This window comes from Sander vitreus, chromosome 12 (assembly GCF_031162955.1).
Source record: "Sander vitreus isolate 19-12246 chromosome 12, sanVit1, whole genome shotgun sequence".
NCBI classification, from domain to species: Eukaryota; Metazoa; Chordata; class Actinopteri; order Perciformes; family Percidae; genus Sander; species Sander vitreus.
In genome coordinates, this window is record NC_135866.1 from 13,346,519 (window position 1) to 13,466,162 (window position 119,644).

The following is a 119,644-nucleotide window of genomic DNA, read 5'->3' on the forward strand; positions in this document are numbered from 1 at the left end:
AGGCTGCTCAGTCAGAAGTTGTACAATTGTTTTGCCTAAAACCTGCACCACATCCATGGAAACCAGTTTGAACCAGGATCCAAAATAGGAAAGAAACGGCATTGTTAACTCTCTTTCAAGTAAAACGTCACATATTTTACATTTGATTCCAGTAAGTGTATAAAAAACCACACGTTCACTGCTTTTCAGTGTATAAGAACTAACATATACTAATAAGACTTCATGGCAACAACTCTATGAGCCAACATGTCAGTCCAAGTTGAGTCAGAAAGGATTGGCGAATACTTCTTAGCAGCTTTGAGTGAGCTTACTGTGTCAGTTTAACTTTATTGTGACATGTGTCAGGTATGTTGTCAACCACAGGAAGTAGACTTAGTTTTTGAAGATCAGCACTGATCCAATAATTTAATGCTGAATTAGTTAAAGGTCCTATGACATGCTGCTTTTTGGATGCTTTTATATAGGCCTCAGTGGTCCCCTAATACTGTATCTGAGGTCTCTTTCCTGAAATTCAGCCTTGGTGCATAATTACAGCCACTAGAGCTAGTCCTACAATGAGCTTTACTTAGGATGTGCCATTTCTGTGTCTGTAGCTTTAAATGTTTTTGAGGAGGAGGGAGGGGGGGCAAGGTGGAGGGTGGGGGTGTGGCCTTGACCAACTGCCATGCTTCGCTTGTTTTCAAGCCATGATGTCTCTTTCTTTCTCATGGGTGGGCCAAATTCTCTGGGTGGGCAAAGCAGAGAAAGGGGAGGTAACCTTCCTGCTTATGACGCCATAAGGAGGAGATTCCAGATCGGTCCATCTGAGCTTTCATTTTCTCAAAGGCAGAGCAGGATACCCAGAGCTTGGTTTACATCTGTCGCCATTTCTAGGCACTGGGGGACCACAGGCAGGCTGGGGGAACTCACATTAATGTTAAAAAAAAAAAATCATAAAGTGAAATTTTCATGCCATGGGACCTTTTAAAGGTTCACACAAAAACCCGTTGGAAGCACCTCTGAAAGAAACTTAAAGGAACACGCCGACTTATTGGGACTTTAGCTTATTCACCGTAACCCCCAGAGTTAGATAAGTCCATACATACCCTTCTCATCTCCGTGCGCATTGTAGCTCTTTCCGACGGCTCCATCGGTAGCTTAGCCTAGCACGGATCCTGAAGGTAATTGGTTCCATCTAGCCTACTGCTCCGAATAAGTGACAAAATAATGCCAACATGTTCCTATTTACATGTTGTGATTTGCATAGTCACAGCGTGTACAAGGTAACATGAGACACAGACATCTTCTAACCGTATATAAACTGGGAACTATAGTCTCAGAAAAGCGAAGCATTTCTACTCTCTGTCCGGTGCTTCTCAGGTGCAAGCATATCACTCCGCCCAAGTAGCAGAAGTAGCAGTGCTTTGCCTTTCTGAGAATATAGTTCCCAGTTTATATACGGTTAGAAGATGTCTGTGTCTCTACAACGCGCACAGAGATGAGAAGGGTATGTATGGACTTATCTAACTCTGGGGGTTACTGTGAATAAGCTAAAGTCCCAATAAGTCGGCGTGTTCCTTTAAAACCACCACAACACACACAAGCTCCAATGAATCTGATCATACAATTTTTTTTACTGAGGCAGGAAAAGTAAGGCAAGTAATGATTTCTGTGGTCAGGACAGGGGAGAAACCTATTTGCAAATTGCAAAGATTGTTGCAATTTGATAGATACAAATATATAAGTACAGTAATAGGCAATTATGAAAAGTGCAATATAATAGGCCTAACATTATGAATCTAACATTAGTTCTTCACACCATTCTAACACAAGCCTGCACTTAGACAGATAATGACAGTAAAGACAGTGGAAAACTAAGAATAAATACATTTCAAAGTAAAATAAAAAACCATCTTTCTTTTGGGTATCGTGTGATTGAAAGATGGCTCTAAAAGGTGTTAAGTGTGCTCTTTCACAAATGACAGCTGTGGTCAGCTTTAGTCCATTACTCTTATTACAGTCACTTACAATTTCCACTTTCAAGCCTTTAAAGTCTTTTTTTAAATTAAGTTATAGGTTATGCGTGTTTATAATTAATAAGTGATGTGCTGTAGCACTGATAAGCACTGCCTGACACAGAAAATACATTGGCATCCGACAAATGATTTGTCATGTAGCTTGTCTGATTCTTGTAAGAATGATCTAATAGAAAAGTGAGGCCGAAGTGGCATTGAGCTTAACAAGACGTAGGCTCATATAAGTCAACATACTTTTGAGGCCAATGCCAGCTTTGAGCCTCAACATTTAAAGATAATTCAAGGTCTATAGGCAGAATAATGTGCACTGATGGGAGTAAACAGAGAAAGGTTATCACTCTCCTTGTTTATGAAACTAGCAGTGCAGTAAGACAGCAACGTACATTTCTTGAGTGTTTAAAGCCTCTTATTCTTTTTCTCACAAACACACACATACTGTACAGAGTCACACTTTGCTGCAGTATTATCTACTTTGTGCAAAGACTTTCGCTCCTTTATCTGTTAACCTCAGACTCTTTGTTGCAAAATGTTTTTCAGAGACAAACCTCTTTCTTGCCATTCTCCTAACTTTAACACACATGAATGCAAAAGTGTGAAACTTTGCATCGAAAAAAGGGCAACTGAGGGCAGCTGCTGCATTGCACCGTTGCGGGAGTAAATCAAGTGCCTGTGCCCCTAATTTTAGAGAGGGCTTTGATGTCACTGGAATAAGCTGCAGCTCATTGAAGGAACATCAAAGATACTCCCCAGCCCACGACCATTCACTGCTCTGTAGGAAACGTCATTGGAAATACCGTGGGGTCCCTTATCATTACCATGATTAACACCTCATTAACTAGCCATTAATGTTATCAATTACCCCGAAAATAGCTCAGTAACTTCAGGGATCAACCGAGTTGCAGTTTGGAATTTGTGGTGTTAATATTTAATGCTTTGCTGTTACTTGAGGCTAAGCTCTTTCATGTGAAGTATTGGGCTTTCTGATAACTGATTATTGTCCCTTTGCTGTGTTTCTTTTCTTTGATTTTAAATTCTCTGAGTTGTTGTCTGTTATTATGCCCAAATTAAATATATGGTGTCATTTTTGCATTCACCTCTGTTGCCCCTTGCACTTAAAACTGACTGAGGGGTGGATAAATGTGGAGGACATACTCATAATTTGTTATCCATTAGTGTAGTAAGTTTCATTTTAACGTAAACCTATTTTAACCGTAGATACAAAATTTGACTTCAGTATGTTGGGTTTTTTTTTGTATTACAGTAGACCATCTCATTTTTATCAAGTGTTATGAGCACCTGACTGGCATCACTGACATGGTAGCATACATAGTTCATTTCCTTCCTTTCAGACAGAAAATAATCTATTATTGTTGGCAACTCAAAATCTACATATTAGCTTTGAGGTACCAGGTTTCACATTTGGTCCAGTCCCCTTCATTGTATAGCACTTGCTGTAGTCACACAAGTCTGAAGTCAAGATATACAATGCTATACAATACTACAATGACCTTTCTAAGGAAATCAGTAACAGTGTCATCAGTATTTTGATCCTCTTTTGGACTTGCACAATTGTCTAATGTTTGGCTCTATTCCCTTGATTGGACTATTTCTTTTATTTTCATAAAGTTAGAGTCAGTCTTTCATATTAGATTGCATTAATTATTGCACTCTTCTGCCTAAATAATAGATTTGTTGATTAGACCAAAAACACACCATAACTCACTCTTTTTGCAAATATGATGCACTTGGTGTTTTTAGTTGTACTGTTACAGAAATATTCTGTCACATAAGGTAACTTGCTAAAAAAAATTATAATTGGAATTCTATTATCAGACGAGCAATTTTCCTCCGTCCACACTGGCCTATTAGAGGAGTGCACCGTGCAGCCAATCACAGGCGTTCACTGCTCAGCTCCACTAATCGTGGATTAGCTACAACTGACTGCAGTCTACAGCTCTGGGAAGGAGAGGTAGTCACTGCTGACCCTCTATTTTATTATTAGCTTACTTAAATCTGGCAGCAGGGCTGTTTTTCTCAGCAGCAGCGGCGGCTCTTTATTTGCATTGCGTAACCAAATAGCTGCACATTATTGGGATCTCAGGTAAATGTGTGGGAACACAGCAGAGAGAAGCCGCTGATTTGGGATCGATAAAAGCTGCTACTGTTAGGTCAGGTAGGACTCTTTTCGTGTCCCCAATGTTCAGGACGGCCAATTACCCGACGGTGGATCCTGCGCCCACCATCATGCACGACACTTGGTTTACCACGGGGTGCCGAGAAACGCCCGTAGCGGTGGAAAAACCGAAGAAAAAGGCGTTCAGCCTGGTCAAAATAATGTCTCTCAGCAACAAGAAAGGGCACGACCAGCATCCGTACCACCACAACAACAACATGCCCTTTACAATCCACTGTCACATCGGGAAAGAGATAAAGCACATCTGCAGCAATTGCAGTCGCGGGAACGACACACGGGACGGTGAGTAGCCTACAGGCTAGAGCCTTGTGTGCGGTTTCGCCCACAGTAGCCCTGCGGTACTGCCATCCAGGATATAGGCTACTCCTCTCATTATCTGGGGCCATGCTTCTGGGCTGCTAAGTGTTTTACAAACAGACCAGACGCTCAATGAATATGCTTTGCGTTTCCTTGATGTGTCTGCTTGTGTGATAATATTCTGTAGTTACAATTTGCAGTTGGTCAGTGTATATAGGCTACCTTTTAACACAAAGCGACTGTGATTCGCTGTTGCTGTTGTGGAAAGTGCCTCTGACTGGATCAGAACTTCTTAAAGGGTTATAGGCTCCGACTTGAATTGCCACTTGTTGGTTTGCATCACACACAAAAAAAAAAAAACATTTATGAATTAGTCTTATTATGGGGGAAGCTAAAGTATGTCTTCAAAGATACCCTAATTTAGCATATGGATGTTATTAAAATGGCATGGAACTGTGCAGGCTGTTTACACAAAGACATTTCCTCAGCGTCATTGCATCATCACTTAGCCATCCAGTAGCCATCTTGGTATGCAAACAAGTGTTTTTAATTAAAAGTAGGTGTGTGTGTGTGTGTGTGTGTGTGTGTGTGTGTGTGTGTGTGTGTGTCAGTAGTGGAGAATGTAGGTGAACACGGTGAAGATGGGGTAGTATGTGCCTGATGTCATGTAATGATCACTTGCCTTTTTAAAAAAAAAAAAACACACACAATTTTAATCACCCTAGATACTTGGAAGAGGATTTTCTCATTTTCTCATCAAGCAGATTGGGCTTGAGAAGATTGTGTTTAATTACATCACCATGCACTTAAATTGTACACATTCTGGTTCTTTATTTTCTGCCTGGAAATGGTTCAGTAAAAGAAAAATTGGGTAGCATTAAACACAGCACCAATACAGACAGACACACAGCCCTTTGGGTAGACAATATACAGATCATTCATCTTCACAGAATGCACCAAAAATCAAAAGCTTGCTTCATTTGTCAATATAATATATATTTCAGGGGTGTCTAGAGGCCTATGAAGAAGCGTTTGATGTTGTGAACTGATGTTCAGTTTGTAAGTATTTTATTGAAGTTAACGAAAGTGTCATCATCCTCTCTATGCTACTGTGAGAAGCTGTTGGATGTTACTCAGCGGTTTGGTTCTTTTTTTTCTTGCCTTTATCTAGCTTTCGGACCTCCTAATTAATTAGCATAGACTGTAAAGCTATTTATAGAGTAGTTTGGTGGCAGGAATTCTAAGATGGTTGGCTCTGAGGCACCAGAGCATTCAAATGATGATTCGTGGGACTGATTTCCACTGCATTAATGTCACATTAATTATCCTGCTGTCCCATTTCCCTGGGGAGGTGACTTGGCTTGCAAAGTAATATGTCCGTGTTGGCAAACATCGTGAATGTGATGTAATTATTCAGAAAACGAGCCACCAGCAGATTCCCTGACAGCACATCATGGGTGAAGATCTGACAAAATGTGGTGACACTGACAACTGACACAACACGCTGTACTAGAAGTCACCTCATACATCCTGACCCAGTCATGAAAACGTGACCTCTTCTGTGTTTTTGGATAACCAGCCATTTGGTCCATTCATTCTGCAGTGATGTGAGGTGTTATGTTCTCTGCTCTCACTGTTGTCCAATTTGGGTTATCGGTTGTATTTGCTCCAACAATTCCAGACATCTTGACGTCTGGCAATGCAAGACCATGCTATCTTTGCAAATGATGATGTAAGTTAGAAGAAGAAAAAAAGCAGACATGATGGATTACCCATCTCAAGCAAATATGAAGTCCCTTCAAGTTGATCTTATACTGTATGGAAATGAACGGCTACCCAGAAGACGCAGGCGGTAAATTACATTTAGAAATCTGAAACGTTTGTATGATCCTGTGAGTGCTGTTCTAATTTAGGTGAGAATAAGTTGTTTTAGTGAATACTTTGCTGGTCTTCTGTTCTTGCAAGGTGGTTGCATTTAGCTGTTTGACTGTCAGGGCATGTTACTTCCTATATATTGCTTTTGAAAGACTAGTATTTAAATGTCTGTGTTATTAGTTTTGAGTACATTAGTGAGGAGACTAAAGAGCGGGGTATATCTAAAGGCACATCGCCGTTTAGTTGCTGCCAGATTTGCTGGTGAGTCTGTTGGAGACAGAGATTTCAGTTTGAACACCTCTTTATGATCATACCTCTGCAGCTAAAACCTTACATTCAGTTTTTTAAGCACATGGCAACTTTTGCCACATTTGTGTGTGCCCTGATGCTTAGTGTTTTGTAAGTGGGGTTGTTCGTAGTCTTGGATTGCAGCATCTTTTAAAACCTAACATCACTTTTCATTTAATATTTTGTGTTAGAATAAAATGCTTAACATTCTTGGCTTTTGATATGCAACGGTATGTAAAAGTCTAACGGGCTGGGCCTTGTGAATATTTGATGAGGAGTAGAAAGATGTCCCCTTAATGAGGTGCTTATCAGTCTGTTTAGTGTGTTTTGGCAAGCTAATGCCAACCACTCAGTGTGATGCAGCGTCAAACTGTTTAGACTCGGAGCATCATGTGGGTAATGCTATCTGATATGCAGGTTTGTTTATCCTCTCCCAACCTCATTCAGTTAGAATGGAATTCAGGAGGCCACTTGGCACAGCTTCTTACTGCTTGGATCTTTGTAATCAAACATGTCAGCTGCATTCACTGCTCTCCTGCATGATTTCCAAAATATCGCCTCTTCTGCATTCTCACCTAAACTAGACCCTGATTTTCTTTTCTTTTTCCTTTTTTTTGTATTCCTTTACAGCTGAGGAAGGAGAGAGGCTGGCCGCCATGCGTTCTGAGTCCTTGCTCTCCGGCACTCACACTCCACCCATCCGTCATCGAAGCAAGTTTGCCACTCTGGGACGCCTCCTCAAGCCATGGAAATGGAGGAAGAAGAAGAGTGAGAAGTTCAAGCAGACCTCAGCTGGTATTTGACATTATTTTCTTAATTCTACAGTATGTTAATATAACCACAAAAAACACATGCAAGTGCCAAATGTACCATAAACAATGCTATGTTATACCCTGTATGGTTGTTGGGAAGAAAGTTAGTGTATATCATTTGGCCAAAAGAAAAAAAGTACTACGTTTCAGTTTCCAGGGTTATTGAAAACACGGCAAATTGGTTGTGTAAAAGTGCAGCGTTAGTTTCATGTTTTGAGGTCTCTTTAGAGTTCCTTTGATCTTGCAGGCCAGGCATTGTCAGGGGCGAGTGAAGGACATGCTCTCTTCAGATGTGGCTGTATTTATTTTCCTCGGCTGACACATCCTGAATTCTACCGTCAGCCTGGTGGACAGGAGGAGACACTTTGTCAGACCGCATCTTGCATGGTTGGAAGCAGAATTCTTGCTGGTGTAGAAGATGAGCAATTGCACAGAGACCTGAATCAGGTCTGAACAGGACAGGATGTTCTGATTCAGTTTTATCTTCCAGTTGTGAATGAATCAGTCCTCTGGCTGATTTGATCATCATCGCTGCGGCTGCCTCATTGCTCTCTTACCGCTGATCATGTCAGTCTCTTATGTGATCACTAATGTGATATCTTGTCATCTCCGTCACTTCCCACTAGCACAAAACATTCATTTGGATTTTTAGTTGATATTCAGACCATTCGGCTAGGATTTGCCTGTTATTCTTCCCAGGGTGCTGTTTGGCTGTAGTTTGTGTTTGTGCCCTAACATGGTCCCCCTGGCACTTCTGCTGATGAAATCTATTTTTTAGCTTTAGATGCTTGACTTTTTGATGTTTTACTGTATTTTAATAGCGAGTGTGTACTTGATGAAACAATCATGTAGATGTTTTCTGTTCATTGGTGCAATCATGTATGCTTTATGATAACAGCCTCTCCCCTGTTGTGGCGAACGACAACAAGGAAGAGCTGAGCAACAAAAGTTTTTTTTTTTTTTTCTGTTACAATGGTGTTAATGCACGGTGGAGTTGAGTGAAAAAAAAGCTCTCTTCATCGCTTTTGTTATCCACTTGTTTTGTATGCATAATGCCGCTGTCTCCAAATAATTCTTTTGCTACTGTTGTTTTGTTCAATCCTTTTTGATAGCAGCATTCTGGTGCGTTATGGCCCACCAGCATGTCTCAATGGAGCGGCCTCTAAGTGGTAATTTCTGCATCATTTCAAGCTGTAGGCAGCGTGCAGTCTTGCAAGTAGCTCCAATGCTCAGGCAGGTTCTTCAGCCACAGTGACGCCACTACAACAGCGCACACACTGTCACATCAATTTCAGCAAGAAGCGTGAACATGACTTTTAAAGCCCCAAACGAGGAATGTGGCCTGCACTAATGCAGCCGGCAGTGGAAGAGTAGAAGTCAAACGAGTGGAAGCCAGTGCAGTAAATTGAAATGACAGGAGGTGGCTCAGGGTTTTTTTGAACTATTGCGGTCAACACATGGACCATTGCACTTACATGGGGATTGAAAGCTGCACTGATAAATACTTTCATATAAACAATGGCTCAAATGACTACACATGTGTAATATGAACGGGGTCGCTACTAGTGATGAACCGACAGAGCTGCTTTAAAGACTTTACATTTATTTAATCCAATTGTGCACCCACAATCCATTAAATGACAACTTGTGACAGCACATCTTTTATGAGACAATAATTACAAAACCTCTTTGAAAACATCTGCGTATTGAAAGTTTTGCGTGTCTGTTTTTTGATTTAATAAGAAATTTGCCTGCTCCAATGTCCAATGAATGCACCCTGTTATCAGTATCAGATAATGTATTCCATTCAGTGGTTTGAACAGCACTGAAACCAGTGGTACGCATGCATGAATAGCTAACAACAGAGTGAAGTATGGAGTGGATTTTGAGCAGGCATGTTATCTATTGATACCTTAAATCGGAGCATAAATAAAATGTCTGTTAAGGGAAACTCATTATTTGGATAAAGAATTTTTTTGATGGTTTGCTGATTATCAGACCTATTCCAAGAAAGATAGCTCAGTGTAATTATTTACATACTTTTAGTCCTTTTGTAACAAGCATTTTGTTGTGATGAAAGCTGTGTTTTAGAGGAACAACATCCAGCTCACCTCATCAGGAAACTGTATTGGCTTTGGTTGACCTTTAGTCCCACTATTGGTTTGTGTTTTTAAAACGGACAATTACACATGCTGCTGTGCATTTGCCCTCATTAAATTTGCCAACGCTCAAATGGCAGCCAATGTATTTACTCGCTTTAAAGCCTGGAATGGGATGACCTCATTTGAACAACTATAAGAAAACTGCTGCCACATTATTAGGAACAATACTTGGACTAGGAAAATGTGCTCTACGTTTAGGGCTGTGCAATATATCAATATTGTGATATGAGACTAGATATCGTCTTAGATTTTGGATATCGTTGTATGGTAAGTGTTGTCTTTTCCTGGTTTTACAGGCTGCATTACAGTACAATAAGTGATTTTCTGAACTTACCAGACTGTTCTAGCTGTTCTATTATTTGCCTTTAACCACTTAATCATTATATCCACATTATTGATGATTATTTGTCTCCAATCTAATTGTGAAACTATTTTGTTAAAGCACCAATTGTCAACCCTACAATATTGTCGCAATATTAATCTCATTAGAGACGGTGTCGCCATTCCTGCTGTGCTGCTGTGATCCATGCTTCTTGTCTCTGCAGTTGTCTGTGATGCCTTACTGTTGATTATGTTTCCTGTGCCAGCGGGGAGCAGACCAGCCACTGGGCATGCAGATGTTGTCGTAGATAATTGGACACTGAGCACAGTAGATGATTATGAATGTGTTGTGATATTAAGCAGATGAAGGCTGGATCTGGATACTGTACTCTTCACCTCAGGAAGGAAAGAGGGAGGGCCTGACAGTTGGAACATCTTATCGTGCTGTCTTATCGTGCTCAGTACATTCTCACAGTGAGCTTGTATCACAGAGATCTCACTAGGCAGCGTTTCATCAAAAGAACATGCACATGGTAGTCTGATGTTATCTTCATTTTTATTTTTAATCCAATTAGTTGGCATTTCCTTATTAACAGAAGTCGTCTAAATGCAATATTCCTGCTGTTTATGTTTTAAATAAAAATCATCACAGATTTCTTACCTGTCCATTGATCATGGAGAGGAAAAAAACAATGTCACATTACAAACCTGATGTATCCTTTGTATGCATGTATCAAGGTCTGGTTTAGCCACATCCAAGCTTATGTGTGAGCCTTAACGCTTGAGCTTTTCACTGATAAAAGACTCCATGAAAGTTTTAATACGGTTTTTGTGAGGCTCCGGCAGAGAGAATTGCGTCGGTGAAAGCCTCCACTTTGAGCTACTGAGCCTTGGGGTTGGTAGGATGTTTTCGACTATCTGGGTCACTTCGCAGTGGAATATATATTTCTCTGAAAAACTAAGTGTTGTGTTACCAGATCAATACTGGTTGTACTAAGATATGCCACGTTCATTTAATATGCTCTCAGCTGAGTCTCCCCGATAGGCGTCTAATCTTCTCATCTTGGTACAGCTTGTGTGGCTGCAGTGTTGGACACCACTTGGGCCCATGGTGGACCGTCCAAAATAAAACTCGGTTGATATTCGAGTGGATTTGGAGGACAGTTGGTGCTTTTCGTACACTGATATGAAAGATTGCATTACGTTCTTTGGTATTGATAGGCCTTTAACAAGTAAGTAAGTAATAGACCTTATTTCAAATTTACAGCTTATGATTTGCCATTCTGGTGATCCAGTCAATCACACTCCAGATCAAAGTTAAATATTTGGTGCGGGTAGCTGTTTTTATCCATACTGAATGTGTTTTTCTGTATGGCTCTCCCATGACCTTTCTGATGAAATGAGCATGAAATTCTACAATATTAATGTATTCACTAAATATTAAACAGAATTGTTTTTTTGGACTCAAGACTAGCCAAGTGTTTTAACTCCTGACTCGATGCTCGGCCATCTGTGGTGTCCATTTAAACAATTATTTTCTTCTTTTGTTTTATGAGCACACAGTATCTGTCAATCTGAAGACATATCCTCACAAAGGCTTTTGAGTTAATGGTATTACATAACTGTGCACATCCCATTGCAAAGCAGTTATGTCATAAAGCTTTGAGTAATTACTCTTCATTTTGGATGAAACGGCAGTATAATCCTAAACATATTACAGCACTGCCAGCCATGCGTCAACCTATTGCCCTGGGTATACTCTGGCAAAGAGTTGATGCTGATGTTTTTAAAGGGATTTGTCATTTTGATGAACATGTGTCTGTCACCCAACTTTTTTTTTTTTTTTTTCCCAAATAACCCATAACATGGATGTTAACATCTAATTTAAGATGACTTTGTGCAAGGTGCCGGAATGAAGTGTTATTGAAGGAATTGTATTTAATGAAAAGAGATGGTAGAGAGGCTGCAATAGTGTTTTGTGTTCTAATGATGTACATCCTAAAAAAGATTTAAAGAAAATTCTCAGATATTGACCGTAGTCAAAACCACTAACGGAATAAGTTGTTGCTTCTCATTAATAGAAGCTTGTGGGAGTTTTATGAAAATTGGCTGCCAAGGTGCCGAGATCCCAAGTATTGATTACGATTTATTTTTATTGAGTACTACACAATAAACACTCATGTGGCAGACATTAATAGAAACCTCTTAATTTTCTGTTGTGTGAATGTGCAGGTAGAAAGAAGTGAAACGTGATGCCTGCTGTGCTTTGTGGGAAACAATCTAGTGAACGGGCTGCATTCACTCTGTTAGAAACATTCCTCTATATTGATTCTAGGTCAACTGTTTGATAAGTATTTACTGTCCCCTTGACTAGACCTAATGTTAAATTTGCTGTGTCTGTGTGGAAAAGAAAATCACTTTTTGATGGAGCTGCTTGCATTAGCATCCCAAGTAGCATCTACAAATGGCACAATTTCCTTTCATTTCACACTCTTCACCAGTGAAGATGATTCTTTGTGTGACACATTGGTAATATTTTTCCCAAACAAATGTTTCGCTGCGTAACTTATTCCTGGCTTGAAGCTGATCTCGAACAGGCTTTTATTGAAAAACGTTTGAAGGGCGCCAGGGTAGCTCACCTGGTAGAGCGGGTGCCCATATATAGAGGTTTACTAGTCGACACAGTGGCCACAGGTTTGACGCCGACCTGCGGCCCTTTGCTGCATGTCATTACCCCTCTCTCTTCCCTTTTATGTCTTCAGCTATGCTATATAAATAGAGGCCTAAAATGCCCAAAAACTTTTGAAGTATTGAGTGATATTAAACATCTGGTATCCTGGAGGAACTCATAATGGAGCATACTGTTTGATAACTCACTCTGCTGGGGATTTTTAAATTTCTGCCCCGGAGGCCTGCTCATCTGACATTCGTATGGCTCTCATTTGTGTTTTTTAATTTTGGACTCTCAGCAGTTGCTTTTAAATCCACTGTGTTGTGACTAAGGGCAAGGAAAAGAGAGGTCAAGCTGTCAGTTTTTTCATGAATCCACACTGAGGATGTATTAGCATTGAACACACTGCCCCTGATAGAGCTGGGACAGGACTCCTGGGTCATATGTAAAGCGCACATGGCACAATCTGTGATCTCCCTCTTAAGCAGTAGCTACAGAGCCCTGCAGGGAGATTCCTGCGCAGTGTGCTCAAGTGTTGTTGCTGATCCTCATTTCACATTCTTAATTTGTTTCTATGCAGGGGTAGATTTTGAAATTACGAACATGATTTTTTTTTAACTGCTTTTGTTCAGCCTACTAATGGTCAGAAAATGTTAAGATCCTTAACTTTTGAAGCCTTAAAATAGAATCGGGAGCAATGGGACATGTTAACGTGTGCATAATGCATTACAATGAGAAGTGTTTTTGGAATATCTCCTCCATCCTTCCTCTCCATCCTCCATCTCTTTTGTTAGTAAAGGTCTCATGTTCTAGCTTTAGGCGGTCAGAAGAGAAGTCACAGTTACAGATTATTTTTACAACAAAATGCAGGATTTTTAATACTACTGGTCTCTTAACTGACGGTGCTTAGAATTCAGATGTACAATTACACATACATGTACAGAGAGACCAATAATACACTGGTGATACAGTCGTGTTCAGGTAAATAAGTTTAAAAAAAAATGCATTTACTTAAAGAATACGTTTGGTGATAGTCAGTCATTAAAAGATAACCCAACAATGAATTGATCCTAACTACTACTGTGTAGCTTAAGCCTGATGCATCTTATACGCTATATACCTCTGTTGTCCAAAAACTATTAGAAACTCAATGAGCCACATTGTTGCTCTGGGTGTCATATGACCTCATTACAATGAACATGGGCACTGTAGTTCATTTTGTGCCAAACACACTGTCCTGCTGCTATAAATACTCAATAGTTTACCAAATATGTATTAATCCACAGCTGAAAATAGTCCTCAACAAATGCCCTACTTACTTTTGTCTGAATGACCTTTGCTAAAAATTACAGTGCTCAGTAGTTTTAAGAATATACAGTATAAGGTAATTTAAAAAAGACTGTATTTTTGAACCTGTTTAAAAGGTTTACATATTCAGTTGGAACAAATGGGTTTGGTGCTGAGTGCCACAGAAAGAATAGACTATTGCATAGTTTTGGTCTTTTCATGGGATTTGTTGACAATAAGAAAAATATAGAAAAAATGCCTGCCCTATCACATGTTTTCAACAACAAAACTCTCTGAAAGATCTTATTAAAGTTCCAGAACAGCTGGAAAACAAATCTTGCACAGGATATGGAGATTTTAATGGTCATGCACTGCTATCTTTAAAGTCCCTCATAGACTGCTAGGTATTGCCAGTATCACCCAAAATCTACTAAAAACCATGGCTAGTGATTGCAAACTATTTTGCCCGGGGATCTGGAGATCTTTTTCAGTTTTGCTTTGTGTTATTGAATGGTTTGACGAATATGAAAATGACTTTAACATAATTCTCCTTTACCCCCTCAGCTTTGGAAAGGAAGATGTCGATGCGACAGAGCAGAGATGAGCTGATCAAGAGAGGAGTGCTTAAAGAGATCTTTGAAAAAGGTGAGCTAATGTTATAAAATCACAGTCGTATGATTATAACGTTATTCATCTCTTCGTTAATCAGTAGTCTTTGAAGTGCACTCTTCAAGATTTGACACGGGGCAACTAGTGGTATAATCTTTCATTATTAAAATTTAGTAGGGTTTTATAAACTCTTTGATCTTGATTTGATGTGCCTTAGACGCCCCATATTCAAAGCTGGAGAGTATATTTATTTGAGTCTGACAGCAGGGTGCTCCATGCCTCGGGACATTAAAAACAGAGTTGGTGAAGCTAAGAAAGTCCATTAACTATTGCCAAGATGTGAACAGAGCAAATGAGGAAAATGTGTGGCCTTTTTCATATTGTATTGTTTTACAAATTGAGCTTTTGGGACATTGTTCAAAAATAAGAAGACAGCTGTCTCAAATCTCTTACAAACATACCTAAATCAAGTACAATTATAAATGGTAAATTGTATTTATAGAATGCTAGCCACTCCTTGGCTTAAATAACCATGTGCACCTTAAACTGACAGATGCTGTCCAGCTCAGTTAATTAGTCAAAACTGATAAACTGATAAATCTACCTCTTCTATTTTTGCACAATAACTGTGCCACTCCTTAGAATGCATATAATTAGGCCAGGTGTGCTCAATTCTCCTGCCCAGTGACAACCTAGTTTCCATAATAATAAAAAGCTTGTGCACACAGCTTGATAGATCAGCAGTGGTTATTTTTATCCATGCTAAGCAAACAGTTGTAATTAAAGCTGTAATGTTTTATTAGCACTGACATCCCTTGATGTATAGATATACCACACAATTCACTTTGTTGTGCTCAAAATAGAATTGGATCCAAAAATAGAACTATGTTAAAAAGAAAAGAAATCCCATGTTGGCAAAAATGTGTGAAACTTTCATCTGATTGGCTGTTGGACTGTAACCGGCTTTATCTGGTCGCCGTCTTTGACTGGCACTCTTGAGTTCCTGGATTTAATGTGGCACGCGCCAGCCAAACCCTATCACTAGTCTAGTTTTGAGTTAAATGGTACAGAGTCCGCCATTTTAACGGCTTAATTTAAAGATGCATTACATCTTTCCTCATGAAGATGCTTCAAAAAGAGGGCCTTTTAAAAGGTCTTTCTGTATGACAGCTGGTTACAATAACGCCTTGAATGGTAAAAGCCTAAAAAAACTTTTCTTTCCAAATAATACAGGGATAAGCATTATTGTGGTTGTCTGTTTAAAATGGCAGTCAATATGAAATGTAGTATTGGGGGAAAGCTCCCACACATTGTTTGTCAGAATATGTGAGCAGCGTTGTGAATCGCACTGTCAGCCTTAAAATGTGATCATGCAAAAACCATCAAATGGCTCAGCGCTGTTGAAGAATTAAAAAGCAAAAGTTCTGTCAAACTGTTTGGCTGACACTGTTCCATGGTCTGCTTTGTGCTGATAAAACTTGGGTCGTTAAGCTAGTCGTTAGCTTTCTGAATCACCCCCTCTGCATTGTTTCAAAACACAGCACCAAGAGTTCATTTTCAACTTTGTTCGAACAGTCTTCTGGTGAAGTGTCTTTTGTGCAGTCAAACACATTTTCAGATTGTTACTTTTTTTGTGTTTAGCAACCTTTGAGTTCCGATCCTCGATAGACGGCGGAGTCTGCACTCAGGAGCCCTCTATTAAGTCATCTATGGTCCTGCCCATCAAGAAATCTGTCACCTACTCAGGGGACCATCAGGATATCCCCGCCAAGCCGCTGCATTACCACAAACAGCCTCCTGCTCTCCCTCCAAAACCTTTCTCTAGGATCCCAAACCATAGCACAGGTTAGTGGTCTTAGTAAATGCTCAGTTTCCCTTTTTCCAAACCAATATACAGAATGTGTTGTGCCCTACATACTATGCACAGTACTTGTTTTGAAAAATGAGCCGTGACTGCTGTTGCTTTAAACTCTACCTGCGTTGCCACACATGTGCACAGGATTAGAGTAGTCTCATTAAAGTCCTCTGTTAGGTCAGCTGGGCTCTCTCTGTCATTGTCAATCTGTCAGTCAGAGGGAAGTTACATTACCCTGGCCTAATTCCCACTGCCCTGCGCTTACGTCTGAGCCGTGTCTGATCGTCCATGAGCTCTGTTTATCTGTCTGCATTGAAGTCTGTCTGCATTGATGCAATATAGCACAACTAAACTCTACTGTGTGCTGCTGCCATCCCTTTTCCCTAAAGAACTGTATGCATTTTATTGAACTGTATGCACGGACTACTGATGCACTTTATGGACTGCTGATTCCCTGAAATACTTGTCGCTTTGATTGTTTTTAAATAACATTATTCTATATTTAAACCTTATCTTTTTTTAATCATGGGTTAATGAATTACTGCCACTGCCATATCGCTGGTCCTGAGAGCGAATTTCGTTCTCCGTGTGTCTAACATGCTAAATGACAATAAAATTGAATTGAACAAGTTAACCCATAAATCCTTCTTCAGTCCTGTTATACTTGTTTTTTTGTTGTTTTTTAACCTAGATTCTTGCCAGCCGATGAAGTTGCCCTGTATGCCCGGGGGAAAGCACTCTCCACCTCTGCCTCCCAAGAAAGTGATGATTTGTGTGCCTCCAGGGGGGCTGGACTCCCCTTCTCCGCCCCCCAATTCCCTCTGCGCCCTCTCCCAAAAGTGCGGCCCTCCCCAGGGCATGCCCCCATATCACGGCAGCTTGCTGCCCTCTCAGCTCGCCGCTCTATCTAGTCTTCACCAGAGCCACGGTCACCCGTTTCAGCTTCAGTACGGCAGCTTGCATGCGCCCAGCCGCATCATCGAGGAGCTCAACAAAACCCTGGCGCTCTCCATGCAGAGGTTTGAAAGGTTAGTAGCCATTAGTGCTCAGGTCATTAAATCTGATTGTCCTCCAGTGAAGGCAGGGAGGGATTATGCATTGGCCTCTATTTGTCCGTCTGTCTGTATGGAAGTTATAACTTGATACTGATTGGCCCAAAGGCTTGACGGTAACATATTTCCTTTTTATAAAGAATTATTTTCCTTATTTTTCCTTCATGAGTCTGTTGTTAAGTCCACTCTTGTTAGTAAAAGCTGTTGCCAAACTAGCTCTAATCGGAATAGTTACTGATAAAAAGCATTATAATTAGCATAGAACATTCTGTTTATTAGGTTTATATTTTGTGACGTCTTGTCCGCTACTCCAAATACAAATATATCCTGGTGTTATTGAGGTCGCGTCCTGCCATGTAGTGCTGGTGTACAGGTCTATTTCAGCACCCTGCCTCACAGGGCAGCATGGCCTAATTTTAAAGTAAATGTGTGTATGTGTGGGCACAGGCTCATGAAGTAGGCGTCCCTCCAGCAGTTGGCCTGACTTAATAACATGACCAGCTGCTCTTTACAAGAGCTGCGTTTCTTCGTGTTTGGAGAAAAGGGACAGGGTAGCGGATTGGACATTATGTAACCTCGTACATTAGGATCTCTTTTTCTCCAAAGCCATTTGGACAGGGATAAGGAAGTTATGGTCCTGACATTGCTCACAATTAGTCACGTAACAGTGGCTCATCATAAGAAGCTCCAACTACACTGTGATTAATCAAATCTATCAAATATGTGAGCGGTTAGCACTTGCATGCAAATGATGGCTTCTGAAAGTTTGTTTCTGACACCTTGTTTTGAATTATACAAGTTGTATAGTCAGTTACTCTTTTCCTCTTGTGTAGTTCAGAGGATTGCATGTTATTGCGTAGGACTGCACAGAATTGTACTTTGTACTGCATTTTCATTCAGCTGGAGTTATACATCTCCCCTCCCTCTATACTTGGATTAAAAACCCACTAAGCTATCATTACTACACCAGAAGCTTCATTATTGTCTTTTAAATCCCTTTTTTTTCTGGATTGAGAAGGTTTGCGAGGGTTATAGTTTCAGTAATGCAACATCTCATAAACAATTTGCTGACTGTAAAAATATGAAATAGAGCTAAGCTTGAATATGTGAGGTTTCCCATGTAAACTGGATTTCTGTTTTCGGTGTTGAGGGGTTGGGCATGTTCATCTTCTAAGCAAGGCCAAATGCTATGGCCATAAGCACGACCCCTTCGGTTAATGGCCAGAAACACATCTCCATTTCTCTCCACTAGCTCTGCATTGCACGGCGTCGGTCAGTGTGTCCCCCTGGACAGGAGAGAAGTGCCATCTGTGATCATCGACTACGAGGATGACAAGGAGAACATGCCCGACGAGTCCGACTACGAAGATCTGCCCAGCATGTATAAGGACGAGGACGATGATGTGGATGATGACGAGGACGATGATGAAGATGACATATTAACAAGTGAGCAGCAGACGTTATAGTGACCTGAGGAGTCTTTAATGTTTAAACTGCACAAATGAAGAGAACGTTGATTGCAAAGTCAGTGGCTAACATGTTTTCTTTTAACAGATATATATATACACACACACATACACACTCTGTCTATTTAGGATTTTTCTCATCTGTGTTATCAAAGGCACGAAATGACAAAAAAACCTTGGAAGGAAAACTGTCTTTGCCTCTATTTTGTTGGTAAAAATAGCTCATGTTTACAGATATGATGACACATTTGTCTGATCGACAGTACTGTTAGCTTCACCTGAAACTCCTGGAACTCAGTTTTAGTTTGACCTTTAAAGCATGGCAAAAATTAGTTTCACAGGAGTGTATCCAGTATCATGCTGTTACCCATGGAAACACTCAACCTCTCAGCAAAAATGCTGAACTGTGCAAAGCTGTGTCCGATTTTCACATGGGAGCGTGGTTGTGATCGGCCATGTGTGATGGAATCGTTCGATGCGCCACATCATGACTTGAAAGTACGAGTAATACTTAAAGGTACAGGACACTTGATTTAGAATCTTGTTTTTCCAAATCTATGTATAGGCAAACATTTCAGGTATTGTGCAAAGCATCTGCAGTTACACAAAACTATTATTTTTATTTATTTATATATATATATATATATATATATATATATATATATATATATATATATATATATATATATATATATATACACACACACACACACAGAATAATAGTCGCCATGGGGTAAAGCAGTATTTCATATTTGGACATTTTTCAAACATTTTGCAACTACTTAAATCTCAGCATCAAAACCACGAAATAAAAATGATAAACAATTGAGAGATACGGTAGAATGATAAAAAAACACATTTTGGTAAATGAGGCCCGACATCTTGGCTTTATGCCTGCAGCCCCTCTATGTATGACCATGGTGTTTGGGTTTAGGTTCTCTGGCTCAGAAGGTGCTGAGGAAAGACTCTCTGGCCATCAAGCTGAGTAACCGTCCATCCAAAAGAGAGCTGGAGGAGAAAAACATCCTGCCCATGCAGACAGACGAGGAGAGACTGGAGTCTAGGCAGCAGATAGGCACCAAACTCACAAGGTGAGTACACATACACACATGCATCTTTAAACTAGTAAACCTGGTTGATGTTGCTGTAGCAACAATTGTTGCTAGAAAACGGCACTGACCCGTCTCAACCAAACCGAGCATTTCTTTTTCTTTTTTTTTTTTTCTTACTTTGGGCTGGCGATGGCCCAATGTACCGGCTGATAGAACTGTGACTAAGCGTTGCAAATGTGAGCCTTCTTTCTATTGAAACACTTTTTTATATCCTTTCTTTTTTTTTTTCATCTCGACATCCGATAAGGATAAACGTTTTATCTTGTTAAAAAGAGGCTCTGAAAATGGAGCTGACCTAATTTCAGCGATGTATCACTCCGCCCCCCCTCTTTTTTCTTCTTGTCTTCTCTCTAGCTCGCTCTCACTCTCTTTCTCCTCTTTCTTTCTTCCTCCTGCCTGACTTCCTCCCTCGCTGACTGAATCACCACGGTGATGCATGTGCCAAACTATCTCCACCCGACTCCTCCACTCAGCAGCACCACGCAAGCCACTTCATACCAGCAGTTTACACACACACGCTCTACAATGGTGCAGTGCGTACAAATCACAAGGATTTGTATACATATGTTGAGATCATAAATGTGAATTCTAGTAATTGAACAGATCCAACAACATAATGTTTTTCTCCAACGGATCACAAGCCTCATTTGATTTCACTGTGCTCTTTGAACACGTCTTGCCTGTCTGAATGAAGGGAATGTAATGTGTTGAGAGAGGAAAAGACTGCCAAGCGTATGGGTGAAAATGAAAGCCGAATAGTATAATCAGATATGAGAGATGGGAAATATGGTTGCAAGGGAGGGATGGAGTATAATCTAGAGAAATTGGCACTCAAGTCACTATTCCCCACTGTGATTGGAACACAGTGCGTGTTCCCAGAAGGCCTGCCTGCTTAGTTGTCATGTTCCCAAAAAGCTCTGTCACAGTGTCCTTTGCACAGTGTCATCTGATGCACAATACCTAATTTCATGCTTTTTGCCAACAGCATTGTGTCCTGTAATGTTCAGAATTGATTATGATAATGCTATTCTAGGACACGCTGACCTCAACTTACTTCTATTGACCTGATTAACTGGGAAAACCCTGAAGACACTTATCTCAAGGGAGAAAACTCAACGGAAGAGTTTTGGCTTTTACCCTTGTGAAAGTGTACTGCTGTGTCTTTGGCTACTTGTTTGTGAATCTCACTTGCTTTAATATATTTCATGTAATATGTAGTTTATGTCTCTTAAAGAAATGGATTTACATTTGTTTGCTTTCTTGCTGAGAGTTAGATGAGAAGATTGATACCACTTTCATCTGTCAGATAATTGTGAAGCTACAGCCAGGCGAGGGTTAGCGTAGCATAACGACTTGAAGAAGGGGGAGACGGCTAGTAAAAACATCCGCCTACCAGCACCTCCTAAAGCTTACAAATGAACATGTTATATTTTGATCCGTTGTGGTGTGCGAGACTGTTTCTTGGCCATGCGTTCTTATTTCCTGGAATCTTGAACTATTTCTTTAAAGAGAAGTGTGGCAGTGTTGAAGTCAAGACCACCTAAACCGAGACCAAGTCATCACCAAGATCAGAGTGTAGCGAGACTGGGTCAAGACCAAGACTTTGAGGGGTTGAGAAAGAGCCAAGACCAGACCAGTGCGAGTCCCGCACTGCATGACACGATAAAATGTGGAAAATGCTAACCATAGGCACTACTCAAATTGATCTGAAAGATCCACATTCCTATAAAAAAACACCCACAGGAAACAAATTAAGACTGTTCTTCATTCACCTCTTTTATTGCCATATATGTATGAGAAATGCCTTGATAAAATAATCAAAAGGCAGTTGCGGTCTTGAAATAAAATCTGAGTCCTCTTTATCTGAGACCGAGACAAGACCGAGTAAGATTTTGAGATGAGACCATTATACTCATATCTCTACTCTTCATATTGCAGACAACAAGCAGGCAGTTCTCTTAGTAGATAATGTCAGTGCCTTAAATAAATCTGGGTGTGATATAAATCATTTGGAAAGGAGCATCCATATGGATGTTTGTTGACCAGTCTGTGCATGTTTATTCACAGTAGCTGCATTTTTGCTGGCGCGATGCCGATATGATGCTCAGTACTGAGAGGCGGAGAGCTCCAGTCTGAGATTCAGTGTTTTGACTTTTTCCGAATGATAACCTCAAGTGGCATGGTAATAGCTTACAGGGCAGCGCAGTTCCAGATGGCTGTCAGATCTGAACGAGATGGAGACAATCATTGATCCAGTGCCTACTGTTAGGTCTACTCCCGCAGGGTCTTGACACAGTGCTATATTAAGAGTGCCCAGTTGAAAGCACTTCGAGTGACCTCACAGAGATTGCCTTTTGGTATCTTTAGTCATTTCAGCCACTTTCAAGTTGAGGAAATTGGAGATAATCTGTGCAAAATGTATCTCTTCAGATGTTGCAGAAAAGAAGAAAATGTGATGGGGACAGTGTCTGACTGTCATGTCCCATGTCTCTTTGACTGTGAGTGTGTGTCTGTGTGTGTGTGTGTTTGTGTGTGGTAGGTTTATTTTAGCTGTCTTGAGTGTTAAAACCTTTCACTTGGCGTGTGGCCGTGTCATATTGCCTTATTCAGCATCAGATGAGAGCTGAGTCTTCAGGAATATCTGGCTTTTACTGGCCTTCTTCCCTGCATTGCACCAGTGTACAGTATTGCCATGCAGTCATTCCATAAAAAAAAGAGGCATTGTTGATCATGGCTGATTGAATTTTTTGGGAAGTGCACATGTCAAGCTGTCGTGAGGCAAGAGCTTAAAAACGATGCAAACCTTTCAACTATGAGAAAACAACATTGAATCCTGTTGCAACATTAAGTAAGGGAACATTGAGTTGATGTTTGGGACTAACACATTGTATCTTACTCTAAAGCCAAGGATTGTCAGTTGTAAAAGCACTCATGCTTTGCGGCAAAATGTGAATAAGATAACCTTACTGGGAGCTGCTGTCAAAGAAGGGAAGTGAATACTGGGCAAAATGGAGGGAAGAGCAGTGGGTAGAGCAGGCGCACAATAACATGGAGGTTTATTGCCTCGACGCAGAGGTCCAGGGTTCGAGTCTGACCTGTGACGATTTCCTGCATGTCTTCCCCCTCTCTCTCCCCTTTCTCACATAGCTGTCCTGTCCATTAAAGGCGGAAAAGCCCCAAAAAAATTCTTTTAAAAAAAATAAATAAATAAATAAAAAAATGGAGGGAAGAAAACAGAGCACCTTTCTCTGAACTACATATATCACAAAAGAAGAACCGGCAACATGTTTGCAAAGATTTTCTTATGAACAATGACAGTTGATGAGTGCATGATATTATATGTAAAGTAGGTTGATTTGCATCAGGAACTGTATTGATTTGGTGTTTCCCTGCTGACTTCTTGCCTGTGATTGTGTGCTGATCATTAATGTATGTTTCTAACCAGGCGCTTGAGTCAGAGACCCACAGCGGAGGAGCTGGAACAGAGGAACATACTCAAACGTGAGTGTCTTAATATATTTAACATAACATCTCTAAGCTGCTAAAGTCAGTTCCAAAATTGCCCTCTCTAACCCTGTGACACTTCATTAAACACATTGTAGCGAAGTACGAGTCTATATTTGTTGCAGCCTTTTGTGCAAGAAGACTTCATGGTGCAGCCTGTTTATTTATTTATTTATTTATTTTTTTTTTTTTTGAGAGACCTAGTTATGTGAAAGCTAGTGGCAAACATTTCTCTTTTTTATTCCTCCTTGGTCTGCCTTTTCATCTGAGGCAGACAGGCGGCAGGGCTCCCTAAGGGGTCATGTCCAGAGAGCCGGGTTGTTTTGCTCAAACATACGCACTATCAGAGCGAGAAGCCGTTCTGTTGCCTGGTACTCTGCGTCCCTCACATCAAAGACAGCAGTTCCTGCTTTCCTAAAGGCTCCTGCATGATTGGCAGAGTGCAGGAGGAAAATACAAAGTCAAAGAATTGACAAGTGACAAGTCATGTCCTCGTTATCACACTCACACATACAAGGTTAAATAAACAGGACTTGATTTTCTGGAGTGGAATTCAAAACTGTGAATAGTACTACAGATACAGTATGTGTTCAGCACATGCACACATTTGACTGCTGAAGCTTTTGCAAACGGGAGCAGTGTCCCAGTATGCTTCTTGTTTACGTGTGTCTCCTTTTAACTTCCTCCTCTGAGCTGGAGCTTTTTGGCTCTGTAATTCACTGAATATTGGAGACATGGATGAATTTTAGTGAGATGTAAGAACTTGTTAACGTGATCACAATTTTTTTTTTTTTCTTGTAAAAAAAAAAGAGATTATTCTTAAGTAGGTTAATCACTTGATCAGAAACATGGACCAAAAAGCGCTGGGACAACTTAAAAGGAACAAAGCAATCAATCTCCCCCGATACTCATGCCTAATAGCATTAAACAGCCAATGATGGAAATTATTTTAGGCTGTAAGGAACTTATCCAGTTTAGTGTGAATCTAATGAGCCACATTATGCAAATAGTGTTTGTTCCCCTTTCAGTACTTTCTAAACATTTCATGTTCAGTCCACTGTTTGCACTTGCAGTATAACACTCATCCTCTCATTCTCTGCAGCTCGCAATGAGCAAGAGGAGATTGAGGAGAAGAGGGAGATAAAACGAAGGCTGTCACGAAAGGTGAGTCCAAAAAACGCGCACGAAATTTGGAAGGGGTAAATTGTTGGCCAGGATGAGCAAACACTGTGACAGTGACTCATCTGTAGCGAGAAGTAAAAATCTAGTTTGTTACAGGTCCAGTATTGTAGTTCTCAGGTCTCCCCGGGATACGCTGACGTCCTTGTTACCCTTGGCCCTTCGACATGTTGGCTGCCAAATTCTTTGGCCCCATATGGAGGTGTTGCGCATGTTCCCTTCACTTTCAATTAGATTATAGCACTTTCTGATCACCTGCAGACATGCTGCTTAAAACAAAAATCTCACAGCTGTTGGAGGGAATTTGTTGTATGCATCACAGTGTAAACACTTTCAGTCAGTTTTAAACAAACCTGCTCATCCTATACTGTATATCACACTTACTACGCAATCCTAAAACATTGCGCATGCACTTTAGGTAAGGATCCCTTACATTTGATTTTTGTTTTTAACACATTTTGATCAGGAAATGTACTGAACATTTTACTGTTGAAGTTTATTCCCCGATGGACAAGTTGTGTAATGCCGTCACTGTTTCTAAACGACCTCTGGCGTTTTTGTTGTGTAGTTCCATGTTCTTTATCGACTGTCAAAGCCGTTGCAGATAACTGGGATAAGCTAATATTGGTCGATATTGCGCCCTGGCTGATTCGGCCAGATGGTGGTGATTTTCATCCCCTTAGCTTGAATAATCCAATTGATATGTTTTTTTTGTTTTTTTTATGCATATTCTTTTAGAATATATTTATTAGCCCGTTGATTCAATAAAAGTCCTGAATGCCAAAGCAATGTGATATTGTACTCCTTTCCGACGCACCTGCATAAGAAATACTGGATGTGCACGTCTTTTTTTGTAATCTTTCTATAAGGAATTGAACATATGCAAATTCTGAGAAGCTGCTAACTGTGACAGCGACTAGGAATACTCTACCTAGTTTTCTGTTCTCCAACTCTCTTTCTTTCTTTCTTTCTCCTCTCTTTCCAGCTGAGCCAGAGACCCACTGTAGAGGAGCTGAGACAGGCCAAAATTCTCATCCAATTCAGTGACTACGTGGAAGTGTCAGATGCCCAGGACTACGACAGGCGGGCAGATAAGCCCTGGACCCGGCTCACAGCAGCTGACAAGGCAAGTATCTCTTACACTTCAGTCAAATTTAGCTAATCTTTTAAAAATCTCAAGATCCCTCCTTGTCTGCTTTCAAATTTCTTCAAACAAAGAACAAATTTCTACCCCCCCCCCCCCCTCTGTGCCGCATCTGACGCAAACCGTAACCCAGGAGAGTAATTGTAGTAGGATGTGATCCTCCGTCCTTGTTACAGCAAGTTCCACCTCAGCTGTTTGGTTCCCAGTTGTGAGTAAACAACCTGGAGCAGTGCTGCTGCTCACTGTCCAGCGGTCCGTGCGTCTGGCGTTTAATGAGTTCTTGATTTTTTTATTTTTATTTTTTTTGTGGAGCGGTGATGCTGCCTTCTTTGCTTTGATGATGTGCACTTCTGAACACGGCAGGTCACACCTGAGGACAAATTGTGGGAAAATTCAGCATTTTGATTACGCAACAACTCCCCTTACATAAGCGAGTAACTGGACAAGCAGTGCCTCAGGACCCCTCAGCCGCAGCGAGGCTCTGCTGATGAGATATGTTTTCCTCCATTTTTTTTCTTCGTCCATCTAGCACAGATTTGAATATTGTTTGTTCTCCCGTCGCGGAAGCATACTCTCCAAGGCTGGAGACGTTCTCGAGTCATGCTGAATGGCAGAAGCAATGACGTCACCCAGCTGGGTTGCTGTCACACATACAATTTAAGACAGGACGTAAGCTTATTAAAAAAGGCACAGCACATAATTTTATTTTCTGGAACCTTGACTCATCCCCCACTTTGAGAATCTCTTTGCAGTCATCCTACCCTTGGGCAAGGCACTCAGCCCTCCACTGCTCCAGTGGTGCTACTTAGAGGCCATGATTCACTGAGTATTGTCCCAAATGTGAAATGTGTATAACTACATGAATGGAAGACGCCTTTGGTTTGTTCTCAAAACAAACCAGGAAAATAAGATGTTTAAGAAAGTGTTGTTAACCCTTAAATGCATACCTCTGATCTTTAGCAACCTGGGATAAAATGTAAGCTTTTCATCCAAGGACTGACAGCCTGCAACACCTAAATACAATATACAGCCTTGACTTTCAAAGAAAAATAACCCTGTGTTGGTTAAACTAAAAATGCTATTTCAATGTGTTTTTCTACGTGTATTCAAGTCTATGTAAATCCATGGTATCACCACTTTATACTGTATATTATAAAACACAAGCTGACTGCCCAAGTAGACCAGCAACAGATTGTACATCATTGTTGTTCATGCTCTTAGATGTCTGAAGACGAGGAATATGAGGGCTCTTGTGATGTGAGAAGAGAATTCAGCAGAATCATCCATGGCCTTAAGATAGGCGTAAATGATGCATGAAGCATGCTTAAAGGAGGTAGAGCCAGGAGTTAGAGGCTGCTGTTTGTGTACTAAGCCTCAGCAGCTTTTCTCAAATGTCCTTCCTGTTTGTCCTCTGCAGGCAGCTATACGGAAGGAACTCAACGATTTCAAAAGCAATGAGATGGAAGTGCACGAGTCAAGTCGCCATTTAACCAGGTAACGTGCAGAATCCATTAATTTGCATGTGACCATGCATGCCTTTAACATCAGTTCATATACAGCTGGAGCTATTCACATGCTGAAGGTATACTGCAGAAAGTTCTAGGCGAGGTGATGAAATGTTTGAAACACCACTTTTTATGCTCATCTTTTTAGGTTTCACAGACCATAGTAGACCACCACTGTCTTGAGCAGCGCCGGACCGGTGCTCTCCTACACTGAGAACCTTAAGTGCTGGACAGTAAAATGGTGCCAGTTTATACAATAAGGCCATGTCTTCTGAAATGCCTTTTCAAGACCCACACAACTGAGTCGGTACTACGCTCCAAGATGCAGACACCCACTACTCCATCCACTGTAGTAGCACATAAGGACTCCAGTTGATTCACATTGCCCCTCTATGGAATTTGCTTGACTGTCTCTTCAACCTCCCTGCTGAGCTCTCAGGCAGGTTTTTGTTGTTGTTGTTGTTGTTGTTGCAATTGATTGACACTTTCAACATCTACTGAGGGAAACCGTACCTTGGTTCCTCAATAACACCAGTGGACTTGTCTCAGTCGACATGTTTTTAATCCCTCTTCGTTATTATGGTGTCACGCTGGACTCCTCGAGCCCTTATGGACAACTCTGTGTGAAGATGCAGAGTTGCTTGTTCTGAGCTCACTACATCAGCAGGAGATCAATCTTTACTGCACCTGCTGGGACTTTGGAAACAGCTTAGAAAGACACACAGGGGGGAGGGAACAACAGGACCGCAACATTAGAATCATGTGCAATATTCTTTTTCTTCTGCTTCTCCTAGGCTATAGCACCCCCTAGAGTCTCTTCTGTGTCATTACTATGTAGTCCTGACTTTTGTTCTTCCCTCTTCTGTGCAATTCTTACTGTACCGGCCATGTTGACATCTAATTGCTAACTGTGAATTTGAGAGTTTGGGCAATGCCCACACTCTTTCCAAATGTACATTTTGTTCATACTGAAAAAGGAAAGTTACATTTAAAGATGAACCATGCTTGACCAAGTTTCATTCATGTCACAATCTTAAAAATGTAATGTAAAAAATGCAGCTGGCAGATATATTCTGGTTCCAGTGTGTGCAACAATTATCTGTCTTATAATTTTTTGTCAGTTTTTACTTGTTTTTGATAGAGGCACTTAGATCATAAATGATTAATTTACATGTTTTTACATTTCCCAGCTCTGAAACGGAACACCAAGAGCTGCCTCACCACGTCATTTTTTTCTGTTTGCAGCATTGTGTTTATTGATCTTTGCTAATAATGTGTGCATTGTATTATACACTTTACTTTTCTACTTATGTCATTATAAGCTTTTGACTAAGCAATATCCGTTGTTTGTAGAGAGGTTAAACTACAGGTGTAACCCCCACATTTTTTTTTTTTACTGTGCTTACACATTACGCCTCACTTCAGGTTTTTCATTTTCTTTTATACTTTAGGAAGGCTTTATTCAGGAGGACTTTTTTTCTGTATTTTTCTTGACTGAGCCACCAAAAACATCTGCCTCTTTAAAAGCTTACCAACACAGTCTTAGATCTACAATTGAACACGATGATGCACTCTCGATTTTGAAACACGAGTACAGGTTTAAGTGAATTCATTGAGTCAGGAATTTAAAATGTTTATTGCTAAAATTCTTTGCACTGTTAAGAGTTTGGCTTTACAATGGTCACCGTTTTAAGGTCAGGGCCCAAGTGTGTAAACATTTGTTCGATATCTGATCGGTGACCATTTTGTCTTTTCACTTTAACGGTCTTGTTACCTGATCACTGATCCTACACCAGTATTCCAATGCTCATAAGCTTTATGTACACAAAAATATTTTTATTATTTTTTACTGTATTACTTTTAAAGTTGCAATATGAAATTCTTGTTTGTCAGATGAAGAAAAGTAGTAGAGGTAACTGGATGTTGGCCGCCTACTAGAATGCATCTGTCTGCAAAGGAAAATGTGTTCTCCCTTATTTTCAAGGTCTCGATCAGTGATGGATAGATGACCCAATAAAACATAGAAAATTTGTTTTGCACTTTATTGATTTTATGTGAAATAAAAGGGATTGTGTTAGAGTTTGGAGCGGTTTATCCTCAGAATCTGTACAAGGTCGTTCTCATATCACAATGCTCCTTTTTTAAAATAAAAATTTCATTGGGTCATCTAATCTCAGAGACTTTGAAATATGAGGTATTTCTTGTGTTAGAACCAGCTTCTGTATGATTCCAGCATCATGCCATTATTTGAAAATGTCCATCCATAAGTTCAGTACAATAGAGCATAATTAGGAATGAATTTACACAAACACGCTCCAGTTCTCATTTCAGCTCTAAGAAACAAACCTGAGCCACTGGGCTGAGCATGAGCTTTTCCATTTAAGCTGGAATCAAGGAACATGAATTCAGCAATAATCTGTTTCCTTTTACATGTTGGTAGAGCATCTGAACGAATTTGAAAGTGTTCCTTTTTTCATTTTTTAAATACAGAATAACATGTAAAGGATACGTCATGCCAATTAAATTCCATTTCTGAATGCATTTGAATTGTTTGATTTATCATTTCTTTTAGATTAAAAGTCACCCTTAGTTCTGCCTATGTCCATAGGTGCCATAGGGGTGGTCATAGTACTTGCACCACTTTAACACTCGGCTGCATCCAAGCTTATTGCCAAGGTTTTAAATTTCAGGTATTTGCATTTAGGCTTGCTTCACATATGTTTTGTCCTGTAGATTTAGTACTTTATTCCCCATTTTACTCATTCTTCTGTAAGGCCTGTATTATACTGTACTTCATAACAAATGTGTATTTAACCCTCCGGTTGTCTTCGGGTCAAATTTGACCCGTTTTCAAAGTTTCTATAGCAGAAAATTTGGGTTTCTTTCAACCAAATTGCCCAAAAGTAACAGAAGATTCTATGAAACGCTCTTCACAAGTCAAATTTAGGGATCAGTTCACTACTTTTATTGAGTTTTGGGTGTTTTATTTAATTTGATAGCATTGATCTGACTTAACTTTGACAGTCTGTGATTATCCATTAACATCCTCTGATCTTATATTAGTCAAAATATTTCATACTTTCTGCTTTTTTAACTCAAAAGTTAGATATAATTTCATATACGCTACAAGAGGTTTATTGACCATAATTTCCAAAAATGAAAATAGTAGTAATAAATTGTTGTTAGTGTATACTGGTGGTAGTGGGAACAAAGCACAGAAAACATTGAAAAATGCCACGAAAATGTTGAGAAAAAAACCGTCGAAGAGACAAAAACGTTTAAAATAAGCGTCAATAGAAGTGACAAAAAAGTGTTCATTTTCAATTTTGAGCTAGAAGGACAACACAAGGGTTAAATAAGGACAGGTGTTGGGTAGTTCAGGTGAAACACAGTCAACCTCAGACTGTGAGAGAATTCATGAATGCAACGGTATTGTTGCATACGTTCTGTCCCATTTTAAACCAAGGGAGGTCTGACACTGACTGCACATAACTGACACATTATAATCTGCTCAGCCATTGAGATGTTAAAAATGCATGACTCTAAAAATGTAAATTTAACACAAACAAATGGACATAGTTAAACGTAACCAGTTGAGCAGGACAATGTCTGTGCCTTCTCTAATGTAAAAAGAAGTTGTTTGACATACCATGTCATCCTGTTTTTTAAAGGAGCGGTTCACATTTTTTCAAGTCTGTCTTAAAGAAATAATCACGCCCCCATATGTAAATAGGAAGGGATGTTTTTATAACCAGCATAAACAGGAGGAACGATTACAGCAAGCAAAATATGTTTATATGGGCATGTGAGTATTGTTTTAAGACAGACTTGAAAAACTGTGAAACTATCCTTTAACTATAGTCACTTTTAATGAACTTTGTTATTAATCCTCATGTATACAAGAAACCTCTTCACTCATAAGAGCACTTTACACAATGTAAGTAAATATTTGACATAATGGTTCCAATTATTTTCTGCAGGCCTTCCACTGATTATTACGTAATCTTGTCAACTTGATATGCTGATCTGGGTTTGAAATTGAAACATAAAGTTTATTTAAATCAGGGAGCAATTGCAGAGTGACAGGATGATGCTCAACAGCCTGTATGCTTCAAGAGGGTTGAAAAGGTGACCCTTTCATACCAGATAAAGCTGATCATATTTGATATTCACATATCTAGATGTTAGATCTAAAGCGTAAACACTGTTTACGCTTTAGATGTAGGCTACATTCTGTATTTTGTTTGTGTATCTCCACCAATCAGAGAAATTAAAGGTCTGTTTTATTTTATTATTACTAAAGACAGAGCTTTTTAATCATTTTCACAGGTAATGATTTTGAAGATAAACTAATGTAAGATACTAATTTAAGATGATATCTGCATATGTATCACCATTTTTACAAAAGTCAAGTTTGCAAATGTTCTGGATTTAGCGTTATATGCAAACCTTAATATGCACAATATAGCCTAAATCTAATAATAGTACAACCCCGTTTGGCTTAAACTAAGTTTAAAGAAGGTGACCTGAAACTAAAACTAAAACCACCAGCTTTCCCCTTGGTCAGGGTCGCTGTGTCCTCAACAGGAGAACAAGTTTAGGTCAAGCTTTGCGGTTTGCGCCACTAGATGGCGAGAGACACAATAGAATAAGAGCATCTGAGCCAGCAATGGCCTTGTGAAATGGCGTCCTGATGAGATGGTGCTGAAGTTATTTGCCTCGTCACCACTAGTCTAAAATAGACATACAGCGAAGCTTCAGAATTTAATGAGGCGGAACCCTAATAGCCTAAATGACAGTTGAACGTTTCTCTCATATTCAACAGTTGACAGCTGGTAAGTGTTGTCTGCGTATGCAGTAACTTAACTACATTGACTGATATGGGAGTTTTTTTGCACTGTTAGCATACAGAGAGATAACACACTACAGCAGAGAAGAGCACTTCTGTAGCTGCACACCAAACATTTTATACGAGCTATGTTTACGCCTCTCATCTGATCACCGCCTCACTTGACTGAAACTGAAGAAAAGCTTCTTGGGAAATGTATTCATGACATAATTTCTTCCCTGCAGCGGAGACAGCAGGACGTTTTCTGGCGCAATCCACTTCCCACAATCCACTGCGTTGTTGTTGTTAGCGACCCCATCTTGTGTCCTCATGAATATATATCAGTCAGTATTTGCGTAGGAGGTCGGCCGACGTTCATTTCATATTCCAGCGCTGTATTTCGGTCCAAATGGGACGCACAGTCACGTCTCCGCGCGCCCAGCCTCTTCGCAGCAAATTTAATCGGTGAAATGTTTTTTAGGAGCAGCGGAGGAGACTCCGACAGGGAAAGGAAGGCAAGAAGTGAATGACTACTAGTGGAATAAGTCAGCAACACCGCCCAGTTGGCGGACATTTACCACGGTGGCCACGCTTTTAAGGCTTTTAAATGTAGTGGTTGTAGGTGTAACCAAGTGCGCACCGTTATTTATTTAGAGTGGGGGACTTTTCATTGGCAGAGATGGAAAGTGTGCAGGCTGTCGCTGAGGATGGTGTGTCCGATGGAGGCGCGACCAAGTTAATGAAGAAGCCCAGCGGACTGTCTGTCGCCCGGGGGACTCCAGCGGATGATGGCGGTGGACATTTGGCACCCTCCCGCGTAGACGCAAAGAATGGGAATAGCTTTTCTCATTCCGCTTCTTCAGCGGGATCTAATGTTAGTGCGTCAAACCGAACTGTGGCGTCTAATGGCCGGGGCTCATCCAGCAACTCCAGCGCTCTCCTGTTGAGACGGAGGCGCTTGAAGAGAAACCTCTCCGCCGCAGCTGCAGCCACCGCCGCCACCTCAGCTGTCACCGCCAAGATGAACTCGGCCCTGTCCTCTGCGTCTTTACACACTCGGAGTCTGGATAGGAAGACTCTGCTGAAGCACCGACAGAACATGCAGCTGCAGCCCGCAGATCGCGAGTGGGTGAGAGCCGATCTCCACCGGGGCTCCATACATGTCCACGACAAACTGACGCCCTCATATCCCAAGCCGGTTCTTTGCACTATGGACACCACAGCCGGCGAGGTGGCGCTCCGTCTGAGTAAACTCTGCAGTAAGTCGAGCTCTGTTATGCGCATTTTTTGTAAAGATAACCCCAAGACTGACCAAAACGGCAACTGCAATGTGAAGTATGAATATAATGATAACCCATGTAAGGTGAATGAAGACTCGAGTATACAATGCAACCACCTGACTCCCCTGGAATCCACAGAATTAAGGGGCCATCCAAGTGGCAGGTTGAGACTGCTGCTCATGGAGAATGCAGATGAGAGGCAAAAGCAACAGGACGTTGATGGAAAACTTTTCACCCCAGAATCAGAGTCACAAGACAACATAGCCTGTTCACTGTCAGATTTAAATTCTAACTCTAACATGGAGACCCTCAATGATGATGACTCGGAGCACAGGAACTGTTTGGACAGCTATGGATTAAATTCTGGCTCAGATGTGGAGAGCAGTGCGTTTGATGACCTGAGCTCCGGGGCCAGGCTCAGCGAGCACAGGGACTCCCTCAGCGATGACATGGTCCTGGGCACAGAGGCATCCATCCTCAGCCCCTCATTTGATAGTGCTACAGAGGGCCACGACATGTATGGCAGCTCCTCGGACGAATTGGACCTCGACTTTCCTGCGTCGAGCACAAGCATGGACCCCATCTCGCAACATCACACCAATGGAATCAGTGCTGTCACTGCCAACTACAAATTGTGCAACATAGGACATTTAGACGACATGGCAAACAATATGGTACCAGACAGCAGACTCAACCCACACAGTCTGGGCAGCCTGCCACCCAGCAGTAGTGCCGGCTCATTGTCAAGAGAGTGTTCTACAGGTAATACACCTGATATCCAAGATCCAGACTGTGACCAAGGAGCTGTAAAATCAGGGCTGACAGCAGAACACAATGGAGACTCCTGTGATTCCAGCCCCACACTGTATGTTCAGCTGCATGGTGAGGCTGTCAGGAGGCTTAGCCCAGATGAGAGTCCTCTGCAGATCCAGAATGACTTTCTATTTAAGCTTGGATTTAAGGACCCGTGGAGAGTTCAAGAGGAAGGGCTTAACACGGAAATTGGCTCCTTGTTACGTTTCTATGCAGGTAAGTAAAATGATGCACTCAGATAGAATCACATTCTCTCATGATCAGGTTTCTGCTCATTCTGGGACTTGTTGAGGCCTTCTCTGTTGCAAATTACATAGTTTGGACTGCAGATCCTTAGTGTAGTGTTTGTAACAGGTTGACAACCTGTAGCCTATCACAAAATGAGGCAGACATGCACAAATTTGCAGGACAGGTGTGCATTGTGACATTGTACTAATAGAGCAAAGCAGTTTATTTTCTTTTTTTGCTGAGACAGAATATCATTTTCCCAAGAGGGTAGAGCGGTGGGAGCACACAGCTAGTGGAGTCTTAATGTAAATTCTTGTAGGACTGAAAAGAACAGGCCCACATGTCCCTGCTATTGTTGTCCGCTGACTGCATTGTGAATGCTGTCAGGCAAGGTGAGTGCCACTCAAGACCTTTGCTGATAACTGCGGTAGCAATTTAGAGGGTTATTATTAAAAGTCTTTTAGCCTGAGTGTGTTTTCCAGTGATGGTTTACCATGTTCAGGTTTAACTGTGTGGTGGATGAATGGGTCAGAGTGAGGTCAGGGTCTAAAGGCTGCTGGTTTGCCAGATCGACCTTGCCTCAGGGACTTCCTTTAAAATTTCAGGTCTGTTTTTTTTCTTCTTCTGTCCTGGACTGTCTTTGTCGGTCCGTAGCAGCACACTGTGCTCCCATGGACACGCATGACATCACCACAAAGCCATCACCACAACTTATGGTGCTCGGACATGGGGCCCTTTCCGGCTTTTGCCCCATTATCATCCTAATGAAAAGGCTGAATGCCTTTGTGGTTGGATGGAGAGTAGGGGTGGGAGGACCATAAACCCTCTCTGTGTACCCAGTGAATTCTGGTCATTGAGATGCTGCACAGTGCCTGTCCTATTGGCATCCAGCGTGGCTACTGTCATACTAACTAACAGCCTGCCAAACTGGGTTAACGTGCTCCTCCAAAGCTCAGGAAGTCCTTTTCTTCACCACGCCACTGCCTCCACCACGGCTGCTATTGCTTTTTTTCTTTTGGGAGGGCGGTGAAACTGAGTGTCTGGTGAGGACAGTTGTGGAGAAACGGTTTGTTGGGTCTGAAGTATGGAAAAGAGACTCTTCCTGTCCAACAAGAGGCTGTTGAACCAGAGGTCACTCAATACGAAGCTGAAAATGGTCACATGCGCTCCTATTCACATTTACAGTCGCATGCGCTTCATGACTTTTTGTGCTCTGGAATACTGGTTTGCTTGAGGTAGAATGATTTCATTTCGATAGCATCATATGGCAAGCTATATGAACATGCACACGGGGACTCATGTGGGTGGATGTGCATTTAGGGGAAACAATCAAATGAATCCTACACGAGCCTGTGCAGTCAGCTGAGCTCAACCAGCAGTAGCAGCTGCCGCTAAAGGCGGGCAAAAGTAGCCCTGAGGGCGACGCCTCCACATCCCATGTGAGACAGCTTAACTGTGGTCACCTGAGCTCTCTCCAGCCCCCCCCCCACCCACACACACACACAGCCAATAACACTACGCAGCACTCAGGCTGCAGTCTGCACAAAAGGCCTAATTCTCATTCAGTCACATAGAGAAGGACACAGACGAGCACTCACAGATGCATGCACTGTAAAGAGAAAGCAGTGCTGACTGGTGACATGTCTGGCCTACTCTTCCTCTCTTTCCTTACACGATGGAAGCATGTGAGGAATGTACGCTGGCTCGTCTAGAATGTCAGTCACGTCTGCTGAGGAGGAAGTGGAGCCAGGGGGTTAGGGGGACGCGGTGTACAAGGGGATACCCCAGCGACACATGTTGCGCTGCCTAGATAATGGAGATAGGGCCAGTCTCCGCTGACTTGCTGGCTGACTGAGACGCAGCTGCCACAACTGTAGACCTCAGTCACACCAAGGGCCTTTTTATCTGTGTGCCTGTGCATGCAGAAAGGCCTTTAACACAGGATCCAAGTCCAGTATCTAAACTGTCACATTGTCCAGTCGCTCAATAAGAGCACTGTGACATTTTGATGCTATATAACCTAGATATTAAGTACATGAGCGGTCAGTAAAATGTACTGTATCTTAAAAAGATTGACAGAAGAGGTACTCAGCACTCAGCAGGATTTGGGAAGCAGGAGAATGATGGGAAGAGGCTGTTAAGTCAAACAGTTGCTAAGATGCATTTTGCCAGATCCTTTGGACAATGCGGAGGCCAGTTTGACTTTGAAGGGTTCAGGTCATGGTTTGAATGCATAGACTCTGCAGTGGCCAGATGAGAGAATTCACTTTGCCCTGCTAGACACACACACACACACACACACACACACACACACACACACGTACAGAAGGCTGCCTAGATCAAAGGGCCGCTGTCCTCTTTGGCAGGCTGACGAGTGATCCTTTCAGGGCTGCCCACACAGGAGCCTCTTGTAATGCCTAGCCAGCTTTATTAGAGTTTGAGTACAAGGAAAAGAGTAAAAAAAACAACAACAAAAAACATACACAGATAATCAATGCATTCACATTCTTGCTGAGAGGTCCAAAATGCCAACACTGTAAATAAAAGTACACTTCCTCAAGAGAGTGTTTAACAGAATTTTCTAACTGTACACTTGAGTCATAGCCTTGATTTAATTGCCCATTCAGGTAAAAGGGTAGGGCAAAGGTTAGTGTCGCTCAGTAATGGGGCGTCACACAGGAGATTCTCAGCCCTCAAGTAATGAAGCTGCCCCCTGCTTGGATGGCTCTGTTCCCTTACCCAGAGGTGTGTGTGTGTGTGTGTGTGTGTGTGTGTGTGTGTGTGTGTGTGTGTGTGTGTGTGTGTGTGTGTGTGTGTGTGTGTGTGTGTGTGTGTGTGTGTGTGTGTGTAGACTTGCGAGAAAAGGAAATGGCATACTGAACCCTAACATACAGTGGCACAGGGCTTCCCTAGAGAGGTGGAGGACCCAGAGTTCCTAAGCAAACCAAAGCAGCACACTCAATTATTTAGATTCATTAGGCTGCTCAGCTTTGCAAAAACTTTCATCCATGAACTTCAGCATACCCACTGCTTTTTGGGAGCTTTCTACCTTCCCCATTAAAGTTGAAATGCATGCTTTTTTAAAGCAGTTGCATGCTACTATAAAGTGGTGTTAAGATTTGGCTTGCTTTTATGAGCAAAAGTAATGACCACTGGCATACTGGCCTGGAAACTGTCAAGGTATTAATCCCTTTTCAGCTCCACTCAGGTTTAGGGGCCATCCACACGGAGAGGCTTTTTGATGCAAACGCACATGTTTTGCATCGTTTGGGCCGATCGTCCAAACGAATCCTGTAAACGCACTGCCTGAAAACGCACTTTTTTGAAACCTGGTCCCAGGGTGAAAAAATTCAAAAACGGCTCCCTTTTGGCCTCATTTGGACGGCAAAGCCACATACATGCGTATCGATGATGTCGTCGCCACACCCCTCAACCTTATAGCCTTCGACCTCTTACCCCGCACTAGCTAGTGCACGGCCACTGACACGACTGCGGTCAAGCTAACCGTATCAGATCTCCATGGTCAAACCAGCTCACTTCATCTAAATACTTTGTCTCTGCTCCCTGACACTTCCCTCTGCTCTGCCGGTCCTGGGTTCTACACAAGATATATTGCCAACGTTATGTAGCTAAGGTTAAACATCGCTAAGGTAGCTGACCGCTCCAGCAGGGACGTAACGTTAGCTGCTGTGGTTAGCTGTTTATAAATTGGAAGTAGACAACTTATTAACTAGCTAGCTAATCTGTCTGCTTATCAACTCCTTGAACGGATTATAGTAACTTTAAGCACGGCTTATTGTAGAAAGGCTACCCCAAGAAAAACGTGTAGATTATCAAAAAGACATTGGATCATTGATGTTTGTTTGACTGCCGATGTTAGCTAGCAGAGCTAACGTTAGCGTATAGCTCAAGCTTCTGTGAAACAAAGTCAGGGTCGAAAACAGCTTTAACATGCTGCACCCAATTTTCAGGTAATTCCCATGTTGTTTTCAGTATCTGCCAGCAAGGTGAACTTGTCAGGAGTTGTTCATGCAGAACTAATAAAAGCAGAGATATCTAATGGAATGTTGCAGATAATGGCTCTGCTTTAACAAAACAAAAGTGTTGAATGTACCTGTAAACACGTTTTACAGCTTTGCACATTTATGGTAATACTTTAGTGAAAATTATAATTTCACAAAAGTTGTGATCACTATTAGTAATGGGAAACCTTATTTCTCAGTTTTTTTTTAAAATGACGTAGTAATCAAATAATAACTTACTATTGTATTGCTTTAGGGCCTAGCTGCAGTACAGATCTAAGGCTAACAATGCAAAGATTATGTATTGTCATCACCTGCTTAAATCCACAGCATTTTTAAATGACAGATTATCATCTTTTTAACTTCAAATGTGTACTCATAGTAGAGTATTAATACTTTTTCACTTCTTGCTTACTTTGTTTGTGTTTCTCTATAAATTGTCTCTCGTTTCTCACAAGAGCCGCTTCGTTCTCAAACTTAATTTTTGGTCACGTTTAGCAGACGACCACAGGACTATCAGGAGACTAAAAAAAATAAAATGAACACGATATTGTGTATTGTCAAATGACATCATAGAAATATAAAACTGCAATACACATATTGCTTTGATACATTTTTGGCTTTAAATTGTTACTCAAATAAAGGTTTTAATCAATATTAGAAGCAATAAAATAAAAGCACTCAATCTATAACCAGAGAAAAATCTCAACAGAGGCATGAGTAATGGAAACACCAGGAGTCCTGCTGATAGGATGTCTATATTCCATGTAGACACGAGATGTTAACATTTTAAGAAGACAAGGATGAGTTAGATTACTAATTAATAGTTCAATTACTCTAAAAGCTTTGAGGAATCTCAATGCCAGATCTTTCCACTAGTACCTCAGGCCCTCTCTGAGGAGGCAGCGGTTGGTGACGTGATGACTTAAAGCACTCTGCAGGGTTTAAAGGCTTAATGAAGCTCCCAACTTTCTCCAGCAGGCTGTTGCAGCTATTAAGCAGAAAACCACTTTGGTTATCCTGATAGCTATATAGGGATCCCTCCTAGTAGCTTAGTTTGAATGAAAGTTTGCTATTCAGATGTGTGTTACTAGTCTCCAGGGATTTATGAATTGCAATATTTGAGTGTCAATTGGACTTGAATCCATAAAACGTGGCTTAGTTAACCAAAACTACCGCATCACCATGTATGCAAACACTCCTGTGAGGACTTTGCAGGAGTGAGGTACTAGGCTGCCTCATCCTTTCTCACATCCATGTCGTCGCCTGACAGCTAATGGTCTTTCTAAATGGCCTATTGCGGAGTCATTATGTAATTGTGTAATCAGATTTCACACGTTCTGGAGCTCAAATCCAATACGCATGTGTCTGTGTGCGCTGAGGTTTTTTGCGTTCACTACTGCATGTGTGCGCCCAAGATAAAAAGCGTGCAATCAAAGAATAGATTTATGCATTTCATGTCTCCACGTGGGAGCCACACGTGTAGACATGGTCTTAAATACAATGTGGTCATACAGCCTCAGCGTGGAGTTGGATGTGTGTGTGTCTCTGAGGATTCACACGTGTGTGTCTACTGAGGCAGACATGGAGAGGATGGTGGTTTCAGCTTGTAGCAGTTAAAGCCAGGGGAACTGTTTTCTGTCTAATATAGATTGCCTTCTTGGCTGACATCCTCCCACCGTCCTCTCGCGCCGAATCTTCCTCCCTCTCTCAATTTCTCTCTTGATCGATCCCCCTCCCTCTTCTCTCACTATCTTTCCTCGCATCTCCTCCCTCACACCATCTGACAGTTTACATTTATCCTCCTATATCTCTTTATCTGTCCCTAGCTTATTGCGTTTCACTCCCAAGAATTACTGGTCACCCTCATAATTGTCTACAAAATATTAATAATAATAAAAGGCAAAAAACTAACAGCCCAGGTTATTATTTCTACAGGTCTAGCACTCTTCTCACTGTCTTCTCTGTGTGTGAATGTGCATGCTTTGGTGTACAGTTGTGTTTGGTTCAAGGCCCCTGTGGAAATAAGTAACAGAGGTATATGCAATTGAAATTCTCATTTCTTTGCGGTTAGCAGCTAAATCTAGGCTGAACAATGTCATGCTGATATGTCATTTGTGTCTGCCTGGCGGCACATTCTGAGATAGGGAATTGGGAGAGGGGGTAGAGAAGGTTAGCATCCTGCCTTATGGGAGCAGCCCGGCCTCAGCTGTCAAACTGCCCTTGCCGAATGCTCCCCAGAAACCTCGGAGGGTTGCAGTAGCTGGTGTTCACGAGCCAAGGCAGTGAAAAGGTTCCCCCTTCAGTGGGGTCATGGAGTAGGCCGACTGTACCCGAGTTGAGCACCAGTGCCTGCCCTCACCATACTGTATGAATGAGGGGGGAGGGAGGCGGGGGTTAGAGGCAGGCCAGCAGGGGCTCAATCTCTGCAGCTTTGATCAGCAGCAGCACAGCCTAATACCAGACAACATCTGCAGCTCTCAGCATTAAAGAGGCCCAAACATTCCGATTTGGGAACACACGGCCTGCTTGCCTGCTTGTGTATAGGACAGAACTGTGTCAATTCCTGGATGGGAGGTTTTAAAATACCAACGCTCCAGTGGTGCTTACAATGATTTGTTTTACGAAGCTTGAGTCTCCAGAGAGGTTATTTTGCATTGTGTTCATAATTCATATGTATTAGAATTTCATTTTCTTTAACACACATTTAGTAATTACAAAAGGATCAGTTTTGGGGCAGCTGTTTTATTTGTGATTTTGTTTTTACAGAGGCACCTTCCTGCACTACAGATACAAAAGGCTAAGTAGCCTAGATGAAGTGTTTATCGAATAGTAGGCTATTTTGTGAAAGGAATTCAAAGCGTTACCAAACTGTCCCAATCTTTGTCTGTGTCATCTGGACACAGCTAGATAAGGCGTGTTTGGGTGGAGCTGAGCTCGTTTCATTGGACTCTGCTCCAATAGAAAGCGGCAGAGTTGGTGATATGAAATGACCTAGTTTAAAGTTCATCTCCCTCCAAAAAGGCTGAAGCACAATAATGATACTTCCTCATTGGCTTTTTAGAGAGAGGCTTTGAAAGCAAACAGAAGGACACTGCATCAACCCCATAGACGTACATGCTTTGCATAGTTACTGCAGAACACTGTGCTTAATGCACAGGTACCATACTTTGATCCTGAAGGTATATCCACAGCACATCATTATTGCATTCAAGTTGCCTTGCCATGCAGGCTAGATGTTGCAATTCCAAATGTTAGCTACCTTTTCAGCATCTTACACTGTGTTTAATAGCTACAAATTTGCAGCCCAATGTAGTACAGTAGACCTGCAATAAATCATATCTTTGGGTATGTTTGTGTAACAAATTAGTCTTTTGTAAGTGGTGGTGCTGCAACACCACAATGTAAAAATACTTGATCACAAGTAACATTTACACAAGTAAAAGTTCCAAAGTACTATACTTAAGCTGCTATAATTCATAGTTCAATGCATTTCATTCCGCAAATATGCTCTAAAAACCCACTGTGTGCTATCTTCTTAACACAAACAGTAGAACGACTGCAGCTGGTCAGATTGGAGCTCATTTTAACCACTGGTGGCTGGTTTAATCTATAACAGTCATATTTTAAAATGCAGTCATCTGTCTTGTATGTAAGATCTTAATCTTCTAAGTAACTAGTAACTACAGCTGTACAGGATTTCTCTGTAATATGTAGTGGAGTAGAAGTATAAAGTAGCAAAGAATGGAAATATTCAAGTACAACTAATTTTAAATCGTACGTAAGTGTAGCACTTAAATGAATGGACCACTGTGTGTTGGAATGCATTTTATAGAGAGGTACTTCTAATATTCAAATCAAAAACTGAACATATTTCTAAAAAAAACAACAAATAGTCTAGCCCTAAAACTTTATAAGCTTCATAACCATAGGATTTATTACAGGATTGTTATATTGGAGACATCACTGCATGTGCAGCCATTCTCAATCATTAACATGGGAATTTGCTTGTCTCCTGCTTTTAGCTGTGCAGTGTGATAATCACCCAGGCCCTGGAGCTGTCACCTGCTGTACTAGGAAGTTATGTCCTTGGTTGCATGTTTTCTATTGCACATGCTTATTATTTCGTCGTTCTTATTCTGTTTCTAGTTCCTGTTTTGTCTGTGGTGTGTCTCTCATAAATACAGTCATTTTATTAACTCTCAACTCGACTTCTAGCTCTCGCTGCTTCCCAGTCCCTCTGGTTAAAGACTTCCCCTCTATAGTTCTTTTTTTTCTCACTATCCCTCTCTCTTCTCACTGCCCCCCCCCCCTCTCTCTGTCAGTGCCACTGTGTTCACATGGCCCCTGCATGTGACATGAAGCTGAGCCAAAACACCCCGGATGCCCGCTTCAGCCCTCCACTGTTTCAGACCTTGTTAAATTTTAAACAAAACAAAAGGAAAGGGAAGAAGAGAGGGGGGAGAAGGAGAAGAAAGAGAAAAGTGAGCACGTGGGGCCCGGGGAATGTGCAACAACATCACAATCTCATTCATTCATTCGTCCTGTCCCTGTGCATCATCTGGAGAGAGTGGCCCTTTAATTCTCTCTCTCTCTCTCTCTCTCTCTCTCTCTCTCTCTCTCTCTCCCCCCCCCACTCTGCTTGTGTGAAAGGCTTCCTCTCTGTCTCTCACTCTTTTCTCTCTGCTCTGAACTAGACTGCTTGTAACTTTAACCACAGATCTGGGATCTGATTACTTTGTGGCCTGTTCTACTGTGGGATTAAAGAACAACTGACTCTGTAGCTGCTGTCTTCATGGACAACTTCCTTCTCAGTTACCCCGAGGCAACTACTGCCCATCAGATGCATTTTTAATACTTTATGGAAGGGTAGAATAGCTGGAATTGAAATAATAACATTCACTGTTTGCCTTTTATTATTGCTTGTGCTCTTCCCTTGTATGAATCTCCTTATTACTCCTTTTTCACCATCAAAGGAATGCCTTAACATGGCAACCTTTTAATATACAGTCTCCCAGAACAACTTGGATGCCTGCAACATCCCAGTGGCTCGTTGTCAGATTTCGCTAAGCTACGAAAGTCCTTCATAGCTTCTGATAATGAACGGCATTAGAGGTTAAATACAAACAATAAAAGCAATGTGCTTATTTGTGTGTCTGTGCTCTACCCTCAGTGGAAACTGGAAGTGGTTTGACTGCCTTTCATTGTGGATTAGCGGTTAATAATTCCAATCAGCGATACAAATTGTGTCATTGTCACCACACACTGCTCATATAAAGAAGTTCCCTGGCATCATGCATAATGCGTTATGATGTATGAGACACTTGAATCAGCTGGGCCAAATTTGTGGGCAAACTGCAACCAACAGAGTGCATTGTCACAGAGTTTAGAGTTATTTACAGAGATTAAGTTTAAGTGGGCCAACTGATTAAACTCACTGCATATTTCTCTAGCAGTTAAAGGTTTGAAAAAAAGTGTGTCAGCTTTGGTGTATTCGTGATATGAAATGGCACATTCATATCCTTGTTAATGAGCAAAACAAGTTAAAACAGGAGCCTCAAGCGGGCTGCAGTTTTCGATCTGCCCAGCAAAATAGTCATTCCACCAATCGCACACACGCTCCTGATGATATTATAGTACAGTACACTGCTCTGGTATTCACCCAGTCTCTTGCTCACCCCACTGCTATTCTTGTAACGCATCTATGAAAATGCTGCTGCCGCCTACTTAAATCTGCTTTGCTCTACTCAGGAATCTGTCTACTCGTTGATTGGTAGCACATGCTCAGTGTGAACACAGTACATGAAGTCCCATCACATACAGGGGAAAACTAAAGTTGACATGCCATCTTTTTGAGACACTTTAATTGAGCATGTATCTTTTATAACACGTAAATGTATACTTGCATGGCAGGCTATGTGTTACCATGTTAATTAGGGCTGGGACGGTATGCTTTTGTTCCGATTCAATTTTTTTCACGATACATGGGTGCGGATTTGATTTGTGTTGCATTTATTTCATTTGTAAAGAAGTACATAACGCAGCATTTTCTGCTTTCGATCTTTTTAGCTGGAAACGGATATGATGTCAGCAGTACTGTATAAACAGAAAATATTTAGGTGAATCATTGGTTTAAAAAAAATATATATTTTTTTTATTTATTTACCAATGATTCAGCTAAATATTTTTCACTTAAATATTCTAGGGAAAAGAATACATTTTAAAAATCATCGCAAAAAAAATCACGATACATACAATTTTGTTCCCCACCCCTAATTCAATATGTTGTTAAAATGAATGTGAGAAAATACGTCATGATCGAGTGACTGACTGGCTGACGTGTTCACACGCACACACATGCACATGCACACACACAATGGTATTTTGTTTTTGTTTTTTTTATTAATTTGAGCTTTCTGACACTATGAATCCCTTCAGAATTGATGCTTGAATTCCTCTCGGTTTCCAGTGTTGCAAAATAAGATCATGGTCTTTAGAGCTGTATAATGCACACTTAACACAGCTCATGAATTAGGAAGAAGTTATTTATGCAATGCTAAAAATGGCCAAATGTCATTGTATCACATCTTACCCAGCGCTGCGACACAAACATTCCACCTGATTATCTTTAGCAGTTTTGCGCTTTTGTGACCTTTTTAAATGTCCTCCTATAAAGGACATTCATGCTGGCCTTCAGGCTGGGATAGTAGAGTTATTGTAAAGTCTCTATTAATGCCTTAATTTGTGAGTGTCAGAAATTAAGCAAGATTATTATTGCTTGAGGGATTGCTGAAATACAGAAATACAGAAGGTAATTCAGTTTAGGATTTTTACTTTTCAGTCAGGTAAAACAATTCAAATGGCCTGTACTGTAGTTGTGCTTATGACATATTATGTTCAACTGTGAATTGAACTGTGATTTTGTAAAGGTGAAGTTCATTGTCCCTATATAGCATAATCTGCTTGTTCCTATGTGAAGGGACTGATTTTGGACATTGTTGCTTGCTGTACCGCTACAGCAGTCTGTCAGATTTACTGAAAGAGAATTTATAATGCTGGTATTGAGAATAAGACACTTCGGGAAGCACTTTTGGTTAAAGGCAATATTGATCATGACTATGATCTTGTTAAAAGGACCATGAGAGTGACGAAGAGAGAAAGATTGAGAGTGGCGAGTTCTAAATGTAAAATGTCCCCGCTTCATTTCTATCAGCGACAGGCATTATTAATGCAGTGCTACAAACGAACAGGGAAACCCAGGGCGACAAACAGGGGGGAGTCCCTGCAAGCTAATTAATAACTGACATACACATAAACATAAATACACACACACCAGTGTTTCCTGTAGAATTTCTTTCAGCAGCAGGGGGGTGTCAAAAAGTAACGTTACCTGAAAACAGCGTGTAGTTTCTTTTTAGCATCTCACGTCACACTTTCAGTCACTATGACCACTACTACGGTCAGAAACATTGTGCCAAAATATGAACAATAACGTCGCTGTCAACGGGCTTATCTGCTATTACTGACCGTTACCTTGAAACCATCCAGCAAACAGACGGTACCGTAGGGTGCCGTTACCTGAAACCGGTGATTTAACGTCACCGCTCATTTTACACACAGTTTAACAACAAAACAAAACGCTGAGTGAACATTACTAGCTACGTTTTTCATGTTGGTTTGGAGCGGTATGCAACCCCACTAACCTAGAAACTGGTTTTAAAACAGTAACGTTACTACAGCGTGTCGGAAGAACACAGCGTATTTTTCTTTCATGTTGCGGCTTTCGTGTCACTTTGCCTACTCGCCCTGTTGTTTATTTGGTTGCCTGACTTCGCGAGTGAAGACGTCCTGTCACTGTTCCAGTCGCTCACCCTAAACATGGACCCTAAAGAGGAGAGAGAGCGGATGACAGTTCGCTTTCGTTCAGTAGAGCAGACGGCTCTGCGGAGTCGTGTAATTACGACTGTATGACTTTTCATAAACAGCTGAAGGAGCGGAGGTGTGCGGTGTACATAGCGGAAACCCTGTTGTGTGTCTTCCCTCTTTCTGATACCGTGGCGGCAGACATTTTACCGTGGCGGGCCACCACGGTAAAATCAACATAGAGGAAACACCGCACACACTAGAGCTGGGTGATATGGAGAAAATCAAATATCCCGATATTTGTTTACCAAATACCTCTATATCGATATTGTAGGGTTGACAATTGGTGCTTTCACAAAATATGCACACAATGAAATTTTTGATAAATAATTATCTATGTTGATATAATAACTATGTGGGTAAAGGCAAATAATAGAACAGCTAGAACAGTCAGTTCAGAAAATTACATAACTCTACTGTAATGCAGCCTTTAAAACCAGGAAAAGACGACACTTCACGTGTCATATCAGGATATTTCGATATCCAAAATTTAAGACGATATCTAGCCTCATATATCGATATCGATATAATATTTATATATTGCCCAGCCCTAACACACACACACACACAAACTCGTGTACGTGCCTACGTGCATGTGCACTTCACCACACTCAGCTCTCACCTTCACTGGCTTAGCAATTACCGTTCTCATCTCGTCTCTTTAGCCTCGGTATCAGAGGGCGGTGTTGTCAGCCTGCTCCTTTATCGCTTCACTCCCTTTATCCCTGGCTCTAACATTTCACCCTCCCCTGATGCACTTCCCAGGGGGTTGAATGCTAGGTGGGTAAGCCTAAACCTCTGTGTCTGGAAGGGGGTTATTGTACTGGTGCTTAAGACGACAATACATTGCTCCCTTCTCTTTTCTCGCTCTCTTTAAGCCCCCCATACAGTTTAGGGCGCTGCACTTTATCAAGGCTGTATAGAGTGCTGCAGAGACAAGCTGCTGCTGTATACAGGCCATTAGCAACTGCTGAGTGACAGAATGCGGAGGCTGAAGTGACACAGTGACGTTGCTGATGAGCAAACCTCGGTGTCCTGAATTGTGTGTGTTTGAGAAACTTCTTAAATCATTTGGGTCCATATTAAACAACAGAAAAAAGTGAAAAATTCTAATCACCATTTAACAGACCCAAGATGGTGTCTTCAATAAGCTTATTTTGTCTGACCAGTTAAAGGTGTAGAAGAAGCAAATCCTCCCATTTGAGAGGCTGGAACTGAAGGGGCACACCAATTTTACAAAACAAAGTTAGTTTACTTGAAGTATCATCATCATCAGTCACATGAAGTAGTAGTCATTGTGAAAACAGTTATAGTTATATACAGTTATAGAAGGTCTGCTGTGGTTCTGGAGAGAACTATCCATAGTCTGATGAAGAGCATACCAACCTGCATTTCACTGCACATGTGTAAAACCTTTGAATCTTCACAAACTGGGGCTATGGAGTTTGATAAATATGGGAATTTACCAGGCAGGGAAAGTCTAACACTATCAAGTGCATTATGGGTTGTGTAGGATGCAGCAAATTTAAACTTGATTCATAGAAGGAACCAAAAGTCAGGACATCTCGGCCTTTGCTGCATCGATTTATACCGTTCTTATCTTCCTTTTCTTGTACCCAAACTTTATGTAAGTAGAATAAAAAATCAGTTATCAAAGACCTTAAACAATAAGCTATATTAAGTTAGTGTCAATCCACAAATCGACTTATTGTTGAAGCACTAAGCTGGAGTACCATTGATCCATAAAAAATAAGTTTGAGTCAGGCGAATTATAAAGGCCTCTCCAGTCAGAGAATCTATCACAATGTTGACTTACATTCTTTATTGGCTTCTGGGATTTGCCTTAATTGCATCTTCACTACATGCTGCAGCCCGCCTTTGTGTCATTGGGCATGCATTGCCCGTGATCAAGCCTGATTATGTGTCCTCATGTGTTAGTGAGAGAGCTGTACTGTAGGACTGACGGCGAGTACTGCATCATTCATGGGTGTATGCCACCCTGTGCCTGGACTGCAGTGACCCGTAGCTGTCAACAGCGTATCCTTGAGCGTGATGGCACAGGCTGTGCTGAGGACACACTGCAGGGACCGCTGGCATGTGGAGGGCTGTGGGTGGGGCCAGGGGATGGATGTGCCAGTCTGGGGGCTGGAGAGGAAGCAGTGAACACAAAGGAGGGCTGAATAGGACACTAATATTAATGTACTATACTATCTGTCCCTTTTGTGGAAGTTCTCTTTTTGCTTCTCTTCCTCTTTGGGGAGTTCAGACAAAATTATCAGCCACCTACCAAATGACACTTAAGCAGGACGGGCCCCGTACTGAGTGATTTCAAAAGAAGGCCAGGGCTTTGTAAGAATGTGAGGAAAGAGAGGTCAGGTCATGAGTAAGCTGGGCTAGAAATTGTGATTCTCTGCAAAGACCGCCACATAAAACCATTCAAACTTTAAATCTGAGCAGAAGAAAGTAGGGAGAGAAGAGTTAGAGAGTGTGGACGACAGCTGCAGATATTGAAGCCTGACATTATATAGCCTACTTTAGGGAATGGGTAATGGAGGACGATAAGTAGGAAAAATGAGAAATTTCAGTTCAGCTGAGACCCTCCTTGCACTCTGAAACATTAAAATATGCACACACATTAGATGAAACCTTTCTGTTCATAACCCGTGCGTGCGTGCGTGCGTGTGCGCAAGCAAGACAGAAACACGTTACATAACTGGGCACCCTGGCTCTCCTGCCAGTTTACTATCACACAACAGTAACTCAGTTCACACGTGTGCAGGCTTGCTTTATTTTGTGTGTGAAAGTGCAGCCTCCCATTTGTTGTTTCTCACGCGTTCATGACCTGCTGATAATTTATTATTTCTCAACATGGAATAGCCATCTCCTTTCACACTGACAAACAAGTGTATAACCCATTTTAACTCAATCTACATGGAAGAGTGTTACATAAGCACTTGGAGGGTTTGATGGGGAATACATCTGACCTTTTGCTGGCAAGACACTAGACGCTCACTGGAAGTGAGAGAGACATCAAAGTCTTTTCTGAGTTGTTAACCTTAAAAAAAGCGATAAGCATTATCATCGTTTAAATAAGCCTGGCACTGTGTGATGCAAGGTATTGTCAGACAGCTTGCTCGTTTCCTCGTCCTCATTAAATAGACCTTACAGCATCTCTGCTGAGAAAGAAATGCTTTTGTTTAAAGGAATCTGCCACTATAGGGCTGTGTGTCTGGCTTTGCTCTTCAAAGGATAATATCGACATATTACTATTTCAGTCTTATCTTGGTAGTTCTGGCCATGATTTCTATCGGTTGCGATATTACACTTAACAAGTTATTTTCTGAGATTTTGGAATGAGGCGACAATGCTAAAAAGTAGTCTGACAAGGCAAGGAACACAAGGCGAAAAGTAAAATTAATACCAAAACTGTCCATTGTAATCATCCATCACAGTTCACAGACTGCGTTCTTGGCTGGTCTTTGACCTATTGTACTTGCTGTAGTTGTGCATGTACGCATATTACATACATTATCACAATTGATAAAGATGATGGCCAAAACTACAAGGCCAAGGTTGTAATAAACTGTATTTATCCTTTATGTCTGGTCATGCATGCTTATACAATTTTTAATTTTGTCAGCACAAGAGAACGTAACGTCTGTATTTAGTCTGTTTTGTGTCTTAACAGTGAAATTTCCAGCTGACTGATTAGCTCACCTCGCCTTACAGCTCTTTCCTCTCATGAGTCTTTCTGCCAGAGGTGACAGGATATGCCTGTAGCCAATTATTTTTCTGTCTGTTTATCAGCGTATTTATCTATCAGTGCATTTTTTCCTTCCTCCATCTTAGCCATCTCTGCTTTGCCTTATCTTGTTTTCTCTTTCCTTTCCATCCTATAGCCTACATCTCTCTTTGTGTCCATCCCCCTCTCTCTTACCATAGTCCTTTCTAGACCAGTATAGCTCCCAGTATTCCCGCTTGTTGTACTGCAACACTCAACTATGAACCCTCATTATTTACTTTCTGTACTTTTATTTATGTGTTTTATACACACGCTTACCCACAAACATACTAAATAATTTATTTGCGAGCTCTGTGCACGTTCACAGCCTCACAGTCATGCACATATTTTCACCCATGTATTCAATTAATTTGTAGTACGCACACACAAACATGCATGTGCAAACACATGGCCACCATTGTCAACTAAGGTGACATTTGCATTCGCTCACACACAAACAAGGGGGTTAAAATCACAGAGCTCTGATGTTTGTGTGTGTGTGTGTGAGTGTGAGTGTGTGTGTGTGTGCTCTGATCAGTGGGTTCGTGTTTTCCAATGTAAGGTTTCGTAACACACTCATTACATAACTGTAGCAGGAGTGGCGCTGGGAAGAGTGGGAGAGTAGAGAGGGAGCACACATCTATGTCATCGTCCAACCCTTCCACTGACAGAGGGAATCACTTGGGAAAATCTTCTTTTTTTTCAAACTCTGATGCACCTGCGATTCGAAGCTTCCCTAATGCAATTCTCCTCTGTGTCTGCTGCATCTGGGTATATTTTTAGTGGATATTGATTGAATTACACGATGAAGCATGTTCACAGTGCAGCGGGTAGTGTGAAGGACGATGCAGCTGATAGAAAATGTGGTTATTTCTTTCACTTAAGGGCACATGAGTCATTTATTTAAAAATTCATAGCTGCACAATATGATTAATCAACCTCTTATGGGGCCTTTCTCATTGTAGGTCCATATTCCAGCTGTCAGGCGCATGAGTTCCGATTGCATATTTACACATTGTTTGCATCTGTTTCTGCTTCTGCCCACGAACACAGATTTGCATCAGGTTAACATAACTTGATATGTGGAAATAATTATGAAGTGTCCTATACTGTGCAAGTCATTCTAGAAAATGCAGAAGAGCAAGAGTGTCAAATTCTAGTAACAAAAGAAGAAAAAAAGAAGATAATTTAGCATGCCATAATGCATTCCCACTATGCCCCTACAGGAGGTGAATGGTAATGCATTGACCTGATATCTGGAGTTTTACAATGCCCTTTAATAGCAGAGAGCTGTTTAGTTCCCTTGTCCCCAGGGGCAAAGGCTAATAATGGTTTGATAGGGAAGATATTGCAGGCTGTGTGTGTGTGTGTGTGTGTGTGTGTGTGTGTGTGTGTGTGTGTGTGTTTCTGTCTGATTGTGTCCTTCCAAGTGACATGCTTAAGAGAGATGTGGTACGAGAATTTTAGGGCATCCATCAAACTATTAATTATCCACTCCACCCTCTTTCTGGGGATGGCGGGTCATCTCATGGTCACCTGGGCCACAGCAACATATTTTCCCTGAGCACCCCCCTGAGTCTCTCTGGCCCTGGTCCTTAATGCTACATTACCACCTGAGAGTAGTGCAGACATGGGGTGAAAGAGAAGAAGTAGAAAAATCACCTCTACTGAGCTGTTTAAGCTGACGGATGTTCAGTGTCTGACACAGAGCAGCAGCAGTTGGCTTCTCCTAGAAGAATTGGAAGCACTCCTCAGCACTCTGGAACACAAAAAAACAAATGTACAGACATACACACGCGCACACACACACACACACACACACACACACACACACACACACACACATTATGCGTGAATTATTGATAAAGATATATACTAGTTTATATAGATATATAATAGTTTAGTACATTCCACATAATTACAATTATGTGCCTTTTCTTTTTTGAATTCCACACATTTACAAATGGCCTAACCCATCTGAGATGCATAACAATTAAATTGTGTGTAATTGTTTTATCAATTAAATAGCTAATGAAAGCAAGCTGCAACATGGATGATTGAATAAATACTCATCTAGCTAATCAACTGCTTGTGGCGCTTTTCAAACACTTAGAGTTGTTTATCATGATTTCACTGTAGACTGCACTTTTGAGTCTACTTTGCGTTAATATGCTGTAGATATTATAGACTCAACACCCGTTTAAACGACTAATAACCAAAAATCAAAATTGCAAATTAAAACTAAGAAACATGTATGTATTTATTTATTTATTTACCTTAAATTTATCAATCAAGCACCTTTGGACAAAACTAGAACAATAAATGCAACTGTGCTAACAGCAGCATGCTCACTGTGACAATGCTAATCCTGATGTTCAGCCTGTTTACTTTTTATCATGTTAAAATTAGCTAATTAGCACTAAACACAAAGTACAACTGAGGCTCATGGGAATGTTTGCAGGTATTTGGTTCTAAACCGAAGTGTTTGACAAATTGAAATCTTGACAGAAAAGTCAGGAGATCACCAAAGTTAGTATAATTCATGCCCAGGGGGACATGAATGTCTGTACTCATAGTTGTTGAGACATTTTACGCAAAACCACAAATAAAATCATTGTGACGCTACAGGGAGGGTCAGTAGGATTCATCCGCTGGGAAGCATTCAATTCATTTACAGTTTCATGGCAATCTATCCAGTAGCTGTTAAGATATTTCACTCTGGACCAAAGTGGTGGACCAAACCAAACAGAGCGACATCGCCATTCTCAAAGCCCCACCGAATTAAAACAAAAAATGATCCAAGTACTCTCCGGCTCTTCCACGTTTGATGTTTAGACTGCTGAACCTTTTGTTTGCCTCAGCCTCCCTGGCAGTCAAAATATTAAAAGCACTCAATAAAATGCTCCACCTGGGACAACCAAGACAACATGGCAAACTCAGCATATTCATGCTGAACACGATTCAAAGTAAGGACACACAAACACATATAGGCTATGCAGTGTCACACAGCGATAATGCATGAACATCCCTTCCATTTCCCATGCAAACACGTACCTCATCGTCTTATCACCTTCACACAAAGTACAGCTTGACACATTTCACATATCAACACCTCAGTCCCAGAGGGCGAGGCAGCCTCTTCTATCTCCATGGACCTGTTTGTTTGAGAACATCTGGGAACAAGAGGATGTTTGTAGGATTAAGAAGCTACTATTTCCACTGCATGGTATGGCTCGGCTCAACTTGCTTGCTTTCCATTGGCAAAAGTTTTGGATAGTACCTGGTACGTTTTTTTGTACCACCTCAGTTGAGGTTTCAAGCGAGCTGAGGTGATACTAGAAGGTGGAGTTAAAACACTGCAGACCACCACTGATTGGTCAGGGAATTGCCACTAACCCAATGTTGGACATACTGCACAAACCCGCCATTTTTAAATAACCAAGCTACCATCAATAGCAACCCGTAATTTTTTATTCACTTGACCCAGATTTTTTTAAATGGCAGCCCGCATAACCACGCTGTGGTCAACTGACGGAGTGCAGACATTCCTCTGTTTGTTTGCTGATGAAAGGATCAAGAAATAAAATTAAGAAAAACTGTGGTACCAAAAGTGATTGGAGTAGAGTCGAGTTGAGCTGAAACCATGCAAAGGAAATGAGGTATAAACATCACTCATTCCAGAATCTCTGATACTGTGGAGGCCTTCCTGAAGATCTCCACTGCGTGATGTGTTTTTTCGCTGCCACACATTCACAGTTCAACATGTGCATCGTTGTGAAAAGTGTGGAGAGGTGAAGTGTAATGCGAAGAAAGATGTGGAGCACTTAGGTGAGTGCGATGAGCAGCCTATGAACCGTGACGGCCTTTGCCACCTTCCAGCAAGGCTCGTCAACTGCTGCTCGAGTGGACAGTCGACTTAACACGGCCTGTCAATTTGGATATCAATAATCACCACACGTCATCCGCAGAGAATGAGAAAGAGAGGGAGGAGAGATGGAGAAAAGAATAAAGGAGGGCAGTGATTTGGGCAAAGAGCCATAGCTGATCAGATGTGGGAAGCACATCCTTCCCTTGCCTGCAACCACACACCTTTTAAGTAGATACATTCTGACATTGTGCGTGCGCGTGTGCGTGTGTATGTTTTGTAACAGAAGGACAGTGCAGCTATTTTTGTCTCAGCAACAGCTGGCACTGCTCTGTCTTACATATATTTCTATATCCCTTCTCCACTAACTTCCCTCCAACCGTAGTTTGCTCTTTATGAGTTAATATCTCCAACACGGCACAGATGATGTTGTTTGTTTGTGTAAGTGTCTCCTATCAAGTTTTTATAGATGGTTCCTAATAGTAAGGTATTTAATGAGATGCAGCAGTTGAGATACCTTTTAAAAGACGCAGAAAAAAGCTGATACCAGAGATATAGGGGCCCAATGTAGGCTTACTAGCAGACTCCTAGAGGCTTGCTGTCCGGTACATCACAGATGTCACTGCCTATAGAATAAGCAAATGTGTGTGTACGCATGCTCGTGCTCCGCTGTGACTTATGTGGGTCATCGATGCCCTACGGTACAGCATGCCCAGTCCTGTAGTGGAGGTGTGCTGATGTCAGGTTGCATTTAGCAGGGCAGGATGATTAACAGTGATGTGTCCTTGTTACTACAGAGAAGAGCCAGAAGAATAAAAGCGTTGATCTGTTAAATTGGGAGATGGATGGAGAGAGGTTGGCCGTGGGTACTAATCACTAACAATGATGGGTAACGAGTGCAGCAGACATCTGGGAGGCAGCTTTCTAGCCTGGTACTCTTCTGTGTCGACATGGTTGACTTTGCAAAGATTACACCATGTATGCTATAAATTCACGCTGTATCAATATTCAGAGATGTCTTTTCGAAGTCGCACACTGCTAGTAGCAGCTATTAAACATCTGCTTTTCTGGATCTGTAATGTGTGCTTCACAGGCTTAAATTAAACTGAAAATGTATAGTGCCAGTTCCCCATTCCTAAAGGAATGTACTACCATGTAAGATACTGTATATTCAATAGCAGTATTGTTTTTAGGATGTATAATTATATAATTTTGAAAGTTTCCCACCTTCTCAATGCAAATGATCATAGTTTATTAGTAGGAAGCAGAGTTCAAATAATTTGCCTTTGCAGGCTAACACATGCTCTGAGGTTATTAGGCAGTATGTTCAAAGGCCACATACAGTCTCCTGGGAGGTGGAATCCGCATCTACTGGATTTGTCTTCAGATATGCTGTGTGCAAGAGCTGTCACTATTTTAGTCTTTTAGTCTTAAGTCTACACAGGAACAAACTAGACTTTTAAATATAAACTGAAATCTGGACACTTGTACACTTCACTGACCATCTGTGTTTAATACTACTGTTTGATGTGTTTTAGTTGCCTTACTGTTGTGTTTTTAATATATAGCAATGACTCACTGGAACGCTTGTGGCTTATAGTGAAATAAAGTAAATTGATGTACACACACAAGGAAATTAAAGCATCAAGTGCATCTCCCAACCAATCATGTTTCACTGTAATATTTATTGTGAACAAACCTTTTAGAGCTTTGGAAACCTTAAATAACTTTGATATAGTTGTTGGTTCTGTCTGAGTGACAGCAGCGTGTGTGTGTGCGTGTGCGTACGTGTGTGCGTGCGTGTGCGCGCGTGCGTTTATGCGTGCGTGTGCGCTCGCATTTGTGTTTGAGGAGTAGGGGTGTGCGCACATGGGTATTGAAGTCTAGTGTGAAGGGGAAACACTCTTCCTGAGCTTGAGGAAAAGGAGGAAGCCATCTCCAGTAACCACCACACACACACACACACACACACACACACACACACACACACACACACACACACACACACACACTGTACTCCAGCTTCTACATACAGTAGGTCTAGGAATAGACTATGACTTCTGCACATGAACACACCCACCTTGCAGGGCCTGTCTATTATTTAAATTCATGCATCCCCCATAGATTATGGGATGACCACTGTGACTAACATCATGCTGCTCAAAATATTTCTAGTGTAGGTGGCCCATGGTTCATGCATTTGGAATAAAGTCAACTGTCTCTTATAATATCCTTCCCCTAATGGAGGGTCACCAAGAGATCCTGCCTTTCTCTGGCCCAACCCTGTAAACAGGATGCTCACGTGGGTGTCCCACTCATCTCCCTGCTTCCTCCACTGTGCATTCCCTTTGCCAGACTGATACGTTTGCCTCCATCCAGTCATCCCACATCCTTGCGAGATGGTTGTAAACGGCAACATCCGTACAGGAGAAGCTTTCAAACTTTTCTTATCACAAAAGCAGCCCACTCAAGATGTCTGTATTGTTCTCCCTTTGCAAAATCTCTTGCTGTTTTTGGTCCATCAACATTCAGGGGGGGCAATTAGATGGATGCATATATGGAGATGGTTAATCACTGTCACTGTGTCAGTGTGTGTGTGTGTGTGTGTGTTAGCAAGGGGAAGAGGAGGAGTAGAGTGTGGGTTTTTGCATATGCATGTGTGGGAGAGCACGTTCCAACAACAGGCCTAAAAATAGTAGTAATATGCCCATGTGACATATTGAGGCTAAAAGCTTGTGAATAATTTGTCTAATGCAACACACACACACACCCTTCCCAAGCTCAAACATGAAAATATGTGCGTGCTGGTTACCTTTGCCAGCCAGCAAAGTTGGAGGGGGGTAACCAGTCTGTTCAGTCTCCAGTCAGTTTTCCTATCTGTTAGCAAGATGTCACGTGAAGTTGAAATTTGAAGTGATAGCTCTTAGCCCGAAGAATACTTGATTCGATTTTGGTGGTAATCTGGAAATTACGATTCGGGTGTAGGCCCACCCGTCATGCTGCATTCATTTTTGTTCTCCTTTTATTTAAGTTTAAAGGAGATACATTATTTTTCAGATAATGTACTTAAACCAAAAAAGAATTAAGTATAAGCGTTATTTTCAAAGGAAACTTAAATAGCCACATGATATCAAAGTATTAAAGGTGCAGTAGGTAAGACTTATAAAACTAACTTTCAACCCTATGTTTGAGTGGAGCTACATGAAGCAGGTGATTAAAAAAATAATCTGGTTCCTCTAGCACCACCTACAGCCTGTAGTGTGAGTTGCAAAAATCCACCGCTGCTCATGCACAGGCATTCATTCTCCCTTGTGGGGGGAGGGGCTTAGGAGAACGTTTTGGGCTTTAGTAGAAAGGGGAAGGGACTGAGAAGTTGTTGATGTTTAAATTGTTTGGCTAAGTCCTGGATCTTCCCAATCCTACCTACAGCACCTTTAATATATAATGTAAAGTTGTGTGTGATGTTTTTTAAGTACATGCTGGTAAATATTTATCTAATGTGATATCTTCAGTTTGCTTCCTTATCTCATTTTCTTTATCTTTCCTTCCCCATGTTTCCTCTTAAAGCGTAACTCCCGCCAAAATGCAACCTAGGGTCTTTTTGTGAATGTACCTGAGTCAAACTTTTGTTTAAAAGCATATTTAGGACGGAATCGCCACTTTTAAGATTTAGCGAATTTTCGGTCAAATGGCCTTTTGAATGGGAGTGCTAGGGGCACTTTTATGCTAGCCTCAAAATAGCTATTTTTAAAACACTAAGAAGGCTCAACACAACATGAAACTTTGCTTGAAGTATCACCAGGGGCTGTACACCTTAACGAAAGCATTGAGAACATTGTTTGTGTACCCGGAGTTTACTAAAAAAAAAGATTTTGAGCAACTCACGTTAGCAGTTGTTCTTCCGGTCACCGTCTATCGAGCCAGTCAAAAATAGTCGAGGTAGGAGAGTAAAGATGGAAAGCTCCAAAAGCTTAGGTCCATATAAATGCACGGATAATTCGTTGTTTTGTCGTTAGTGAAACACAATATTGACCTTGTAGTTGAAAAAGGAGCCTCATATAAGAATGACATTTCCTCCTATGGAGTCCGTTCATTGGCATTCAGAGATCACCTATTTTGGACTGGGAAAATGGCGGATAGTGTAAACAACAACTGCTAACGTGAGTTGCTCAAAACCTTTCTTTTTAGTAAACTCTGAGTACACAAACAGTGTTGTCATTGCTTTCGTTAAGGTGTAGAGCCCCTGGTGATACTTCGAGCAAAGTTTCATGTTGTGTCGAGCCTTCTTAATGTTTTAAAAATAGCTATTTTGAGGCTAGCATAAAAGTGCCCCTAGCACTCCCATTCAAAAGGCCATTTGACCGAAAAAAAAATCGGTAAATCTTAAAAGTGGCGATTCCGTCCTAAATATGCTTTTAAACAAAAGTTTGACTTAGGTACATTCACAAAAAGACCCTGGGTTGCATTTTGGCGAGAGTTACGCTTTAAAGTTCAGTCCCCAGTTTAACTCACTTATCTACACCACTTATTTGTAAGTGAAAACGAAAGTGGACACCTGTTATATTTGTCCGTTGCCTCGTAAAACTATTTGTGTGTCCAACTAGGTGCACTGGGTCCCGTTTATACCAGGATGTGGCCCGGCAAAATGTAATGGACATTTTAACTTAACTATAAGTGAATGTGGTTATATGATTCAGATTTGGTTAAACTGTATAAAATGTGTCTAAATGCTGTGATTGTGTGGTTTTCTTTAGGCCTTTTCCTCCACTTAAACTTTTAGCATTTTGCTCTCAACCAGCACCTATACCACACTTAAGTGTACACATACTCACAATAATACAAATACATTCATTAGCACTCATTGCATTTCATGTGGAGTGGATGGTAATGATGACCCTTCGATGAGAGATAAAACCTGCAGTATTGTTCTCTCCATGCACTCTCTACTTGTTTCCGAGGTGGAATTAAATGAGTGTGGATTGAAGTAGGGCAAGTAGGTAGGGAAGTAGTAATGTCTATGGCCCTTTAAGTGTTTCCATCAGTTTTGATATTTTCCCCTAAAAGTTACTCATTTTGTTACAATTTGGAGATCCTACAATTATCATTAAGTAACTTTCTTTTGGGATTTGGTACAAATAAAAACAAAAAGTGTATTAACTGATATTTCTCTGTCCCAGTTAAGCAAGGGTAAGTACATTATACGAATATGGAATATTACAGATGTCTTTTATATGCTCATAACTCATTAAAACATATTTATCCGTAGATTATGATTTCTAGCTTTTGATTACTGCTGTGAAGTCAAGGCAGACTGCCAGAGCACAGAGGGAAATTATGTCATATTCAAGATATTGTATTATAGATACATAGCTTCACAGCTTTGTGCACAGTGTGAACTGAATTTGCTATAATAGAGAATAGGCATTGCCTTATTATAAGTTGGCATTGCCTTAAGTTAGGTTTATAAATAGTCCTTCACTTAAAGACGTAAGACACATATCTTTTCCCCTAGAACCACCCACTTGTGTTAAAGCAGTTTAAACACAAATGGATTTTTACTTTTGCTTCATTGTTTTTTCTGGCCATTCCATATGGAATGAATATGAATGCTAGATTGCAGTATTATGTAATGCATGCTGTTGGGAAGGTCTGAAATGTGTGTCAAACATGTGTGACTTTGTAATCAGCTGCCAAACAGTGTTGCTTTCTCACGCTTTTTCTCCGAAAAGTAGTAGTAAGTAGTAAGATGGCTACATCTTTGAACGTAGTAGTTGTATAGAGGCTTGTGCTCTTCTGCATGCCCTCTAGTTATGTATGTATGTATGTATGTATTGTAGGTTTTGCTATTTGAGCATACAAAGACATCTCCCCCTCGTAGTCAAACATGACTCCTGATCAACATTTAACGAGAGTGTGTGTGTTACACACTCAGCATTTACTCAAAGCAAACTAAACTTTTGCAAACTAGGCTATTGATTCTGCTGTGAACACAAGATTAGCTCGTAGTACAGAGGTAATGGTCAGGGCTCAGTGGCTGGTTTTAAAATTGAATTCAGTTGTGTATTTGTTAGTGAAAATCATTAGAATAAGATATGTATCTATTGGCATGACCCCAGGTGTAGCCGCATCAGCTGAAATAAGCAGAACTCTGGTCAGACTGTTATTAAACTCTGCTGAGTGTGTTGCAGCATGCATTACAGAACTCTACTGCGCTAGCCTTACAGTCGGCATGTGAAAGACCTGAATTATTTAAAGCCATGAGAGCGTGTGATGCTTTACCCCACTGACTCTTTCTTCCTCTCTTGAACTCACCTCCACAACCCCTCTGCTTCAGTCTGTGTGCTTCAGTCTGTGTTTAGAGTGAGGTGAAATATGTTTAAAAAGAGACAGTACAGGATGGATGCAGCTAGTCTACAGTAGGCGACAGTACAGGATGGATGCAGCTAGTCTACTTTGTAAAAAAAACAGAACCATAGATAGAAAGTAGAAACTGAACATTAACACACATGTTCTGGTCATGTTATTCCCTCTCGGATTACTGGTCAGAGGTCTTCAGAATACTTTCACAGGCACTATCCTTAAATTTGCAACGCCTACTCTGCCATCTTCGGTATAGTGCCAGCTGACCAACGGATTATCAATAAGCATAAGGACATTATAGCATTTACAACTCTACTTGCCCACCGAAGGATATTGTTGCACTTGGCAATCCCCCATACCACCCAGCACCTCCTTATGGATGAGTGACCTTATGCGCCATTTAAGTCTTGAAAAGATCAAATACACACTTAGAGGGCCAAAAGACCTCTTCTATTCTACCTGGAACCCAGTAATGTCTTTCATAAACAAACTTAAAACCCTCCCTGATAATTCATGAATCCACAAGTACTAGATCCTGAGGGGTGACGCATGATGTTGCACAGCAAGCACGGCCTCCTCATTTATTTTCAAGCTTTACTTTCAAATTAGCTGCTTCCACCCTCTTTTCTTTTCTTTTTGTTTAATTCTTCATACCTGTTGAATGATACCTTCACCTATTAATATCCTAACCTTTATCTATTTATCTACTTACTTAATCTCCTTAGTTTGGGATGCACTGGATGTTGTAGAGAGGGGGTAAGGGTGGGTGTGGGTTGTATTTGTTTATTTGTTTATGTGTTCTGTGAAAAATCCAAAAGTATTGTCCTTCTGTATAACTGTCTTTCTGTACCGTGTTCTCAATAAAAAAGATAGTTGGAAAAAAAAGACAAACGACAGGGAAGGGAGGGGTGGAGGAGGACAGCGCATGCCAGCCCGGGGAGGTTTTTTGCGTAGGTGGAGGTAGACAGAAAGCAGGTGGATGTTTAGACGGAACGATAAGACTGCCTGGTTGACATAAGCCTGATAAGCAGCCTGACTGTCAGGTTTGGCAGGCTGGTGGTGAAGCAAGAGAGCAGGGCATGGAGGAAAAGCACTGAATAAAGGCAGCTCAGAAATTGTGAGAGAATAATTTAGAATAGGTGCACCTGGTATTGAATTTTAGACTCTATTAATGTAGAGCTGCACTGAATGCAAATCCAGACTATTGAATTCCATGTGCGAAGTAGGACATCCCAGGCAGTTGTGCTGAATGTATTTAGATCTTATGTTAACCAGCATTGTAATGGTATTGTGGTGAGAGCTCTCCTGCTAGCCATTGTGGGTATATTTCTCATTTTGTTGCATTAATTAGTGGCCAGCTAGTATACACAGATTACTTTTTATCAGCTGTCCAGACTGACATCTGATATTTCAACAACTATTGGATGGATTGTCGTGAAATTGTATACAGCTCAAATTTTTTATTTGTCCAATGCTTTGTTGGTTTACCACCAAAAAACGAATGACATTCCTGTACTTTTTGTTTCGTACTTGTTAGCAAATGACACGTTAAACTAAGCTGGTGAACATGATAAACATTATAGCTGCTAAGCACCAGCATGTTAGCGTTGTCAGTTAGAATGTTAGCATCCTGATGTTAGCATTTAGCTCAAAGTGTTCTTAATCTTGTTTGGTTTTGGCTTTATGTATTTATAAGTGGCATTGTGTAAAATTACTATACTATAAAATTGATTTTATTCCCTGGTGGTATGCTAATTTCTTTCCTTAAACAGTACCTAATCTTTCGACAGACTTGTGTTAAGGTCAAGTCTACAGTGCTAACTACACAAAATCTCCCTTTTTCTTTGTTCCAGGGAAGCCCCAAAGCATTGAGAGCTCAGAGCGGATCCAGCTGTCAGGGACATACAACGTTCGGAAAGGGAAGCTGCAGCTACCGGTCAACCGCTGGACTAGACGGCAGGTCATCTTGTGTGGAACCTGCCTCATCGTCTCTTCCGTCAAGGAGAGCCAGACAGGGAAGATGCACATCCTGCCGCTCATTGGAGGAAAAGTATGTCTATGTTACCACAACAGTGCACGACTGGCATCACATAACCGTTTTTCTTTTATGGTGGTGTTATGTAAATGTATGCTTTGTATCACATACTCATAATGTCATATCACCAGAGATTGACTTGATAAAATCACTCTTATTAATCTCTTAAGTAATTGTCTCTCTGCGCAGTGAAGTTTGGTCTTGATGACACCTTCAAGAATTGGCTGTCCTTTAGTGAAACCCAGTAATGCTTCCTGCTTTGTTGATTTTAGTTTAAGGTCAAACAGAAATGGTGCAAGCCAGGTTTATTACAAAGTCAAAAAATGTTCAGTATTCTGCAAGGATGTTTTTGCCCATTCTAATCTGGAGTCTTAATGCTATAATGTTCAGTGTAATGGATCACTATAGCCTTAGTAGCCTTATTTCTCTCTACTTTTTAAAAGTGCCTCCCCAAAAAGGACCTTTATCCGTTTATTGCTTTATGGATTTGTTTATCTCCATGGCCACTAAATAAGCTCCAAGGACTCTCCTGAAAAGCCCTTTCTACCCACCTGCCTACCCACAAAGGACACACCCAGTTTTTAAACATTTCACACACAGCACATGACCTCTAGTCAACCATTCATACACTTGCCTCTGCATGTGCCTATGTATGCCTGAGTGTTTGTTGTATGTGTGCCAGTATTCTATTCAAGCCCCATAACTAGTCAGCCATTCATTCACAGTGTCCATGTGTTTGAGTGTGTGTGACTGTGTGGTTAAAAAGCAATTTCACATACATTTATTCTTGCTCATGTCACGCACAGATGTTATATGATCATGCGTGCCCTATATATTGTCATGTCTGCTTCTGGTTGGCTGAATTTGTCTACCCTGAAGCCATTAAGCATATATATTCATATTTTATATATTTATGAGCATATTATTATTTCCTTCAAGTAGGTAGATTCAAAAACATCCAAGAAGATAAAAGGTTGTGCGAACTATGTGAACTAGGAGAAGATGAGAACGAATCACATTTTCTTTTGTATTGTCCGTATTATGATGAGTTAAGAACACCGATCTTACATGAAATCCAAAATCCTGAAATGTTCTGGTGCATGGATGATGACCAATTGGAGTGGTTGTTTAAATGTAATATTTATAAGTTGGCGACTTTTGTTTCTATTTCATATAGGCTTCGCCCTCTAAGCCACGCTATGGGTTTATCCCCAGTCGTGAAGGTTTTCTTTCCCGCCCTTGCGTACCGCTCGGGCTTCAACTACGTCCGCAAATACTGTATATAAACAGAGCGGACCCGTTGCTCTGCTCCCATTTTGTCTTCAAGCTAGCAGTATGAAGACAAGCTCGACTTCCAGCGGTGTTCGCCTCTGCCCCACCTGCCGGACCGGCTGCATCCTGCCGCTGGACCTCCATCCCCGCTGTGAGACCTGCCTTGGCGCCACTTACGCCTCCTGCCAGTTCTGCATCCGCCTGCCATCTAAAGAGCTTAACCGGCGGGCGAAAGCTTTTCTGGAGTGTCAGGCTCTCACCCCCGACGCCTCCTGCCAGTTCTGCATCCGCCTGCCATCTAAAGAGCTTAACCGGCGGGCGGAAGCTTTTCTGGAGTGTCAGGCTAGCGGGGAAGGGGATGGCAGCTGGGCAGACAGACGGCAATCCGTCAACACCCTGGATCCGCTGGAGGAAGGCTTTGTCGACAAGCACGAGTCCGATGGCTCGATTCCCTCGGATAACGCCTCCGTCACCGGCTGTCCCTCCTCCCCCCGTGGGAGAACTGGGCCTCGAAACGGGGATCGATGCCCTCCCATTGCGGCTCTCCCCATCTCCGGAATGGCCAAGGGCACCGCTCCGGCGGTCTTCCCCTATGCCTCAGGCGGCTCCACCCTCCACTGCTAAGACTCTCTTTTTGGATCTGCCAGAGATCATCAAAAAGGCGGCAGACCAGAGAGGCATAGCGCTCCCGGCTGAGCTTCCAGCCCCCGCTCGCGGCCTCTTGAGCGGGGATGTTTACCCTCAGGAGCTGCCCTCCTCCCATGACAACAGTTGCGCGCCACAGCCTCTGCTGCGGCTCTCTCTGCACCCCCCCCCCCCCAACTGTGGCAGTTCTGCAGCACCTAAAGACACTGGGTTTCGCCAGAAACTGGCAGAAAAGCTCATTGGTTCCCACACAATCGATAGTTTATCTGGGCGTAGTGCTTAACTCGATTGTTATGAGGGCCAGGCTGTCAACGCCAAGGCAAGACGCACTGATCTCTCTCCTGTCGCGCACCACGCCATGCGCAAAGGTGTCAGCGCTGTCCGTCATGCGCCTTCTGGGCATGATGTCCGCGGGCTACATGGTAGTACCCCTGGGGCTTCTCCACATGAGAAAAATCCAGAGGTGGTTCCTCCATTAGCGCGTCGACCCCATACGCCACAAGTGGCGAATGCTGACTATCCCTCCTTCTCTGCAGTCAGACCTGTCATATTGGGGGAACCCCCGGACCTTGTCAGCTGGGGTTCCCCTGGGCAAGGTGACGTCATACGTGACAGTGTACACGGATGCGTCCCTCACTGGCTGGGGAGGGATGTGCGAATCACAGGTGGTGGGAGGGGAATGGCCACCTCCCCCTCTCCCACACATAAACTGCCTGGAGCTGTCCACCGTGCTGAAGGTTTTAAAGCACTTCGCCCCAGTGGTAGCGGGGAGGCATGTTGTCGTACAAACAGACAATGTTACAGCAGCAGCGTTCATAAATCGCCAGGGCGGCGTACGTTTGGCCTGGCTATTGGAAATAGCCAGGAGCCTTCTGCTGTGGGCACACAATCATCTGCTGTCCCTCAAGGCTATTTCCATCCCCGGGATACTAAACCGGGCGGCAGACCTAATGTCGAGGGGAGGGCCCTCTCACAACGAGTGGAAATTGAATCCCACTATCGTTCAGAAGCTGTGGAGCAGGTTCGGGGAAGCGGTGGTGGATCTGTTCGCCTCACGAGAAAACACACGCTCTGTGGTTTTCCTTGAGCACACGGGACAATCCACCCCTCGGTGGGGACGCTTTCTCCCACCATCCCCGGCCCAGAACCCTCCTGTACGCTTTCCCCCGGTCCCTCTGATCCCTCGTCTCCTGGAACGCATCCAGGAGAAGAATCTGTCGGTCATCCTGGTGGCACCGGAGCGCACGAGCGCATCCTGGTTCCCGACGCTGGTCCAGCTGCTGGCGGGCTCCCCCTGGCAATTGCCGTGGCGCAAGGACGCCCTGTCACAACTGGACGGCGCGATATCCCACCCCCCGGTGATAACCCAGCGACTGTGGGGCTGGCTGCTGAACGGGAACGCTTGCAGAGGTTAGGCTTGCCTCCTGCAGTGGTGCGCACTATTCATAGTGCGAGAGCCCCCTCTACAACAGCATGTTACGCGGTACGTTGGTCCGCTTTCCAGCGCTGGTGCACGGAAGCGCAGCCACCCTACAGCCTAACCCTTCTTTCACACCGAAAATGTTAACAAATTCCTTTCGGTCGAGGGGTTTTTTCCCCCCCGCCTCATAACAACGACGCGGAGGAGGTTTCCCACCGATTGTGCCCGGTGCGTGCGTTATCACAGTACGTTTTACGCACGGCGGACATAAGGCGGACATAGCAGCTGTTTGTTCACTATAGGGAACACTCCCAAGGAGCGGCCCTGTCACTGGCTGTGCGAAGCTATCACCCAGGCCTATAACACGGAGGGGCACATTCTACAAGGGCACTATTGGCATCAACAGCTCTGTTCAGAGGCATGTCAGTAGCCGACATCTGCGCAGCGGCCTCTTGGGCATCCCCATGCCCTTTCATCCGTTTCTATTTGCGGGATATGTCCGAGCCCTCTCTGAGCCACTCGGTCCTATCCTCACTCAACGACGAATGATGCCCCGTCGTATGTGTGTTCTGTCTGCTGCCGGGTGCCGGGAGGAGAGCGGCGTCCCACATATATGTGTAGCCTGTGTGTGTATATATATATATATATTATGTACATATGTATATATTTTTGTCACTATCACACATCCTCTCTCACTACCATGCACGCCTACAGTTCGGGAGGAACTTGGGCATCCCATAATTATCAATCATGTATTACCCTCACCAATCATGCATGCCTGCACTCTCGGCTTGGGCCTTACAGCCAGCTAGGCAAAATCATTACCATGGCAGGCTCCGTTACCTAGATAACGGCTTATCTCATACAGTCTCCTGTCAGTGCATGAGAGAGAGAGAGAGACAGTGAGAAAAAAAGAAAGAAAAAAGTTTAGTCTATGTTCCACTTGTGGGCTCTGGGTCGCAGGTGGCATTGACTACATCAGCTTCGCCCTAACCCATAGTGTGGCTTAGAGGGCGAAGCCTATACGAAATAGAACGATAGTTACGTTATTGTAACTCGAGATTCTATGAGTATAGGCGTTGCCCTCTAAGATCTGGGCCACCTGCTCCAGTTACATTAGCTGAAGAAAAAGCTTATGTTGGGAGCAGAGCAACGGGTCCGCTCTGTTTATATACAGTATTTGCTGACATAGTTGAAGCCCGAGCGGTACGCAAGGGCGAGAAAGAAAATCTTCACGACTGTGCATGCGCGAAGGGATAAACCCATAGCGTGGCTTAGAGGGCTATGCCTATACTCATAGAATCTGGAGTTGGCAAAAAAGATTAGACGGTTTATTTGTTTAGGGTATGTGGTTACTTTGGCATCTGGTCCTTTGTCCTAGGTAATGGTGTCTTGTTAGCCTGTCTGGGCTGGGCATATTTTATTGTATGCATGACATAATAATAAAAAAAAATATTCATTATTCATTTATTCATTCCTTCAACAGAAGCTTTAAAGCTCAAATAAGAACTAATGTATTGAGACCTCCCATGTATCCGTTTTTCCTCTGCTTCCTTTTATTGTGTGATACTTAACTTTTTAGGCATGGGGTTTATCATTTATATTCATAGGGGGGTCAGAGATGTCAGTATTTCAGACTGTAATGTCGTGTGTATGTGTGTGTGTGTGTGTGTGTGTGTGTGTGTGTTGTGCTGCAGGTGGAGGAGGTGAAGAAGCACAATCACTGTTTGGCCTTCAGCTCAGCGGGGCCTCAGAGTCAAACCTACTACGTCAGCTTTGACAGCTTCACGGAGCACCTGCGCTGGCACAGACACGCTGCCAAGGTACTGTGTGTGCATGTGCATGAGAGTTAGAGAAAAGAAAGGAGAACATAAGCATATGCTCCCAGGCGCTACTTACGGGTCAGCTGCATTGTGTAGCAGTGTGACTGCGAGTCAAAGTATGAAAATATGGCACTGCACCCACCACGATCCCGCTTACCCGTATGAGCTGTGAGTGTGATTCAAAACTGCACATATTTCACTGCTGTCCGATCTGTAGTATAAGTAGGTTTCTCTGGGTGCACTCACACACATAAACATCAATCATGGCTCTCTCTCTATTTTCTCTCATTTGAACTCAAGTAGGCCACAGCCAGAAAACCTCTTTTCTAAATATTAACAGGGACATGCATGTCACTAGCACCCAGAGGGACACTCAGAATAGAAGCCTGGATAGAAGCAGCACGTGCCCCGTTGACGACTGCTGAGCCTCTAGCTAACTCCGCTCTGAAAAGCTTGAGTTCACAGGGTGTAGATTTTCACCTTCAAGACAAGGTGGACGTTTAGTCATTTCATTTTAGATGGCAGCTTGGGTTTTCTGTAAATTTGACTAACAAATGATCATAGGTTAACTGCTCTGCGCACCTGCAGTTAACTAGATTACACGATGATGTAATGTAGGATATCAGGTCACTAACCTTTTGGACTTTCCCTCGAATTCTCCTGACTCCCTAATCCTAAGAAGATTGGTCATTGAATGACATTTGACCACTTAGCAGAAAGCCACACACACACACACACACACACACACACACACACACACACACACACACACACACACACACACACACACACACACACACACACACAGAGTAAACCAGTTAAGTCTTCTATATAGTCTTTAGTCTTCTCGTAGTGATAATCCTGTTTAACTCCATGTTTCTCTTTCTCTCTGTTACCTCTCCACTCTTCTCACTTTCTAACCCACTCCTCTAGATGGTGTCCCAGAGGATCAACTCGGTAGATCTGTCCTGCTGCAGCCTCGAGCAACTTCCTCCCAACCTCTTCTACAGCCACGACCTCACCCACCTCAACCTCAAACACAACTTCCTGCCTGCAGACCAGCGTCTGCAGCAGTTGCAGAGGTACAATGCCACCATAAATGTACAGTAAACACACCTGAGGCTAAACTAATAGGAGGGGAAGAGGCAGGAAGAAGTGGAAGATAAGGAAGGAGAGGACTACCCTGTAACAGGTCGAGGAGACAGTTCAGGGTGGTTTGGATGGGCTGGTTTGGGCAAGATGAGACTGGTTTAGCAAAGCTCAGCAATAATTTGTCCACAACAGGAGCTGGCTAGGCTGTTGTACAAGGAGGGCAGAGAGGAGACACTGACACAGTGAGGTTTCACTGGACACAGCAGGCCATGACTGGCTGGTTTGGACAGCTTTAGCTTTCGCCTGCAATTTGCGAGCCATCGACCTGAGCAGTCTAGGACTGGGGCCACTGGCGCGCATGGGCCAAAGAGGCTAGCCAGGGCTGTGCTTTACCAGGCTAGGCCAAACGAGCCCAGAAGGGTAGATGAGTCTGCAGGGAAGCTTTTAATGTGCCTGGCCTCCCTCACTCTCTCTCTGTGGGCACCATCTGCTGCATGCTTATCATGGTCCCAGATTAAAGCCCACAGCCAAGACGTGTGTGTGTGTGTGTGTGTGTGTGTGTGTGTGTGTGTGTGTGTGTGTGTGTGTGTGCGTGAGCATTTACACAGTGGTACATGAGCACGCCTGTCACAGCTTTCTTTGTGAAGATTATTGCCAGAACATTTTTATCATACGAGTGAGTGAATTGTGTGAATCTGATGCTTGTATGTTTTAGCGATGTTTGCAGAATGCAGTGCCTGTATGTGTGAGAGGAAGAGAGAGTTGCTTGCTTTTTTGCAACAAAAAAAGTGGCTGCAGGCTACAGATTTGGGGTCAGTGCATACAAAGTCTTGATACAGTATGGCATTCTTTTTTTCTTTTTTTAAGATGACTGCACTGATAGGAATGTGTATTTGTGCGTATGTGGCTGTGCATGCATAATCGGGCATGCTTGTGAGTCTTCCTGAGAGAGAATTTTGAATGAGTATTGTAGTAGTGAATGGTCAGGATTTTATCATTTTCTGAATCATCTTCTTCTTCTTTTTTAATCCTTGGAATAAAGACTGGTGTTAAAAAGACGACGATGCAAAGGAAATATCTCGTTTTTAAATCTGGGTGAGTGATGCACAGCTCCCCTGCTGGTCAAGCGAGATAACATCCATTTATCTTTGCCAAACTTAAGTAGGCTCATCCGCATTTGACCCAGCATGACAGAAAAGAGGTCAGTCATGAGAAAGAGATGAATAGTTAGCTGAAAATAGAGCTGTTTTAACAGAAACATGTAGCAGAGATACTGAGTACTCGCTTTGCCCCTGAGAGACTGAAGTCAAAAGAGCTGGAGTCAGCAACAATATTACTATGTGTGCGCAGCCTCCATGAATGCGGGTGTATGTGTTTTGGTGTGGGCAGTTGTGTGAGAGTCTGTTTTTGTGTCAGTATAAACACTGGCTTTCTCTGACATCTAACATGGGGTCATAGTGCCTTTGTATTTTTCCAAGAGGGATGGAATGTGTGAACCTGCCACATGCCTTTCCCCTTCTCTTTCTTTTCTCTCTGGCCAAATACTAACTGGTGGGTGATTTGCCAATCAGATATGCATAATCAGTTGTCTGGGATACTAGCTCTCTCATCTGGCATGGGACTACCTTCCCAGCATGCATCCCTCTGTGATACAGAGGTCACCACTCACTGAGGGGAATTATCTGACGCTCCATGCATATGATTGAACCTATGGCCTGTTTATTTACATATGTATGATAGTTTAGCAAGTTATGAAGGACATAAAAGTCATGGAAAAGAAGGGAGAAGGAAAGGGAGAGGGAGGAATGTTGGACAGAAAAGCAGCAGAAAGATGATGATTTGTGATGAAAGGGGGTATTTAAGGCCAAGTGAAAGGATTAAAGTTGCATTAATTGATTTTTTTAGCCGCTTGGGGGTAGCAGAAAAAGCTAAAAACACTATAAAGTTGATATGATGAAAATGTTTGCAAGCAGTTGATTATTTACACATTCATTTAGAGTGGGTTTCTGCTCACCTACCATATCCACTCTCCCTTTACCTCTTGATTGCTCTTCACCAACTCCTGGGAAATATATCTGGCTAGAAATGAGGTTGATGACAGTTGAGTTGTAGGCTGGAACACCCAAACAAATGAGCTAAAAGAGCCTAAAAGGCTCTGCAGAGTTAAGGGGAACTACAAAGTTGAAGTAGTTTTTTGGTCACAGCACTGACACATCATCACCTTATAAAGCTGTTATGGTGAACGGCAGAACAGTTGCTTTTTATATACATCTTATTATTTATTTATTTATTTATTTTACTTTATCTGTTTAGCTGTACTATTGCTGTCCTTGTACTGCTGCAACAACCACATTTACCCTCTGGGGATCAATAAAGGCTTATCTTATTTTATTATGTTTACCAGCTTGACACCAACTTTGTCTTTCTGACATTTAGTGCTGGGCAGGTAGTACACAGTTGATTAATCAAAACTTTCTTGCTAAAAGGAAAAAAGTGGAATATGACTGGTGGAAAACCAAATCAAGTGAGTTATAAGAGGCTAAATGGTCTCCCAGTGCTAAGGGGAACTGCACATTTGTAGGATAATTCTATGTGCGTTGTGACTACGACAGAACTTTTTAACTTTTTTATCCATTGACAATATAAGGAATAATGACGTCAGCTTTAAGTACACTAGGAAAGGAGTAAGGAGAAAAGAGAATAGCATGATAGGACAGAATAACAGAGCATGACACAGTATGAGCATTACTCAGCACATTGCAGGGGTTGATTTAATGGTGGAATGACATTTTCCCACACACCCCCTAGCCACTTCCTGCAGGAGTCACCCTCAGCTGGAATTACTTGGCCACCATAATCAATAGCCCTGATGTCTCGGCTGCCTTTTTCTCCATCTCCATGATTTATTTTGTGTGTGTGTGTGTGTGTGTGTGTGTGTGTGTGTGTGTGTGTGTGTGTGTGTGTGTGTGTGTGTTGTGCCGACAATGCTAGTATGGCACACTGCCCATCTCCGGCTCACCATAGCTGCTCTCACATGATAGGTGATAACAGGTCCCATGTGTGTGTCTGTATGTGTGTAGATGGATAAATAAGGACAGAGTCATTTCCCCCGCTTCGCCCCGTTCCCTCGCCCCCCCCCCCCCTTCCCGAGGAGCTAACCCCTCTGAAGGTCACCGCTCTGCCATAGGACACCACGTCAAATGCCACTGGTCACCGGTGTTTGAATGAACAACACAGACGCCAATGCTGTAATTCTTTGCTCGACATTCAAATGTGAATGTTAAGGCTGGGTTGAATCTATCCGTGTGTTTTTCACTTACACAAACTCAGTGTTAGCTACACTTTGCTACATTTCCCATGAATATATTCATAAATATATTTATGAAGATATATTTATGAATATCTTCCACTCTCTTGCAATATTCATGTTGACAAGATACAACTACTGTACATCTCCAATCACTTGCTAATACTCCTCTCTTCTCTTCCCCTCTTCTCTTCTCTTCCTTTTTCTGATTTGTTGTTAATACTTTTATCCGCTGTTTTTCAGATTTTCGCGTCTGCGGAGCCTCAACCTGTCTAACAACCACCTTGGTCAGTTCCCCTTGGCCATCTGTGACATCCCCATGTTGACAGAGGTCAACCTCAGCTGTAACTACCTGACCTGTGTCCCCAGCTCTGTGGGTGCCATGAACAAGTAAGTAACAGAAGGAAGTTATTCAGAATATAGACCTGATGTTAACGGTATTCATGCTGCAAGATTGAAATCTTTGCTAAACTCAGAGGCTAAATATAACTGAATCTAAAGTTCAGGCATATTGCAGCCCTAATCTAAATACACATAGTTGTTCTTCCTTTGTAGATTCTTCTTCTGTTGATTCTGTTATTGGTGTTTACCTCTCCTCTCCCTACTATTTGCTTGTGATGTTGGTGATCGTCCCATTCTGTACCGGCCCTTACTGCTGAGTTGGGGCCAGTGCTTGCTTGCATTGATGCATTGCTTGCACATAACCAAATGTGGGAGTTACCTAGCAACAAGTACATGGCATAACAGCCACCATGGTGTGTTTTGCCAGTTTCAACATGTGAGCAAACAACAACACAACTTTCACAGATCATCTGTGGTGCGGGCGCGTGACATTTTGCCTCAGTCATGGCCTGTCCCATGGACTGATTGCTAGTCTTTGCAAGTTAATTCATTCTAGTCCTTTCTTATTACTCAGCTGTTTAAACATTACTTATATACTCTCTACCATTTGAAAAGTTTGTCCAGCTTGTTATTGAGCCAATCTGCTGTGTATAATCCAGTTTTGACTATCTCCCTTTGCATTATGGTGCACACCCTCGCTTTTCTTCGACAATTGATCTCACATTTCTCTATTGCCAGTAAAACGTTGACTTCTAATTGATGGACCACTGAATTACATTTCTTAAATAGATTATGTCAATTGGTTCTGGTGGCTGAGACATTATATTAGGTTTACTTTGTGACATTGTTACTACAAAAAAATCACATTTTTATTGCAATGGTGACATTTTCAAGAGCATGGAGCCAATCAGATTTCACTGGCTGAAAACCAGTTTATTCCCATGAGAATGCTCAGAACATTTGAAGTTGTTGTTCATTATCAGCCCCTTTAACTCACTATTTAAAGGAGTGACAGGAAACATGTACAAATATTTCAAATTAATTAACTTAGGCTCTTAAACTTGATAATTACTACATTATTAGGGTGAATTTACCCCACCATGACAAAAGGGAATACATAGACTATGGTAGTCATTTAGTAGATGGGTCAGTACTGACTCATGGATAGTACATGTGCTTTAAACTCAAACCTCCTTTGAAATTTAACATACAGGTATGTGGGTTGAAGCGGGGCTAGATGAGATGTTAATCTGCAGGAATGATCGGGTATGCCTGTAAATTCCTGAAGTGGCCAGTACCGCCATCTGCTGGAAATTAAGTGTACTGATTATGTAGCACAACGTCATTGTTCCTAAACTCCACCATCTGTGCAATTAAATAAAATTCTTTGTTAAATTGCCGTCCTGCCTGTCACCTCTTTCATGACTGAGATCAATTGTTTAATCTCATGTTCCTCTCTCAGTTTGCAGACGTTCCTATTGGATGGCAACAGTCTGGATGAGCTGCCCAATGAGCTGGGTTCCCTCCAGAGGCTAAGTTACTTAGGCCTTTCCTTCAACCAGTTCAACCATGTGCCACAGGTGCTGGAGCAGTTAGCCTCCATGGAGAAGCTGTGCATGGCTGGAAACAACCTAGAAACACTCACCCTGCAGAATTTCCGACTGCTCCGTGTCAAACACATCGATTTAAGGTACAGCAATTTAGCCAGATTATTACAAATATATATTTTTTTAAAGAAATCATTATTTGGAGATTATGTTAGGGGTTTTATGAATAAACTTTGACAACTTTCTCAAGAACAAGCATCACTTAAGTCCTCAGTCATGCGTTTTCCAGAGCAACGTACTCAATGACACATGTTGTCCCACTAATGATGGAAACAAAAACAAGCCAAAGCATGAGCAGACAGCACGGAATCAGGAAATCATTTGCCTTTAGTGGCTCCATCAGGTGTCTTCCCATTGTTTGCAAAAGCACAGAGTTTGAGTGACTTGCACTATTTTCCAGTTAATACTTCACTCCATCTGACTTTGCTTAGACAAGGTCAGTAAATACGTTTTCCAGCATTCCTGTTTGGGCAAAGATCACTCAGTATCTCTGATGAGGATGATGGGTGCTGCTGCTCTTTGTTTCTGTTGATTTATTTCCAGAAAATGTGTCTAGTCAAGACAATTTAAAATACAGACAAAACATGTAACCATGACATTGTGCAATAATCCAATTTTACAAACTCAGCTCAATATTATGAAATGTTATTTTATCTTGCTTCTTTCACATTAACATTTTATTTCCCAACCGAATTTTTTTTAACATACTGCCTTACATAATGCCTCTTTTCATCACAAAGCCTATGCCTGTCAATCAAGACAAACTGAGCAATTGTGTGATTGGCTGTTGCTTTAGCCTGAACATAGAAAAACTAAATATTGGGTAATTGTTTATGGATCAGATTCATGTCTTTTATGTCTATCAGTTTTGCCATAAATTATTTCTAATAATTGAATGCCTGAACCTTGAACATTGTTAGCTATCACCACTAGGTGACAGAACAGATGTGTAACACACACATACACACACACACACACACACACACACACACACACACACACACACACACACACACACAATGAAAAAAAGACTTCCATCAGTGTTGTACACAGAAGAACTGAGTACTAAACAGAAGTCAAGGAGCTGCTGCACAATATATCAGCCATCACCTGAGGCATGTTCCCTGCCTTGTAAGAAAGGCCACAGCCTGTGCAGTTCAACTTGATCCCATTGGAGCTGAACCTTTGCCTCCTCCCTGCTCCCTCTGTCAGGTTGAATAAGATCTCCAGCATGGTGCCAGATGAGCCTGACCTGCTGAGGCACGTGACCCAGCTGGATGTGAGGGATAACAGGCTGACAGACCTGGACGCCTCGGTCTTCCCCAGGCTGGAGGTGCTTCACTGCGAGAGGAACCACATCGTCAGCCTCAAGTCCAAGGGTTGCTTGCTCAAAGGCATCTACGCCTCCAACAACGGTGGGTTTGGCACGCAGGACTTCATGTGTGGTTAGAAAAGACAGATCCCCCTTCCTCTCACATCCCCATCACGTCTTAACGGAAATCTAAATAGCTCATATCTCACCTCGCAGATATCACTGCTTTCTCTTCCTATATAACCGAATTTCACCCCATGCTCCTCTCTCTACATGCATTCATTTTTCTTATTAGTGCTGCACTCTCATTGTCTCTCTCCCTTTCTAACTTGTCATTACCCCCCCCCCATCCCAAATGCTCCATCTACCTCCTTTTGTAATAGTCTGTCCTTGCTGGAGGTTAATGTGTTTGGATTCTCCCTACAGAGCTACGGCAACTGGATGTTAGTCCTGTGCCTTCCAATCTTACTTACATGGACATCTCGAGGTGAGAAAAATTCCAGAAGTACACACACACACACACACACACACACACACACACACACACACACACACACACACACACACACACACACACAAAAGGAATGCAGCTCTAATTGTGAATGGTACTGAAGAGCAGTAACTGTTCCGTGTAAGTAAGAAAATTTGCTTTAAAGAACTTGTTACTGCATAGCCGAATACCTGCTTGCTGAATTTTGAAAGAGTGGTGAAATGTTGATGTTAGAGGGCTGTCACTCTTTAACTGTGTCAGCCCTGACCTTTCACATGACTATTGGTTGTTATGGGAAAGATACTGTAGGCTCCTTATGGTCAATAAGAAAGGCATGGAAAGGGTACTCTACTATCATTCATATCACAAGTGCTGACTTCATCTGAAATTATTCATACATTATTTGTTATTTATTATTGTTTTTTTAGAGTAATTATTATTGCATTTTTTTTGCCTGAAACACAACCGAACTTAAAACAGCTGAGACTTCAAATACTTGATGAAGTGAATCTGAAATATTCCAAAATATGGAGAGATAAAAAGCCAATTTTTAACCAGAACTGAAGTTTTTTCTAGAAGCACTGTTGGAAATTGAAGTACACGCAGTATCCCAGTACATTATTTTCCATGTAAGGTGTCTCGCTTTACATGAATTTATCATCATCATCACCCCCTCTCCTCCTGTAGGAACCATATGGAGTCGTTGCCAGACTGGCTGTGTGAAGCTAAGAAACTGGAAGTTTTGGACATGAGCCACAACCTCATCACTGAGCTCCCGGCGCGGTGAGTCTCTCTCTCAGCAAATGTGTCCGTTAGCCTGTAAATGGAGTACAGTGCTGCATTACTCTCGCTGCCCTTTGCCAGCCAGTCGTCTATCCCCCATAGAGCCTCATAAATCACACAGATAGCCTGTAACCTCTGCAGCCTCCGTCCATTCTCTTCCTCTTTATATAGCATTTTAGAAGGTCAGATGCAGCTTGCTTCCTCAACTTTTCTCTTTCTCCTATTGCCTCTGCCAACCTTCCTCCCTCTGCTTCTCTCTCTTCCTCTGGTCCCATCATTGTCTGCAGATTTATTTTAGACCCAATAAGTGTCAGGATGATGAATTTCAGCTGCGGGCTCCACTAGAGGCGCTGCTATTTTCCTTTTTCACATCCTCATCCTCACCTTCATTCTCCTAGCGCACTATCCTTATTTCCATGACTGTTTCTGCCTACTTCAGTTACAGTCTAGTCGCTCACAAGCCAAAAAATGGTGTCACCTGCTCACCAACCACATTACCATCCATCTACTGTATCTATCTATCTATCTATCTATCTATCTATCTATATATATATATATATATATATATATATATATATATATATATATATATATATATATATATATATATATACACACACACACACACACACACACACATCTATCTACAGTATCAGTCAAAGGTTTGGACACACGTTTCCCATGAATGAGAAACGTGTCCAAACTTTTGACTGGTACTCTATCTATCTATCTATCTATCTATCTATCTATCTATACATACATATATACATATATATCCACTGTAGGTTCATAAGAGTCAAAATGTTTATGCTTAATGTTGTAGTACTGACCCAATCTGTATATCCTTTATGTCGCAGGTTGTTATGCAGCAACAGTCTGAGGAAGCTGAGCGCAGGACATAACCAGTTGCAGAAGCTGCCTGAAAGAGTGGAGCGCCCTCTGCTGGAGGTTTTGGATGTACAGCACAATCAACTAGTGGAGCTGCCCAGCAACCTGTTCCTCAAATCTGACAGGTAGCATTAATTATAAGCTGGAAGTTATTTGTTTTTTATCAGCTAATGCACCCGGCATCTCATAAGAAGATTAAGTGTAGGAAAAAAAATGCAGGTATATAAAGATGAAGGACAGAAATTATGCAAAGGATTTTAATCGAGGACAAGATATCCAAGGGCAAGGATGACAGGCAAATAAAAAACATCCAGCCAGGACACGGATGGTAGAGGGGGGAGGTTTTAATGGGGGGGGGTCATAGAAGTAAGTATCCATGTAGAAGTGTGGTATCAAAGTGACTCAGCGCTATGTTTTTATGTCCTTGTCTAAAGGAGCACAAAATGAGTCTGTACTTTAACTTCTACTTTCAGCTTACGAAGCTTAAATGCGTCTGCCAACAAGCTGGAGCACCTGCCGCCATCCAGCTTATCAGAGGAGAGCAACAGCATCCTGCAGGAACTCTACCTGACCAATAACCGGCTGACGGATAAGTGTGTACCCCTGCTAACGGGCCATACACACCTTCGTGTTCTGCACATGGCCTACAACCATCTCCAGACCTTTCCGGCCAGGTAAAGAACTTACATGCACTTTGTCATTTGCTCTTCCCTTTAGCCTCGCCTGTGTTTTACATTAGAGCTGGAACTAATGGTTATTTTCGTTATTGATTCATCTGTTGCGTATTTAACTCAACCGATACTGGATTTTGGAGGCCGATACTGATATACTATACAGTTAAAATGTAATAGTGACATTGTTTCTAAATTACCTCATACATACTATGTCTTTGGCATTTCTGTACTTATTGGCCAACACGTACACAGATACTAATAAATTAGGAATTTATAGCTGACAGATATATAGTTCTAATTTATTTAGACCAGTGGTCTTCAACGATTTTTTAAGCCAAGGACCCCTTAACTGAAAGAGAGACGGAGCAGGGACCCCCTACTACATATACTGTATAAAATGAAATTGCATATTATATAATTGTTGGCATGATTTCATAAATCATGTTTTGATATTAAACATACATGTGGCACAGTGAATCCTTAGGGTTAACTGTATCCGTGGATGGCTATCTTAGTGGCTATCTTACCTGTAAGCCAGTAAGCCTATCACAAATAGGCAGATTTATATTTGCTAATATGTTGGATTCATGTTAAGACATTTTATTTTTTTTTTTTTTTTTTAAACTTTCAAAAAATTACCAATAATTTGGTGGCCCCCCTGTTGAAGATCTCTGATTTAGACTATAAAATAGTCCAAAACCCCAATAGATTAAATTTACAAGGATTTAAAGAATGAATTAGGCAGCAAATCATAATTGTATGTACTCAACTCACCCAATACTTTCCCCTCATTCTTCAGTAAAATGGCCAAGTTGGAGGAGCTGGAGGAGGTGGACCTGAGCGGAAACATGCTGAAGACTGTGCCCACAACCATCATGAATTGCCGGAGAATGCACACACTCATCGCCCACTCCAACGCCATCGAGGTCTTCCCTGAGGTCATGCAGCTGATGGAGATGAAAGTAAGACAGTAGTATTATGTAATAACATCTCTGCGAGTCTTTATGTACAGTGTATGTATGAGTCCCAAAGCTCGTACTGTATTTGCATGTGCGTGAGTGTCTCGTCCTCTGTCGTCAGTGTGTGGATCTGAGCTGTAATGAGCTGAGTGAGATCACGCTACCAGAGAATCTGCCTCCCAAGCTTCAGGAGCTGGACCTGACTGGAAACCCTCGTCTCAACCTGGACCACAAGACCCTCGAGCATCTCAAGTATGTCATTGTTTTTCTCTGTAGGTCTTTTTGACTTTAGTTACAGTGCAATTCTGCATGTAGTTCTGACAATGTGTCTATATAGTTTGCACTGGGAGTATTTTATAAATTTTTTCATGCTTAATATTTGCTCTGCCAGTGTGTATAAATGTTGTTGTTGTGTAGATACTGTTTTTTTGGTTTTCTATTATAGTACTTTGCTTTTGTAATGGTCCAGTTTCCCCCAAAAAATACTTTTATCTAACCTAATCTAACCTTTTTATGATAGAAACCACAATATATAGAGATCCTGAGTAGAATACTGTCAGAAGCTCATGTATCTTTACAGTGAATGTCATCTATTTCATATTTTGTTGTTTTTCAGTAATATCCGCTGCTTCCGTATTGATCCGCCTCCAACCTTTTCGTCGAATGAGGCATCTGGCGGGCCTGTTGTGTGGAGTCATGGTTACACAGAGGCCTCGGGCGTCAAGAATAAGTGAGTTCAATTCAGTCAATGAGAAAAAAACAACCACCATCACACTCGTCCAGTGAAGCCTCACTAATCCAACCCTCTTGAGAATGCACTTTGTTAAAGCCAGATGACTCAAATCAAGGAAATATTGAAGTAGTGCTTATTGAAAATATGAATCATGTACTAACTAACTACTAACTAATCATGAGCTAACACGCCAAAACATCTTTATATGGGCTAAATTGCCAGTTCAACGCTCAAAAAGAGATTCAAGCAATTGGACATACAGTATTGTTTCCATATTTTCATATAAGTGAGAAGTTGAATAGGCACGTCTGAGGTTCTGCTGTACAGTCATCGAATCATAGAAGGTATTGTTTCCATGGTTTTAAGCGAGTGGAGTAAAGTGATCAATATATGGAGAACAGAGGAGTTTTGAAGCCCTCATTGTTTCCTCACTGAGCACACGCCTCAGTGACGTTATGGCCTTCTTCTGTTTTCTTGTCTAGACTGTGTGTTGCAGCTCTCTCAGTAAACCGTTTCTGTGGGAGTCTTGAGGCCCTGTACGGTGTGTTTGATGGGGACAGGAATGTGGAGGTGCCCTACTTGTTGCAGTGCACAATGAATGACGTGTTGGCGGAAGAACTACACAAGACCAAGAGCGAAGAGGACTACATGACCAACACCTTCCTCGTCATGCAAAGGTGCATGACAACAAGCATTTCTATCAGCCGTCCTCTTCTGTTACCTATCTTTCATAATATGTTGCAGCAGAGTTTTAGTCGCTAGCACAAATTATAATCTGCAGAAATTATTGATTGAGACTAGAAATTTTTAATATTTACTCTTGTCCCCTCTTTCCTTGCCACCATAGAAAACTGGGAACTGCTGGGCAGAAACTGGGTGGCTCAGCGGCTCTGTGTCACATTCGCCACGACCCCACCGACCCCGGTGGCTGCTTCACCCTCACAGCTGCTAATGTGGGCAAGTGCCAGGCCATCCTGTGCCGCGATGGAAAGCCATTGTCACTGTCACTGCTTCAAAATGTGGGGCTTGAGGAGGAATACCGCAGGATCAGGCAGCACAGGGCTATCATCACTGAGGTAGAGATCCCTGAAAGCATCTCAAGTACATTGTAATCAATGTGGAGTACAATAATGTAAATGTAACTTTAGATGTGCACTGCGCAAACACTGTATTGATGTTAATGCTCTATTCCACAGGACAACAAGGTGAATGGCGTGACAGATTCTACACGAATTATGGGCTACTCCTTTCTCTACCCATCCGTCATCCCTTGTCCATACGTGCAGACAGTCACTCTCACCCCCCAGGATGAGTTCTTCATTCTGGGTAGCCGAGGCCTGTGGGATGCCGTGTCTCCCACCGAGGCTGTGGAGGCTGTTCGGAACGTCCCCGATGCCCTGGCTGCTGCTAAGAAGCTGTGCACGCTGGCGCAGGGCTACGGCTGCACAGATAGCCTCTGCGCTGTTGTTGTCCAGCTCAGTGTGAGTGAAGACTGCTGCTCCTGCTGCTGTTCTGAGCCTCCCCACCCACCTCCTAGTCCCGGCTTGGGCCCCTATCCCCCATCGTCCTCTGCCATCAAGGAGCGGCCCTCAGATGGCTCCCTCCCTGTGCCGCCTTCCTCGTGCAGTGAAATCAGCAGTGAGATCAGTACCAGCGAGATGAGCAGCGAGGTGGGCTCCACAGCCTCATCTGATGAGCCCCCACAGAGCTCTTTGGTGCTGCTGCATGAGCAGCCCCACCATCCACACCTCCACCTGCACCATCAGGCCCACCCGCTGTCCCTACAGAACCAGCAGACCCACACTACCACCCAGCCCTGCCAGTACCTGTTCCCAGGTTCAGAGCTGCCCTCTGCCCGCAGCTGCTGTGCCCTTCATCCCGCCTGCTTAGCTGGCTCCTTCCAGAGGCAGCTGTCTAGTGCCACCTTCTCCAGCGCCCTGTCTGACAACGGGCTGGACAGCGAGGACGAGGAGCCCATCGCTGGTGTTTTCTCTAATGGGAGCCGTGTAGAAGTAGAGGCGGATGTCCACTGCCTCAAAGCAGAGTCCTCCTCGTCACCCCAAACATTGTTACCCTCATCCTCCAGCCAGGAACAAACCCTGCTGACTCTTCCGCCACCTCCTCCACCGCCATGCACCCCAGAGCCCCTGGAGGAAGGGGCCGACATGAGCCTCGGTGAGGCTGAGAATGGGCTGGAGAGAGATGAGTCTTGGCAGGGAGCCGGAGCTGGAGGTGGGGATGGAGGTAAGTTGTCAGGCAAGAGGAGGATTAATGGGTCAGTGGCACGCCAGGAAAAGAGTCACAACCTTATCGAGGTGGCTGCTGATGCTCCCTCCAAGAAGTCCGGGGGTTACTTCACAGCTCCAGCCCAGCCCGACCCAGATGACCAGTTCATCATCCCGCCTGAGCTGGAGGAGGAGGTGAAGGAAATTATGAAGCAGCATCAACAGAAACAGCAGAAACCTCCTGGGACCGATCAGCCCACAGACTACTACGATACCCCTCTCTAAACAACAACACCGCCAACTACAGCCTCATCTCACTCCCGGCTGCAGCATGCACAGAAGCCTACTGTACCATCAACCTAACCAGTTTGACTTTCCGTGTACGGACACAAACATGAGGCTGTAAAATGCACATGAAAAAGTTGGATCATACTTTTTCTAAACAGCCTTCCTAGCTCAACGCAGCCTCATCATTAAAGAATCATACACTGTAACGTGATCCATTTTTACCCCAGCAACTCATGAGATAAAACAAGCAAATGAGCCCTTTAACGATACTCAACCCTCTTGAATAGGCTGTGGACACAGCTCCTGGGGTTGTGCCCTTCTCACAGACTGTGGAACATTGTTTTTACATTAGACAACCAGCTGAGTATGTAATTAACACTAGTCTTTTTGCAATAGCATTAGCTTGCCACAACACTTGGTATTATGGATAACAATTCCATGGTTTGTTTGTTTGTTTTGTAAGAACTTACCATATCTTTTAATATGAAAGCAGTGAAGTTGCTGAAAGGACTTTTTAAAACAGAAAAGTATAATGTTTTTATTATCAGTGAACTATGTCAAATGGTACACCAGTAATACCACACTTAACTGTTGTAGATAGGGCACTTAAATACTGTATTTCTTCAGTAAATCATGGCTCTTGGCCTGTAAAATGGCATAGAAATTTTTTGTAGAAATTTTAAATACTAACTCCTAGGAGTTGCATACTCTTTATGGTGACTCAGTCACTTTTACTAATCTTCTCTGAGAGAAATGGTGATTTTTTTTTTTCTCCAATGATTGTAAATAAGAGAAATGTTGTATACTGATGCTTTTAAAGGAACTACGTACCTGTATGTCGGTGAAGGTTTTAGTGGTGGGGAGGACGTGAGGTTCACCAAGAGTTTGCTGTTATGGAGGTGTCACCCCTCCGCCCCCTTTATCTTACAATGTAGACCCACAAATCTGACACACATATATACACACACACACACACACACACACACACACACACACACACAATATATATATATATATATATATATGTGCAATTGCAGGTCAGAAACCCCAACATTCCATGCAATATAACTACACAAAGTTGCCATGGTTTGCTCCACTTTGTTTGATTGTGATGTCCTGTAGTCATCACTGTATCTAATGAACACTTATAGGCAGATCTTTGCATGCACACTCGCATGCACGCACATACATACACACAAATGCACATACATGGACACCCACACGTAATATTAGTCCCACCTCCCTCCTACAGTAACTGTTATCACCGGCATGACTGTGTCAAATTCAGTAATACAAACAAATATATCCACATGGAAAAGAGACAACACAGATGTTCCTGTCTTTGGTATAATAAATTTTAAATTTGTGAATATAAGTCATGCTCTATTGGATTTTTATTACGTGAAAACATTCATATAAGACTTCAGAATTTCAAAATAATTCATTTACAATAGTATTCTAAGTTTGCTCTAGTGTTTTTACATTGAAAGACCAGAAGGGGGCAATCTCATAATGGTATGATGATAGACTCAATGGGTATGATCTAGAGCAGTGGTCTGCAAAGGACCCCTTAACTGAAAGAGAGACAGAGCAGGGACCCCCAACTACATACATTATATAAAATAAAGTTGTATAATAAACTGGGCCTAGACTAACGTGTAGGCAGGCCTAAAGCCTTTACTCATACCTTTTTTTGCATAGTGTACTAAGCTATGAAAAGAGCCTAATAATTGTTGGCATGTTTTAATGAGAAAATACTTTTTAACTTTTGAAAAAAAAAAAATTAACAATAATTTGGTGGCCCCCCTGCATTGATTCTGAGGAGCACCTAGGGGTCCCAGACCCCCTGTTGAAGATCCCTGATCTAGAGTATGTGATTGCGTAACCTTCTTGCACTGAAGTTTAAAGCCTTACATCTATAAATCCAAAGCCTGATCCACAATATATTTATCAAAAAACACTGAACTGAAAAAGATCAATTTATTTGACTTAAAGTCTGTTTTATTTTGCAGTTTCCTTCTGTTCACCAAGTTGTCATTGGAAACGCCAGGGTCTTCCACTACGCTTTCTGAGTGGCACTTATGTTTTCCATGACAACACTGCTGTTATTAGCGTGTTTCTTATATTTCTTCTTCAGACAGATGACACTGACTGCTGTAACCAGCAGCATTACTCCCAGTACAGACAGAGAAGAAGCAAGTGCAAGGGTGGTTTTATCCATGATGGAGCCCTTGTACTGACAGCTGTCCCCATAGTACCACCAGTCATCACCCACCACACACCTGTAGACCAAAGGAAAAAAGAGGACGAGAGAAAAATCGTGATGGAAAATTAGTGGAAGAAGGTAAATATAAGAGGAACGTAATCTGATGGGACAAGATTAGAGGGTCAATGATTCACTATGGAACTGATATACAAGCTTTTATTAGGCTTTATCTAGATAAAGTGCTGTTCTGAGATATTGAGCATATACCCACTGGAAAAACTATACTTTTCCCTCAAATACTCAATTTTAAAAGGCTCTTAAGAATAGAAAATTAAGATTTTGGGAAATACACTTATGTTCTGTTTTTGCAAACAGTTAGATAAGAAGATTGAAACCTCTCTTATGTGGTATCGATGAAGCAGGCGGTCAGCTTAGCACAAAGACTGGAAACGGGGGGGAACCATCTTGATCGACATCGTGATATGAGACTGTATAACGTCTTAGATTTTGGATATTGTAATATAAGTGTTGTTTTTTCCTGGTTTTTAAACGCTGCATTACAGTAAAGTAATGTCATTTTCCAAACTTACCAGACTGTTCTATTATTTGTATGTAACCACTTAGTCATTTAATCAACATTATTGATGGTTATTTATCTAAAATCTCAAGGTAAATAATATCATGATATTTGATTTTCTCCATATCGCACAGCCCTTGTCCAAAGGTAGCAAAAACCTGAGCATGGCCAAGAAATCCCAGCAAGCAATATGAGACTGGCTTTAGAGGGTGCTGGTAGGTGGATTTCTTTCCTCTTTGTACAAAGCTGGGCTAGCTGTTTCCCCCCTGTTTCTTTGTGCTAAGCTTAGAGGCTGATGGCTGTACCTTCGTATTGAAAGGACAGATAAGAGAGTGGCATCAATCTTCTCATTTAACTCCGCAAGAAAGCGAGTAAGCATACAGTGGCACTCATAAGTTTATGAACCCATGCTAAAGTTGCCTAAAAAGTAAATTTATTAATAAAAAATCATCTTTTGGAAATTGATCTTAATGCCTTCATTCAAAAAAATGAGGAAATATCCAACCTTTAAGGACACCAATTTTCTTTGTGAATGAATAATGTTTCCATAGAATCAAACAAGCTATTAGGCTAACTGAAATAAAACCATGCCAATCTCTAGGTATGGTGAAGGGTATGTGATGATGTGGGGCTATTTTAATTCCAAAGGCCAAGGGAACTTTATCAGGATGCATAGTATCCTGGATCCATGAAATAACTGGCCTTTAAAAATAAAAATCTGCCTGCCTCTATGGGAATTTAACATAGGGGTACTTATGCCCCCTGTATTTTAAGGAAGAACATTTATTTATTTACGATACATTATTCATTCACAAAGAAAATTGGTGTCCTTAAAGGTTGGATTTTTCCTCATTTTTTTAATTAAGGCATTAAGATCAATTCCCAAAAGATGATTTTTTTATTCCTCTTTTTAGTCAACTTTAGCATGGGTTCATAAATTTATGAGTGCCACTGTATTTTCCAAAATGTTGAACTATTCCTTTACAAATAATTTCACACAATGATAATGTAACGCTGGAAGATTGTGAACATGTAGATTGCTCAATTTTGATTGTAAAGAGTCTGACAGCTTTAAGGCTCCCTGATTGTTACATTCACAGTTAAGTGAGTGCAGTCAAAAGGCGCTCACCTGCAAGCAGCCTTCCCCTCATCCACCACGCAGACTCCGTTATTCAGACATTGCACACTGAGGCAGAGATTAATGGGTGCAGTGGTGACAGTGGTGGTGACAGGCTGCTGGGTTGTGGAAGGCAGAGGCTGGGTCACTGTCAGATGAGACACATCTGAAGAGGGAGAAAGCGGTTAATTGGATTCAAGTGGAGGAGCAGACCGGATTGTATGGTTGTAGTGTTTTTCTGACAAGTGGAGATGGTAATCATGGATGTAATCATGCATCACTGGTATGAATACATAATTGATGTTATGTGCGACAGGATGGATGTGGTTTCACAAAAGATATAACATACATGGCGATACATTTCTTCCCTTTTATCTTAAATATCATTGGACACAGTATGTTTTTTACATTAAAATGTGTTGAGTTTATACTGTATTCTGGTGCTTTTACCCTCCATGGTGAGGAGAAAGATGGCGTCTCCTCCCTTTATAAAATCCCTGCTCTTGGCTCTGAGGTGGGTGAGATACACTGCAGTGCCGGAGCCTGGCCCTCTGAAATACTTGGACCCATCTGTGTGTGTGACCTCAACGCCCACCTTCCGAGGGTCGTCCCAGAAAAATCTGTCAGAGTCTGTTTAAAAGGACATTGTTATGAATATTGTATTTTTATGGTTTGTTTTTACATAAAGAATAATTCATTTCAATCTTATTGACAGTGAAAGTAGCTGCACCTGTTGCCTTCATGTTGGGGTCAGTGGTGACACTGCGCTGGTTGGACATGCGCTTTTGGATGTGTGGGTGCTGGTCCATCAGCATCATGGTTATCTGTTTCCAGGGGCATGGCCATATCTGTCCTGTGTCTCCTTCACGGGCCACTAGATGAGCATAGGCCGACAACTCACCAGGAGAGCCTGCCTTACCGCTGGGGTACAGCTCCATTTGGAAGGTGTAACCCTCCTTAGAGGTGAACGGGGGGCTGAAGATAGATGTGTTTGTTGGGGTGTTTTCCATAACGTGACTGAAGTTTTTCACACGCCATATAAACTCTGGGCAGGTAGTCTCAGAAAGGTTGATATCATCCAGTGACTGTCCCCCTGTCAAGGTCCCAGAACCCTCCTTGGTCCCTTGAAAGACAACACGGAATTTTGTTTTGACGTCTAGACTCACGTGGTGCAGTTGCCACAGGTCCTGAGGGGAGCCTGTTGAGGTAAACAAATGGAATTTATTGAATGGCAGGATTATGATTACCAGATTTCACAAGCAAAATTGTAACATGTTGAGCAGAAGCAGAATTTAGTAATAGTCACCATCTATGGTCTTTATAAAGCGTAGTTTTCCATTAGGGTTAGCATTGTCATATTCTCTGACATGGATCTTCAGTGAGTCGCTGGGGCCGGCGCTGTTGTAGTAGAAGAACTGCAGACACTGGTATCCTCTTTTGGGGTATAGGAGCCTGCTCTCCAGCAGAGCTGTATCCCCAGTGCTGGCTGTGCCAGTGCTGAAGTGCATGAAATACCCCGAGCCTAAAGATCCAAATTTCACTTAATTAATAATGTTGATACCTTAGCATTACTTGAATGCACTTTGCACAGTGGATGATAAGAGAGACGGTTACAAAGGCCGATCTGTCACATAGCAACAATTAAAAGATAGGTGTATATTTTTTAAAGTCAATCTTAAAAACAACCCTCACATGCCTAAATGTTGGCTATATTGAAACCGTTTTTTTGTCGCTGTAATTGTTCCTCCTGTGAAGAGATCCCCTCCTAATGTGCATCTAATGTAAGAGATAGGGGGGGGGGGGAATCCGGAGTCCTTCATTTTAAAGTTCAGTGGTAAAGTTCAACGAGGCTTCATATGTCAAAGTTAACCAAATCAAGTGAATACATCTTCCAAAATTAGGGTCTATCAGTTTGAAATGTCCTCTTTGTGTTTTCTTGCTAGGCTGTGGTGGAGGGATAAGAACACGAAAGGTGGAATTTCATACTTTAAAGACTGTATCTTTAGAAGATACCCACTTGATTTGTCTAACACAGACTGCTAAAGCCTCATATTAGCTTTGGTTGAACTTTGGAAAACGTTCTAGACAGAACAAGGACTGTTTTTTGTCCACCTACATTGGAATTGTATTTGAATGTTTTTTTCCCCAGGGCCAGTATCGAGAGTAGGAAAAACTACAGTGACCAAAAACTTTTTCCAATGTACAAACGGGCATGTGAGTGTCGTTTTATGACAGACTTTTGAAAAAACAATTTGAACTTATCCTTCAACACAGAGCTATGCATCTACACCATTGTATGTTCTTGCAAGATAATTCTCACCAGTGCATTTGCCCATGTTGGAGTAGTCCGTGTTGGGCCCTCCGTCAGCTTTGGCAACCCTGACCCAGTCTGCCTTATCCCCTTGTCCCTGGATCATACCACAGATGTTCTCGCGTTCAAAGTCACATGAGTCCAGGAATGTGGAGCCCTGGGCTAGAAGCCATTTCATAAACACACATACACAAGTGTGGGACTTTGAACTGCTATCAACTGATCGACAGTAACGACAAATGTTTTGCTTACAAATGAGAATTAGGTGTTATGACAACCGTGTTACAAGCTGACACAACACTTCTTTTACACATAGTAAAACCCAACTTGGGTGTTGGTTGTGCTCGATGGTGTTTTAAGCCCCCTAATCCTAGTGCCTTCCAGGCAGCGCTGCCTGGAAGACGACGTTGGGGGCTTAAAACACCAAACACCGTTGGTTGTTGACTCTTACTGCAGTTATAGATGCGGCGCAGCTTGACTCTTACTGCAGTTATAGATGCGGCGCAGCTTGAGCAGATCACTGTCACTGAACTCCATACGCTGGCCAATGACATCACTGAAAGCAGGGATCTTGGTGACAATGGTGGGCTCAGTGCCGTTGCGGAAGGCATTTTTACTGTAGTGCATCATGGAGCCATAGTCGTAGGGCACACCCAAAGAGCTGGAGGTGTTGTCGTTGTAGGTGTTAAAGTTGTGCTCTTTACCTGTAGATCAGACATGAATAAAGGTGTCAGTGCAGATGAATCCACAATATCACAATGTCTTATTCCATTCCTAAAAATGTGGGGTTGGAATTCAAAGATGTTTGTTAGGGTCATTAATCAAAGTGGCTTATTATTAGTTTATTTGTCAGGGACCATGCACAGTTCAAGCCCTATACCAGAGTTAGCTATACAGCAAATTTACATCTGTGATCCTTTTTTTAGTTTATTATCAATAGCTGACACGTGTTTAAAGACTTGACAAAAGATTGATGACATATAAAGTGCACTGTACTTTAACCCACATACATTAGATTAATTACAATTTGAAGAGCATAGGTCAATGCAAGATCGTAATGTGATGCCTTAATGTGCTGATCATATAATTTTTGCTTATCTTGTTGAGATTATGCAGCCAGGAATACAACAAATGTTTATCGAACAAACAATAAATCAACTGCTACATGAAGTCCTATATTACAAACCTCATTGCTAACATTGCATGAAATGAAGTGATTTTTTTTTTTTATTAGAATGTACATTGTGTAAAAAAAGCATAAATGAAACACTCCCTCTCCATCTTACAGATTTATAATTATACACATACAAATATGAGCCATGAAGTAGGCATGTCACGAAGGAATAAATGATATGTGGGATCATGAATGGGTAGAATTTAAATTAATTATAATTAAGTTGGCAGTGTAGCAGTTACAGATTCATACCCTCTGAGATGCGGTCCCACATGATATTAACATAATCATTGCGGTCTGCTCTGGACTGTTCATGCCAGAAACCCAGAGCATGAAGGAACTCGTGTTCAATGGTGGCAATACGGTCACAGTTGCTCCCTATTGACAAGCTCTGCTTCCCAACTCGCCGGTTTCCCACAGAGGAGAAACAGCTTTTGGAAGAAAAAAAAACAAGGCTTTTATGAACATCCCATTGGGGACTTTTGTTGTAAGTATAGAATACACCATATATAATGCACTGATCCTTAAGAAGGTTCAACTTGTCTTGCCATATAAACAGACCATAAAGAATAAAAGTTATTTTTGCCTTACCCGCCCCCTTTAAAGATGGAAATGTAGTTTGCTTCTCCGCTCCAAGGCTTGAAGTCGATGCAGGTCTTGAGCCGATACTGCTCAAAGGCCTTCAGAATTACACCTTTTGCATTGATCTCTGCAGAGAAGATGATAAATCAATTCTGTTAAAGATGATAAAATATGTCTTCCAAATCCCCTTTTAAGATTGACTGCAATGCACTCTGTTGTAAAATGTCCCGGTTTACACCAACCACTATGAAATTGTCCCAGTTGTCAGCGATTACATAGCCAACGTGGTCTTATTATAGCCCATGTAGAAAGACTAATAAAGCGTCCAGCGTATGATTTTAACGTACGTACGTGTGTGTGTGTGTGTGTGTGTGTGTGTGTGTGTGTGTGTGTGTGTGTGTGTGTGTGTGTCAGTCAATCGTAGCGGTCTGCGTCTGCATAATCTGTGCAGCCAACGTTACAATGTATATTTGTAAACATTGTTGCAATGCCTCTTCTTATCTGTCTCATTTTAAGCGCGGTGAAGTTGGCTGGACGTTTGATATTCAGTTCATATTCAATTTTAACTTCCCCTTCGTTCGAGATCGACAACGCAATTCAGGTCAATGATGTGATCAGGGTCAAAGAAAGTTGACATTATTACAGAGTATCAAGAGAAAACAACTACAATTATTATCGCCAGAGATTTGTATTCGACATAAGCTTCATAGCACTTCATCATCTGTTCTGTCGCTAGGTTCTGTGTAAGGGACCGTCGACAAATTACCGTTTTGGTAGATCGGCAATGACAGTAGGGATGCAACACGTTGACTATTTTTTGAAAACATATTCACTAATAATTCGTTTTCATGATGATTGCATTACTTCCCAATAAGTACAGTTCAGTTATTGAATATATATATATATATATATATATATATATATATTAGATTTTTATGTCATATTTCCAGAAATATATATATATATATATATATATGACATAAAAATCTAATTCTCATTCTGATTGCTGTAGTAGGCTACTGCCCAATCACTCACTGCTACTTACTATATGGAGACAATCTATATGGAGGCAGGACTCAATTTTCTCTGAAAAATATGACCTGGGCTGGCACATGTTCACGTTAAAAAAGGGTTTGCGTGCACGAGCACTACGGTCACTCGCAAAGTGTCCCAGTTTTAGTACGGGAAATCTGGTCACCCTATCTAAATACAATTATGAACCTGAAAATGAGCATAATATGAGCACTTTAAATTCTCCCCAATTCCGAGTCACATCACTCCTGAAACATTTTCTGTTTATGTAGCATTTGGTTAAAAGCATTAATCTGTGATTTTTGACTGTAGAAAGTGCTGCTATATTCTATTAATGTCAACTGCTAACTATAGCAGCTAACGTGACATGGCTAATGGCACTAAACAATGCCATCTGGGCTGCCAATGTTGTTAAATTCTCCCCAATTCCAGGTATTATGAATATGTAAGCAGTACTTAAATATTACAGTTGGTCAAGGTGGAAGTAATATAACTGCTTCATATATGGTTGGGTAGTTAATACCAGTATAATAACACTTAGTTACTTTTCACCATGGCTTACAATAATATTAATTTAGGTGAACATATTGTATAAATCCATCCCTATTCCTCGATAAAAAAAATGACTGCACATGTAGAAACATTTTCTAAAACCAGTCTCTAACAGGCATTCTTACCTAAGTCATCTTCCATGTAGTATGGGATCGTTTTTGGCCACCTGTACTCATCTCCTATTATGGAATTTCGAGTTTGTCTCTGTGGCGGTCAATAAAAGCAATCACAAAGACAGGAACGACATGAGTCAAGGTTATGCTTTACTCCACAAAATTCAACTGTGCAGATGAAAATTAAAAGCTGTTAAATTGACATACCTCATCAAGCACAATGTCCCCCTCTACTAGATTTAACCCTGCCTCTATGGAGACCAAGCACAAGGAAAATCGGTTTACAATGGTTACTGAATAATCATCTGGAGACATAAGGATGAAAAATTACAGCATACCTTCATTGATGTCAAAAATGTCAAGGTCCCGCCCACCGTCCACATCATAGTCTGTGTAAATGCATTTGAAAATAAATGTGGAAGAATAGTCAAATGAAAACAGCACAAAAGTGACAATTGTAAGTGTAGTCTGTGTTTTGCTTGAAAAAAAAAACACGTACCTAGTACATTTGTTGTGGGCTAAACAAAAGATAATTAAAATGTAAATGTTATTGATTGCAAAGGTATGGAAATCAAATTTATAGTTATCATATAGTATCTTAAAAAAAAATCTCACCAAGCAAAGGGTAGTACCCCATAAGAGCCATACAATGTGAAGAACAAGTACACCTGTAGGTTCTTTTCCTGCCATGTCCTAAATTGTACTTCTACATGGGACAGTGCAGGTGACAGTATACTGAGCTCTTAACAGACACTCAAAAAGGCAAAAATAAGAAAGGTGCATGCAGGGAATAAAATGAACTGGGATCACAAGTGGATAATTGACAGAGCTGTAAAGGCTCTGAGTTATACAGCAACTTCAAACTTCTCTGCTATCTGCTAACAAATCTTTACACATTTGCAGATTAGCCACAGTGAAACAATAAGCCAGGGGCAGCAAAATGTAAAATACTTACCTACCAGAATAAGACAGACCAACAAACAACATTTGGAAGTTGTATGTATCATTCTCAAATTATAATGCTTTGTTTTTAATAACCTTTTCTTACAGTTTACTTATGCAATACATTTTAGCTGTTGAAGAAGCCCATTTGTCACATTAGAAAGCAACAGTGATGCATTGCATTTTATTTAGCTTTTTAACAAACTAACGCTTATATTGATCCAGAGTAAATCAGTACATTTTATTATTCTTTAATAAAGGAAAATGCAGCCTCCTGATCTACTTGGGCAATTTTTATTCCCAGGGCTTTTACAAGCAGGTCAAAGCTCATTACAAGCCACTGTTTAGTTTATCCTTGTGATAGATAACCATTACCTTGGACTATCTTCTAGCAATGCTTCATGTGCATTTTGTAAATAGCAGCTGCTGTGACATGTTGGTCTATCAATTCATCCACACTGTACTGTGCCCTTCAACAGTTTCAGCTTAGAAGTCAAAGGTTGTAACGACGTGAGTTTTTAAAATACTTCTCTTTTCAAGTACTTCTTTCCACTGTACAGCACATGAACACAATATTTACGCAATTACTGATTGCACTGCTTTGTGCTACATTGTTGACTGGCAAGATAGAACAGAATGCTCTGATGCTTAGAAACCTTCTGAGAAACACAAAAGGATTACATCAAAAGAGTCACACTCGTCACTGTGCTGACTCCAGCATCCAATAATTGAATCCTTTAAAGCAACCTTGACATTTTTTTTTGGTATGTCTACAAATACGCCGTGACATACTGTAGTGGATCCACTCAAGGTACTTCTTTGCATTTTTGCAACTGCACTAGAAATTTCTACCTCGTACAACCTTTTCTGCAGATTTTTTAAAATATATTTTAGATATTGTGCTCTTTTATAAAAATGTCAATGTACAATTGCTGTTAAAAAGACACAAATACACAAATAGTTCAGGCTTCATTTTTAATTGCATACTTCATCCATTGGCTTGATAGCAATTTTTCCACTGATGCCTTTAAACTAATAACGTATCACCAAGCAACACAGGGTTGCACAATGTAATGCAAGTTAGTCTGTTTATGCTACACAAGAAAAAACTAAACTATTTGTTAATGATGGAGGATACGGAGGATGAGTTGAGATGCCTGAGGAAAAAAGCTGCATCGCTTGCAAGGCGGCAGCAGGGTGAACTGGCTGTTGCTAGGGTGGGAATTGTCTTTTAATAACTTTTAGGCACCGCACCGATATCACTGATGCTATGTAGATGGGTATCAATCAAAACCTTCTTTGTCCTGGGTTCTGCACAGACCATACCAATTTGTAATGTTTTCAGTCAGGAATAAATATGCATAAATCCATTTTCAATACTGCACTGTTATCCCGAATTAGTTGACTTTACTAGAAATTTGCGTCGAAACCCGCTTTTACACAAGGTGAAACTTAACAGATCAAGTTGCATTAACACAGAGCAGTGAGTTGTGGCAGTAGACAAATTAAGTTTTCATTAGTAGTCATTACTAAAAATCATTAGTAAACATAAATCATATTTTTCTGGAGTCATGTTGTCTAAAATAAGCATGTTAAGTTAAAGCTTTAGTGCGTAACTTTTTGATATTAATGGACGTCCGTTACATTAAGCCATTGACAAATAAGTTGATACAAAGCTAATTAAGACTCATCAGCTCCACAGAACTCTCTCTGTATTTCTCAGTATGGCTATGTTCAGAAACTGGTGTCGTCCGGCAACTTCTGTGCGCAGAAAACCGAGGGAAGATAATTACCTCTTCTGAAGAGTCCATTATGTTTTTTTGAAAGCCTCCATGTTCTCCTTGGCTACTAGCAACTGCGCGGAGGAGGGATGGGGGTGGTGCACGATCACGGAAGGCTTGTATCATGTGGATGCGCCAACAGTTTTGTTGTCATACTCCTCCATACTCCATACTGTCATTCCTCATAGTGGAGACAGAAACTACGCACTAAAGCTTTAAACATGGACAGAAATATTACATACAAATGTTGGGCTAATTATTACTACTACAGAAATAATTTAATAATATAAATATTGTTTTTTCTTTGTTAGAAAATAGTTTTAAGAACAAAGTATTCAATACAGTTGGTCCAATTAATAGAATCAAAATCATTACACAGACAAGACTGCAATTCCCCAATGTTAGTACTGCATGAAAAGCTTCACTCAAAAACAGAGTTACTGGTTTCCAATCTGCATATAAATCATTAATCAATGTTTCACTGCCCAGAAGCCACCAGTCCCCACCCGGGTCTCGGTCATGGTGCAACAATAAATCAATCATACAAAACTAAAACCCAGGTAACATAAATGCACACCCAAACCATTAACAGAACATTATTAAAACACACTTTAACTAGGACAGAAACCGTTCAGAACATATATTTTTTCCCATGAGCCTTTGCACCGCACAGAAAAGAACAGTTCGAATGACCCCGCCCCTCCCATACAGAAACTTTACATCCTAAATTATCTCTCCTTAATATGATCTGTGCACTGCATACTTAAAGTAGCCTGACAAGCCAGACCCGCATCAAGATGTTGGGTCTGGGAACTCACCATTGACGGAGCCCAATCCGAGGGGTGGGATAAACGGTTGTCTTTCAAATTCCCTCTGCACGCAATAGGATAGCGCTACAACCAGGCAGAGCAACGGAGAAGGTAGCGAAGCAACATTCTGAACACATCTTCCTTTTTTAAGAATGATTTCAGTGCCGTGCTTTGTTCTTTTCTCACAGAAAAGCTTAACTCCAAGTCTTCCAGAAGACCGCTGTTCCCAGCAGCAGCAGCAGCCATAATCCTGCCTACCGACTCTATACACGATGCGATTGGCCTGACCAGAGTTTGGTTTTTCCAGCTCGCAAGCCAATGGAGAGTGCCTACTCTCTACTTAAAGCTGATTATTACAAACAACTAATGTAATTTAGTAATGAATATGGTTTTTAACAAAACATGTAAGAATAAGTAGTGACCACTAAAATGTTTAATTACAACTAAATCTGGGTTTACAGTGTGGTTATCCCAACATGCATCAAGGGTAGAGAGACAGCCTACACTCTGGACAGACAGGGACAGATAGTTGATAGTTTGAAATTCTCCTAACCTGCAGGTTTTTGGATTGTAGTAGGAAACCAGAGCACCACACAGACCCCAGGGGAACAGGCAAACTCACATTCATATTCGGGAGCTAGGAGTACAAAAATATCCACTATTACTTTAAGTTTGGATTGTTCTGTCCTTTTTTAAATGCTAAATACCTAATGGATCTGGTGTGTACCTTAATGACAAACCCACTCATTCACATATAGCAGGCTGTAGATTATTTACAAGATGGAAATGCTGAATCAGTTCTACACATGGACGTTTACAAGTATACATGTGCCACCAGCTGGCAATGACTGCTACTTTTTTTTTAAATAGTTGCTGTTCTACTTTGTGTGTTTTAGCTATGTTGTATATTTAAAAACTGCAAACCTGTTAAAGTGCAATTTGTAGTAAAAATTAAGAATCCTTGTGTCAAATTGACCTCCACTGACACTCTAATAGAAATACAAGACTTTTGCAGCACTTGAACATCAGACAAATGAGAATATTGTAATTGTGTGGTGAGGAAATACAAAACAAAAATATTTAATTTGAACCAGTATTATATTTGTACTGCTTGTACTGCTGATACATTGATCCTGATCATGGTGGTTCCCTCAACCTAAAAATGAACAGACAATTCCCACATTTTTGTCAACCATTTTGGACCAAGGAACAACAACACTTTGCTCTATAGACATATAGTACACTCTTTTGTGTTCTCTTTGACTCATGTATGGGTTATTTTATACCACTAAATTGTGTAAATGTATGCCATTCAAAAAGATAGGAGGGATATCAAATCCCATACTAATTAAGGTCGGTGATCCATTGTAAAAAGTGAAATCGGTAAGGTGGTGTCATATTGTAGGCTTTTAATCAATCTTTATTTATAGACCACTTTAAAACAACCACATTTTACCAAAGTGCTGTACAGAAGAATAAATAAGACATAAAGTACCTAACTCCCACAGGCATAAAATAGAAATGAAACAAATTAAAAGACATAAAACATGAGAAGACAGCCATATAGTAAAACAATAAAATCAAAATGTCAAAGGCCAAGGAGAAAAGGTGCGGTTTAAGAAGAGATTTAAAAACAGACAATGAAGAGGCCTGTCTAATGGGCAGAGGCAGATCATTCCACAGTTTAAGAGCTGGCACAGCAAAGGCACGGCCCCTGATTTGGGGACACTCAGGAGCAGTTAATCAGCTGATCTGAGAGAACGGGTGGGTGTATACGGGTGTAGCAGCTCAGAGATGTAGGGTGGTGCGAGACCATTGAGGGATTTAAAAGCAAATAAAAGAATTTCAAAGTGGATCCTGAAATGTACGGGCTGCCAGTGGAGTGAGGCTAAAATGGAGGAAATGTTCTCTTGTTTACGTGTTCCAGTTAAAAGACGCATAGCTGCGTTCTGTACCATCTGGAGACGGGCGGCATACAATGCATTACAGTAATCCAGCCTAGTGGTGACAAAAGCGTGGATTACTGTCTCAAAGTGCTGCCTTGGAATGATTGGCTTTTTTTTGGCCAGCTGCCTCAATTGGAAAAAGCTTGATTTAACAACTGCCCTGATCTGACTGTTGAGCTCAAAATCAGAGTCCATTTTATCTCCTAGGTTAGTTATAGCTGACTTGATGTACTGGGCCAAAATGTAACAGCCATCCAGGCCTTTATGTCATCAAGACACTTGAGTAACGGTCTGACCTTGTCATTTTCTTTAAAAGGGACATGAATCTGGCTATCGTCTGCAAAACACTGGAAAGACGTGCCATGCTTTCTAAGTATGGACCAAAGGGAAAGTAAGTAGAGAAGAGGGCCTCAAACTGAGCCCTGTGGAACCCAACAAGAGAGAGGAGCAGAGGAGGACACAGACTCACCACAGCGGACACACAAAGTCCGATCTTACAAGTAGGACCTGAACCATTCGCGTGCTATGCCCTTGATGCCCACCCACTGCTCCAAAAGAAAGATAAGGATTTCATGGTCCTCCGTGTCAAATGCAGCAGTTAAATCAAGAAGCACAAGAATAACACAATCACTGGAGTCTGTAGGTAAAAATATGTCATTAAAAACTTTGGTGATTACTTATTGATATTTCCTGGCCTCTGCGTTATACCACTCAAAAGATGGATTCATGAAATAGATGGAACTAATGGAGCAGAACTGAAGCAGTTCGAGCGCTGGCCATATTTTTCTGTGACTGACCACAAGAGCGTTTTACACAAGTATGTGACCTGAAAATAAAATTGCACCTGGTACACAGTGCTGGGATAGAATCCTAGTGCACATGTAAACACTATTTTGTATTGTGTAGAAAAGGCTGCTGTGTAGGGTGGTGCCTGGACTGCACTGTAAGACAGTTTTTCTGTCTGATCTACCATTTTGTGGTGAACTCTCATCTTGCCCAGAGCACATTTCTTGTGATTTATCAAGTTCATGCTGCTACTAAATTCTTTTTTCATTAATTTATTGGTTATCCCTGTATTTTTTCAAGGTATAGCTCAGGTTTAGATGAGCCATTTTACTTTGATCTGGTGCCTGATCTAATTCCTGCTTACAAACCCCAGCATGTTTGTAGATGAGGTGAGTCATGTCTAATAATAAAACTGTGGCCACTTTAGCAGACAATCTTTATTCTAGCCTCACCTCTACCTTAAAGAGTTGGAACGTTCAAATATGATTAATTTTAATTAGGAGTTGTGCCTTCTGGTTCTATACATGGTATCTGCAAAACATGAATAGGATAATAGGATTATTGCTTTGCTGTAGGTCCCTCTCCTATAGTATTTGCTGTTCACATCAACAGTGGTTAATTCCTGTTTTTTATGAAAGCCCCAGAATATGGAGCATGGTTTTTGTGTGCTCTTTAATAGAGTCAAGGCAGGTGCCTCCCAGCTGGACCCCAGGGATTTCACACCATAATGGTTGCAAAGATGTACATTTTTCAGTGCAAACACACTTTGGGCTTTAATTGTTTCAGCTACGTTACTGCTATCTCAAAGCTTTTATTTTCTGTGTCAATCCTCACAGTAAATTACTATATGTAGCCACTTTTCTATACTGACATGCAGTTCAGACATGATGTGAATTGGAGGAAATAAGAAAAAGGACAAAGCTGTTATTTCCACTGTTGAGTCAAACATTACTTCTTCCGAAACAAACAGCAGAATGTAAAGGCTGCTGTGTTTTCATATAACATTGATATAATGCATTCATATTAACACACGCAGCTCTTAAGTTACCCTGCTTCACCGTATTAAAACTTCCTCAGAGCTACAAATTGAAACTGTGATCTGCATTGAAATGTGATCTGCATATGCATTTCCCTTTTATTCTGATTTAGAGACATTCATGTTCAGTAACATCTGCTGATCTCTGGCAGAACAGTCCTGCTGTGAGCGGTTTCAGCACAGCAAGACTTCAACCCTTCTGATTGATCTCATGATCAGAATGGATCAGATGATGTATGTATATATTGCATTTATAAATCATTCATTCAACGGAGGCTCCAGCAATGTTGTTGTACTTTATAATTTAACTTTCAAATTGATTGAATTTGTGAGTTTGTGCTGTAGCAACAGTGCTTTGCCTTATCCGCATGTAAGGCTTATCAATCTGTAGAAAAGTCTCACCTCGTGGGGCTGAATGTGACTGAAAACCATTGGTGCTGGGCAGAAAAGTGAAAGCAGCAATGGGGAAACTAGACTGTTTTGTATGAATTAAAGCAATGCTCTCTAGAAACTAAAGTGTTTTAGTGTTTTCTACAGTCAACGTAAGGATAAACAGGTCTGAACAGTAGCAGCATGATAAAAACAGAAAAGAATTGGCCCAAAGATGTTACACACAAAGTGAGAAAGATGTCCCAGTAGGATATGCAATGGTATAGATATCTAAATCCCTGTAATACTGTGGTCAGTTGTTTTTCCTTCCAAAACAAAAAGTTCTATTCAACTGTAATGTTTCACAAATAAAAACCTACAAGGAGCAATATATGCATAAACAATGTAACCAATAAATTGTTAGTTTTTAGAAAAAGCATGATTAATATTCTGTCCAATCCTCTGTCATGACTGTCTACAGACAGCTTTTCCTGGCCAGGCAAAGTTTGTGTTAAGTGCTTATTCTGTATTTCCACCAGACCACTTTGATGCTCATACTGTGTTTTCTCTTATCATGGACAGTCATTTATTTCTACCCTCTGTGACTATCGCAATTAATTCTTTAACAACACCATTACACCTTGAATACAGCTTTCATCTCAAGCTTTTGCTCAATCTGTTCCTGTGTGTGTGTGTGTGTGTGTGTGTGTGTGTGTGTGTGTGTGTGTGTGTGTGTGTGTGTGTGTGTGTGTGTGTGTGAGGAAGAAGGAGAGGAAGTGGGATGCAAGGCGATATTTTTACTGTGTGTAACTCTTTTGAAGATGATTAATCCGTGCTTTCAAGGTGTGACAAACTGGATTGTTTCCCTTTGGGCATTTTCTGAAAAATTCTAAATTAATTTTCAAGTTCAAATAGTCTCTATTGTGCCCTTTGACTCACTGTGATTTGATTTAATTTATGTTTTTTTTTGGGGGGGAATATGCAATACTGAGTTGTAATTAAAAACAGCACACCATTGCTGACACAATGGGTAACTTGTATCAAAAGTGATGTTAAAAGGGCTGACATTGACACTCATCTCATAAAACACCACACTGCTGAAACATTACAGATTAACATTTAACCATTTCAACTCCTGGGACCCTTTGGTGAGTCCGTTATTACACATGCACTGCTCAAAACCAAAGTATTTCTATTTCAATTCCAGTGAAGGTCCAAACGCAAGGTCTCCAAAGATTAAATGTTCCAGTATTTCATGCTGAATTATAGAGACGTGCATAACAACAAACGCCATAAACATGGAGTCTTGGTTTGAATATTTCACTTGTGTACAGTGTAGTGTAGGGGTTGGACATTCACACATTTTTGTTGTGTGGGCTTCCTGATCCAGGACATGCATTTGAAAGGAAACAATAGCTATAAAGGTAGTGGCTTTCGGCTTTAATTTAAGATAGTTTTCTGTGAACTACTGCAGCCCTCTAATTGTGCTCCTTTCGGTTTTAAACTATGTCTAAAAAGGGTTATGAATGCTACACTTGATGTGAGCAATACATATGTGAACACGCCTCAACACCCTTGAGGCTGACAGTCAGCACCTTAACCTTGGTTAGTCTTTCACTTTAAATCCGATATCAAATATATTATCAAAAAGCACAGAGCCGAAGCAATGGAAAATTGGTTGCTGTCCACTGTAGTGTGATAAATGACAGGATCTATCTACTGTAGAATAATGTTTTGCCAAACATGTTTAATCTACTTTCAAAACAACTTAAGAGTAAACAAACCCTAAATAAAGATGCACCCTCAGGCATGAAGGCATTTTCATTTTTGACTATTACGATTAAGACTATATTCAAAGCAGAAAGAAAACGAGCCTTTAGTGTGAGTGTATGGATTCAGTTGTAAAATTGACGTCATTAATTGATTAGAGCGGCGTGCAATTTAGGGTATCTGGAGCTCCGGCTCATTGCAGCGGAGCCTCCTACTTCTGTCTACAGCCAACACTAGGCTATTAGTAACAGTCAGAGTGGGGACCGCTCCCTCTGGTGGATCCGCTGCCGCTCTGACTGCTGCTGAGGGTGAATGAGAACATCTTTGGGACTTCATTTGGCGAAAACAATAGCCAATGGGGAATATATGGGGAAAGGCTAAAAAGTGATTTTGGAAAATTACTAGGACTTTAATTGGATCAAGCGCAGCATATAAGAGGACGCGTATTTAGGTAATTCAGCACTAATTGGCCGAGGTAAGGAGGTAATTTCATTTTTCATTATTTAAACACATAAGACTATATGTGGTATTATTCATGTGTGACTGACTAAATTAGCCTATGTGGCAAAATTGAGTACAGAGTACAATTGTAGCCAAACAATTGGCTACAATTGTGTTGTTAACCCAACTAATCTCGCAAATACAACAAACTTTAGGCATTATTATTGGTCTTTCTGGGGGTGATTCTTTTTTTATTTATTTTAATTTTTTATTCGGGAATATGTGCCGTCCGTTTGCACGCGCGTATATGCTACATAAGTGCCCTTAGCCTGCATTATCATAAAAGGGCCAGTTTGGATAGTAATTAGGCCCTAATTCCAAAAGTGGGATTTAAACACAGAACACAGGATTAGAAACCTGATCCAAGATTGACTGGTCCTCGGACTCCGACCCTGTTAAAATCACCTTTTATTAATCTTCATTTAAAAATGTATTAATTGTTAATTTTTCACTGAATCCCTACTTCAGCTGTTTCAGTAACACTTGTGTTTCTCACACTGCAACCATGAAAGCTTTCCTCTGAACAACGGTTCAACAGCCTATAGCTAACAGTGACAGATAATGCAGATGCCACCTAGCTGTCTCCAGTCTTCATACCCTCACTGTTTTACTTAATGCTTTTCATTTGTTCCATATGGTAACATTATTACAAAACGATACTAAGACGTAGCCTATCTGCATAAGGGAGCGTTTAAGAGTTTTAGAGCAATGCCTAATACTGTGAGCAGTTGCTGCTGGCTATCCCTGTTTTAAAGGACAAGACAAAAAAAAGCAACAGGTGAACAGGGGTTCAGAAAGTAGAGGAGAGAGACAGTATGGAATAGATGCATATAGCAATAGAAAGTGGAAAAGGGGAGGATAAGCCATTCACAAAGTCTGCTGCACATTGGAAAGAGAACAATAAACTGTGCACACATGTGCCACGTTTAATTCCATGTTCAAGTAAACTTCATTAAAACATTTACAAATGTGGATACAGTGCAGTGTGCATTATAAAGGAGGATTCTCTGAATGGTTTAGGGACATTTATGCATTGCAAGGAATATTACAGGCCTGTAGGTCCAGCAACATATGGTTTCTGAACTGCTGAGCATGTTTGAATGAAGACAGTATGACAAATACCAAGCTACATGTTACGGTTACATTTAGGTGGCTGACAATCCAATAATGTGGCTGACCAGGGATAACACATTAGGATGTGTTTAAGGTGCATTTCCCAGTTGTTACCTATTGTTTATTGACCCTCATGTCATCCATTGATCTATGTCTGTCAGTCACCATCCGACTTTAGCTGCTGAAGCATTGGGACAGAAATTTAGAGTGTTGATGATGTGATCAAATGGGTATCTTAAATGCATGTTAATGTATTCATCCTCTCCGTTGAATTAGAGACGCATGACATTCAGTTAATAATATTGAACAAACCAAATTATATAATATGACTGCCCTCTGACCCGTGCTTATTAAAGCTTCAAAACAACTTTTTTTGATTCGCTCATGGGGAGAAGCTAAAGCCGGACATTTTCAAATCATGCCTGTAACGACCAACTACACAAATTAAAAGCTAATATATTATGAGCGCGATAGACCCTTATCATTGCTTTTGAAAAGCTCTGATCAGTTTTCAGATGGAGTCCTTAGATGAAGACATTGCCTTCCACTCCAACATACCTGTGCCACTGGATATAACCGTGGCTGTGGTCTACTCTGTTTTTGGTGAGTAAAGTCTGCAGAAATTCAAACCCATTTTGCCTTTTTTATTCCTTTAACAGAAGATAACGAGTTAATAACACTAATAATGCTGTCAATGAGTTTTCTACCTGTTCTGCTCAGGCTGAAATGAGTAACAGCATGAAGCAAGACAGCACACTGTGAAGCCTTGGAAGCATGTTTATGTCTGTATTTTTGACTGTGGTACTAGGTGATACTGTATGTATATGCAGCACTTCTATCAATATTTACTCTATTTATGTATAAATATATAAGTCTAGACCTGCATAAATCTACCCTTTCACACATTCGCACATCAATGTAAAGACCCAGTGAGTCAGTGCTGCAGCTGTTGCCGGATGTTTTATCTGTGCTTCCAACATAACAATGGAAGCGGCCTCTGAAAAATGAATTATGTGGCTGTTACATGTACTGAAAAAAATAAAGAAATCCCGTCCAGGTTAACCTTCATTTCAGTCTTTGATCTTGGCAGCATTACTGGAGAATCCTTACATGTAATGATAGTCGTTCGTTGCGCACTGTTAAAAGGAAACCAAAAATACAGAGTTTCATTTATTTTTCAGAGATTTTATCTACAGTATTTTGTGAAAGGGGTTGTTCACTACTGATTTGACATTACTTATTTAAGGATGTTCATTTTACAGTTATTTCTCTAATTGCTGCGTTTTGCTTTGACAGACTTAATTAAAGCCACATGAGCAGTAAAAATTGCTCATGTGGATTTAAATAAGTATTCAGCATGGTTAAGTTAGATGCCAATGTGGGTGTGTTTTTTGCTGCTGTTGGAGTTCTGTTTGTCCCGTGTGTTTGTGCTGATCAGTAAAGAAATGTAACTTGTAAAGCTTGTCACTGTGTGATGCTTTCCCTGCGACCTGAATTTAAGCATCACCTGCACTACTTTGTTCACACTGAGCATTGCTGGTTTATTAAGTATATTTATGGTTGTCTAATACCAAACACTGTTCCATCTGAACACTAGTTAGAACTGTAAAAGCCTTGAGGTATTTGAAAAGTTACATAATCATGAACATTTGACAGATGTATCAACACATTAGACTCACATTTTTGCTTATCATTTTTCAAAAATACTGTTGCAAAAAATAATACAGGTTCAATGCATGACAGAGTTTGTCAATGGAACCTTAAAAAAACGTATTTCCCTACAAAGCTAGCCTACTAGTCTAGCATAATAATAAATACGTAAAAACTTTACGGCCAAATGCATCAGGATTGTTTGTGTTGTTTGTTTGTATTGTGTAACATTTGGTCTGTTCTGCAGGAGTATGTTCACTGTTTGGCAACAGCACCCTGCTATATGTCTCGTACAAGAAAAAGCACCTCCTGAAACCAGCCGAGTACTTCATCATCAACCTAGCCATTAGTGACTTGGGCCTGACTCTGTCCCTCTACCCCATGGCCATAACTTCAAGCTTCTACCACAGGTATTACACATGCCACCCTACTGTAACATTAATAGGTATAAAAGCAAAGCAACAAAGACAAAATGGGTGTTCTCATCCCCAGACAACAGAATATATTCATGTGAAATGTGCTGTAGGATTGATTATACTGAAGGTTTTTTCTATTAAATCAGACTTCTTTTTATATTTTATGGTTGATTGAACTACTTTGTATATGGTTGGTTAGCGGTATGATTGCCTGAGAGTTTACAGATATGGAGTGTCATGCTCATGCTATTATCCTATTTTCCCTCTCACCATCTCCCTCATTGATCTTTTTTCTCTGTCTTTGCTCTTTGTTTTTTTTTATCACAACCTCTTACGCAGGTGGCTGTATGGGAAAACAGTGTGCTCCATATACGCCTTTTGTGGCATGTTGTTTGGCCTCTGCAGTCTGACCACTCTAACCCTGCTAAGCATGGTGTGCTTTGTGAAAGTATGTCATCCGCTCTATGGTAAGTCTTCAAATAAGCTGTTTTTGCCCAATGAAATGACATAGGATTAACCATCACATCCCAAGTCAAGTGGTTGATTGTTCCATAGAGCATTGCACGTTAGCCTTTCTTTGATGACTGACAAGTCAAAGGGCAGCACTCAATACTTGTGATGTAGGCTAATGCAGTGTTTTCCACACAGTGTCACAGTAGGGGTTTCTAAACAGAGCTCCCCATATTAAGCACTTTATTAAAAACAAAATGTATGTGAAAATTATTTGAGCCACTTAATCAATCTTTGTAGATTTCCCTTTGAAATGTGGACCTACAATATGTTAAATGCATATAGTCTGTTCAGACTGAAGAAGAATGGCCTGACCCTTACGTATGCCTCAGTAGGCAAAAGGTTTCAACACTGAAATAATGACAGCCAGCCCCTAAGAGCTGGTGTAAAGGAATAGCAATTGACCAAGTAAAGAAAGAACGAAGGATTTGAATTTCTTCCTTAAGCTCTCATTTTTAAATTCTTCATGCAACTACTTCCATCACTTTTCATCAATGAGGGTTACACCATAAATGCCTTCAAGGAAAGACTGTCTAAGGGCCCTGACGCACCAACCCGATTACCGGCCGTTGGACAGTCTGGCGAGGTCAGTGACTCGAGTCTGTTCGGTGTGTTCCGTGGCGTCGTCCATCGGAGGAGCTGTCGGCCTTTATTTTGGCCGCCCTGACATGCTCAGTCGGAGACAGGGCAGTCGGGACTCACCCGGAAATGGCGAGCCTCTCAAAATCTGACGAAAATCTTTTAAACTGACCTTTGTCAATCTGAAATTGACAAAAGACAGATTCAGCAACTGTACGGCCTATTTCTCACTTAAAATGTTTTCAGAAACACGTTTTGGTGAACTATTTTAGTACAATATGAGATCGTATTCTGAACAAGCCGCCATGACAGTCTGGCTGTGAATTTCCGGAGAAAAAAGACCCACGTGACACGTTCGTCCAATCTGCTGCCGGTTTTCATTTTCTGGGAAACAATACAGAGAGGCGCTGCCTGCTGCTATGGAGACGTATTACGTTTCACGCACGCGCAGAGCGTACGCTCAAGTCGGCGTTGCCTCAGTGTGTTTTGAGGCATTTTTTTGGACCTCGGGGACCCGACTGATCAGTCCGACTGCCTTTTCTGCCGACGGTCGGCCGTCTGGTTGGTGTGTAACAGCTTTAAAAGTAAGCAGTGTTATTCCCAATTGAACGATTAGCACATCTCCCCCTGACGGTAGTCATAAACACTTTTTCCTTTAGCTGCAGTCAGATGACGTGAACTAGTTTGTTTCAAGCAGACCCTGTGCCTAAATAAATACTGTAAATAGTGTAAGTGCTTCTGACTATGAGAAAATGCGGAGGGGGTTGGGGTGGGGGGTGGTGGCATTCACACGGTGAGACATTTTACTCACACTACTCAGAAAAACAGGGTTATCAAACATCCTAAAGATTTTCATCATCTTATTTTAGCATCATTTTTGGGGGCAAATCTATAAATAATAGTTTTGCCAGAATCTTTCAACTACATGGATAATGAAATAGAACTTAATGTGTTTTCACAGGGAACAGGTTTAACTCCCTCCACGGCCGTCTGCTCATTGCCTTTGCTTGGGTCTATTCCCTGTTGTTTGCCTGCTCCCCGCTGGCCCACTGGGGGAAATATGGACCAGAGCCTTATGGCACCGCCTGTTGCATTGACTGGCGCCTGTCCAATCAGCACTCTACAGCACGCTCCTACACTCTGGCACTGTTTCTCTTCAGCTACATCATACCATGCTGTATTATTTTAGCATCCTACACGAGCATACTGGTCACAGTGCACGCTTCCCGCAAGAATATGGAGCAGCATGCAATGAGGCAGACACACATAATCAGCAGCCAGACAATTATTGTTAAGGTAAGGGGAAAGTCTGAAATTATTACTTAATTCTAACGATATACCATTTAGCTCATATACTATTATGTGCTTTTAAACTTTCTACTGGGGATCAGGGGTAAAAGATCAAAGCTCCTCCTTGGAGATGAGTCCTCTGGAAAGTTCTTCAATCCTTCATTTGTTAAAGAAATTGCCAGTGACCTGAATAGAGCCTTATGTGATGGAGCTTCTCATTAGCAGGAATTGGCTCTGGTTGTACTGTGATGGATGAGAGGCTACTGCTGCCTTTGCTGATTGGTAATCATAATGAGAGAGAGCCGTAGACAGGCTGGGGGGATGTCATATTGTTTTTTGTTTTTTTTCTTTTAATGGGATTTGTTGACAATAAAAAAAAGACATAGAATAACACCAGACTTACTATACTATAATGTCACTGTTAAAAAGCACCAAAAGCTGTTTTTCAAAAGTATGTTTTTCTTTTACTTTTCTCTTCTGTGTTCTTTTTTCTGCAAGCTAAGTGTTGCTGTCTGCATTGGTTTCTTTGCGGCATGGAGTCCATATGCTTTGGTGTCCATGTGGGCTGCCTTTGGACACATTGAGAACATCCCTCCTCTGGCATTTGCCTTGCCCGCCATGTTTGCCAAGTCCTCCACCATCTACAACCCAATCATCTACCTAATGCTGAGGCCGAACGTCCGTAGGGTGGTGCGCAGGGACCTGGCTGCTCTATGCCACGCCTGTCTGAAAGGCTGCCTCTGCTCCCAGGAGCCAGCTTCGTGCTGCTCCAAGCCAGAGATCAGGGTCAGACTACGCTCAATCCACAGACAGACCAACCAATTCCCTTCATCCAACTCCTCTGCTCAACCTCCTATGGTAGTGTTAAAGGACCACAGCTGTGAGAAGTGCAAGGATGCTTTCGATTGCTTCAGACACTACCCTCGAATGTGCAGCATCACTACCGCTGCTGCCAATGGAGACTCATCTAAGGATCAAGGCACTCCAGTTCCCCAAACACATGAGCAGAAGACACAAAGCATTTGCCACAAGAAGTCTCTGCTGGCCATCATGTGTGCAAAAAGGACTTCAGAAATAGACTTCCATATTAATTTAGAGATGGTTCCAGGGCATGCAAAAGTGGCTTGGCCCTAATATTTCACTATATCACAATGTTTACAGAATACCTCTGCAAAAATTTGGCAGTTTATGTTCTTTCAGGTGTGGAATTACTTTATTTCTAGAGAGAGAGCTTTAGGTATTATTCATTATTAGTCTAACACTGAACAACTCAGCTAATCTGCTTCATGGGGACTGTGTGGATGTGGTTTGATGGGATTGGATTGACAGACAGACAAAACATGATTAATGTACAGTATATTATGTTTTAACTGTTGATCCTATGGCTAACAGTACCCTCAAATTAGAGCTGACATTCTGCACTTTCAACATGTTTTTTTGGAAGTGCTGTGCAAATACTACCAGACTTAAGTGCTTGAAATTAGTTTTAAGTCATTGACTCATTTGCTGCTAGCATGATCTTGTGTTGTCTTCCTTTCAACCTTGAAAAAAGGTTTTCAAAATGTTTTTTTGCTTTTTCCAACGTTTTAAATTTAAAATATTTTCTTCTACACATTTTCAGCGCTTATTTCTACGTCCAATATTTTCTGATATAAAACAAAAAATTTAAACGGGCCAATGTGACCCGAAGTCAACACAAGGGTTAAAACCTGGGTTAAGCCTCAGGGAATCAGGAAATTGGCTGGGAATAGTGGGAGTATGACAGTCACTGGTGACTAACAACTAATGACTGATATTCATATAGTTACTATCATGTGAGTCCCACCATCTTACACAGGTTTTATCCTGGATCATGGCTTTTTTTGTGAAAGGGGTATAACATGCCTTTGGTGATTTCCATGGTCAGGACTCTCTTCTGGTTAATTATTACAGCAACATGTGTACATATGAACTGAGAGCCATCTAATTTCAAAAGCTTTACTATGCCAGCCCGAGTAGTTTACACTTGACAACTGCAGGTATATAGTGTATGGTGCTTGATCAATTATCTATGTATTATGCTGCATAATACCATTGCACAATGTTGTCTATTGACCGATATTATGTGAACTTCAAGTCATTCTTTATGTTATTCATGAAAATTGAATATTTCTTTAGGATATTGTATATATTGATGTCACTACAATAGAGGAAAATGGAAGAAAGACACATGAAACAAACAATTGACACAACCCAAATATGCAGCTGTAGATACCTTATTTAGTGGAGAAAGACTATTAAGTTCATGCTGTCTGTAATTGTTGTGTGTAAATCCATTGTGTCCAGTAAACATGACTGGAATTTGATTAAGGCAACTAATCAGGACCAAATCATTGACAACGCCAACTACTGTTTCAGTTTCTCTACCACAGAATCTCTATCACAGAATTGTTACCCTCATATCTGCTTATCCAATGTGCCTACTGCTCTTTCATCAATTTTAATTAGACTACTGTGGTTTTACAAATTTCTTAGTTGCAAGGCATGATTATAACAAAGGTACTTAATTCAATTTTATCCATCGATCAACAGGGTGCCATTTTAACAGCATCCCTGAATCTGATAGACAATAGATGTAATTACCGTTAAGAAACTAGAAAGCCTGTTCACATTTGTATCCCAAGACCTTATCAATAATCATTCATGGCATGGAAGGATTAATATTCTTGCGTTTAGTGAAGAGATTATTAAACTCACCAGGTGAAATGGAACATCAGTGGCTGTTTGATTTGCAAAGACATACTATCATCACATCTGTAAACCAATACATGTGGGTTTAACAGTCTTTTCAATGACAAAAGGGAAAATCAGTCTCCCTGTCAGGTGTGTTCGGAGGAGTAAAGGCGGATAATCTAGACAAACACAACAGCTGTTTAAACTCTAATGCTCAGGAACAAATATCCACATTATACAATATACTGCCCTGTAAGAAATTGCCTGTTTTCAGAGTATCGTCTTAGTTAGTATATGCAGAGCTGCCTAGAGTCTAATTTGGGGATTTTATGTTATCATTGTGTACAGGTATATTGGGTTAATATTTTCTGGAGTGTTCACATGTTAGTTTTCTCTCCAGCTGTGTGAACCTTTCCATTTCTTTGTGTGTTGCATTGTGGGGGAATAGTGTCCATCAAGAGCAAAGTCAAAAGTCAAACACTTATGGGTATATTATATCTTGTCTTTTACTTCATTCTCAACACTATCTTAGATTTAGGATGTAGTCTGGAATTAGGATACAGCTATATTCTGGATATAGTTGGTGTCTAATCTCAGCCGTGTATATGTTTTTATTATATTGATATCCAATAACTAGTTGTAGGAGATAACCAATGAAACACTAAACTAGAAACAATTTTAGCTCAAGGTGTGAAGTGCAATCTATGAAATACATGAAATACACTTATTTTGAAATTGTAGACATATGTACATACAGTTTATTCAAAAAATCAAAATGGCTTTAAAATAAATTTAGATCCAGGTTTGGGAGAGAAAAGGGTGATGTAGTTTTTTGAGTCTATTATGTAGTGAGAACTACATCGCGACTGAGACCCAGTACAGAAAGTGACAATGAATTTTGTAATGAAACAAGACATGAACAGATCCAAGACATATTTAAATGGTGAGAAACCTAACTTGTATTCCAAAACACTTGATACAGTACAGCAGATCATCAGTTTAAAGAAATTCATTATTCAGTTAAAGCTACAGCAACCGTGCACAAACTCAATGGCTTTCCCATCCCACAATCATACAGAGAACTACTTCTGAAAAACATACTTGACAAAGTTTGTATTAAGAATATTGCTTTTGTAACACCTCTTGCTTTGACTTCCAACTACAATATATCATCTGACACATTAATAAGAAAGACCAATCCTTTAGGTCATTATTACTTTATAGTAAATCAAAAAAATAAACAATGATTTTGAACTTCTAGATTAGAAAAACCTGAACCCTGACTGTGTTCGTCTCTACTGCTCATAAGATGTTTGGTAGAAAAAGTCAGACAGTGACCTCTGTGGTTCTTATGAGTAACAAAGATACATTTCCTGGAAAGATACAATTGGGTTGAGCTGTTGAGGTTTCTTCCATATCTCATTTTCAAAGCTTTGAGCAACACAAACAACATTCTACCTTCAATTGTATTCGGCAGCGACAAAGACTATATATAGGGACAAGTGTTGAGAATTAGCTTCGGCTAAAAACACTATCATACATACATCAGATGACTGTTGAAGTTTATCTATGTTTTTTTGTATCTGTCCCTATCTAAATAAACCTTAAAAAAAAAAAAAAAAAAACGTTGCAAATAAAACCAAAATGAATATACTTTTTGGTTAAAAGGGAGCCTTTAAATGCTGCAAACAGTATTTCTTCCCCCATCATAGGTAGAAAGTCACTTAGAGGGAATGAGGTAGAACGTTTATCAGATCTGAGATGAAGAACTGCAGGCGTCCAATATTTTCTGGATGACATCTACCTTTATGTTGCCTTTCAGAGCACGACAAAGCTTCCCAATTGTGCAGCCAATACTTCCCTCCTTCATTTTCCAACGATCCAGCATCTGGTGCACCATCTCTGGAAGGCCATCCCGGAAACAGTCGTGCTCAATGGTCTCTATTTCCACACTGGTCAGACCTAGTCGCCGCGCACAACGCTTCCATTTGCCTCCGATGTTGTCGCTCAGCAGATCAAGGTGCTCCTCGGTCACAGCATGATCCTCTGAATGACAGAAAAGATAAATCTATTAGGGCAACTCTAATGAGAAATTGTTTCGAGTTTAACTCTGATTCCTGTAGTAGAAAATATTGTTGTCATGGACTATTTGTTGTGTCTGCACTGCTCGTCTGACCTGCCACCCAAAACTGCGTACTGCATTATTTACCATTTACTTAATCGATTAGTTGATTTTTTTGAACCATTTTTAAAAAATCCTTTATTTGATTTGGTCATATTTCCATTCTCTGATGCTACCCCAATGTGAGGATTTGATACTTCTCTCTGTCTCAAACTGGCAAATAGCAAACTGGATTCCTTCATGTTTTGGGCTGCATTTTTCACTTTCTTTTGACATTTTACAGCAAAAATAAATAAACAAAAACAAATTCTGCAGATGAATCAATAATATAAGAGACTGTTATTTGCAGCCCTAATAACGAGTGCAACTGAGCAACAACAAAAAGTGTACAGACAAACTATCACAGCTGTTACATGAAAGAATTGTTTATGGTTTACCATATTTCAGAATGTGTTCTTCGATGAGAGAGTTAGCTAAGGTGTTAGAAAGTAGAGAACTGTTGGAGGAATCGTAATTTCTGATACTCATCATGTTGCTGTTCCCAATCTGGATCCCGCTGGCATTTTGAATGTAAAGAGATCCTGGAACAAGCACAAAGCAAGAACACATAACCACAGTCTCTCCAACACATCAGCCAAAGGTAACAGAAGCAGCTGTGAACACCTCGGGCAACTAGATGTAGAATTTAACTAAGAAATGCTGCATCAAAAAAAGAACATGTTTGCATGTACCTGGATCTTGCTTTAAGCAGTTCTTGGAAGAGGTCAGGAGACGCCCAGGACTGATATCAGGAGCAGATGTATCAGACACTGGGTAAGCTGGCCAGGACTGCTGGCGGTCATAGTGGGAATGTGGTTGTTGCTGGTTAAATTGTGATAGAGAAGGGCTGCTGGAAGACATTGGCAAGTGGGATGGAGTAGGTGTGGAAGAGTTCATGGAGTCATAGAGACCAGCAGTAGGGCGACACCAAGCCTCTTCCTGGCTGGTGGGCTGCACCGGTTCAGCTTTTGTCCAGGAATGGACAGAAGATGCATTAGAGGGTCTGTCTTGTTCTGGTTGCCTGATAGCGTGATCTGAAGGGCTGAAGTGGTTATGCAGGAAAGGATTTAAGTTGTTGGGATGGTAGAAGTTGGCAACGTCAGGCTCACAGTTATAGCTACCATGTTTGTGGTACTGAAGCTCCCGACCCAGTTTCTCCTCCAAAGCTGAAGGGGGCCTGGCTGCCTTGGCGTCTGTCTGAACAGACTCCACAGGTGGCTCATATTGGATGTCATGCATGTCCTCAATACTGGCTTCAACTGGCACAGGTACACTTCTGTCTGAACTCACCAAAGGAGCTGGGCAATCTGCAAGGGAAGGAGAGAAGTTAAAGCAATAAAGCTACTCAATCCTTTGCAACAATTTCTCTGTGTGTACAGTATATTTAAGCCAGGATTACCGACAGTGCTCACCTGCAGAAAAAAAAACCTGGGAGAGTGATAAAGATTTCATCTTCTCGACAAGGTCATCTGGGCCTTCATATAATTTCTGCATTAAAAAAAAAGAGAAAAACATCACACAGAGAATCAAGAATTTAAATACTTTCATCAGCAACTTTAACTTCAAATCTACTTCTTAGTGTTACCACATTCAATTCAAAAAGAAAATATATTTACCTTCAGATCAAGTAAATCTTCCTCTACGTGTGGTTCAAGTGTTACTGTGTAAATAGGAACGAAGAAGTCGTAGCCCTCTGCAAGAAAAGGAATAGGGAGGGAAAGGATGAGAAGAAGAGCCACATAATAAACTGAAGGGGTCAATTGACTTAGCTTGAAATTCAAGTTTACATACTGTATGCCTGTACAACATAGTGACACAAACTGAACAGCTGAGGGAAAAGCAAAACCCTGCTGAAAATGTTCCTAGCATTAGAAAATGTTAAGAACTTCCTGTATATTTCAAATCTAAAGGACCATTTTAAATATTATTTTCACTCAACAACAGCAATATCATAACAATGTTACAACAAGATCATATTTGTATCTTAAATGTGCATATTAGCTGCTGAGTAACTAAGAGACATTAAATAAAATCTCACACACACACACACACACACACACACACACACACACACACACACACACACACACACACCTTTAAATGTTGGCCGTTGCAGCGGTTTGTGATCCCAGCACCTCTTCATGAGCTGAATTATCTCTACAGGCGTGTCGTCTGGAATAAGGTTCTCTGCAGGTCGGTCGCCGTTTCGGACACACTGGCTGATTTGTTCTTCACTTCTTGCATCTGGACGTAGAAATGACACTTGGTTGTCTGCATGACGTTTACCTAATGTAGTTAGGAGTTATGGATCTAAAACAGTGCATCACCATGTAATTATTCATGGGGAACATGTCTCTTGTTATAAGGACTTGAGCATGCAACTCACTTGCATATGGCTCTTTCCTTGTAAGGATGACCCAAACCACAATCGCAAAGCTGTAGACGTCAGACTTCTCAGTAGAGGGTGTATGTATACTCTCCAGGTGCTCAGGGGCCATGTAGCTCAGTGTGCCGGCACCTCTCACCCCTGCTGATCGACCTAAACAACTCTTCCTGCGAGACTCCTCCTTTGTGAGTTTGCTCCATGTCTGACAGGTTGCCAGGCCAAGGTCTGCAATCTAGAAGACAAAGAGGGAAAACAATACTTGGATTGCAATGCCAATGCTTGCTGTCAGAATCATAAATGTGTCATGGGCCATGTTGTGTATATGTATGTAATATACCTTGATGTGAAAATCCTTGTCCACTAAAATGTTTTCTGGCTTGATGTCCTTGTGTATGACATTTCTCTCTGTGAGATACACCATCCCTTCCAAAATCTCTAAGATGATTCTGCCTTTGATGGATATTGGCACAGGGACCTGGGAAAGATTTAGTGTATTAGTACTTTCATTCATGTAAAAATACCATGAGTTATTTACGGCAGCAAACTATGGATGAAATCTAGTGGAACTACTGGAGTTACAGACATTAATTTGGAATCTTTCCCTTTTCAATATGACTACGGTTATTTAACCGGCTGACCGTCTCTAGCATGACCGACAGGTTGCCTCTGGGGAGGAGTTCCATAACTAGTGAGCAGTCTCTATCTTCCATGATCACACCCAGCAACTTGACCACCCGTTCATGGTTCAGGCTTGCCATGATGTTTCCCTCCTCCAGCAGCGACTTTTTATTCTCCCTGGAAAGTATAGAAAACAATAGTGAGAACTGAATATCTGCCAGACAAGTGGAATAGCATCATTTTGAGTCTAAGGGATGCACCGATGAGGATACTACTTGTTTTGTTTTTTTTACGAATCAGATATCAGTCATGATGTGATCCATATTAAATACAGTGTCTGCGTCAATGTCATAAAATTCAGTGTCTCTGCCATAAGTCACAATCATTCAGACAAGCAACTAACCCACATTTTAGTGCCACAGAAATCAATGCCAAAATGTTATCCTACATACAAATAATTTAAATGACTTCCACACAGTGATGTACCGATTTTAAATTCCGGAAGAAAAAAAAAGCACTTGTATTGGATCAGTATTAGGTATCGGTACACCAGAGATTTAGGTGCATCCCTTGCAGGATATATAAGAAATAAGAAACTGAAATCACATTCTGCAATAAAAATAGGAATGTTTTTTCAAAGGAGAAGGGTTGTAAATGTAAGAAGGTGCGTCCACAGATAAGTTGTTATCGAAGCATGTTATCTGAAAAAAAAAAAAAAAAAAAAAGAAACATACATCCATGGGAAAAAAAACGAATGTTGGACCTACATCCGCATTTCAAATGAACTCATGTCTCTCTTGTCCGTCTAAAATAGGAAGTTCTTAGCAAACATTCTTCCATCAATATCACATAATATAACATGCTGTCAAAACTATATCAGTTAATGTTAGTCTCACTGAGTTGTGTGGAGAGCCTGCCTCAAGTATCCTGCCCGCTGGGGCACATGATTCAAGTTACCATAAGCGAAGGGGAATACCCAGCAGACTCCATACAGTGGATACAAACAGAACTTACTCAGTGCGAATAGGGCCTGTATACATGGTCTTCAACACAACTTGACCGAGGGTTACATGGTAGCACAGGTAAACTTCTCCAAATCCTCCGTAGTCCAGGGCCTCTTTTTTGATGAGATCAGTCGATCTCATATGAAGTGACTGTGGCGCGGTGGCCATCCCTGGATAAAAGTCACAATAAAGCACAACAATTCAGGAAAAAAACTCATAACAAAGTGGCTAAAACTTGTATGTTGTGAAATACAGCAAATGCAAATATGCCGATTAGACAAACTGGATGACTGGAGCGGCGACTCAACCGTGAATACGTGTAAAACACTTGGACAAGACTGAAGATGTAAGCTAACGCCTAATGTTAATGTCAACGTTAACAAAAGTTTCGGCAACAAGACAAACTTAGCTAGCTAGCCCTCGTTACGTTAACCAAACTCTTCACCCGACAAACAACATTATACATCCCATTCGCTACCATTATCACAAACACTGGAGTAAAACGAGTAGCTTACTTAATATGGTGCTGTACAATCCAAGTAACGCTAGGGTACTTCCTCGTTCAAAAGCGAAACCTGGGCTGGCAGGAAACATTAAAACTACAAACAGCCTCACAAGTCGATAACAGATCAGGACGACTAGCAACATTAGATGTTTGTGTCAGAAAAAGTCTATAAAAAAGCATATTCCATAACAAAACACAAATGCAGGATACGAGATGAAGTTGTTTTATTTCTAACTTTGTTCATTTTAAATGAGTTTATGAGACAGATGTTCCTCTGAAACAGGACCATTGTAAATCTTGTCGTGTGGCATTGTCGCCACCTACTGGTGAATTAAATTATCGCAGACTAAACAACCTTGCATTGCCTAGTAGAATTGTAGCTTTTCAATTTGAGATTTGATGTGCATATTGATACACTGTTTTAATCGTCTTTACCTCTAGACAAACAGCATCTGTCATCTGAGCAAAGCTTTTACAGAACCAAAAAGAATGAGGAAGATAAATAATATATTGGAAGTACAATTTCACATCATTATTAATTAAAGCAGCACAGCTTGAATAATGCTCTAGCCTAATAATAATAATAATAATAAAAAACAAAAAAACAAGTTCATTGATAAAATAATCATTAATGTGAAACTAGAGTGGGAAACCACCTGAATTGCAGCCTCTGACAGCGTGGGCGAAGTATGACATCTTGGCACATTTTGGGCAGCCTATCTGTGAACACCCACACTACAAATTCCTTCTTTGCACACTAAAGCCACAACAAAGCAGTATCATAATTTACCTGTCTTGTACTGTCTCGGTTTTTTGTACATGTTTTACATGTATTGATGGTTATCTACAGGTTATTTGGAAAACGTTCCAACTGTGACTGATTGCAGTGTTTTGAGCACTGTTAGTGTTGCAGATACTAAACAGACAAATCTATGAATAAAACGCCATCGTTTGCACAAAAACTATCCATCCACAATTAAAATTGTTCGATGAATGATTTATGACCTGGATCAAGTGGCATGGATCCATTTGCATTAAAGATGCATTATTATTTGTTTACAAATATGTTTGGCAAATTATAGGTCCATCAGACACAAATGAAATTTCCATGCACTCCACCAACTTTATCACGAGTTATTTCAGTTATTCAACTATAAGACAATGGCTGTTTTAAACTAATTGAGGCCAGAGTAACAGGAGTATTGTCATGGAGGAAGAGGGGTATCAGCATGAAGTGGACTGATAACCAGCTCTGTGTTTTCCAGCTCCAGCCATGGTACAAGAGGCCATTTATGCCATGTGAGGCAGCACTCTGTGTAGTAGGCAGACACCTCCTCCCATTCAAGCTGTAGTCTGGTGGTCACACACTGCCCCATATAGAATAACAACAGATCACCAGGAAGTTAAACCAACTGGCGCCTGCAGTGTAAACGTGCTGTGAATGTAGGACAGTGGGTAGCTGTTCTTCCTGTTGTTGTTATTAACACAATGATAATCAGTAAATAACTGACAGGTGCCTTTCTTTCTCTCTTTGTAATAACACCAGTTTTCTATGCTGTTGATTGGCTTCTTAATGCCTGCCCCATGCAGGCATCTTACTAGTTTGCTGTTCATGCCTGACTCTTAAGTAGTCAACCAGCAGGGTCCATCAGAACTGGCACAGGTGAACATTATTGGCCTGCTGCCACCGATCAAAGGTCCTGGATTGCCTGCTACGTCTCAGGAGAGATTGATGATCCAATGTTCTCTAGTGTTGTTTATTTTCTTAGGAGAGGGTAATTTAAGCTCCCTCTCTCATATGCTGTCTCCTCATGGTTTGAAAGACTCCCCAGGGGAGAGTCATGTCCAGGTGGACATTTTCATTGGCGGCACCATTGTCTGTTTCTGTTTTCCCTGAGGTTTGACAAGCTCAATGGAGGCAGTTTTCCGGATGTATCTTTCTGTGGTGCTGACAAATGACTCTTCCCCTGGTGTTTGGTAGGTCCCTCAGGTATTAAGGATGGTGTCTGGAAAACCATTTCCAATGGTGTCAAGTCACAAATGATGCTCTGATGGTGGCAATGATGACTATGCTATCCAAGGTATAGGGAAGGAAGAGACCCTGTGTGTGGCCAGTGTGACCAAACCTCACCATCCCGTGTTAATGGGTGATTCTTGGTGCACATCCTTTCCTCATTCAGCACCATGCATCAGCATTGGAAATTGGGGCAAAGGGGGAAAACTACTCTCAAATATTGTTGCTTAAGTAAATCACTTAGTTTGTCTCATCCTCTGGTGTGAAATTTGAGATTAGTGTTCTGAACAAGGAATTGCATATCTGCAGCAAAAGCCCATAGTCACTCTCTCTCCAGGCTATAGCTGGAAAACACAAATTAACCAACTTAATTACTAACAGTGTGCATAAAAGTTATTTGCTATTCAACAATGAGGTAATGGCCATCTCTGAAACCCATCTTCGGAGCATCTTAAAATATGTCATTGGTATATTTCTTCAAACCATGCCCAATTTTAGCATGCTATCTCACATAGGCTGATTGTCATCTGTAGTGTAATGAATACTGATAGGCTAATCTAATGTAGTTTAACACAAAGACAATCTTACATGGACAGAAAGTTGACATCTGACTTTTTTTGAAAGACCATGAAGATTGGTAATTTCTTCACAATCTCGAAAGTTTGAAAGTGAAAGCCCCCATTCTTTTTCACAATGAGTTTATATTCTATTTAACTTTATGGTGGCTTGTATTCCCATA

The 119,644-nt window shown here is 41.3% G+C and overlaps 5 protein-coding genes across 7 annotated transcripts; 3 read left to right on the forward strand and 2 right to left on the reverse strand.

The window, feature by feature from the left end:
• Positions 1 to 3,984: 3,984 nt before the first annotated feature.
• LOC144527111 (phosphatase and actin regulator 1-like) lies at positions 3,985 to 29,889 on the forward strand. The gene is made up of 12 exons (XM_078264998.1): positions 3,985 to 4,491; positions 7,300 to 7,464; positions 14,487 to 14,567; positions 16,173 to 16,376; positions 17,078 to 17,414; positions 18,691 to 18,884; positions 19,839 to 19,995; positions 23,462 to 23,517; positions 24,623 to 24,684; positions 25,685 to 25,829; positions 27,265 to 27,337; positions 27,497 to 29,889. Exons 1-12 carry the CDS (start codon positions 4,212 to 4,214, stop codon positions 27,510 to 27,512), a joined length of 1,770 nt encoding a protein of 589 aa, XP_078121124.1. The 5' UTR covers positions 3,985 to 4,211; the 3' UTR covers positions 27,513 to 29,889.
• A 2,623-nt stretch (positions 29,890 to 32,512) lies between these two features.
• On the forward strand, positions 32,513 to 83,720 carry phlpp1 (PH domain and leucine rich repeat protein phosphatase 1). Its single transcript, XM_078263914.1, has 17 exons — positions 32,513 to 34,485; positions 62,302 to 62,498; positions 67,518 to 67,643; positions 68,577 to 68,725; positions 72,286 to 72,432; positions 73,847 to 74,074; positions 75,204 to 75,406; positions 75,730 to 75,790; positions 76,481 to 76,576; positions 77,434 to 77,589; positions 77,938 to 78,138; positions 78,938 to 79,100; positions 79,219 to 79,349; positions 79,714 to 79,827; positions 80,313 to 80,507; positions 80,678 to 80,906; positions 81,027 to 83,720. Exons 1-17 carry the CDS (start codon positions 32,856 to 32,858, stop codon positions 82,338 to 82,340), a joined length of 5,340 nt encoding a protein of 1,779 aa, XP_078120040.1. The 5' UTR covers positions 32,513 to 32,855; the 3' UTR covers positions 82,341 to 83,720.
• A 682-nt stretch (positions 83,721 to 84,402) lies between these two features.
• On the reverse strand, positions 84,403 to 96,293 carry mep1bb (meprin A subunit beta b). The gene is given in 15 exon segments (XM_078263898.1): positions 84,403 to 84,625; positions 86,256 to 86,409; positions 86,694 to 86,873; positions 86,974 to 87,441; positions 87,550 to 87,765; positions 88,564 to 88,716; positions 89,040 to 89,258; positions 89,981 to 90,159; positions 90,320 to 90,437; positions 92,020 to 92,098; positions 92,215 to 92,258; positions 92,346 to 92,396; positions 92,507 to 92,525; positions 96,093 to 96,176; positions 96,267 to 96,293. Coding segments are annotated over 15 exon segments (2,214 nt in total).
• A 7,282-nt stretch (positions 96,294 to 103,575) lies between these two features.
• opn7a (opsin 7, group member a) lies at positions 103,576 to 108,658 on the forward strand. Its single transcript, XM_078264725.1, has 5 exons — positions 103,576 to 103,663; positions 104,958 to 105,120; positions 105,466 to 105,593; positions 107,177 to 107,511; positions 108,004 to 108,658. Exons 1-5 carry the CDS (start codon positions 103,576 to 103,578, stop codon positions 108,637 to 108,639), a joined length of 1,350 nt encoding a protein of 449 aa, XP_078120851.1. The 3' UTR covers positions 108,640 to 108,658.
• Positions 108,659 to 111,152: 2,494 nt separating this feature from the next.
• Positions 111,153 to 116,979, reverse strand: ripk1l (receptor (TNFRSF)-interacting serine-threonine kinase 1, like). 3 transcript variants are annotated; one of them, XM_078263921.1, is made up of 11 exons: positions 116,902 to 116,979; positions 116,397 to 116,556; positions 115,403 to 115,559; positions 115,102 to 115,239; positions 114,765 to 114,996; positions 114,473 to 114,622; positions 113,995 to 114,071; positions 113,791 to 113,866; positions 113,071 to 113,685; positions 112,777 to 112,920; positions 111,153 to 112,263 (listed from the first exon to the last, which is right to left on the reverse strand). In XM_078263921.1, the coding sequence occupies exons 2-11, from the start codon at positions 116,552 to 116,554 to the stop codon at positions 111,968 to 111,970; spliced, it is 2,043 nt and encodes a 680-aa protein (XP_078120047.1). In that variant the 5' UTR covers positions 116,555 to 116,556; positions 116,902 to 116,979; the 3' UTR covers positions 111,153 to 111,967. The 3 variants fall into 3 exon arrangements, with proteins under 3 accessions (XP_078120047.1, XP_078120046.1, XP_078120045.1); XM_078263920.1 differs by having other exon boundaries at positions 114,473 to 114,649; XM_078263919.1 differs by having other exon boundaries at positions 114,473 to 114,664.
• Positions 116,980 to 119,644: the final 2,665 nt, after the last annotated feature.

Excerpts from the sequence above, each read along its gene's own strand:
- LOC144527111 (XM_078264998.1), top strand. The coding sequence starts at position 4,212 with ATGTTCAGGACGGCCAATTACCCGACGGTGGATCCTGCGCCCACCATC. Across the intron at positions 14,568-16,172 it reads TAAAGAGATCTTTGAAAAAG|CAACCTTTGAGTTCCGATCC; the intron begins GTGAGCTAATGT and ends TTTTGTGTTTAG. Across the intron at positions 19,996-23,461 it reads ATAGGCACCAAACTCACAAG|GCGCTTGAGTCAGAGACCCA; the intron begins GTGAGTACACAT and ends GTTTCTAACCAG.
- phlpp1 (XM_078263914.1), top strand. The coding sequence starts at position 32,856 with ATGGAAAGTGTGCAGGCTGTCGCTGAGGATGGTGTGTCCGATGGAGGC. Across the intron at positions 74,075-75,203 it reads GTCAAACACATCGATTTAAG|GTTGAATAAGATCTCCAGCA; the intron begins GTACAGCAATTT and ends TCCCTCTGTCAG. Across the intron at positions 80,508-80,677 it reads ACCTTCCTCGTCATGCAAAG|AAAACTGGGAACTGCTGGGC; the intron begins GTGCATGACAAC and ends TTGCCACCATAG.
- opn7a (XM_078264725.1), top strand. The coding sequence starts at position 103,576 with ATGGAGTCCTTAGATGAAGACATTGCCTTCCACTCCAACATACCTGTG. Across the intron at positions 105,121-105,465 it reads ACTTCAAGCTTCTACCACAG|GTGGCTGTATGGGAAAACAG; the intron begins GTATTACACATG and ends CCTCTTACGCAG. Across the intron at positions 107,512-108,003 it reads GCCAGACAATTATTGTTAAG|CTAAGTGTTGCTGTCTGCAT; the intron begins GTAAGGGGAAAG and ends TTTTTCTGCAAG.
- ripk1l (XM_078263919.1), bottom strand. The coding sequence starts at position 116,554 with ATGGCCACCGCGCCACAGTCACTTCATATGAGATCGACTGATCTCATC. Across the intron at positions 114,997-115,101 it reads ACAAGGATTTTCACATCAAG|ATTGCAGACCTTGGCCTGGC; the intron begins GTATATTACATA and ends TTTGTCTTCTAG. Across the intron at positions 113,867-113,994 it reads AAGATTTACTTGATCTGAAG|AAATTATATGAAGGCCCAGA; the intron begins GTAAATATATTT and ends TTTTTAATGCAG.